A 133,168-nucleotide genomic window follows, 5' to 3' on the forward strand; every position below is an offset into this window, starting at 1 on the left:
TCTAATTGGGTTGGTTGCCATGGCCGTCCGGTCATAGGAGAAAAGTAGATTTAAAGGCCCTCTCTTCCTATTCGATGGGGTCTCCTATGGCGGTAGGGGTGCCGATGCAATTATATCCCATGTCGATGAAGCAGCGAAAGGACTTAATTATAAGATTTATCATGAATGTGTTAGATTAGATCTAAAAAAAAATTTATGATTTATTTTAAGTTATTTTCTGTTATGAAATGAGCAATAGGATTGCTGTTTATGAATTGTGCTGATCCGTTTGTGAAATGAGTCAACACATTTGGTGAACAGAAAATAAAATCTTTCAAAATTTGAAAATTATTTTCAAATGCCAAACCCTGACCCATCAGCCCAAGTACTTAATTAAAAGAATTAAGTGTTGTCTAGTAGGTCTAGAATTGTGAATTAAGACCTAAGACAATTGCATAAACTTGTAGGTCAATGGGTTAGATGAATTAGGTCCATAATTGGGTTAGAACTAAGGTTAGCTTAAAAAATGGACTAAATGGAGTAATTGATCAAATCTAATCAAAAGTTGAATTAGATTAGGTCAAGGATACTCTAGACTCAACTTCAATAGTTGTAGTTGAATGGGTCCATGTCTTTAACTAGACCAAGATGGACTTAATTCATGGCTACGCGGTGGAGTCCTATTTACTAAGTTGATCAAAATTAAAACTAATGAACCGGTTGGTGTCTAAGGTAAGTTCGACAGTTTTGACTAGTGGTTCTTAAGCAGGAGCTACTCGCATTGATTCATCATTGACGAGTTAATGACAAATCCCCACCACTGATCTCACTTACCTGGCCAATCTGGTAAGTTAGATTTTGATTAGATCACTTGGTGATTAGAGCTCACCCATGTCATTAGGTAAATCAGTGTGATTGATTTAGGTGCTCCTAATGCCAGCTTTAATTAAATTCTTTTTTTAATCTGACTTGGTGAAGTCAGTGGGAAGATTGAAATTGGCTAGATGATTTCTTCTCTACTATCCTTTAATAAAATTCTCAAAAATTATTAGGTCCCTAAAATGATTAAGTTATAATGATAACTAAGTCAATGCCTCCCATTAAGTGAGTGATAATGAGTCCATTAGTTCAATGATCATTGGAGGCCCAAAGGCCTGATGCTCATTGGCTAATAGAATTATCATTCATAATATGATAATTTGGTTGAGTTTTTCTGATGGTGGTTAGGTTGGCCGGTCAAAGTCGGGCCTGATCATTTATTGATCTGATTCACCAAATTAAGTCATGTTAATGGTTGGACCTAACCAGATTTTTTCAGTGGAGGCCAAAGCCTACTGATTTGGTTCTGGGGCAAAATCAATTACTAGAAGTTGTTTAGAGAAACAACTGGTTAAGAACCTACCCATAGATGCACATGGGTTGACCAACCAAAGTTGGGCTCGTGTGTAGTCTGTGTGGATTCTAGTACCCATTAAGAAATTAAAGTAATTCCTCGAATTGGAGGTTGAGGCTACCAGTTCGTAAAAATATTGGAAAAAATTTTAGACTAAAGTCCAAGTCTTTAGTATTAATTTATGTACTAATAGAGGTCTGGTTTTTCTTTATACAGCTATGGCCACTACCCTATCGCTCCGGTCATTATTAGATAATGACAAGCTCATGGGACCTAATTTCGATAGTTGATATCGAAAATTGAAAATCATCTTTGAGCATGAGCGGATCCTTTATGTAGTAATGGATCTAGCACCTGAGGAGCTAGCACCGAATGCTAGTAAGGCGATCCGAGACACTTACCAGAAGTGGCTCAATGACCGCACCATCGTCCGATGTATTATGCTGGCAGCAATGAATGACGAGTTCAGCCGCAGGTTTGAGAACGCCCAGCCACAGGAGATGCTTCAAATGTTGAACGACTCCTTTGGCACGCCTGACGATGTTGAAAGGCACAAAACTAGTTGTGCCATTTTCAATGCTCGGATGAGGGATGGGGCCTCAGTCACTGATCATGTACTGTACATGATCGAGATGATTGAGCGCCTAAGCAAATTGGGTTTTCCTCTGCACGAGCAGCTCGGTAAGGATGCGATCCTTAATTCCTTGTCCAAGTCCTTCCTCCCATTCCTTACTCATTTTCGAATGACAAAGCCTACAGTAAACTACCACGGATTGTTGGGGTTGCTGCAGAACTTTGAGAAGGATCACCAGCTCCATAAGGAGTCGGTGAATGTAGTGGGAGGATCTTCTTCTCGTCGTCAACCCTTTGGGAAGGGGAAGAAGAACAAGAAGAAGAAGAACAAGAAGGTGCAGCCTCATGCTGGAACGGTTGCATAGGGTCAGACCAAGAAGCGCAAGCCCGACCAGAGCCAGGCGGAGTGCTTCTTTTGCAAGAAGCAGGGGCATTGGAAGAGGAACTGTCCTCAATACATTGCCTCCCTGGACCCGAACAGGCTGAAGAAGAAGCAAGGTAATTATATGATAAGTCCTTGCAACTTTTTCATTTGTGATACTACTACCTGGGTATTAGATACCAGAAGCCCTTATCATATTTGTAATTCGATGCAGGGTCTGCAGGTCAGTAGGAGATTTGATGAAGGCGAGAGGTTCCTGAACGTTGGAAATGGAAGCAAAGTTTCAGTTCTAGCTTTAGGAATCATGAGTCTTGTAATCAATTCTCGTAATGTAATTCTGAGTGAATGTCACTATTGTCCAAGCTTTTTATTAAATATTATTTCTGTAGGCCTTTTGGTTATGTACGGTTATGATTTTTTAATAAAAGAAAATATTTACAATATCATTTTGAATGGTGTTACAATATTTGTTGGACAATTAAATAATGAAATTTACTTACTCTCACAGCCTGTTAATATGGTTCAAAACTTCGGTAAACGTCCTAGAATAGATAATGTGTCAGAAGTCTACCTTTGGCACTGTAGGCTAGGTCATATCAATAAGAACAGGATAAACAGGTTGGCTCAAGAAGGAATTCTTGAACTTGGTGATTGTGAATCACTTCCAACCTGTGAGTCTTGTCTTCTTGGAAAGATGACCAAGTCATCTTTTACTGAAAAAGGTGAGCGAGCTAGTGAACTCTTGGGTCTGGTACATTCTGATGTATGTGGACCTATGAGCTCAAATGCAAGAGGTGGATATTTCTACTTCATAACCTTCACAGACGACCTATCGAGGTATGGGTATGTCTACTTAATAAAGCATAAGTCGGAGTCATTTGAAATATTCAAACTATTCCGAAATGAGGTAGAAAAACAAACTAGGAAGTGTATTAAAATTTTTTGATCTGATCGAGGAGGTGAATACCTTTTCAATGAGTTTCTGACATATCTAGGAGAGAATGAGATTCTCTCTCAGTGGACTCCTCCTGGAACACCACAGCATAATGATGTGTTTGAAAGGAGGAATCGGACCTTATTGGTCATGGTTCGATCCATGATGGAGTTTGCTGGTCTACCGATCTTTCTCTGGGGATATGCGCCCGAATCGGCTTGTTACCTTCTAAATAGAGTTTCGAGTAAGTCTGTAGCCAAAACGTCATATGAGATATGGATAGGACGTAAGCCAGCACTCTCGCACCTTAGGGTTTGAGGGTGTCTGGCTTATGTTAAACGTTTAATTACAGACAAGCTTGGACCTAGGTCTAACAAGTGTAATTTTATAGGATACCCAAAAGAGACCAAAGGGTATTATTTCTACCTTGCTGATGAGCAAAAGGTGTTTGTCAGCCTTAAGGCAATCTTTTTAGAAAAGGAGTTCCTTAGTGAAGGAACTGTTGCCTCTAAGGTCGAACTTGACAAAGTTCGACAGGTGAAAAATCCGACACATGTTACTGAACCTGAACCGGATTTGATTAGATCAGATCTGGAGCCCATTGATTATGCACCCTTAAGGCGGTCTGGTAGAGTACCACATCAACCGGATAGATACTATGGTTTCTTGGTCCGGGATGGCGATCCTGTCGAACTTGATGAAAATGATGAGGATCCGATTACCTACATAGATGCAATGCAGAGACCTGACTCTGAGAATTGGCTAGAGGCCATGAAATCCAAAATGGAGTCCATGAAGGTCAACGATGTGTGGACATTGGTTGACTCACCCGAAGGAGTAAAACCCATAGGGTGTAAGTGGGTCTTCAAGAGGAAGAGGGGCGCAGACGGAAAGGTGGAGACCTATAAAGCCCGTCTGGTTACCAAGGGATATCGTCAACGTTATGGTATAGACTATGACGAGATATTTTCTCCTGTGGCAATGCTCAAATCTATTCGGATTATGCTTGCGATAGCTGCCCATCTAGACTATGAAATCTGGTAGATGGATGTGAAGATAGCTTTCCTAAACGAAGAGCTGGACGAAGAGGTGTATATGATACAACCTGAAGGGTTCACATCCACAGATGAGTCTAAGGTATGCAAGCTACAAAGGTCCATTTATAGACTTAAGCAGGCATCTCGGAGTTGGAACATACGTTTTGATAGGACGATCAAAATGTATAGCTTCGTTAAGAACGGAGAAGAGCCCTGCATTTATAAGTAGGCTAATGGTCCAGTAGTAGTATTTCTTGTATTGTATGTGGATGACATTCTCTTAATCGGGAATGATGTCCCTGCATTACAGAGAATAAAAATTTGGCTATCGTCACAGTTCTCCATGAAGGATCTGGGAGAAGCTTCCTACATCCTAGGGATGAGGATCTATAGGGATAGATCCAAAAGGTTGCTTGGCTTATCCCAGTCCACGTACATTGATACTATACTGAAAAGGTTCAGTATGGAGAATTTCAAAAAAAGCTATCTACCGATAGGCCATGAAATTTCTCTCTCGAAAGGGATTGTCCGACAATACCTCAAGAGAGAGAGCGTATGGGTAGGATTCCATATGCTTCGGCAGTGGGATCTATCATGTACGCCATGACATGTACACGACTAGATGTGGCATACTCACTAGGGGTAGTGAGTAGATACCAATCTGATCCAGGAGAGAATCACTGGAAGGTTGTTAAAACCATCCTGAAGTATTTAAGAAATACTAAGACCAGTGGCTTGTTTATGGTAAATTGGACTTGAGACTTATAGGGTTTACAGACTCTAGTTTTCAATCTGATCACGATGACAGCAAGAGTGTGTCAGAATTTATTTTTATCCTTAATAGTGGGGCTGCCTGCTGGAAGAGTTTCAAGCAGCACACTGTGGCTGATTCAGTATGCGAGGTAGAGTATATTGCTGCATCAGATGCTGCCAAAGAAGCGGTGTGGCTGAAGAAATTCATCACCGAGCTCGGAGTAGCACCCTCCCTTGTTGGTCCAGTTTTTCTCTACTATGACAACTCTGGAGCCATTGCTCAGGCGAAGGAACCGAAGGCACACCAACGGACGAAGTATATTCTGCGCCGCTACCATCTCATCCGAGAGATCGTGGATCGAGGTGATGTCGATCTTCAGAAGATCGACGGGAAGGAGAACCTGGCCGACCCATTCACTAAAGCCATTGCGGTGAAGGAGTTCAACGACTACAAGTTGAAGATGGGTATTAGATACTGCACCGATTGACTTTAGGCCAAGTGGGAGATTGTTGAGAATAGTGTCCCAAAGCCAATCGTCAGCCTGTTGACGGTTGTGCTCCTTTTGTATTAATACATGAATTATAAATAAATAAAAGTTATTTTGATATTTTTTTTATCACAAATGTTTCATCTTCTAATGAACTCCTGTGTTGTGGTGAAGTCCTTAGGACTATTTAGACTCGACAAAGAAGGATTTATCGCTTAGTCCTTAAACCTGTTCGCGACCAAATGATACGTTATTACCAAGGACGACAACATTTATCGAGCATAGGTTGTTGTGTGCCATATGGGTTGGTTGCCCTCATAACCAAGGAGTGTGGAGACACTGGTATGGCATACAGGTGAGATGTAATGGTACATCTGCACTGAATGTGACTGACTTCGGAGCTATTTCTGTTGTCAAGATTTACTCCGATGGGATATGGGTATAAATGTCCCTCCGACCTGAGACCGCCACGGTGACTTGCAAGCAACTCACTGTACTTAGGCACTGGACTACCTGAATTTCTAATTCAGTGACGGAAGGCTGCTGGGTGTAGTCAAGTACTTGACTTGTCGGTGCATGTGTCAAGATGGGATTGACCACTCCAGTTTAGGAGCTGTGTACAATCATGTTTCAATTTAGCAAAACCTTGGCCAGGGTAGTCCTAGTGAGGAGTCACAGGACTAATTGAGTTGAGCACAATTCGGATGATCTCATCAGGGTTGACAGTTTAACCCTGAGTCGTCCTAAACACGGATCAAAAGGGATGAATTATACGGTAACCATATTCACGTAGGTTCTGAATGTTGCGATTGCGACTATTCGACCTATCCGATTGTCGGGTATCATTGCTAGATGGTCACTTCGATTAGTACAGGAATTGGTTCCTGTGCTACCGGCTTAGGTTCGAACCTGCGGGGTCACACACATTAGAGGTTCCTTTCTGATCTGATGGCTGATTATGAGTCTTATGTGTCTGGGACTCTATGATTGAGAATTAGGATTCTCTGATCATGAGTTCCACACATTTTGGGTACCGGGATCAAAATTTTGAATTTCAAATTTTGAATTTGAAATTTGAACTCTTTGATCAGGGTTTCATATCGATGGTCTCTAATGCCTAATTGCCCATCGGATTTGGACTCAATATTTATGAGAGATTTAATTAATAATTTGATTGCTAATTAACTCAATTTAATTGAGTAATTATTTTTAGATCAAGTCCAATTGAATTGGATTCAGTTTGGATTGACCCGATTAGGTTAAGTGTCGATCTAATCGCTAAGGTGGTTTAGTCCCTGATTTGATCAGGGGTTAGATTTAGTTAATTCCTGATTTGATTAAGATTTTATTGAGCCTAATTAAGCCTAATTATGTTGGGTTTAATCTGGTCTAATTGTGCTTAACCTATTTTAATTAGGTTGGCTCAATTTGAATCAAACCACCTTGTTTTAAATTCTCTGCGCCACCCAACTTCCTTGCGCCCATTTGAATTCATGAGAAAAAATTTTCTCATGAATTTTCTCCCATGCAAAGCTCTCTCACGCCCATGTTTCTGTGTGCCAATTATTTGGATTAACTTGGTTTGTTACCCATCCAAATTCAAAGGGGTTTTGAATTTGAATGGATAACCAAGTAACCATGTGCCAGCTTATCCTCTTTTGTGCGCCCCATATTCCACACGAGAAATGGTTTCTCGTGAAAGTCTCCATGCACAAAAAAGGGCCACGCCATCTCTTCTTTCTCGCACAAATGGATGAGGATAAGATTGGTTGGCACTTGAATTCAAATTTGATTTGAATTCAAGTGAGCAACCACCTCTTCTTATCCACTCACACGCTTTCAACATCTTTTGCGACGTTTTATAAAATGAGAAAGGAAGGGGGCATGGGGAATAGAAGAAAGTAGAGATAAGGGGTGTGGGGAGGTTCTGAAAAAATTTTGAAGTGTTCAAAATTTATCGAGAGGAGAGAAAAGAGAGAGAGAAGTGGGTGCAGAGTTTTTGGTGTGTACCCTAGGATTTCTACCTAGGGTTCGGGAAGTGAGATTGGTGTGCCACGAGTGTCGTGAGTCTACCAAATTTTAGGAAGAGATCCATCAGCCTCTCAACCAATCGTGCAGATGATTCAGAGCATCCGAGAAGTCGGCACACATCGATCGAAGGAGTTCGATCAACATCAGCCATCAAAAGGGTGAAATCACGAACTAGTATTCGTGAGGAGCCGATCAGACGGGAGCTTCGTGTGGATAATCCGCGAGGTCAGACACTAGTGTTGCTGTGACGTGATGATCAGAGCCCCCCGACGGTGATCAGATTGCGGTGATCGACTATCCGTAAAAGGTGATGTGTTCTGAACACAGTACAGTAAAAGGTTTACTATTTCAAATTTGAATTTCAAATTTGAATGCATGCTGTTGTATCATATTTAGATCCTAGTATAGAGTTAATTAGTATTAATTAATGAGATTAATTAATAATTTTACTGTAAAATATTAATTTTGAAAAATTTTAAAATTATCATTTTGCCCCTGCACTGAATTTTTGCTTCACTTTGACCGATCGTGACCAAGTCGGTATGTCGCGAGTACGATCGCAGTCATCTTGGCATTTTGCCCTTCTTAGTCGAAGCTAAGTCGGCAAGTTAGCCAGCCGCGTTGGTCGAAGCCCTTTGCCTTCAGAGGCGGAGGCCGTCGGTTCGGTGATGGAGCCGTAGGCTTGGCGTAGATTCGGTGATTGAGACAGATTCGAGCCATAGATTCAACGATCAGTGATCGAGCCGTAAATTCAATGATCAAGCCGTAGATTCGATGATCAAGCCGTAGATTCAGCGATCAGCGATCGAGCCGTAGATTCGACGATCGAGCCATCGATTTGATGATCAACGATCGAGCCATAGATTCAACGATCGACGATCGAGCTGTAGATTCGGCGATCGAGCTGCATTGGTCGAGGTCTTTTGCCTTCAGAGATCGAGGCCGTCGTAGATATTCCGCTCCTTCGATCTCCATCAGGATCTGCGCACGAGGAGTGGAGAAAGAGGTGCAGGAGTCATAGCTGCGATGCGTCGGTCTCGGACTCCGTCGTCGGGATGAGACCCGTCTATCGGTGGGGCCTGCTGGGTTCAGCAGGAGCCCGATTTTTCTTCCGCTTCTCCTTCTGACCTGTGCCCTCGGTCAGACGTCGGTCGGAAGCTCCTTCGTCCATGCGCATGTATTTATACACGCGCTCCAGTAATTCAGCATACGTTCGGGGGAAGGTCTTGTCCAAGGAATATGTGAATCGGGATACTCTTAGCCCCCTCTTCATGGTCGAGATAGCCATATCTTCGTTGAGGTCCCAGACCTCAAGTGTGGTCGTATTGAATCGGGTCATAAAGTGTCGGAGTATCTCATTTTCTCCCTGCTTGAGAGAGAAAAGACTGTCCGAGGTTCGTGGCGGCTTCCGGCTGGTGCTGAAATGGGCCACGAAAGAATGCTCGAGTTGCCTGAAGGAGTGGATACTCCCTGAGCGGAGGTCGGAGTACCAGGCTCTGGCAGCTTTATGAAGCGTGGCGGGGAAGCCGATGCAGAGGAGGGCATCGGTTGCCCCTTGAATTGTCATGAGAGCCTTGTAGCTCTCCAGATGGTCAACTGGGTCGGTGGAGCCGTCGTATGGCTCCACATGAGGCATCTTAAACCAACTAGAGATCGGTTCGTCGAGGATAAATCGGGAGAGAGGTTGGGTGGTCCGGAAGTCAACGTCATTTGAAGATTTATGACCATCCGCCTGGAGCTGGGTAAGCCGACGGTCGATTTCTTCGAACTTGCGTTCGTAGTCATCTAACCATCGGTGTTGAGAAACTCCAAGGGTCGAACCTCCCGACGAACTTGAGAGTGAGGCGGATGGTGTCCGCAGCCACTTCTCCTTCCTCGCTCGCTCCAGCTGGGAAGGAGAAGGACGCCGAGATCGGTGGGTGTGGCGCTGTGGCCGCCTCGCTCCTTCTCGGTGGGAGTGCTGAGACGGCTGCTCTTGAGGAGGAGACGGAAGTTGATGCGGGCGTCGGCGGCTGCTTCTGGACGGTATAGGGTACGCCGTCGGTTGTTCCACCGACGGTTGCGGCAACTGACTCAGTTGCTGTTGGAGGTTGTTGACCGCATCCGTCAGAACGGACATTTGTCGCACGATCACCGCGATCTGTGCCTCCGTGGTCACCACCGGATACGGAGAGATGGGTTTCGCCATGGAGGGCAAAGGAGGGGCCTCTTCCCGATGGGAAGAGTGCCTTGTCGATCCGGTAGCTCTCGATCGCTGAGCCCTGATTTTCATCATCTCGAGAGATTTTTCAAGCTCTATGGAGCTCGCTGGCTTACCTCTATCGAATGACCCCCTACCTGGCGCGCCAAATCTGTTGCGGCCAATCCCCCCATCGCCCGATCGTCGGGGCCGCGCACCTGCAAGAAAAGTCCTCACAGACTGGAGATGCCTCCAGCGGGGACCCTCCGACGGTCAAGTCAAAGAGGAGACTAGGCAACAGTGAAAAATCAGGAGCTCAGCGGGGGAGAGAGAGAGGGCTAGAGAGCTCAAGAGCTTAAAGGCGCTTCAGAGAGCTTGAGAAAGCTTACTCATGCCTGTTGCTTTACCCCATTTTATAATAGAATGCGGTATGGTCCCGCCATTAATGGTGCAGACAACTGGGGAGTTGTCAAATCGATGGGGACTGTCAAATCGGCGTGGGTCGTCAGGTCATTAACCCACGTCTTTAGCAGGACAATGCCCCACGACGATCGTACAGCATGTCCTTGGCAGGAGAATAGCCCATAGCGGTTGTTCGGCATTTGGATGGCCTGACCGACTGTATGTCGGTATTCGGCTGCCGGGCCGTCGGGTGGTGATTCGGAGACACCGTCGACTGATCTGGTGCCTTGTGGAAGTCGGACGTCGGCTGCCACCCCCGACATTGAGTCGGTGATATGGGTTCGACCGCTCGGCCGATCGAGAACAGTGGGTCTGTTCGGCCGACATACCTTCGGTCGGATATTGTCGGCAGTCATTGTCGGTAGTCGTTGTCGAAGTCGTCCGTCGGTCCGGTCGGTAGAGTCGGACGTCGGTCGGATCGGTCCGAGGATAAATCAGCATACGGGGGTCAGTCGGTGTATCCTAACAACTATAATATAGTACAACAATAGGAGATACATTATCACACATTATATCATAACATAATATAGGAGATAAGAAACAATATATCAAACAAGAACTGGTTGTTTCCTCGCCACAACCAGGCACTTCCATACTACCACATCGTCTGAAGATCCATGATTACTTACACTACGTGGCCTTGGTCTTCTCAAAAGAAATTTGAATGTCTATAAAGGCACTAAATAAAATGAATTGTAGCTGTTATTGATTAATGTATGTACTATCATTTTTGCAAGCATGCAAAATTTAAGAAAAAATATCGTGATTAATAAACAAAAAAAATGTAATCAATGACAACATTGTTATGCTATCGCCAATGGCTCGTGATGATTGCCTTCCGATAGATCATCCCAAAAAACTAAAGGCGGGCTTCAACAACATAATAATCTAATGCAGAAGCAAAAGGGTAAAACAAATCCAAAATAAGAAAACGTAAACGCGTCGACAGCAGGATTCGAACCTGCGCAGGCAAAGCCCAACAGATTTCGAGTCTGTCTCCTTAACCACTCGGACATATCGACGTTGAGTTGGCTCTGTGCACTCCACTTTTATTCATATTTTATTCTTTAAACAAACTAAATAACCCAGATAGAAGCAATGCGATATGGGTTCGATGTTGAGAAAACTTTGAGCATAAATCTAATCCACCCTGGCTTGTAATTAGTTTTGAGTCTTAAAAATCTGGTGTGATCAAGACTGATCCTGAATCCAGCCACACAAGCCTATTTCAAATCAAAAAATTATATTCTATATGGCATGCACGGTCAATCAAAAGCTGTTCATTTCTGTGGATTTCATTTATCAAGCACTCCTCTTGATGCACTATTACAGCATCTCTTTAAAACTGCTTGGTGCCCTGCAATAGAATCAGACTCAAAACTGCATGCAGACGGAGAACCTAGGATCTGTCAGGGCACGCCATTTGGCAACACAAAGTATCTACATTTAATGCGGCCAAGATTAAGACCGTTACTGCAGGGCAGCATCAAGGAATAACCAGTGCTAAATTCCCATGAAACATGGTAGTCACAAAAGCTATAGCTCGGTCTTCTCAGATTCTAGCAAGTGCAACCACTAGCTACGGAATATCTAGCTGATGGCAGCCAGTTTTTTCTTTGTCCCCTTGTTTTTCGAATCAAGAGGCATCAATGTTCTTGCGTTCCAAATCATTTTGAGATCAGCTAATGCCCTGCCAAATTTAGTCCTTACATACTGGCACATCATCATCAGATACTGGAGTTCATCCTTCAGTAAATCTTTGGCTGTATCACCTATCCATACAACCAATAGAATGAAATAAAAAAACAGAGATGGAAACAAAATAAAGCCATATTCTTAATGATTATCTCATTTTATAATATTTTAAATGAACCAAATATAATCAAAATAAGCAGAAACTGACAGAAACCATCCATAGCCATGTATTTTGGATCGTGAGTTCCAAAAGAAGCCGAAAAAGAAGCAAAACCAACAGGCCCTGACCAACTTATAGCCATACGATTAATATGACTACTTCTAATACATATCAACTCCATGGGTTCTTCTAGCTCTAGCTAGTTCACCAGCTATAACTAATGAAACCTTTATAAAATATTCTTTTGGAATGTTTCACTCATGGTCAATCCACCTTATCAGCTATCCTAAACCTCCAAATGCGCAAGCAAAATTGTTATGATCCACCGTCCTACTCGATGCATCTCTCTTGTCTCTCACCTAATAAATTCATGTTGTCCCATTTTTGAAGTCCAGATTTCCATCCAACGGCTAACAACATGTGGGACTTGATGGTCCAATGAGCGTGGGTCCTAACAGGAATCCCATTCCACATTGGATGTATACATATCCAAGTAAACATTCTCGAGTACCGGTCCATGCCCTTAACGTCAAAAGAAGAGAAGATAGGCCTGCAAGCATACTTCACATGAGGTAAGCCCGCCACACAAGCCAAATAATCAGCAACTTAGTTACGTTCTCAAAAGATGTATAACATAAGCAACTGATCTACTCATGGACATGATGTCAGAGAGATATAGTGTCATGCCAAAGTCCAAATATGTTTTAAAAGATCCAGTTGTCACAAAACATAAGGTAACCATAAGTTCAACACAAACGGGGTTTGAACACCATCTAGCCAGGTTTAGTACAGATGGAACACCTTGTGCGACAGAATTTCTAGTACAATTTCCAAATAGAAGCTTAAAATGCATTCAACACAGTTTCAAGGTAGAACTGCACCAAGGAATTCTTTCCATGAAATATCCAGACAAATAAAATCAGACAACTCTGCGCATTCTGAAACCTTGTCACCCAATCTTTGATATGCCTCGACATTGTCTTGCACCATGTGGGAATTTTGTACTGCATCACTGTGCATACAGCAAAAACAAACAAGGGGGGGCGAGAGGAGGAAAGGGGATGCAATTGGGCTTTCCTTTTTCATTTTTTTTCCTTTTTTTGTGTTGGGGGTTGGGGTGGGGAGGGAGGGAGAGAGAGAGAGAGAGAGAGAGAGAGAGAAGGGGAGGGGGGGGGGGGGGGAGGGAAAGAGAGGTACCTGCATAATCTCACGACCCAAGAAATGTTAATTAGGTCTGGGGGAAGGGGAGCTGCTGCTGCGGCTGAGACTGGAACTTCTCCCTCTAACAGGCCTATACAGCACATTGTAAAGAAAGATTTGACACAATGTAAGAGAGAAGGAAAATTGAGCTTGCTTTAGTCCTGATATGGGACAGGAAAGAATTTTTTTTCTAATTAAGAAGTGTAACTGCTAGATTTGGAGAACAGGGAAATTATGCATCACACTGCCATCAAAAAAAAAAAATAAAAGGGAAAAGAGAAAGGCAAGGAAACAAAGCATGACCAAAAGGTAACATTTACAGTGAAGATAAAGACAAAATGAGAAATAAAGAGGGCTAGCTATTTGGTACCTATAAAGATCGTCCCAACTACTTAAATCTTCATGGCCTGCATGCAATTGTTTCTACTTTTGAACCTAAACTACTACTTTTAATCCCTTATAGCTGGTGACCTACAAGATGTACAGAGCATTCTTAGAAGAGGCTGATCCAGAGAGCCATCTAGCGAGATCCCAAGGAAGGACCTTAGAGCAAAGCTAGCAGCTGAGGTAGTGCAACAGCCAGCATCTCCATGGGCACGTTGACATGCCCCACAGTGATTTCTATCCATATAAGAGATCAACGTGATTTCAAAGGGCCATCCAATGCATAGCCCCGAAGGACATTTTTCATTCCCCATTAGAACTTGTGAATCTAAATTTCACCTCAAGGATCAGAACACCACTAGCACGTTGGTTGTAATCCAAATAGGATAACCCATGACAGCTCAGAAAAGGTGATCCAAGAAACAAATGCAACATGGGAAAAAGAAGTATAAGGCTACCTCCTAGGACTGCGACTTCTTGATAGCCTTCGAGCTCCCTGGTTCACAAAAGAAAAATAATTCACCATAGGCGGTTTCCATAATTTCAAAAAAAATCTGAGTGTACTTATGGTGTGTGCGCGATGTGTTCGTTCATATGTGTGCCTCTATTTTTTTGGGAGGTGTTAGTAACCTTGCGAGGACTGGGTGATTCAGAATATGATGAGCCAGACCTTCCACGCCTCAGAGGTGGTCCCCTACCCCTGCATTTAATTAGAGAAGCAGAATTTAAAGATTGAAAGAGATGAGAACTCCATGCTTAAACTAGTAAATAAATAGACTTAAGAACAATTTCATGCAAGCAGGTGTTTTAAACAAAAATGCTCTCCATTTAAACATTGGCTCTAATCACTAATCAGTAACATATAAATATTTTATTATGTGATATAAATATATAAATTGGAAAAAAAAAATTGTCCATTCATTAGCAATAGCTCTAATTTGGCAACCAAAAAAAAAACTCTTCACTTGTAGTTCAGAATCTAATACCTGCTGTTCAGAAACTCTGTTCATTTAATCTAATATTACATCAATATTAAGATTTTTCACAATTAAAGAATTAAAGAAAAATAAAGAAGTGAATCAAAGTGTGACTGATGATCATATTTCAATGACATCTTATAATTGGCAGAGTTATCGATAGATAAGACTCTCATCATCCCTCTAATATCTCTATGAAATTAAACTTTTAAAATATAATACACCATGCCGCACTACCAGCCATAATATACAACATTAAAAACAAATTTTATTTTTATAACTGTATCACCATGTCTGGGGTTTGCTGCAAAATTTTACAAATCAAGTTCTCCAAAAAAAAACCAACATTAAAAACAAATTTCTCTAGGAAACTAAATTTCTGAAAAATATAATTCACCATGCTAAACTACCAGCCATATTACACAACATTAAAATCAAATTTTATTTTTATAACTGTAACACCATGTCTGGGATTTGACACAAAATGTTTACAAATCAAGTTCTCCAGAAAAAACCAACACCAGGTCAACAAGTTCTTGTTCAGCTCCATAAAACTCATAAAAAAAAGTCTTCTATCTCAATATTGAGTGCCCAAGTCTCGTTGCTGCATATCCAAGCATTTGCAGTCAGTGGCATTACTAGTCTTTGGCACATGCAATGCATTTCAGAGGACGCATGGATGGCTGTGATTTGTTAGAAGAAAATGAGTTAGAGAGAGAACTGGGGGAGAAATGTGAGGCTGTCGACATGTAAATATCAAACAGATGCGTGTCAGTAATTCTCACTTTTCATTTTGCAACAATGAGTTTGAGGGTTGAGATGCATTGACAGGAGACAGAATTTATTTATATTAAAAAATTGGGAGGACGTCCAGCACCATGCATGAGTAGGACTTTTTTTTTCTTGCTGTTATATAATACAATAAATATCAAAACCAAATCTCAATAGTCAGCATAGAGCTGCACCTTTTCCAGGGAGTCACAAAATAAAAACTAAGAAAAGACTCCTTCCTGTAACTCCATGTGCCTTTGCTCAATTTCTAATTCAATATATAAATTTTCTATATGAGCTGGAGAATCAACAAGGGTACTAAATAATGAGCCACTAAGGTCTAATCTTGCATCAAGAAAACAAATTTAGCCTTCTTTCCTCCTAGCAACCAGCAACCATGGCAACTTTGCAGCAACAGTAGATTGATTAGAGTCAGAATACTATTTTTGCCTTAATGATGATATAGACCTCAAAATAGATGCTAGTCTAAATATGGCCAAATATTACATCATACTAGAAATAAAGTCCAAATCCCTGACATTCCCAAAAAAAATTGTCTTACAATAAATTTCCAGAGGCCACAAATATTTTTATCAAATATTTAACCTTCTGGACACTCCACAACCACCTTCCCTAAACATACTTATCAAATATTTTTCTACTAACCCTTTCTAACAGATAATTAGATGACAACCTCTAGTATGGTTGATCTTCACAAGATTTCATCAAAATGCTATGAATCCTCACTATAAGTGCCAAGGAACTTGAAAGAAAAAAAGATGCAGGAGGATTTGTATATTAACTCTTCCTCCTATTCTTAAAGGATCCAAGTAGATTTTTTATGACACACTGGATGATTTGACTGACATTAGCAAAAAGGAACACTGAAGTACCTTCAGGCACACAAGAAACATCTATGGTTTCAAATTTTGCAGCTGCTCTAGGTATACCTTTAGAAGGTTATAACATTTATGTGAAACTAACAAAATGCAAGGAAAAAATTGACAAGTAGAATAACAAAATAATTGATAGGGAATGGAAGAGGAGGATGACCATGACAAATATCCATACGAGCCACCACATGCAGGTTGTAAAAAAAACTGTCGAAAAACAAGTTTGTTGTTTAGTGAATGGGAGATTCACCCTATCACAAAAGTATGCACTTGTTGCTTTCAAGCTGGCTGACTACAATAGCTTATGGCATTCAGCGTACAAGGCCCTGTATGTGGTGGTTGACAGCAAACTTACTATGACAAAGACTTGGAAACTCAGAATTAAGTACCCTCATCACAAAGCCATAACCATATCTAATTCAGCATATGGGTATAAGCCATTGAAATGCCCATTCGGTTAAACATATGCTCGCAATGTTCAAATATACAGCAGATTCAAAATTTAAAAAGAATAAGGGCACATCAGCTAAATGAGATAGATGGATCACACAATTTTAGCTGTTTACCTGCGAGGAGAGACTGATCTTGAACGGGATCGAGGAGGAGGTCTTCGAAGAGGTGAACGGCTGCGACGGCGAGGAGGAGGTGACCTTCTTGGAGGGCTTCTTGGTCGCCTAGGAGGTGATCTGGAACAAACCAATTTAATTAAGAATATACACTTAACATCAACTGGAGCTAAAATTATTCAGGAAACATCAAAACTAACAGCAGCAAATGGAAAAGTAAATCTTGAACTGGGCCTGCAATGTATAAATGAAGTCCACGCCTTTTTTTTTTTTTTTTGAAAAAAAAAAGTGAAAAAGAAATGGATGGTAGGAACCACCGACTTCATAAAATGCTTTGGTTTTTCCACTGACTTAAAAGGCAGACGAAGAAAAGAACAACATCCTGGAAATATTAGAAGAATCCAGGTAATACATGCTTGTGTTTCACTCAAATGTAGTTATTTTGGAACCCTTGAAGTTCATATCAACTATTAAAATTTTATGGCACATTTATGCATATATTTACTTTAGACACCACAGTGCACCAAAATCATAAAAGATTATTTCAAAAAGCTTCATGTAAAGTTATTCCAGAAAATTATAATGATGTAGTTTCAAGTTTGGAACAAAATTTTCAATTTATGGCAAAAAAGTGGTTCAAATTACTATATATCACTCCAATGTTACTACATCCTGCATATTCAAAATATGTCTCCTCCTATAGCCCTTTACTCATTCATAAATGAAGAAAAAGATTGCAGATTCCAAGGATTCCACCCAAAATTGCGAATTTTACCGACCTAAAATAATCCAGATCCGATACTTATGATGGATCTAATACTTCCGTAATTTGAGGAAGCTGATACTAGTCGTGTTTGAGAAAATGGAATAACCGGTTAAAAAACTTAAATGGCATAGGACACCGACCCATTGTTAACCATTTGCGTATGTCAACAACATGTAAGTGAAAACAATTGCAGAAAACAGAAAAAATCTGAGGAAGTTGCAAGTTGTATTGCCTGGATGGTACAGATAATGAAGACAAATATTAATACAAGTCTAAAATTTTAAGAGTAAACAAGATATAGGTTCCAATGCGACACATCTAGAATTTTACCTCTATCAATGACATCAGGATATAACTTGCAGTTACAGGTTAAAATTACTATGGCTAAATGCTTGGTCAACCTTTTCTCCTTATCATATAATATGCAGAATCAGGATTCATAATAAAAACAGATCCATCATTTCATAAATGCTTGAATGTCAGTGTTCCAAGTTTATGATATTTGAGAGAAAAGGGGAAGGAGGAATTGGAGATTTCTTGCAGACTGGAACTTTTGTTATTTCTGGCCTAGATGAATCACTGTAAGATAAGAAAGGATTGAATCAAAAGTTGTAAAGACTAACTAACCGCCGCCTAGGAGGCAGTGGGGAGCGTTTGCGGACCGGACTACCACGACCCCTTCTCGGAGAGACCCTATGAACACGAGTCAATGTTATTATTGCGGCAACTAACAAGAACATAAGCTAAGATAGTACATGGCAGAGATAACTAACCGTGCAGGTGATCTATGCCTCCTTGGTGGAGGAGTAGGAGGAGATCGTCTTCTAGGTGGAGATGGTGCTCTCCGCCGAGGTGGGGTTTCACGTCGGTAAGGAGAAGAATCTGCTCGGCGACGAACAGGGGAATCCACACGACGACGCGGAGGTGAATCAGGTCGACGTCTTGGTGAATCAACTCTTCGGTTTGCTGGAGGAGAGCGCCTCCGTGGAGGTGACAGTGGTTTCCGACGTGGAGAAGCTGATAGCATAGAGATCATCAACAACAGACAACATCAGAGAACCTAATATGTTAAATATAATAATGTATGTACAAAAAGAAACCAAAAGTATTGGTATGAATAATACAATGGAAGAGGGAAAAAATTAGATGGTAGAAGCAACAGCAAGAAAGCAAAGTTCCAGGAAACTTCTAGGCCAGATTCACCATCTGATTGCAAATAAATCACAAGTTGAAAACACACAATAAAGAAAATACAAACAAGAATATAACGGTTACATAAGAAGAAATAAGACTGCATCCACTTAATTCAAGAGCACCTTCAAATTGAGCTTCAAACAAGATAGTTCTACAGATGCTTACATTCCCTAGGCCGCTGCAGAGCATCCTTTTCAGCATTGGCACTAACTTTCTCTCTCTGAGGAGCTTCTCTTTTTGGAGCAGCAGGAATTGCCTTTGGAGGGGAAGATGGTTTTTGACGTTGTGTTAGCGTAAATTTAACTCGAACAACATTTCCATCAATTTGACCCTGTGATGAGATTTGCAACAAGAAGATTACTTAGATAAACTAAACCAATACGCTATCAACCTTTTTTTTTTTTTTAATTATTTGAGACAAACACATACGCCATCCATGTAAAGAAGAGCCTTCTCAGCATCAGCCCTCTTCCTGAACTCAACATAGCCATAACCTCGAGGAAGGTTAACCTGATTATAAAATAAAGATGGGAATCATGTGCAAAAAAAGAGAGGTATTTATATTATCAGAAACATAGAATAACCAAAATTTGTCCACTTACAATCCGATCCATTGACAGCTCCACGTTGAGTACTTCACCAAAATTACCTGTAGAAGGATTATCTTAATTTCTGACTTTTTTTTATGTTTGCATTATAAATTTGGTCATGGCACATACTGGTCTACCCAGGACATTCAGCTTTGGAGCCAAAAGACAGTCAAAATGAGAAGTTGAACATGATGTGTAATATACATTTGTCAAGCAAGCATTCTATACAGAGAAAGATGCACATATAGATATTGAAGTCACCAACCTATAAAATCCAACTATAAAGTGTTCTAAGCTTCTAGTTATGACTCAAATTCTAAAGACTATGATCTCCTAATTATTCACTTCCAATTTATCATGAAAAATAGTTTTCAGAGTTTAGTCCTGATCTTTAGCCCCCACTTAGTAGTAGAAGGATCTAAATTTTTAAGAAAATGTTTCACAAAACTTGAAGATTGTTGTGCACCCTTCATCAACTGTTTCCGGAAATTCCAGGATATTGTCAGATATTGTATTTATTTCCCTTTCTCCCTCTGTGGTTGCACGCATGTGTCTGTGTGAAAAATTGTATAACCATCTCTCTGCCCAAATAGATCACAAATCCCCATTATCTTACTCGAGAATTTTATATCTTGTCCCACTAAAAAGCACAAAACGAGAATGATAACATCATAATAAAACCTTAAATGCATACAAATTAATGCTAACAACACATGAAAGTTACAGTTAACAAGCAAAATGAAATTTTAAAATAGGAGCCCATTCGTGCAAAAAAATAAATACTGAACAATCTAGTTATTGCCCAGCTAAAATATATAACCATAATCGTAATCATTTAGTCTTGTCCAACTATACAAGGTTGGTTTTGTGGATGGATCTTCATTCATCAAGTATTCTTATCACAAACCTCCTTTGGTGTTATGTTATGCAAAGTTTTGCCATATCTTTTCTCACAACCTCCATCCATGTTGCTTTAGATCTTCCCCGCCTTTTCTTATAACCTTTAACACACGCCAAAGCACCTCTTCTAACTGGAATCTCTTGATATCTTTGTTGTATATGTCCACACCATCTCAATTGATTTTGCATCACCTTGTCCTTCATTTATGCAACTCCTATAGCTCCTCTATTAACTTCATTTCTTATGTTATCCTTTCTAGTTCTACCGCATGTTCCACCTTAAATTCTTAACATTCTCGTTTCTTCTATACTTGTTTTCACATTCTTTATTGTCCAATGCTCTGAACCATACAACATGGCAGACTTTACTGTTGCTCTATAAATTTTTCCCTCAAGTCTTCAAGATATGTGCCAATCATGTAATATTCTAGATGCACCTTTCCACTTCATCTGACCAGCTCTAGTTTTATTATAAATATCTTCATCCATCTCTGTATTATTTTAATAGATCCTAAATGAAATTGGTGACTGAAATACATGATAAGCTTAATTAGCGTTTCTTCTAAACAGACCCAAATTTATGCTTTGAAAGTTTAAATTTATCTAACAAGCTTAAAAGAAATCATAATAATAATAACAATATTGATGACAAGAATAATTATGATAATAATAATGATCAAAATGTAGCCTTGCCAAGAGTAATAGCTGTCCAAGTTAGATACTGAAAATTAAGAAAAAACTTACTGAAAATTTCTTTCAAATGAGCTTCATTGACATTCCTTGACAGATGATCAATGTGAAGAACCACAGACTCAGGAACTGGAGATGTTTTCCTGAAATAAAAAAGCCTTGTTAAAAGTTGTCTGGCACTAATGAATAGAAAGGGTTGACATTTATGACTAGCCACATAGACAATCTATATAGGTTGCAAATTTGCTAACAAGCTAAAGAAAATAAAGGTACAAGCTTGTCCACTTATAAATGGATAACAGATCCGGTCAAGTTCAAGCATGAGCAACAACTCATTGCTTTGGAAAAGGAAAAAAATGGGCCAGATAAGAACCAAGATGAGGGAAAAAAACAGAATGAATAAGGTCCGTTTGAATCAAGTCATACTGGAGGTAGGTCTAAGCCACTTGATTTTGAGTCAGCACGGCCAGTTTCTCCAGTCAGGTCAAGAGTTCTTTCGATCTGGATGGTGGTTCCAAATTTTTCTAATGCCCAGAAGAAATCCAAAGCACTGAGCAGCCCATATTAATCAATCTATACTTAATTTCAGTTAAATATTGACAATCCTACTATCTTTTGCAACATTTCTTATGAAGCCTTCAGTTATCCTCCTAACAAATCTTCTAATGGTACTCCTTGCATAAACAAAACAAAAATTCTGATATTATTTCTAAGTAGACAAATAATCCTTCCACAAAGTCTACATGATAAGTTTGTAATAAGATGATACTTTATAATGTTACAACTTCCATAGTTGTCGCTCAAATGGCTCAAAGTTTCAACAAAAACACAATGTTCTGTCTGAAATATAAAAAGTTTTGGCCGAAACCAATCCAAACAACCTAAGATTTGACGTTTTCAGCAATTTTAGTCAGATTCAGTTGAAACTGACTGGTTTATGCAGTTTCAACAAAAAACTAAACAGTTTTGGTTCGAACTGACAAACATGGGGCAAAAGACCTCATTTTCATGATTTACTATTTTTGAGTTGAGCATTCTCTCGAGAGAGAAAAATAAGCCTCCAAACAAAATCAAAGATTGCGAGTTCGAAGTATACCAAAAGTGCATATCGGTTGGCATGAAAATTTACAAGAAACGTTAAAATTTTGAAATGTTAAACATGTTTAAATTGATAGAAACCAAGTATGGTAGACATGTCTCACATCTTGTTAGATATAAAAAAATTGACATTTAAATTTTACAAAATAGAAAAGCTCTTATTATGTCAACCTGATATACGCACGCGCGCGTGCATGTGTGCGTGTGCTCATACGTACGTACATACAGATGTATATATGTATATAGATATATACATATGTATATATGTATATGTGTATATATGTATATGTATACATGTACATGTATATGTGGATGTGTACATGTACACATGTATACATGTACATGTACACATCCATATGTACACATGTAGATATGGATGTGGATGTGTATATGTACACATGTATACATGTACATGTACACATCCATATGTACATATGTACGTACATATGTGTACATGTGTGTACATATGTACATGTGTGTGTGTGTGCGCGTGCGCGCGTGTATATATATATATGTGTATATATATATATATATGTATATTATACATATATCAGTGTGTTACATAAGATTTTGATTAAATAACAGTCTAATATATTTTTTAACTTAATAATTCTCTTAAGATTTCTTTCCTAATAATTCTTAATGGTTTTTCAAAGATACCAAACCACCAAAACTAATGTATAATTTAATATATTTACCTTGTTTTTCCTTACTTTCCATGAGGATTTTTATTTTTTATTTTTTTTTGTCAAAAAATTCAAAATTCTACTTCAATTACAAAAACCTATGAAATTGTTTTAGATAGGCCAAAAAAGGAACCACATACCCCAACCATGCTCTCAAGCTGAAGATATATCTTTGCCTTTACTGTTAGAGAGCCTACACTTTCTTAGCATCATTATGCCTATATTAAGAATGAGGACATTACTTTTCCCCACCATAATGTATCCATTTAAATCCACTATATGCCATGGCTATCATTTTATGTAGACTTTTTCCTCCTGAGGTTAAGCAAATATCGATGAATGAATAACTAGAAATCACCTTGGAATGCTATTTTTGTCAATCTAATCTGTTAGAACCTACCTAAATTTGTGAAGATGGACCACTGCCAAAATTAGCTACTGAATTCAGAACACTCCTTAATTAGGTATGGACAGATTGGACCAATATAAACTCTGTCCTGTTCTGATAAATTTAACATTTAAATGTGAACTACCAATCTGAAAGAATGGCTGATCAAGTGGCTGATTGCAGGACAAAAAGGCAGAAAGTTTGAAATTAAGATGATAGTGGTGCAGTAACCAGAGACAAAATCTAGATAATATTGCCAAAAGGATACTCACTATAACATAAATAGCCCTGAGAGCATACCCATTATGTATCCAATACGATCAACTCTTGACTGAATAACATAATGAAACTGGAAAAAAACTGTTAAATAGAATCCCACCTTGGTGGTGAAGTTCTTTTAGGAGGTGGTGATGGTGAACGACCTCTTCTACCTGCAGCACTTGGACTGGAAGTGCAATGAACAGCATATAAGACATGCATTTATTCTAAAGCAAGTGATAACAACAGAACAATAACAAATAGACAAATTAAAAAAAAAAAAAAAAAAAAAAAAAACATCATCTGTTCTTTGTGTTTCTCGTTCAGCAGAATAAACAGATAATAATGTTATTAGCTAGTCTCACTCAAGTGAACTCCAATTAGATGATAAAGGCTATATAATATTCTAACTATCCCAAATTATGCAATCATTTTTTCTTGCAATTTAAGAACTAAAGAATTAGCTGATAAGATAAAAGCAATAAATATATTAGGCCCATATGAAAGACCATAGATATACATGTCACTGGATGACCCAATGACCATAATATACATGAAATCTGGTTGGCTTATAAATTCAACAAATCAACTTCGTTGGGAAGTTGGTTGCTTTCAAGTTATACAATGATGTTAACTGTGCATAAACCAAAGTCTAATTGTATAATTCCCATGTTCTTTTCAGCTGTATAGCAGTTACATTACCACCTTTCTACAAGCATCTCCTCAATATTGTCAGACACTGATCCACAAATCCACATCCTCCCAGACTTCCACTCAGCATAATGCACAGGAAACTAGAGGACATTCCCTTTGATCTTCAGAAAGATTAGTCTTCAAATGGAGCTGATATCAGTGAAGCTGATTTACATATTCTATGATACAAACCCAAGTCTGAAGCACATTAGACTTGAAAAAGATAGATTGCTATCCAGAAGATTTAACATGAAGAGATCAAGCTTCCAATCAGGTGTAGAGATGGCAATGGATTGCGCTAACTTGGGCCTTTACCCAACCCACCAACCCATTAGAATTTAAGTTATCAATTTTTTTTATACTTCAGTAAATGTACATAAAATATGTTCAAAAATAGGTGAATTAAAGCTGGCATCCAAATAAAACAAAAAGGCAAGGAGGAAGAAATCATGATAAATCTTACAGGCACCATTACCTCCACTTTTCCTTTTAGACTTTTTAACTATCCTACCCTTTTTTTGATGATTCTTAAAATTATCCTACCCATAATTATGAAGCCTTCACCCAAACCAATATTTGACTGGGCAATAGCTCATTGCATAATTATCACTATCCTACCGTTTGCAGATGGATTTTAAAGGTTTGTTCAACTAATGGTGACTCAAGAGGGTCTGCAGGGCAAACTCATAGACAACTCATTTATATTCAGGTTGATCTTAGCTAATAACACCTAACCCAATTATGAAAAGCCCTCTCCTAAACCTATTTATTTTGGGTGGGTGTGGGCAGTTCCAGATCTGGGTCAAAAAGTGCCACGCCTAGTTAGGTGAAAAGAAGTGACGAAACCTAAGAAAAAGTAATGACATTTAATTGGTTAATTGTTTTCAAATTCTTTGGATAACACTTAAAGTTATCACCAAAGGTTGGAAGCCGAGAAATGCCCCAAAAGGCAACCAACACCGACGTATGTACAGTTATGCAGTGATCTTGATATGAAAGCGCGCAAGAAAAGTTAACATCAGTTTCCCAGCAGTAAAATATTGAAAAAATGAAAAGAAAAAAGAGGAAAAACCTCAACATAGGCACCAGCGCTCCACTGTTTTAACCCAAAATGCAGCACATATAAGAGAAAAGGCATCAATAAAACCCTCAAATCAGTAAGAGATTTATTTACCAGGCAATGTACGTTACGACAGTTATATTCTCTAATTGGTAAACGCGAAAATACTGAGTTACTTCTCTGGTCAAAGAAATCCTAATCAAAACCCTCGTTTTCTAGGAAAGAACCAATCAACCTGCTTTATTTGCTCCGAAACTATATCAAGAGACTATTTTGAGCATTATTTCGATAGGTACGAGCTCACCTTCTTCTCTGAGGCGGAGGGGATCGGCTTCGAGAGCTCACGCTTCGGGAGGGAGAGGAGGACGAGGAGAAGGACCTGGATCGGGAGCGAGACCGCGAGCGGGAGTACGAGCCGGAGGTCGAGCGCGAGGGGGAGGAGGAGGCGGAAGCCGACCCCGACGGGGTGGCTGGCCGAGCTCGGCCGGGCTTCGCCATGGCCGCGATAGTGTGGGAGGGACCGGTGGAAGCCGTAGATGGCAAAACCCTAGAAAACGGCCGCGAGGAGAGTAGGAGGGAGCGGAGGGATTTTATTGGAGGAGGAGGAAGAGAAGGGCGGTCGAAGAAGGTTACAAGGATCTTTCACATGTAGTTGATATTACGAGAACGCCCATAAACATGTCCTAAATTACCGAGATTGGTCGGGGAATGACAAGTTTGCCCCATGCAGGTCATACCTTCCGTGTGAAAGAATGATTCATTTTCTTTCGTGGCATGAGCCATTGGATCGAATTTTGTATGACTTTTTAAGCACAATGGCTATCTCATAAGATCAGCTCTCTTTAATTTTTAGGTTGTATTTAGTAGCTGATAATCTATTCAAATTATTGATAATTTAAAAAAATTTCAGATTATCGTATTTGGTATGCTTTTTGGATTGATAATTAAGATTACTAGATAATCCAAGTTGAGATAATCTAGATTATCAAAAGGAGGGATGGCTATTTAGATTACCTCCTATGAAATAATCTTGTAATAAATTTTTTTAACAAAACTGTCCTCTTCTCCCTGCACAACCTATGCCTCTCCCACCCAAGTTCCCCAACTCCTCCTCCGACGGCCCCTGCGGCCTCCTACGCTGCCTTCATGGCCCTTGTCGAAGGCAGCGTGACAAGTAGTCGGGGGGTAAGGGGGCGGTGGCCAAAGCAGCGGAGGGGGGGCGGCCAAGGAGGGGTGGCAGCGTGACGGACGGTGGGGGCTGAGGTACGGTGGCCAGGGCAGTGTGGGTGGTTGGGGGGTCGAAGAGGAGTGGCAGCACGATGGGCGACCGGGGGGCCAGGGTGTGGTGGCCAGGGCAATGCAGGCGGCCGGGGGGCTAGGTGCAATGCCGGAGGCACGATGGGCCGGGGGGGCAGTCGAGGCGTGGTGTGTGGGGGAAAGAGAAGGAAAAAAAATAAAAAATAGTTTTAAAATAATAATTTTATAATAATAATAATAATAAGTATTAAAAAATAATAAAATTTTTTCATATTATAATTTTTATCATTAAAAAATTAAATAAAATAGTTAAAAAATATTAAACTAATAATTTGATTTAAGAATATTTTAAAAATTTGATGTTATATTACCAGTAATTTAATTGTCATACCAAACATGTCAATCAAGATTTTCAATAATTTTTTTACAGCATTACCTGTGTCTATCAAACATAGTAATCAACATTACTGATAATTCAAAGATCTGACTGTCACATCAATGATCTCTGCTGCTATGACTGATGTTCTCTCAAAGATCATCCTCATCAAAAACTGTCTAGAGTCGAAGATAAAATTATTTTTGGCCAGTCAAATATGAAAAGCCAAGTAGGCCATATGAACCCTACCATCCTAATCTAGTAACCTCTAGTGCTATACTGTAGAAACTCTAAAAACACCTGAATGGGATCCTTCGCCTGGGCAACTCACAAGTCCACCCCAACCAAAGACCAAACTGCTGTCGTCCTTAAGCAACTGAAAAGAATATGCTCTATGATCTCATCTATTCAGATTGCAAGTAATCCAAATTACTACTGTCTGACAATGCACCAAATCCAACCTTAAGATTAACCCACTCTAATTCAACAAAAGGCTAGAGAGAATCCATACTCGAGATTAAAGTAGGGCCACCTATTAGGAATTATTTGTGTGCGGTTTTTAAATCTAGCAGAGAAATCAAAGGATTGGAATGCCTTTATAATTGTTTATTTTTTTTATAGAAAATCTGCATCTCCCAAAAAAAAAAAAAAAACTAATTATAATATACATAAAATAGTGCCAACAAGAGATATGAAGCTACTTTAGTAAGAGTTGCATATGTGGATGATGGTCGAACAAATATCATCTTATCATTGGCCCAAGCCAATACCATAGCTTGTCCTGTTCCACACAATTATATTTATAATTTAAGCAATTGTTGCTTACAGTTTCATTGATTATTTTGCTGTCGATGAAGATAAAATCAAGACCCTAGACTACCAAGTCGTACATGCCTGTAAAGAACCTTGACCTTTTAGCACTGAGAAAACCAATCATGCAGTAAATGTAGGCTGGTAATATGACCGCGATGCATAGATCAGACGTACTAGGGTTAGACTAAAAGAGCAGATAAATAAAATTGCAATTGATTGCATTAATAATATCCATGTCATATACACCATGAAATCATATAACATCCAACAAGGCAGTTCAAAAATGAGATGAGCTTGAAGGCTCAGAGCACATAATGTAAGTCTTCTAGGCTGAGTTTTCTTTAGAACATTAGGCTTCGCTATCTTTTGCTTCTGTACCAAGGCCTGAAAAGAACCTGCCCTTGATTAGATAAAGACGCAAGATGAGAAATATGTGTGATCAGAGATCAAAAGTAAGCTCTTATACCTTGAGATAAATGGCATATCATCCACATATTGCTCGAGGGATATGGCACAGCAAAAGAAATCACAATATAATCCCCTACATGTGATCATTTGGTATATCAATTCTCCTTCCACTTGTTAACATACCTGAGGAATGCCATAGCTGGGCTATCCCTCGGTTGGGCCCGAACACGTGTCGACCGCCTGAGTACAGCCTCCTCAAGCAAGATTTTTTGAGCAACATCTTTTGATCTCTTCTGTAATGCCGTACTGTGGATAACATATCATTGTCAGCTTGATATATGTGCAAGTTGATAAAGAAAATATAAGGTGATGATGAATCCATAGCCTGTTTAAGTTAGAAGATAGAATGCATCAAGAATGGAGTGCTTCCAAGATAATGTAGCACTACCATGTCTTAATGCCAATAGGCAAATTTGATGGGAATGAGACATAGGAAATGATCAATTGGACACACACTTTGCATGTGCAGGCAGCCAACAAAAATAACCCACAAATTAAATTTGTAGGTTTGCTGGAAAAATAAAATTTATCAAGAAAAGCTGTAGAAGTATAAATATATAAAGTTTATTTATATATCAACTTTGTTCCAATAAGTTCAATTTTTTTCTTAAAAAAAAATGAAATGAAAAGATTCACAAGGTTTAATCAAGCTTGCTAAGTTCATCATGCACAAAAACACATGACATGCAATTAACAAAAAATGCATGTGTTACAAATCACTTATCAATAAGGAGATCAGCGGACGACAACTAAAGGCTCCTAAATCCATGATAAGAAATGGAAATGCACCCTTTTCCTTCTTTGAACATAAAACTGCCCACCAGGATGCAAATGTCTGCACAATGCAGCTGGCTGATTTGCCGTTGGCCCTCTCTGGCCTTCAAATATCGGCAGTTGAGTGTCACAAATTTATTTTGCTTTTTCATGGCCTAGTAATTGTGGAAGTTGAGTTGCATAGACAAGTCAGCTTACTACCCTTTTGGTGACCTTCCCCCAGATGACTAATGCAATGCCATGAAAAATTGCTTAAGAAACAAAAAAGGAAAAGTAGAAGACGAAAGAAAATTCTTATTTTGTCAAAGGACTTGAACAATTGCACCAGTTTGCAAATAAGAGATTCAAGCTCCACCCTCATTCAAAGCCAGAGTCATAGATTAAATGCCAATGAAGAGGGATTGCTCTAAAGTTTCAGACATCTCTACATATCCTGCATATCTATTTTCAAGAATAAACAAGGAAAATCTATAACAAAGAAATAGAAAGCCGGTAAACTCTGGATCCTTCTAATATGATCTCCCACAATCCAATTGGCCCAGTAGTTTGACTGAACAGTTAGGCGCATGATGAAGCTTGACGGTGGGTGCAAAATCCTTGTGTTATGAAAACCTCCTGCATCTATTGCATTAATTCCCTCGCTGCATGGAGGAAAAAAATAAAAGAGACAAGTAATTTGACCTAGAGAGCTCAATGACCTTCTGTTCGACCACCCTATGAACTCATATCATTATCAAATATGATGCTCCTTGAGATTTCATCATACTCAATTTTCATATGCCTAAAGAAGAGTCATGTGGCTTCCTCTACAAGGCAATTAATAGGTTTCCTGACTAAAATCCTACCTGAAGAACTAGTCCACTACCATCATGGTTAAATCATAATTCATAATACTTATCCATACTAAGGTCTTTACAGATTCTCTTCCATGGATTACTTACAACAAGTATAGATAAATTATGCTGTCCATCCTTGGTCGGGAGCACATACGACAAGTGCAGACATGCTCTCCTCTGCCCTCCTTGTGAATTACCTTATTTGACAATAATTTAACGCAGAATAAGGCTTAAACAAAATATTCATTTGTCATGATCACTTCAATAACATGTTCTATTTCCAAAGAACTAAAACAACTTCTTTGTAGGTTTAAGTTCAGTAGGAAATGTCACGTATGGCTCACTCCCGTTACACAGCTGACTGGTAAGACCGTTGAGTCTTCGAATATCAACAGCTGATCTTATCATCTTCCCTAATGATGAAGCATTAGGCAGTATCATATCATCTTCCTCATGATCATCAAATTTGATGCATCTATGTACACCTTGAATGGCTTAGCATGACCTAGAAACTTCAATACTAGCTTTTACGCAATGGAAGTCCACTAGAAGTTAAGCCGAGCATCTATTGAAATAAATAAAATGTCATACCCCCAACTCTTGCCCTTAAAGGACTTTTTAAACCCTTACCAAACAGCCATCTTCAGTTTAAGAAAAGGGCAAATAAAAGAATATAAGGGAAAAATGCATCACCTTACAAATTCATTTAAAAGGTGAAATTTCTAATATCAATCCATAAGAACTTTGATATAATTTTATTTAATAAACAAATCTATCATTTATTTCTCACCGAATTTTAAGCATAAATTATTTAGTTATACATGCATTTCCATCAGTTGATTTCCTATAAAATTAAATAATTATATAATTCACAAGTAGTAATACTGTCAAAGATGACTAAAAAATTGTATCAAAGAGAAACAAATGGCATTAAACTTTTGAAACTACATGGCTAGCAAATCTTAACATATATTTGAGAGCCAGAAGACACAAAAGAAAAATATTTGAGTTGCTTGGAATCTGATATACCTTATTCTATGATAGAACTTCTCCAACTGTCTCTGAAGGGCTCTCTCCCTCTCGCCTTTTGGATTTAGGGAGCCCATAAGTGCATCAAGCTGATTATATTTAAAGTATGTAGATCAGCATCATAAAAGGCAATAAAAAGATTTAGAAAGATAGTGGCACATGTGTCTTGAATGAATTACCTCATCCTTGGTACTATAGTAGCCCCACAGCTTATGGTCTGAACTTTCAACAAAAAGTCTTCCTTCATGCCTGAAGAACCAATACCTATTGTAGTTTCGATCTTTGCCTAATGATGTAGTACGTATGGATAATTTCTCTATCTCCCTTTCAAGATGCTGTTCCTGTGGCACAGGTATTTTAATACTGTCAACAGAGAAAAGGGCAGGACTCTGGCCAGGGCGTGTGTGCAGACACACATGCATGCTAACACACATGCAGACACACATGCATGCACACACAGAGGGAGGGAGGGGAAGAGAGAGAGAGAGAGAGGCAGATGCATATATGTACCCGGTCTTCTTCAGGTTTCTTCTCCATCTCTTTATCCTTCCGTCTTCTCTGCTCCTTCATATTATCCATGGTAGCAGACAAATACTTTACTCTCTCCATGCCACCTCCACCATCCATCCTCATCTTATTTGAAGTTTCCCTAGAGTTTGACATATCATACTTACTACCTCTGTTAAGATCATCAAAATGAAAAATTGCATTCCCCAGCAATATCTAGTACCGCATAGGACAATTGTCAACTAATTCTGATGGGGTAAAGATAAGGATTTGCATACCAATTTTCTGAAATGTGGTTGTTCTTAGATGAATGAACCTTCTTAGTTCGCCGCTGTAAAACAGAAATGCATGAGTTTTCTTTGCCATTCTCCATAATGTGTCCCTGATCCATTTCTTTAACGTCAGTCTCTTCTCTTTTCATATGCTGCTCTTCTTTCTTCTTTCTAGCTTCCGCTCTTCTTGTGGCTGCAAGCACCTGCTGCTGTTCAATGCAGTCATCTAACCTATCTCTAACAGCATCAGTTGAAAGAACTTCTGAAATCAATTCTCGGAGAATTCCCAGTTTTATATTGATGTCAAGAAGACCATAATGGCCCCGTTTTATAGTTGTCACATGGCTTGATAATCCTACTCTATCTTCCATCTCCAAGAAGTCACATAAATATTCAGTCCAGTTGGTTAATGTAATCTGAAGAAAATGAGTAAAAGAAGTTAGATTACACTTTAGAATCTGAAATATAAATCTGCTAGCTGGACATAGAAGCTGATACTCCACAGATGAAATATTGCATTATATAAATCATGTTTCCAAAAAAGCAAAATAAATACATTCACCTTTGATTTCCGCTTTTTGTTCTGTATGGCCATGAAATAGTCACTTTCATCTTTAATAAGCAAGCGGACAATTGCAGAATGCAATGCCACAATAAGCATAAGATCACTGTCCTTGTGGCAGATTGCATTTTCAAAATCCTCAAGAGAAAATGGCCACAAATGCAACAACTTCCTAAAAGAAGAGCAAAAATCCCAAACGACAAGGAGGTCACCAACACAGTCCATAGGCACACGAAAATCTGTAGACGGAGTAGGGCGATCTGCGAAAACAGGATCATCAGCAGCAGGCTGCACTAAGAGGTCATCAATTGGGTATTTAACAGGCTGTTCTTTAGTCTTTTCTTCCTCTGCAAATTTAGGAACCATGTAAACAAGCGATATGAGAATATTCTTTTCAGGATATTTAAACACAGAAAAAGGAAAAAATAAGGAACTAAACAAGAAGTAGATCTTAGGATGCAGTTCAAGAACTGCACCAAAATCTAGTTGAACATAACAAATTAAAGTTTCTTCCATGTACCTTTCTTTAATTTTTTTTTGATCATATCCATGCCTTCCAAATTTTCATTTTCAGTATCTTTCCTTTTCTTGTTGATTTTGTTATCTCCAGCATCCTGAGGAGAGCATGAATTTTAAAATACTACATAAATGTGAGCTAACTAGCAGAAGGGTCCAGATAGAGTATTACCCGAATATTTTTTCTTCTTGCATTCTTGCGTTCTTTGCAATTTTGCATAGTAAGCTTATCCCTCAATTCTCCAGGAAGTTCAGTGGAAATCCCATGCTTCTTTGCGAGCTTTTCATGAACCAGCCATGGGGCACTTTTTGAAGTTGATTCTCTAATAAACACTTTCAGTATATTCCTACTAAATGGTGGTTTCTTCCGTACCAGATCTTCAGCTTTTATTATTGAAGTGTCAGTTACTTTCTTATCTTTATCAACCCAACCGACCTTGTATTGCATGGTGTCTCCATCATCTAAAATCTTTAAGATTTTGCATGCACAAAAAGACTGTTCTTTCCTCCCATGCAATTCTAGCCCTTCAAACAGACATTCTTGTAACTTAGTGTAAATTTCATTGACAAGATCTTTTAAACTGAGAGTACCTGCAAAACCAATAGTGCCACTGATGAAATTACATTAAGTGGAGCAAAAGCAAATTTTGCAAAAATCAGTTATACTGAATCAAAAGGCAGGAGAACATGATTCATGACATGATACAACAAAAGGCACTCGAGGTTAGGTCAAGATATCTTTATGCAATGCAAGCACAGTTGTAAGACTATTTGCTAATGCAGAAGAAGGATCTCTTCAACAAGAAACCATCTGTTTTGTTATTAACCCAAACTCTGGTCTTCAATTTTGGACCAAGGGAAAATGAAAACAATTTTGCACCAAGGGTAAATGAAAACAATGATTATCCTCTCAAAACGAAAATAAACACCATTGATTATAATCCATGAGGTCTAAAATGTGTAGAAACTAAAATTATTTATTTAGAAGTTCTCTTGCCTATGAATCAAGCAGACATAGAATGAATGAGAGCAACATGGCCAGCAAGAAAAAGTTTATTCTAGACTGAATAATTCAAACCATTGAAACTGATCTATACAAATATAGGTGACTTGGATGCCCCTGGACTATAAACCGAATTAAAGCACAGTATCATACCATGAAAATTGCGCATTTTTGTATCATATTGATGCATACATAAAAGACCTTAAAAATAGTGATTTCAGTTTCTAGTCAATTTAGATGACATAAATCATGATGAATTGTATAGATCTTCATTTTAAAAGGACCAGCATTGATTTTCATTAAAGATATTTGGGGCGAAATGCTCAACTTAGATATCAAATAACCAATATTAAAAAAGTCCAGTTAAAAACTCCATAAACTATAAAATTATAAATAAAACATTTTACATTAAAAATTCAAGAATTGCTACAGGCACTTGTATGAGTGCACGTAGTGGTGCGCTCCACCATAATTCCAAAACATGTCCAATCTTAAAATATTTAAAATAAAAGAGTTAAAGGAAACCAACTGAAACCAGTTTCAAAGCTTCCAGCTTCTTTCCAAAAAATACCCTCCTCATTCCTTCCTGTCTTTTTCTACTTCCCCTCTTTTCCAGCTGCCAATATCTTTGTTTCCACTGTTCTACATGGACAATAACCGGAAACGCCCCTCAACCGCCACCCAATAGCAGTCCCTTGAACCCCCTCGGTGAAAAGTGGATGCCACCACCACTCGCCATCTTCCGCCCTCCCTACGAAGACCTATCTCCACATATCCTAGTTCTTTATGGAGAAAGAACAAAATAGAGCAAATTAAGGTCCTTTTCAAGCGCTTCCATCCCATATGATTTCTCTTTGTTTGTTTTTCAAATCCCCCATGACAAGTCCTAGTGAAACATGACCCCATCTATTCATCAAACCCAAATCATTTTTAACAAAAAACAAAAAAAAAAAAGATTCTTATTTCCATTTCAAAATAGATGAATTTATCGTGCTTTCCTATAAAGAAAAGGAGAAAAATCCAAGGTAACCCAAATAGACCTATAACCTTGTAGAATAAAAATAAATGGAGCCTTCAAGTAGATCTCTAGCTCTCCAAAGATAATAATGATGTAATACTATCATAAAAAGGGAAGCTATGCTTACATACTCTAAGATGAGTAGCTGACATGTTGCAAAGAAATGTTTGAAGGGGTAATGTACTTTTCAATAAAAAAAATAAAAAAATAATGTGCCTGGTAATCGGTCTAGAAGACTAAAAGATGGAGTTTAATCATAATTTTATCTCAAATCAAAAATCTTCATTTCAAATGCCTCAAATCTTGGATGTTTCTCAAGTTTGAGCTTTTGAAAGACTCTAAAACAGAGAGCCATCTATTCATCCAACCCAACTTATTTTTAACAAAAAAACAAAAACAAGATTCTTATTTCCATTTCAAAAAATATGAATTTATCATGCTTTCCTATAAAGAAAAGGAGAAAAATCCAGGGTAACCCAAATAGACCTGTAACCTTGTAGAATAAAAATAAATGGAGCCTTTAAGTAGATCTCTAGCTCTCCAAAGATAATGATGATGTCATACTATCATAAAAAGGGAAGCTATGATTACATACTCTAAGATGAGTAGCTGACACATTGCAAAGAAAAAATTCGAAGGAATAATGTGCTTTTCTATAAAAATAAAAAAACAAAAAAGATTAATGTGCTTAGCAATCACTCTTGAAGACTAAAAGATGGAGTTTAATCACAATTTTATCTCTAATTAAAAATCTTTATTTTAAATGCCTCAAATCTTGTGTCTCTCAAGTTTGACCTTTTGAAAGCCTCTAAAATAGAGAATAGGGATTCAATAACAGATGGTAGTGAGGGCCCATCTTTGTCATGAAAGAAAAATCAAGACCACTGTTTGGTGGAGAATAGGGGCGGTCTCTGGTGACAGATAGCGGAGGCTGACAACAAAGGAAATCTTAAAAGCACAAGTGAGATTATAGGTACAAAGGGGTCGGGTTGGACCAGATCATAAGTGACCCAAATCTAATCCAGTTTTTTGATCGGATCTCGATATTGGACCCAAGTCCAGCCCATTAGAAGATCACATTAGGTCGAGTCGAGTCTATGATCAAATTTTTTGACCCAATGGGTCATTCGGGTCGGGTTAGATCCACATACAACCCGATCCCAATCCATGAAATGCAAATCAGATTCGAATTAAGGTCGGATCTGGGTCGGGTCATGGGTTAACATAGAGTTGTCTTGAATGATCTAGAATCTACAGCAAAGAAGTCCCACCCTCCAACCCTGATGCTTTCTCCAATGACTACAATCTGCCTTTGCCATTAATATTAACAACCTAATGGAGATCATTGTACTACCAAAAACACAACCAAAGCCCTGAAATTTAATGGAAAGTGAATATCTGAAAGAAAATATTACATTTTTTATGCCTATACTCTATGATTCTTTTTGCGTTACTTGGGCGGTGTTCCTGCAAACTAACAAAATGATGTGATGGGGCTTCTTCTCGGTTGTGTATGAGGAATTGCATGGTCTCTGTGCTGTTTTAGTAACCATAGGCCTAAAGTTAGATCTTGAATGGTTTTAAAAGGCCCTATTCAGTTCAAAGTAGTTACTTTTCCTTTAATTTTCAGGGAGATGAGAAGAACAACATATACTTTCTGCTTTTCTTTTTATACCAAGGTGAAAGAACAAGGAGGTACTTCCAGATCACTTATAGGCCCCTTCATATCATAATCCCCTCAAGAATATCAAACTGAATAATTCAATGCCATATATCTTTACAACATAAAAACTAGGATTATAGAGGCTATTTTTAAGTTGGTTGCTTCTTTTTCATGCTTGATAATAATTGAGAAGTACTATTCGAGGAATATGCAAATGAGTTTGATCAACAGAAAACAAAGGCAAAAAGATTTTATCCAAAGATGGAAGTTGATTCCCTCCAAAGAGAAGCCTTCAACAAGGTTTCCCCACCAAAAGCAGCATTCCAAAGAGCAACATAGTACAGACAAGAGAGACATAGTGGAAGCTGATCGACAAGAAAAAAAACGCAATCAAGGAATCTACCATATGCGAAAACAGACTCAAAATCATAAAGGCGTTCTTCTGAAAACAATGCTTCAACTGTTATAGTGAAAGGGCCTCAAGTAATCCAATAAAGATTCTGGCTGTAAAATAAACAAAGGTAGATCAAAGAAAAATGAACCAATTTTTTTTAATAACAAGAAGCTAGATTAATATTAACTGTGAAAAGTATATAGAACTATCTTGGAATGCAAACCATACTGGATTTGGGTCAAGTCGGGCAATTTATCTTAAGACCCAAATCAATCCAAAAGCCTCTACAGGTCAAGTCGAATCAGGTTAGAATTCAGTAAATCTAGATCCAACCCAAAAAATAGAACAGATTCAATTTTAAAATGCGACGCGGCTCCACGGTTCCTTTAAAATGGTTCGGGTCAGGTCGGGTCAAGGGTCAACTCGACCCATTTGCAGCCTTAAGTAAGATGAAGAGGGAAGAGGAAAAAGGAGACTAGAATGCTAGGGGGCAAGGAGAAGGGATAAGAGAAGGAGGGATATGGCAAGGAAAGAGAGAGATCGTATATAAAAAAAGGAAGAGCGAGCAGAAATGCAAGGTGGTTTGAGTAGTAAATCAACTTTCACCTTTTTTAATATTTTAAGGCTGGATGCTTGCCCAGATTCTATGGTGAGTATATTGCTAAATGCTCTCGCATGAGTGTGTGTAGCATTCTCTTAACATTCACATACAAAAAACCATAAGGTAAAACCACGCATACAAATCATCATATTTCTTCCACCATATACATCTCACATTCTCAACATGTTTGGCTTCAGTGTTTGTCACACTTATCAACCAAGTGAAAAATTGACTGTACCTAGTGAAACTTCTCCCTTTTTCAACTGACTAATGGAACCATCTATGACAATCTATGCAAGCACATGCATATAAATAACATGATAATTTGTGCAACTCTTTTGTAAATTATTCATTCTTTTGGATTCTAAAAGACATTTGTCAAAATTGAAATTGAGCTTTTCAAGTTCTGAGAAAAGAAAAGGCTTTATAATATTATTGGAGAAATTTAGAGAAGTTAATTTTTTTACCAATTTGGCTATTCTAAAACTTAAATCTCAAATATGTTTAGAATGCCAATAAGCAATATATTATCTATTGCACTTCAAAATGATATGATACATCAGCATTATCTTCTTTTTTAAAAGAAAAAAGAATTATAATTTTTTGAGTGTTTCATCATAATACCATCAAGATCCATCCAGAGGTTCCAAATATATGTTTCATGATATCTAATTTATTTTCTTTAGTTGTTTTTTGTTTTATTTTTCTAAAGGTTCCTGTGTTTATCTTAAGGCTGACAATTCAGATATGGTCAAAGCTAAAAATCCTTCAGTGGCACAACTAAAGCTAAAACCAAATCAACTTTTCAAGCTTTGCATAATTTGCTTAGACAATGTGGTGTGCTCTTTCTCTACTACTCATCCATACCTCTTCCCAAATAGACTCCTTCCCACTCCTAAGGCAGAGCAAGAAACTAAATCAAATGATTGTTTTTCACCAGCACCCTTTTGTCTTGTGGGTACTAAAAGTTCACTCTCATTGCAAGGTGCAGAATGATCTTGATGCTTCAAGGGGAACCAATTCTTAGGGTGAAATGGGCAGGGTACACAAGGCCTGGGTACGTATTCACCATATCATACTGATTCTCCACCCCCACCCCCATGCCCTCCACACCCCCCCCTCGCCCCCGCCACCCACTCCTCCTTTTGTCCTTCTCCTCCATGATCAAGTAGTCATATTTCCTGCTTTAAGCACTCCCCTCACCCATTATTTGTATGGAGATGTTAACATAGATTTGGACACCTCAACCTAGAGGGATGCTTCATAGTCAACCCCATTTAATTAAGAAGAGACTTAATTGTCACTATTGTTGTAGTCTCTCCGGAATTAGACATGGAAGATTATACTCCCAACCCATAGCCACCAATTTGGCGTCTAGTGCTATTAACTCACAACAAACAGACCCATATCAGCTTATCATATGCATAGCATGACATTGGATGGAAAATGCAACCACAGATTTAAGTATTAACAATTGTGGTATAACATATCTTTTTGACACGTATGAGACCGTTTTCTTCCTTTGAGCAGCACCATGAACATCAACAAAAGGAACAAGGAGTTGATGACAACCAAATAGAAAACATTGGCTCTGAGCTGCAAAATCTAGTCTATCTTTTCATAAAAAGATAACCTGCTGCGAGGTTGTGTGGTAGTAGTTAGAATCTTCTAGTTAGGGAGATTCAGATACTTTAAAATTTGCCCCAACTCCCAACAATGTAGCCAATCTTATGCTTCTGACCAAGCATATGTATTGCAACCACTGACTTTCAACACCAACCTTACTATGCAATTTGTAGTTTTGTCTTACTCCTATGATAACATATCAAATCCAGGAGCCAATATATTATCTAATGACTAATATGATTCCATATAGGCACTTTCTAAGCACTACCACATCCCAATAATTTGCAAATTGCAAGCAGCCAAGATGTGCTCCTGCCAGCTGTTAATACGGCCTACTTAATGTTGCACATTCTCTCCCTCATCTGAACTTACATGCACCTCATTTTAAGTTATCCTAAGCTCGGGTCACCAACAGCCAATGCTTTGTTAATATTCTTGTAGAATCCTCATATGTATATGTCAAAATATAAAATTTTGGCATGTTATTTAGCCGGGTAATAGCTTGCTTGACATTCTATGGTATACACTTGTTCTTTGAGCTTAAGTGTAGTTGACCATATGTTTTTCGAAATGAGCATCCAGCATCATTAGTTTTTTGCTCTTGTTCATGTTCACTTGAATGAATTGCTTAACGAGTATACATGAATGAATTGCTTAAGTATACAGTACCCCACATTCTCAACTCAACATCATGCGGCGCAGATAAGGACAAACAACATGAGTATCATGTAAACAGGACTAACTTAAAAGAATGATTCTATGAAAGCAACAAACTGCTTATGTTAGCCCACTGATCTGGAATTATTAAACCTATTCTTGAACATCAAGTGTACTGCACACCTAATCACATGCTTCCTCTTAATTAAATCTTGAAGGATGGATTCTAGGGAACCTTGTCACACATATAGAGATGTTGGAATGCATAATGCATGTCAAATACAACAATGGAGGAATCAAGATGGCAATAGAAGCATCACTTATCACTTGGGGCTCAATGAACAATTCGGTTAATTGAAAATGTTTAAGCAAGATGTTGCTATTGAGTGTTTTTAAATTTTTTTCTTAAAAAAAAGAGAAATCAATTGGATGTGGCAAGAAATTTGAAACATGGAATCTAGAAACATTTCAATCAGCTTCAGAGCTGCCCTCCTAAAATATGCTGAGTTAAAAGAAAATAGTACTTGGACAGGCTAAGCCTGAGATTGCATGCTTCTAAGATATGTCTTTTTTCATAAGTAATCTGTATTTTATTAAACTAGCAAAGAATGAAGGCATTCAACAAGAGAGAAACGGATTAATGAGCAGCTCAAAACACATGCAGAGAAAATCAAAGAAGCACAGGCGTCAATGCCATTGTAAATTTGAAGTTAGAAGCCATTCAATAGCAAAAACAGAATTTTTTTTCTTTTTGCATGACTTGCAAAGCTAAACCCTTTTTGTCCCCAAACTTCTGGTCACTTAACTGCAAAAATAGTTGAAATCTTCTTTTACATGCTTCTGAGTTATATGTGAAATTACACCACTTCCTAGAAAATGTGGTAAAAGGAATGCAAAACCCATCTATTATGAGTAGTAACTTTCTGACTTATGATAATCCAATTGAAGATTTGCACATGAATCCTAGAAGTTTGGTATTTTACAACATCTTTCTTGGATCACATTCAAGAATATAAATATGTCATGCCTAACAAGTAGAAAATAAAGAAGTCAAATTTACAGGTTTATTGTCACAAAATTGTAGCTGGCACTCATACCTTGCATGCCACCCTTAATTTCTACAATACAGGTGGGGACAAAAATATCAATTAACAATTACAACATCTTCATAAGTTAAGGCAGAATTCATTGTTCATACTGACTGTGGTAGAATAAAAGATGATCGGCAGCATAGGAACAACATGTGGCATCAATTGCCACACAACATCAACCTGAAGTATGATCTCATGCATGCATAGAGCATGCAACGATTATTCAGGAAGCAAAGAGTATGATAACAGGTTCATTATTGCATCATCAAGCAAATGCAGAAGAAAAGAAGCATTACCTTTCAAATTCCAAAAGATGCACATAAGACATATTGTCAATTTTAGAAAACAGAAATGAGTAGCCCTACAAAGGTAAATGAACAATGAAAATAAATAAATAGACACTAATGCCTGAACTAGTCAAGTTCTTACTGTATTGGATCATATGAAGTACAGGAGCCATTAATTCCTCCGGGAATTGTTGAACCTTCTCCGTTGCATGGCACTCTGAGACCAAAGCTTCTTCATAAGTTAAATTACTTTTCCCAGTAACTTTACATGTCCAGACTCTTTGGCGGTAAAGATTAAATCTCTTCAAATATTCTCTAAATACAGGTTAAGGAGATGATCAGAGGAAAGCATTCATCAGCTACAAGAAACACCGATGTTTATAACAGGAAGCATTATATAGTACCATTTATTCTAATATGAAATATAAAAAACATTTGCTATTGATGATTGCATCCAAGAATTCAAGAAACTAAAGAAAATCCATATAAACTGATTGCCCAAGAAAGCAATTTCAAGAAGGATACTGATAATCCTGGAATATCTCCTTTGTAAAACGAACTTGGAAAACAAGCTCTTGTGGATCCAAATGCTGTGGTGTCTCCGCTAGGGAAAAGGGTTTCCTTTTATAGAGAGGCATAGAAAGTTCCAGACAAATTTTCACAATGAATCTTAATGAAAATATCCACTTCCAAAACTCAAAACAGCAACGGCTTCAATACCTGTGAAACAAATCCATGAAACATGCTTTCCCAATTCATTTAGATGTTTGTGAAATTAGATATAAACAAAATAAAACCAAGTCCTGTAATTTGAGCCATTAAAGCTGTTGCGGCCAATCGCCCCGTCGTCCGATCGCCGGGAAGCGTGCACCTGCAAAATGAAGTCCGCACTGACCGGAGGCGGCTCCGGCGGGGACCCTCCGACGGTCAAGTCAGAGAGGTGACTGGGCAACAGTGAAATATAGACAGAGAGCTCTGAGAGAGAGTGAGAGAGAGAGGAGCGAGCCTGCGTATGTAGGAGAGACGGGCGGATCGATCCCTTGCACTGTTGCCTTCCCCAGTATATATAGTGGAGCACGGTATGGCGCCGTCATTAATGGCGCGGACAAGTGAGGAACTGTCAACTCACTGTGGACTGTCAGAGTCGCCGTGAAGATGTCACATCGCCGCGGGGGCTGTCAAATCATCAGGGTTGACAATGCCCTTGGCAGGACAATGCTCCAAAATGGCCGTGCCGCATGTTGCTGTCAGAGCTGACAAGGTCCGACGGCTGTACGGCGGTTGGAGGAGTCGGCCGACCCTAGGTCGGCGGCCAGCAGAGTGGCGTCGGGTTCCTCCGTCGGTCGGCGAGTTTTCCATAAGTCGGCCATCAGGCCTCTGGGCCTCTGGGTCCAGTCGGTCGGGGGGAGATACGTCCGACATATCCTCAGTCGGCGATGGACCGTTGAATGGCCGGTAGTGGCGTCCGTCTATCGGGCGCTCCCGGCCGTCGGTCGGTCAGTCCCTCCGGTCGGTCGGTCGTTCCGACCGTCAATCGGTCGGTACGTCCGTCGGTCGGTCGGTATCCCCCAACAGTTGCCCCCCTCCACTCTTAAGTCGGACGGTGAGCTGGCGACTAGGAGTGGATTTGTCGTACGCGAGGATCCGACCGTACCGCCGGTTGATGCGGTGTCAGGCGCCTCATAAATGTCGAGAGGCTTGCTGGCGTCCGTCGTCTAGTCGGCGTCAGACGTCTCGTCCTGTCAGCATCAGGTGTCATGTCGGCGCCGGACACTCCGCCGTGTCGGATGTCCCGCTGGTGTCAGCGATAAAACCGGCGCCAGGTGTCATGTCCCATCGGGAAGTGGAACCGTCGTGTCCCATCGGGAAGTGGAACCGTCGTGTCCCATCGGGAAGTGGAACCGTCGTTCCCGCCGTCTCGTCGCGTCCCGTCGCGCCACGTGGCGTGTGGCCGTTGGTTCACGTTCGGTGGAGCGGATGGAGGTGACGTGGCGCAATCTGAAGGGGGGTGCGTCGAACCGTCGGGCCGTCGGACGGCCCTGATGACACCACGCGGCGAAATTTGGGGAGCCTTCGTTGGCCGTGCCTTCATCTCGACCGTTGGGGGGCACTATATATACAAAGTTACCCCCACATGGTTTTTTACCCCTCTCATTTTTACAGTCGAGACTCTGCCCGCTTTAGCCTCCGTTTCAGGTACTCCTCCGCTCTGTCCCCCATTTGCGATTCTTTCCTTCCAAGGGTTAGAGTAGCTTTCCCCCTCTTTCTTTCCTTTCTTCCTTGCCATTTCTTTGAACTCATGGCTAGGACGTCCCCACGAGGTAGTCGGTCGGGAGAACCGACCGAAGATACTCGGTCGTCCCCGGAGGTGGAGGCTTCTTCACTTTCGGGGCCGAACGTCGATCGGCTCCGGAAGCAGTACTGCGTCCCGGAGCAGTTTCGGCTGTTCGCCCCTGGCGCCGATGGTCGGGTTAATAGCCCGCCCGAGGGTCAGGTGGCGTTCTATCTGGAGGATCTCCGGGCCGGCCTTCGATTCCCGGTTCCGGAGTTCGTCCGGAACGTTCTGGACTATTACGGGCTATGCCCGGCACAACTTGCGCCGAACTCGGTTCGGCTGATAGTCAGCTTCGCCCTCCTGTGTCGGCTTTTGCCGACCGAACCTCGGATCTCTCTTTTCCGAGTTTTCTTTGTCCTCCGCCCCCACCCTAAAGCCCGAGGGTGGTGGTACTTCATCCCTCGGAAAGGGCTCTCTTTCATTACTGGTCTTCCGACATCCATTCACGGATGGAAGAACCAGTTCTTTTTCACGTCGTCCTCTACCCCTTGGGGGTTTCCCGTCCGTTGGGGGAATCCCCGAACCGATCCCAATGAGAACAGTCGGGTGGAGGCCGATGATCGGGAGGACTTCCATCAGCTAAAGGATATCTCGGTGCCGAAGCAGAGCGAGATCGTCACCGAGCAGGCCTTGTACGACGCCGGCCTTAGCCCGGTCCCCCGTTTAGGTCGGTTTGCATTCTCCCGACATCTTCATTTTCTTTTCTGTCTTCTTCTTTAGCTCTGACCTTTCGTCGTCTTTTTCAGATATGCCGCCGAGGACGCGACTGTCGGCAGCCGACATACGTCAGCATGCCGTGAGGAAGAGGCCGGCGGCAGGTGCCGGACCGTCGCAGCCTCCCAAGAGGCCCCGCGTGGTTCCGCCGAGCGAACCAGCCGGGTCGGAGGCGGAGCCGGTGATCGCACTGTCGGCGCCGACAGTGCTTGCAGACGTCCCGTCCGAGGGACCGTCAGTCGGGGGAGCTGCTTCGCCCGATCGTCGAGCGGCTGATTCTGCCGGGGGCACGCCGACCGCCCAGCAGATTCCGGAGGTTCGGGAGGAGGTCCGCAAACCTGAGCGACCGACGCATGCCACCGCCGCGCTGTCTGCCGAGACTCGGTCGGGTTCGAGCTTGCCGTCGATCTCCGACGTCAGGGCCTGGACGGCTAGCCGAGGTAAGGCTCCAATGGCGTCGGGTGACGAAGGTCGGTCGGCGGGCGGGTCGGCTGACTTTCCGCTTCCTGAGGGTGCGTCGGGCCTGGCCAACCACGACTTGGCCAGGAAACTATGCCAAGCACTCCTTCTTCCCGCCGACATCGAAGCGATGAAGAACCAGCGTGTCTCCGACATGTTGTCGTCCTTCTATCCGATGATGATTCGGGTAAATTCCCCTTCTCTCTGTTTTTAATTGTAGCCTTGCAAGTTCGGCTTACTAACAGTCGGTTCTTTTTCGTGCAGCTGGTCTTCAATATATCCGAGCTGGAGGCCGGATATCGGAAGTTCGGGGACATGCGCGCGGCCTGGAGAGATAAGGTCGCGGGGCTCGAAGCCGAGAAGGCCATCCTTGTCGACCAATTTCAGCAGTCGATCGACCGGGAGAACCGACTCGAGGGGGAGGTCTCCCGACTTTCGGAGGAGGTCTCCGGACTCAAGGAGACCAAGGCGTCGTTGGAGTCGGAGCTCAAGTCGGCGAAGGATGACGCGGCCAAGAAGTCCCGAACCATCCGTCGGCTCCGACACGAGCGAGACAGTGTCGGCAAAGAGCTGGAGGCCGAGCGCGAGCAACTCCGAGCAAGTCTCGGGAACCTCGCCAAGGCTGAAGAAGGCTGTGCCGCCGCGCAGGCCGATGCAGACGTCGCCAAAGCCGAGGCAGAGTCGGCGAAGGAGGCTTTGGGTCGGGCGATTGAGGTTTTCCGGGACTCGGAGGAGTACCGCGAAGAGCTCCTGGAGAGCGGCTACCTTTCGTACCAAGTCGGGTACGAGGATGCTCGGAAAGCCGTTCGGAGCTTGTACCCCGAACTCGATCTCAGCAGTGTGGTTCTGCCAGAGTCGGAGGCCCCAGCTGCGGAGGAGACGGCCGGACCAGCGTCGGAAGGTCTCTCCATCAGGCGGAAGCCGAAGACGTCGCAGAGCCGGTTGCCGAAGATCAGTCGGCCCCGACGGCTGAAGTCGGAGCAGAACCGCCGACCAACTCGCATCGCCGTCCAGTGGAGGACGTTGATTCCGACGATTAGTCGGTTTTGTTTTGTTTTGCTTTGACTTGTAATCGGGCTTCGGCCTTTTCCTTGTAGACTTTCTTTTATCTATGGATAAAATTTCTTCAAGTCTTGAATGAAATCTCCTTTTACCTTCTCCCCTTGTTTGTAATGCCAAACATGTCTGCAATGTCGAACGTGAGTCGCTAACTTAGTTAAGTCACTAACTCACGTAAGTCGGTAGGACTTCAGCAACTTGTGCAGCCCCGAAAGCAGAGTGCGTTCCGACTTTAGGTCGGCTTCCAATAGTCGAAGTCATTAGTCGGGCACGTCTGTTGAGTCGGGAACCGACCGAACCTGGTAAAGGTCCGGTAGTCGGGCTCCCATAGATGCATTTAGTCCAATGTCATCCGGCGCAGTGTCGGGGAAACGATGGTAAGTCGGGTCCCCATGCTCTTGCGTCGGGTTCTGTGTCTTCCGACATACGGTAGCAAGCCGAATGTCGTTCGGCCGGCCGTAGGTCGGTCGGCAAGTCGTGGATGCGACTAAGGTCGCGTCGTGCGATAGACGGTGGTAAGCCGAATATCCCTCGACCGGCCGTAGCTTGGTCGGAAGTCGCGACAACAGTCGCGTGGGCGTTAGCCTTTCTCTGGTCGGGGCCCGATCGACCTGTCGGCCGATGGTTTGGCCCGAAAATTCGATCGTAGAAGGAGTATGAACTCCCGTCGCAACAGATGCATCGGCCTTTGTCAGGGGCGGATGTGTTGCCGAAAGTCGAAGGAGCGTAACTCCCGTTTATAAAAGTCCGTCGGCCCTTGTGAGGGTCCGACGCGTCGTCGAAGGAGCGTTAACTCCCATCATTGTAGATGCGTTGGTGCCCGCAAGAGTCCGGTGCGTTACCGACGATGAGGTCGTCGGTTTTAGGTGGATGCTAAGTCCACGTCAATACGTCGAGGTTTGACCTTGATGAGCACCGATCACTAGTCGAAGAGTTAAAACTCCGAACTTTCGAACGGGACTTGTATTCCGACTATTGAATTACAAAATTCACTGGTAATACAGCTTCAAATTGTCGGCGTTCCAAGTCCGTGGAATAGGCTTCCCCTCAAGGGTCTCCAGCCGATAGGCTCTCGGCCCGAAGGTGTCTGCAACCTTGTAGGGTCCTTCCCAATTGGGAGCCAGCTTCCCTTGGTCCAAGGGCTTCGACACTTCTGCCTTCCTCAAGACCAGGTCGCCAGGCCTGAAGAGCTTTGGTCTGACCTTGGCGTTGTAGTACCGGACGACCCTCTGTCGGTATGAAGCCATTCGGATTTGAGCCTCATCCCGTAGCTCGGGGAGGAGGTCTAGGTCGGCCCTCCGACCCTCGGAGTTGTCTGGCTCTCGGTACTGCTCGACCCTTGAAGATGGTAGGCCAATTTCGAGCGGGATCATCGCCTCTGTCCCGTAGGCCAAGCTGAACGGCGACTCCCCGGTCGGGACGGGGGGGTCGTTCGGTAAGCCCACAGAATGGAGCCCAGCTCGTCGACCCAGAGACCTTTGGCTTCGTTGAGTCGGGTCTTGAGTCCATGGAGCAAGGTCCGGTTGGTCACCTCAACCTCACCGTTGGACTGTGGGTGCCCGACTGAAGTCAATCGGTGCCGGATGTGGAACTTGGCACAGAAGTCTTTGAAGTCTTGGTTGTCGAATTGCCGTCCGTTGTCGGTGATGATGGTGTGCGGCAATCCGAACCTGAAGATGATGGACTTTTGGATGAAGTCCTCCATCTTCCGCTCGGTGATCTGCGCCAAGGGCTCGGCCTCGACCCACTTCGTGAAGTAGTCGATGGCGACAACGATGAACTTCCTTTGGCCCGACGCTGGTGGGAATGGACCGAGAATATCGACTCCCCACTGGGCAAAGGGCCATGGGGCGACAATGGGAGCGATTCGGCTGGCCGGTCGGTGCTGAATATTGGCATACTTTTGGCATGGCTCGCACCTCCGGACCAACTCTGTCGCATCCTTCTTCATGGTTGGCCAGTAGTAGCCTTGTCGCAGGACCTTGAAGGCTAGGGACTTGCCCCCCAAGTGGTTTCCACAGATTCCTTCGTGAACCTCTCGGAGAGCATAGTCGGCGTCGGTCGGCCCCAAGCACCTGAGCAAAGGGAGGGAAAACGACCTTTTGTAGAGTCCGCCGTCCATGATCACATATTGCGAAGCCGACCAACGGAGCCGCTTGACCTCCGCGGGATCTTCGGGACTGATCCCGTCGGTCAGGTACCGGACGATCGGGTCCATCCAACTTGGTTCGGACGTTAGCTGCTGCACTTCTTCGACCCGATCGATGCTCGGTTGCTGGAGATTTTCGACGAACGTCCGACCCAAAGAGTCATAGGCCGACGTTGCCAATCTGGAGAGAGCATCGGCGCGGGCATTCTCCGTCCTGGGGATGTGGGAGATCTCGAAATACTCGAGGCGTGCCACGAGGTCCTTCACTTTCTGAAGATACTTGATCATGGTCGGATCTCGCGCCTCGAAGTCGTCCTTGACCTGCCCCACGATCAGCTGAGAGTCGGAGAATGCCCGGAGGCTGTCGATGCCCAGCTCCTTCGCCATCCTCAAGCCAGCGAGGAGTGCCTCGTATTCGGCTTGATTGTTGGAGGCCTTGAAGTCGAACCGGAGGGCGTATTCGGTGACTACCCCATCCGAATTCGTGAGCAGGAGTCCGGCCCCGCTTCCCTGAGCGTTGGAGGCTCCGTCAATGTGGAGTACCCAGGTGGAGATCGGGCCTGGCTCAGAGACCGCATCTCGTCCCAGGTCTTCAGCTCCCGACCCTTGGTCGGTCGTCGGGCATTCGGCGATGAAGTCGACCAAGACCTGGGCTTTCAGGGCAGGCCTCGGCCGGTACTGAATATCGAACTCGCTAAGCTTCATCGCCCACTTAGCGAGTCGTCCGGATGTGTCGGGTCGGCGCAGTATTGCCCTCAGGGGCTGGTTGGTGAGTACCACGATGGCGTGGGCCTGGAAGTATGGTCGAAGCCGTTGCGCGGAGACGGTCAGGGCGAAAATCATCTTTTCCGTCTCCGAATATCTGGCTTCGGCGCCGTGGAGCACTTTGCTGGTGTAGTAGATGGACTGATGAGTTCGGCACTCGTTTTCCCGAACGAGCACCGAACTGATCGCCTCGGAAGATGTGGCCAAGTAGAGATACAAGGTCTCCCCGACCTGCGGCTTTACGAGCAGCGGCGGGGAAGCCAAGTACCTTTTCAGGTCTTCGAAGGCCTGTTCGCACTCATCCGACCAAGAGAAACCGTTCACTTGACGCAGAATCTTGAAGAACGGGAGGCACCTTTCAGCCGACCGGGAAATGAATCGGCTAAGAGCGACGATTCTTCCGTTCAGCTGTTGGACCTCCTTCTTGGTGTTCGGATGACGCATGTCGAGGATTGCCTTTATCTTCTCAGGGTTGGCCTCGATCCCTCTGTGAGAAACAAGGAATCCGAGGAACTTCCCTGAGGTCACCCCGAACGCACACTTGGTCGGGTTGAGCTTCATTTGGTGTCGTCGAAGAGTGCAGAAGGTCTCCTCGAGGTCCTGAACATGGTCCGGGATCTGCGTGCTCTTTACCAGCATGTCGTCCACGTACACTTCCATGTTACGCCCGATCTGGTCTTTGAAGACCTTATTGACGAGTCGCTGGTAGGTGGCGCTGGCGTTCTTCAGTCCGAAGGGCATCACCCGATAACAGTAGAGACCCTTGGGAGTTACGAACGCGGTGTGCTCCTCGTCTTCAGGCGCCATCCGGATCTGGTTGTACCCGGCGAAGGCGTCCATGAAACTGAGCAGTCGAAATCCGGACGTCGCATCCACCAGTTGGTCGATCTTCGGAAGTGGGAAGCTATCCTTTGGGCAGGCTCTGTTGAGGTCGGTATAGTCGATGCAGATCCTCCACTTCCCGTTGGCTTTCTTGACCATGACAACATTGGCGAGCCAATCGGGATACGTGGATTCTCGAATGAAGCCTGCCTCGAGTAGCTTGTCCACTTCTTCGTCGATGGCCCTCTGCCTTTCTGGGGCGAAGGACCTTTTCTTCTGCCTCACCGGCTTCATCGTCGGGTCGATGTTGAGTCGGTGAGTTATCGTTTCCGGAGGGATGCCCGACATATCCGCTGCTGACCAAGCAAATATGTCGGCATTGGCCGTCAGCAGCTCCGCCAGTCGGCGTCATTCGGCGTCGGGCAATTGAGATCCGACCCAAACTTTTCTGTCGGGATTTTCTCCTATCGGGATCGCCTCGAGCTGCTCGGCGGGCGAACCTCGTTCTTCCTCTTCCCCTTCCCTTTGGTCCAGCTTGTCGATTGTCAGAGGATCCTTCGTCCCGTCGCTTTGAGCGGAGATTTGGAAGCATCGTCGGGCGAGCTGTTGATCTCCGCGCATCTCTCCGACTCCGTTTTTGATCGGGAATCGAACAAGGAGATGGTACGTCGAGACGATCGCCTTGAGGGCGTTCAGTCCGGGTCGCCCAAGTAGGGCGTTGTAGGCCGAAGGAACTTGGACGACCGCGAAAGTGAGGAAGACCGTGCTTTGCCGTGGTTCGGTGCCGACCGTCACGGGCAGGGTGATTTCTCCTTCTGTCGTGACGGTGTCTCCGGCAAAGCCGATCAAGGGCGCAGGGACCCTCCTAAGTCGGTCAATTGACAGTCGCATTCGGGAGAAGGTCGAGTAAAACAAAACATTTGTCGAGCTTCCATTATCAACAAAAATTCGTTTTACATCATAATTGGCTATTGTCGCCGACACAACAACAGCGTCGTCGTGGAGAGTCTGGATGCCCCGAACGTCGTCTTCCGTGAAGGTGATTACGTCGTCCGGGCGTGGCCTTTTCGTCGGCTCCCCTCCTGCAGACGTCCCCGGGCCCAGCCGTTTGGAGATCATGTTGATGACTCCAGCCGTCGGCTGGTTGGTCGGCGCCTCTTCAGTCGGCTTGGGGCGTCGATCGGCAATCGGTTGGGTCGGCGGACCCTTCCGGAATTTGCCGAGGTACCCCCGGCGGATGAGATCTTCAATCTCGTCCTTCAACTGGATGCACTGCTCGGTGTCGTGGCCGTGGCTTCGATGGAACCGACAGTACTTCCGACGGTCGAGGCCTTTTGCCTTCAGAGGCGGAGGCCGTCGCAGGTATTCCTTTCCCTCGATCTCCATCAGGATCTGCGCACGAGGAGCGGAGAGAGGAGTGTAGGAGTCATACCTGGGACGCACCGGCCTCGGAGTCTGCCGCCGGGGCGATTTTTGGATCTGTCGGGGTGGAGAGAGCCGACTATCGGTCAGGGACCTGCTTGGTTCGGCGGGCTCCCGATCTTTCCTCCGCTTCTCCTTCGGGCCTCTGGGCTCGGCCAAGCGTCGGTCGGACGCTCCTTCGTCCGCGCGCATATACTTGTATGCGCGCTCCAGTAACTTGGCATAAGTCCGGGGGAGGGTCTTGTCCAGAGAATAAGTGAATCGGGACGCCCTCAAGCCCCGCTTCATGGCTGAGACAGCCATGTCCTCGTTGAGGTCCCGGACCTCGAGCGTGGTCGCGTTGAATCGCGCCACGAAGTGTCGGAGTGTCTCGTTTTCTCCCTGCTTGAGGGAGAAAAGGCTGTCCGACGTTCGCGGCGGCTTTCGGCTAGTGCTGAAATGGGCCACGAACGAGTGCTCGAGCTGCCCGAAGGAATGGATACTGCCCGATCGAAGACCGGAGTACCAAGCCCTGGCAGCCTTGCGGAGCGTGGCGGGAAAGCCGATGCAGAAAAGAGCGTCGGTTGCCCCTTGAATTGTCATGAGGGCTTTATAGCTCTCGAGGTGATCGACTGGGTCGGTGGAGCCGTCGTATGGCTCTACGTGCGGCATCTTGAACCGACTGGGAATCGGTTCGTCGAGGACCAGTCGGGAGAGGGGTTGGGCGGTCTGGAAGTCGACGTCGTTGGAAGACTTCTGGCCGTCCGTCTGCAATTGGGCGAGTCGGCGGTCGATTTTCTCGAACCGTCGCTCGTAGTCGTCCGCTCGTCGATGCTGGGAGACCCCAGGAGTGGAGTCTCCAGAAGATTCTGAAAGGGAGGCCGACGGTGTGCGCGGCCGCTTCTCCTTCCTTGCCCGTTCCAACGGGGAGGGAGAGGGCCGCTGGGACCGTCGGTCGTCGCGCCGTGGTCGTCCCTCCTCTCCGTGGGAGCGCTGTTGGGAGCGCTCGCATGGGGGCGACGGGGATCGGCGCGGCCGTCGGCGGCTGGTCCTGGAAGGCATAGGCCGGGCCGCCGGCTGCTGCTGGAGGCTTTTGACTGCATCGGTCAGTACGGTCATCTGCCGTACGATGGCCGCAATCTGGGCCTCCGTGGTCACTGCAGGGCGTGGAGAGCTAGGCTCCGCCGCCGATGGTGGTGGAGAGGCCTCTTCCCGGCGGGAAGAGCGCCTGGCCGACCCAGTGACTCTCGACCGTTGAGCTCTTGTCTTTGTCATGCTGTGTAGCCCCCTACCTGGCGCGCCAATCTGTTGCGGCCATCGCCCCGTCGTCCGATCGTCGGAAAGCGTGCACCTGCAAAATGAAGTCCGCACTGACCGGAGGCGGCTCCGGCGGGGACCCTCCGACGGTCAAGTCAGAGAGGTGACTGGACAACAGTGAAATATAGACAGAGAGCTCTGAGAGAGAGTGAGAGAGAGAGGAGCGAGCCTGCGTATGTGGGAGAGACGGGCGGATCGATCCCTTGCACTGTTGCCTTCCCCGGTATATATAGTGGAGCACAGTATGGCGCCGTCATTAATGGCGCGGACAAGTGAGGAACTGTCAACTCACTGTGGACTGTCAGAGTCGCCGTGAAGATGTCACATCGCCGCGGGGGCTGTCAAATCATCAGGGTTGACAATGCCCTTGGCAGGACAATGCTCCAAAATGGCCGTGCCGCATGTTGCTGTCAGAGCTGACAAGGTCCGGCGGCTGTACGGCGGTTGGAGGAGTCGGCCGACCCTAGGTCGGCGGCCAACAGAGTGGCGTCGGGTTCCTCCGTCGGTCGGCGAGTTTTCCATAAGTCGGCCATCAGGCCTCTGGGCCTCTGGGTCCAGTCGGTCGGGGGAAGATACGTCCGACATATCCTCAGTCGGCGATGGACCGTTGAATGGCCGGTAGTGGCGTCCGTCAGTCGGGCGCTCCCGGCCGTCGGTCGGTCAGTCCCTCCGATCGGTCGGTCGTTCCGACCGTCAATCGGTCGGTCGTTCCGACCGTCAATCGGTCGGTCGTTCCGACCGTCAATCGGTCGGTACGTCCGTCGGTCGGTCGGTATCCCCCAACAAAAGCTATAAAGAAAAACAGAACCTCAGATGTAATTCATTCTTTCTCATTGACTTAGGAACTACCCGGTGTTAATTCATATCGCAGTGCCAACTACACATTCTATCACAAGTGCAGCGCCAGAGACTAAGAAGATATGCAAAACAAAACCCTAGAACCCAATTTCTAAACTATTAAAGCAAAACTCAATTGATTGCCGAAGGCGAAGTTTTATGCATTCACATTACAAAGACGAGATCATCAATGGTCAATGACATTCGCAGCAAAGGTTTCAAATATAAGCAGCAAAAGAGACCACAGGAAACGTCCAACAAGAAACCCTAGGTAGCAGCTTTGAAGACAATGCAATACCTTCCCGCTTCTCTTCCCCAATGTTCACTTCAAAAATTAATCGTACACTCTGCAAACAAAAGCACAAAGGCTCACAAGAAACCAATCGAAAAAAGAAAATGCAACCAAATAGAAATCTCAAAAGACCAAAAAGAACTAAGCATCAGCATAAAATTCTCTAGATTCCCGTCGACAAAGACACGACCAAGAGCTCGTCGAACAACAAACCCACTAAAACGCAGCAAACTCCACTACCAATCCAAAGAAACACAGAAGGAAGAAAATTCTTCGATTGAAAACTAGTTTGCAATGTGGGAAAGAAAGGAACAGGATTTTACCTAGAATACGCGCGAGCTCCGACGGTTCCCGCCGCGGAGAGGCTCGAACGAGAACTCTCGACGCGGCGAATCGAATGGAAACAGATCCGAAATTGAGAGGAGAGAGACGAGATCATTACCTCCGGAGCAGTAGCGAAGGAGGGGAGGGAGACGGCGGTGAGGAAGACGAAAACCCACGACGCGGTCTCCGTGTTTTCGGAGTTATTCCTTTTGGGAGGAAGTGCTCGTTTTCGAGGCTATATATGCTCGCTCTCGCTCGCTTCTCCCCTCTTCGTTTGAATGAAATCGTCTACATGGCTACGAGGACGTTACACGAAACCGTGTCGCTGTGGGATCAGGAGCCGCCACGTGGAGGTTATCTTTGCGGGGGTCATAGACGTCTGCCGGATGACGTGGGTGTGTATTTGGAAGCTTCCAGCGAGATGGAGGGAAGGGTGGCTCGTAAGCGGATCGTGTGGCCTATGATCCGTGGGCCCTATTGATCACGGTGGACACATCACACGTGGTCCATCATTGAGTACGGCTCGTGTATAATAATATAACACATACCAAGAATTAAAAGATGGCGATGGTGATGGAGCGACCGCAATGTTAAATGGATCGGACGGGTCTGATTAACAATTAATTTAACCGGCGCGTTAATGGATCAGGAGGCGGTAAAATGATATGCTCCAGGCAAAGTAGAACTTCATAAACAGAGGCGCGGCGCATATGTGAAATTTGGCATGGGTTATTTTTCCCTGGACGGACATTTAGGATATAGACCTTATCATATTTGATGGCATCATGATGATGGTGATCTTAAACCATTTTCACCCCTAGAATTACAACCTAATGGCGAACCCATTTTTGAGGTCAGATATTCAACGTCACCTCCACCTCCAGAGAAGTAATCTTAGATTGAATTTTGCGGACAAAAATGCCCCACTGCCTAACAAAAAAAAATTAATATATCAATATATTTAATATATTATATCAATAATATTTATATTAATATTATATATTATATTGATATATATTATATATTATTATAATGATATTATATATTGTATTTATGATATGTATTATACGATAATATATCATTAATCATATTATTGTCGTATCATTATTATTCAATTATAACTTTAAATTTTAATAAAAATATATTATTATATTTTATATTATATTATGAAATTATTTAATATATGAGTTATATTTACCTTATTTTTCTAATCAATTAATTTTTTTATAAAATTAATAAATATTTTTATGAAATATATTAATAAAAATATTAATAATTATTATAATAAATATATTTTATAGAATATACCAGAAGTAATTTTGATACTATGTATTTGATGATTTTAGATTCTTACGAAATACCAAACAGATTATTTTTTGAATATCCCAGATCTTTAACCGTTGGAACATAATATGCCAAAAATAATAATCTTAGATCATCAAAAATTGGATTACCTTACAAAAAAATACCACTTGATGATTCCATTAGGGATGACAAAATCGATCCGACCCGATGGATATGCACCCTATTCAAATCCGATCAAATCCGAAAAATAGGATTTGATCAAATTTGAGTTTGGATAAAACCCAAAAACTGTAGCACGGATATGGATAGTGCTGTTTTCTACCCGAATCCGAATCTAAACCTACAGATATGGATAATATTCGAACCCATATCCGAATATATATGTTTATAATTCGATTTTGATAATTCTGTTTTGATTGATAATATGCATAAAATTATTTTGATTATTTATATATTTTATATTAAATTATAATTCTATTTCTATTTTTAATTTCTATAAATCTGGACTTATAAATTATGTTCTATATTAAATTAATAATTTTATTTTAATTGATAATATATATAAAATTATTTTGATTGTTTATTTTTTTTGAATACGGAATAGACATGGGACGAATATGGATTGAGTATGAAAAAATAGATTACCCATGGATATCTCCGAACTCATTGAGTATGGAGATGAATATCTCTTTTCTTATTCAATCGGATATCAGGTAGGATTTGAATATAAAATATTAAGTTCGAATTTGAAGATGGATATTACAATACCCGATCCAAATCCTACCCATTGCCATCCCTAGATCCCATTTGGATCAGCAAATGCGACTTAAGAATAATTCTTAAGGGCATCAAAATATGACCATTACTGGGAACGTGTGATGCAGTTGAGAGAAAATATATACCTCCATCAGTCAACGCTTCATGACCTTCTGCTTCCCTCCCTTGCATGGCATAATAGAAGACAATAGGAGGGCCAGATGAAATGGCCTTTTGATCGGAGAAGATGCCGTAGGCCCCTTGCCCCTTCATGAACGGGCCTGCTGATAGAAATCGGTTGCATTTTGTTTCCATTAGGACGTTCCATGATACTAGCATTTCCGACTCTAGCAGCTCTGGCGTAATTGTTTAGATTCTGAATGTTAGCCAATGCGGCCAGGAACTAATACATCAAAACAATCCATTCAGTGTTTCTAACCGGTGGTCAAGCCTGGCAAAAGAAACTATCATCCAATTTTTGGGGTGTTAGAACTACACGCTTCCATGACCGAATGAAAACTATAACACACTCCGGCCAATTTCGTGGAGTCTGAGAAGCTAAGCACGTCTTAAACCAAGCTGCAGTTGCAATACTCATTCAAATGAAGTGGTGAAAGATGACCCATAATAATTTATATGGTGAGGCTCTTCTAAATCTTTTGTACCAGAAGATGGAAATAAAAAAGGCTCTTCTAAATCTCATACCTGGTAAGTACATGAAATCAAGAGGCTGCACAGGAATTACAAAAATTTACATGCAGGCACATTATACTGTCTTGCCCAAAACTAGCCGAGCAGAGCCAGAACGCTCCCTCGTAGCCCTTCTCGAAATACATGTGCCAAATTTTATATTTTCATAACACTCTTTCAGGTTTCTGAAACAATTACAGGTTCCCAGTCTTCCTAGCTACTAACACCTTTCAAATATTCTGTAGAGCTTCTCAAGAGAAGCAACCTGTCAAAAATCATAAGATAATCATAAGCCTGACATCTAGTTTTGTCCAATATTTTTTTCAAACAGGTTATCTAATATGCAAATTAAATAATTGTTTGGTTCCTAATTCCGAGTTGATAAGGAACAAATTATCTAACGTGCAAATTAAACATCTCAAGAGAACCAGGGACACCTAGCCCATCATATAAGAAAAATTCAGAATTGATAAAGAACAGAATGCATTAACACAGGTTTTGTCCCATGACCAATGGCAAGCATGACACTCATAAAAACGGGTGCAAAACCAGTTCCCACAATTTTTTTGTTATTTCCTTTAGTTTTACAATAGTAGTTGTTCAAATAAAAATGCATATTAAGGATGCTAGTTGACTTCTGAACAAACCATTAGGTTCACCAAAGTAATTTTGGAAGTGAAAATGCATGATTCAGATCAAGAAATTCCAAACTTAATCCATGGCACGCCACTATGTATGGACAGTATGGTTAGATTGAAAAAGAAAAACAAATCCTGTAAAGCAATCATTGAGATGAGAAAAAAAAGACTGATGGGAAAAAAGTGCACAAAAAGGACCATCTGATGTAATGATTTTGCTCATGATTAACAAATAAGGTCCACTTAATGGATTAAAATATGATATACCAGAGGTAGAAAAGTAATTTGCTACAAGATATATACATGTTCAAGTCACAAGAAGGGAAATGAGCTGTCAGCAAAATATACAAGATAAAATTAAGCCAGTTATTGGGTGAGAAAAGATGGAGGACCTGAACAAAAGTTCCATTTGTTGCCATTGATTTTGGTGGCTTGAGGAAAAGCCTCATGGATGGGAATAAGACATGCTGGATGGTCCATTCACGCTGAGCCCATGCTGTTTCTGCCTCAGAAAGTAGTTCATGATCTACATCATCTTCTCCAGCATCCTCTGTTACAAAATTAATTTATCCGACAATGTCTGGAAAAAGTAATGTCTGTATAACTGCAGTTTGAAATGCCAACAACTTGAAACTATTAAACAACAATATCCTTATTACTGGGACCTTTTAGAAATCATCTATGCCAGCTTCAAGTTGGTTCGGTGGACCTATTACAAAGCTGTGTTCCTCTGAATTTCATAATATTGGGGAATCCGAAGTCTACACTTCTAAACAGATGAACAATTGTGAAGCAAGATGCCTTTCAAAACTAACAAAGCCAAAAATCAACTCAATTGAGTTGTATGATTATAGTACAATGCAAATCTTTCTAAACATTCATCTAAATATTCTCCATTCTGTGATGCTTCCTGCATGGTTGGCCCCTCCAAATTGCATATCTAAATACTCTACCATAAGATCCAATGGGATATGGTAAAAATAATGACATGAAACAAAGAATGGTTTCAGGATTTCTTTTTTGTAATATGATGAGTATTTGCATGTCGCATTCATTTTTTACATATTGATTTGCTTCTATTACTTGTGGCAGTGATTTAATGCATATTCCTCCACTACAGTCTAAAGAAGAGCGGTTAATCAGGTCTGACAATGATTTTTTCAACAAGCCTTACAAGGAGCTCTAGGAACTTTGAATAATTGTTTGAACACTGAGTTACATTTTCTAGGTTAGGATTCAAGGCCAGGCAACAAAAAGTAACTTGATTAAATGCCTTTCCAGAGATGGCATTAGCATTGTTGGTATGTTATGCATTCAAGCAATAGAAAGTAAATTGTGCATAAATATGACAAATTTCAATTGCTCTAGAGTCCTAGCAGCTAAAAACAAAAAGTCTAGAAGGCTAGAGAAGAAACTAATGTACAGAAAAGTTACAGTATCAGCTTTTAATCATTCAAACTCTACCAATATACTTCATAAGCTCTAAGATACCTGGATTGGCCAATGCATTCCCTAGATCTTTGGTAGGACTACCTTCCCTTCTTTTCTTGTAGAATTGAATCCCACTGCCTGATGGATTTGGCAGAACAGGAGGATGTATGGCATAGAAGTTTCCAAGAACAGCTGATATTGTCTGGAAGCATTCTTTCTCATTCTCCCAATCAACCTGCAGAAATAACCACAACACTTAATAATAACATTTCTTGGAATAATGCATATACGAGATATGCCTATTTAAAAAAACAAAGCAGAAAATAGCACATAAAGAAGAATAATATTTTCCTGTATAATCTTGCACTGTTACAAGCAGACGATATGATTGATGGGTAATTACAGGTAAGCAGCAAGAAAGGAAAACTTTAACATTGGCATATACAACACTCCAAAAAAGAAAAAAAGATGGGGGAATTGGGGGAGTGTGTGTGTGTGTGTGTGAGTGAGTGAGAGAGAGAGAGAGAGAGAGAGAGAGTAAAGAAGTTAAGGGTGCTATCCATATTAGTTAAAAATAAAATAATATAAAATCCAACAAATTAACAGCACCAGTATTGTGTATTTCCTGATTTTATTAGTAACTAAGGTTCGGTAAACACTCCAAGTGAAAAAAAAACAAATATATAGACTACCAATACTGGGAGCAAGTTTCAGGACCTACATCATTACCCAAACTCAACAAAAATTCTGGAACATAGTCCATGTCAGGAGTATGCTGGTCAAGTATAACAGGGAGCCTTGTCAGATTCCCTTCTTGATCTATGTGTATACAGAAAAGCTCATCAAGCATCTCTGCTTTTTGCTTGAGCAGCTCAGTATTCATCTGGCAAAGAAGAACAAACAACAAAATGTGAACATTTCATTTCAGTAAATAACAGCAAAAAAAGATATCACAGGAGTAACTGTATATAGGTACATATCCTGTATTAGAATGACTTTGTCAGTTAAAATTCAGAAACTTAAACAGAAAATGAAATGCTGAATAATGGATACTTGCATGACAATAATGCAGAATTAGAAGTTGCCAACTGGAGAAAATCCTAATCAGCACAGTCTATTCATAAGATGTCTTCTCTAAAACAGCAACATGATATTGAATTTAAGAAGCTACTTATACCTCTAGCATAATTAAAAAAACTGTGCAACCATGAGCATGCAATTTTTTGTTGCATATAGGATTACCATATACTCATTAACAAAATATTCAATTTTGATTATGAAAATGCTAAAATAGAAAAACTATCATGGCAACATATCTTTCTTAACTGATAATAATAAACAAATGACACGACAGCAGTTATATGTCAATATGAAGCCCAAAATCTGCAGAGGACAACTAATTTACTTCTGCTATCTTCTGTTTTAGATCATCATTCTCATCATCCATGGATTCCACGTCTTCTTCTTTCAGTGCTATCATTAACAATTCCTGTAGAGGAGCTGGTTCACTAAGCTGGATGGCATTGAAATGGGAAAAACGGCGAATTGCTTGTTGATACATTAATTCTTTGCTGGTATAAAGGAACAACAGATTGAATCAATTTAAGCAGTAAAATTGTTAAGACAATTTACAACTAACAATAATAACAAACACAGGAAAATGTAGCAATTAGAGGAAACCTCATTTAGGAGGTCCATAGGCATGAAAAAAATTTCTCAGGAAGATAAAAATAGTTCCCTGATTTAATGACAAATTACTAAACATCTAGGGCCGATAGGCATGATACACAGTCGAACCTTCTCACTTTCAGAACTAGAAAGCCACTTTACTGATTTAAAATGCACAACAATTCTGCCGTATATTATACAGGAGTTTCCGTTATCACAGATCCATTAGTATCCTTCAATAAAATATGAAACTTAGGAGGCTTCCATGCATCTGGAGTAAATTCCAAGATACAAAAGAAAGCAGCAAATCTTCTCATAGTAATTTTTAGCCAAAGGGAAAAGAACAAAAACCATGTGTCTCATGCAACAGCCATGAAACTTCACGTATCCATATACAACAAAAGTAAAGCATACTGAAGCACATTAAGAAGTGCTACCACATTGAATTTTCATATTTGCAGCTCAAATAAATAATAAATAAGCTTCTCTGAGTTCATATATCCACTCAGTCCTTAACGAATAGATATATACATATACATACACATGACATACATATATATGATTAAAATTCAGCCAGACTGCACAAACACTAACCCAATGTATGGGAACTAAATTTGAAGTTACATGAGCTCCATGAAAAAACACCACAACCTTGCCTTGTTAGCGAACATGTTAGAATGGAAAATTCATGCATCCTTGTGAAGGCCAAAAATTCGTATAAAAAGGCATAAGGTTCACAAGAATATCAAACTCCAGCCAAAAGGTGAGTCAAACATTATATAGTAAATGTCAAGGGAAAAATACGAGCAAAACAATTAAACATAAAAATGGAACATACCTAATGAATTTATCACTCATCCATCTGCGGAATAGTTTACATTAGATTCAGCCTATGATAGACAGCAGCTTATTATATCTATGATTCAGTATAAGACCAGCTTCTGAATGCCCCTTTAACTCTTGGCAAGGCAAACCAGTCATGAAATTTAGATCTTATTTAAGTATTCCATCCATGTATATTTGGCAGCACATGCAAAATCATAATTTTGGAGAAAACCAATAGTTCAACACTGTCATATGAAACAATATCTTACATTAGATACCATATGGAATTACATCTATGAATCCACAAAAGTAAACTACAAGGAAATTAAAAAAATGGTCACAAGTGCTCCTAGATTACTTTTTATTAGGGGAGGGCGGGGGATCCGATGGCAATCGACAGCAAAGGCTCTTGGAATAACCCCCACACCTCACCAAACCCCAGATCCAGTAGCGAAGGTTCAACAAGCAGCATCTGGTGAGGAATTTTGATATAGATTTGGACCACATCCTTTGCAATTGATGAATACGCCAGACAGAAAGAGGGAGTGAGGAGATGGTCGTGCAGGAAGCCGATTGGGGGGGAGGGCCTCTTGAACCATCCGAGCCAGTTTTAAAGCGAATCAAAGCCATAAAAACATCCATGCAAGTCATGTTTCAACCGAATCAGAGCCATTTTATAAGAATTTATAACTGAACCAAATCTAACCCTTAGATGGTTTCGACCTGGCATCGGTTCAGTATAGGTCAAACCATCTTTTCAGGTCGGTTAGACATTTTATGCTATTTATAGTCAAAAGTTAGCTAAGTATTTTACTCTAAACACATAGAAAAACAAAGAGGGGAAAAAAAAGAAAACTAAAATCTATATACTAAACAACTTCTATGGTGAAATCAAATCGCGAAGTCAAGAGCTAATACTGGCTCAAGATATACAAGATTGAATAATTTAGAGAATAATATAATTAGTATCCAAAAAAACTAAAAAATGAACCATCAAGCAATTATCACAAGCACTTGTAGCAATTAGAATTGATCTTGGGTTGGACCTCGGCCTAAACTATATTTATTTTGTAGTCAGGCTTCAGGCTGGGCCTATTTAAAATTTGACAGTTTTTGGTCCAAGCCCGGTAGATGATCAGCTCTAGTAGCAATGTACCATTAGTTCTGATGAACCACAGTTTCAACTGGATCAATCATATCCATATTTTAAAAAGATGATCTTATTTTTTATTTTGTAAAGGAGCATCTTTGGTAATTTTCCAATTTTAGTAAACAACTGAAGACAATCTATGCAGTGTTGTGCTTAAACATGCCATTCCATGCCAAAATAATGAAATATTAAAAAAGGGCTCGCTACTGAGTGGCACCAAGCCATATTGAGCCATGCCCCACTGGCACACATCAACATGGACTCACATGGGTTGAGATTATTCAATGGAAAAGTATCACAGCATACATGCATCCCCAATGCCAGCACCCTTCTGGTTCAGCAATGACATGTGTTGCATGGTCCACACATAATTTTTTGCAGTAATATTCACATACTTCCATAAAAATGTAGAAGAAAATTGAATTAGAAAAAACAAAAAAATATAACAATTAAGCTCATACCTCACAGATACTACATTCATTAGGTACAGATGAGTATTGTGCTGTAGCAATGCAAAAACTTCATCAGCAAGTCCAACATATGTGCCATTCTTAACAATATCCAAAAGACCTATATTGACAGAAAACAAATAAGAACAAAATATTTTGGCAGCATATGTCCGGCATGGTTGAGCTAATAGAAAGTACAGTTACAACTCACCAGAATGAACACTAGAATCAATGTCACTAAGAAGCTCATGGATGCTAGTCAAATCTGCAGACTCTTTAGGGTTCCTTCTTAGTCTTACAGCATTTCTTGCAGATTAAAAAAAAAATGGTAAGAGAGTATATGAAAGATAGTAGGATGGCCTGTATACTTAAGGTAGAGGGGAATTGGCAAAAATTGGGCCACTATTTTCATTTTGCAGATTCAGATTTTTCTACAAGAACACCCTATATTTAAAATTTTTGGCTGCTCTCAAACATAATTTTTATGGTGCATGCACATATAATAAGTGTTCATATCTTTTATACAAATGCATATATTTAAGCACTGAACTGCATATTTGTTGAATGCGCAATGCACATTTCTGAGCTAGACTGTATCTGTGGGACCAAGGATACAAGCTTCCTAAAATTTCAAAACTGGGCCACTTCTGCAGAAAGAAAAATTAAATAAACAAAATAAAAGTGGCTTCAATCTGAAAGAGTGGAAACAAATTGTTGCTTCTGCAAGTTTCCCTCAGGAAAAAGGTGGAAGGCAGTAAGAAACTTGCATATCAAGAGGGGAAAATTTATTTAAAATGCTCGAGCCATCGACTGATAAAAAAACCCAGAATAAAAGTAAAGACCCTTAAAAACACGTATTTGAATCAGTTGACCTTAAGAGCAACTACTTGAATCAGTTTTATAAGTCATTTAAGGTGTGTTTGACATTCTCTAGAAAAGTTCTGTGATAGCAAAAACATGCTTGTATTAGAATAGCATATCACATTTGTAATAGCCTGTTGTGACATGCTTCTTAAGTAAGCTAAGGGGCAAAAGTAACCTTGGGGTTAACCATGTGAATTGACAAGACAATAAAGATTTAAAGAAATGACCAAATATCCCAGTGGAAACTGACATTTACTGACAGAGCTTATTCACAGTAGATTATGAGGAACCCCCTCCCCACCAAAAAAGGGGGGAAAAAAAGAGAAGTATAATCGGAATACGCCGGGTAACAATTAGCCAAAGACAGACTATAAGGCATGCTTCAGACAACTCCAGTGCATCTAAACACTGTAGGACAAAATTATGGAATGGCTTTAGTGGGTTAGGGACATGGTTGTAAAGTATGAACAAAGGGTGTTTTTAGATTTCTCTTAAACAATATTTCAAGTAAAACTATTGTCATTTAAAAGTGTTTTAACTCTTAACACATTCTAGAAAAAAAATAATAATTTCAACATTAGATGTGATTTCTTATCTCATGACAGATTGTTTTCTGTAATGTGGCATTTACATCATTCTTTATTGGGATTTATCATAATAAAATAATGCATAAAACAACAGTACGAAACTTGAGCCGAAAATCAGACTATACCTCACAGAAGCTAAGTCAGATTTTTTTTCATGCTGTGAAGCTGGCCCATCTTGCCAGTACGCATGCAACCTTCCAAAAGGATCACGTGCATCTGTTCTAACCATTTTATGTACCGGTACCTTTTGCGATTTTGTCCCTATAGCATCAAATTACTATATAATTTTAAAAAAAGAATCCATAGAAGGATATTCTAAACATTGTTAAGTTATGATCAAGTAGCTGCAATGTATATTGCTATGCTTCTGCAGTACAGAAAAAGGCATACTGTAAGAAAGAAATTACTGGATGTACCAGAACTGAAGGCACTGTTTTGAGGGTCCTTTTTTGCACTAATATGACTCGTCTGTGATGTATAAACTGAGGAATTTACAGCCTATGATGTGCATAGAAAACCACTGATCAGGTATGATGAAAGTTTGCTAAAACATAAGTTAATCACATTTAAAAATTTTCATGGCACAAAAAGCGGAAATAAAATTTCTTTAGGCACTACATGAACGCAAGTGTGAAACTATCATACAAATTTTCCCTTAATGGATCTTCATAACAGCATACTTGGGATACTATCCTTTTCTGATAGTTTTCTTGCACACCATTTTCACAATTTACCTTCTTGACAACAACACCCAAATAGAAAATGGTCGGCTGCATGGCAACAATATCCACAAAAGAAATGAACTCTGAAGAAGATAAATAAAACATATTAAAATCCACCTGCCTCTAGCCTTGTTGATGCAACTCAAGAAAAAAATGTCTTTCATAGGAGGAAAAACAAGTACAAAGCAAAACCCAATTCCAAGCAAAAAGAAGAAAAGGACATCTTGGGATCATAACAGGTGCTACAAGTATCTTTCGTTTTGCAGCAATGAAACAATTTGAGAAAATTGAATGAAAACATATGGCCATCAGCATACGGTCTTGCTAGTGCAACTCAAAATAACTAAGCAAGGTTTATAATCTTGATATTGGGTGCCATATCAGTTCTACCAATTTGGTATGGTATGGTCGGCATGGTACAGAATGCACTTATACCAAGAGAGCTCCTAGTCTCTTTCTTCTCACTTTTTATCATGGTCTTGCCCGAAGCTGAGCGGTACAGGTCAGTATGGCACAGCATATTGGTACACATCCCAATTTTGGATGATTCTGGGCAGTACAAAACACTTGGTTCAGAGTGGTTCGACTCATATACTGAATTAAACCTTGGTATCATACCAGTACCTTATCGGTATGGTATGGTACAATCAGTACAAGTCGGTACGGTAGATGTTGCAACCAAATGATTAATAGTGATATGAAGAAAACTGGGGCTGCTTTTAATTTGGCTTTTTGGCTCATTTTTGCCTATAAGATGAACACAATTTCCTACCTCAAGTTATTTTCTTCCGTCTTTGTCCACATTCTTTCCAAGTCTAGGGGAATGTTGGAGGGGTGCTCCTTGGTTGCATGAGTTTAGTCTCCAACCAATCCAATAACGTAGATCTCCCTCCAACCAATCAACAATTTCCATTTTGTGGAAAGCCTCTGTTTTGCCTAGATTTGCCTAGGCAAGGACTTTGGCACCAATTTTTAAAGGATTCGAATCATGTTGACAAGCAGTCCTAAAATTTATTCAATCTATTAACCCTTCTTAGCTCTGCCTTGTGCTTTAGATGACCCCATATTTGATAGGAAAAGACTTGGGTGAAGATGATAATGATGATAGAAGGAAAAACAAGAAAGCAAAGAAATCCATTTTTGAGAAAGGTAAAAGGAAAAGACATCTTGGGAAGAGCTTCCAAGTACCATAGGTTCTGCATCAATGACATAAGTTGGGAAGATCCAATAATATAAGACTTCTTGGTCATAGATAGGAGGGAAAATAAGAAAATCCTTTTAGAAGGAGATAGAAGAGAACAAAGAAAATAATCATAATACCACGTAATGACAGAGATAATTCCCTCTATGCACCAATATATGTGGACCCTCATACTTTAGCCATATCGCCCCTCTCCCCCAAACCCCCCCCCCCCCCCAAAAAAAAACAAAAAAAAGGCAGGAAAACAAAAACCCACCAACCCACACCCAGAAAAAAATTGTATGCTTTAGAAATACCTCCATGATAGGAGTCTGTCCCTGCCTAACTTTTGGCGCATGAGTTTTTCTCCTTTACCATAACAATCCAACCTTTTCCCAACTATTTGGGGTCAGCTTCATGAATCCTCATTCACCAAGTAAGAGCATCTCTCCCCCTAAACTCTCAGAATTACACGAAGTGAAGAATGAAAGAAGAGAAAAAAGAATAACTTCCACAAGAAAGCTCCAATATTTAAATAGAAAAGTTCAGATAAACCGCATATCCCTACATGCCCCGCCGCCGCCTCTTCCAACACACCCCCCCCCCCCCCCCCGGGGCCGTGGGTATCTCTTATATTCTATCAAGAAAACTCCATAAAAAGTCTATTTTGCCATCCTAGGATACCACGTCTTTCTCAAATATTTGGGTATGTCTCAGATCTATGCTACAATAGTGCAAATCAAAATCCTTTTTGTAGTTTGGTTGTTTCATCCTATAATGATGAAATTCTTCAAATGTTTCTCCAGAATTAGGTTATCCAACCCCTTGATCCAGTCAGGACTTAAGGTGCCTCCAAATGAGAATCAAACTCAACCATGTTACATAAAACCTGAAACAAACCAACCTAATGAGGTTGACTTGGTTTAGTTCTCAGGATAACCCAAGATTTTATGCACTCCACTAGAACCCATGGTCATTGGTCAATAGTATATTCATGGTAGTTCCCCAGCTCAGCAATCAAAAAGAAATGAAAAATAATTAACATCCATCTATTTTGTTTCTTTCTATCAAGTCATACAAAATTTTTCAGTAAAAAAATAACAAAGTGATTACCATACAAAATAGAGGATAAAAGCTCCCAAAGTTATATATGAGATGTTAGTGAAGTACCTGAGTTTGAAATGTTCTTGATGTGTTAGAGTTCATCAACTTAGACTCAACAGCAGTCTGTATGGTCTCAACAAGACTCTCCTGGTTCAAAAGGCTTACCTGCAATCAGGAATGTACAGCTGATCTGAGCATTGTTGGATAAAGTAGAAGATTTATACACACAACAGGAAGCAATTACAGAAAAGGGAAAAATTAAAAAAGCCTACCCACATCCTACAAATACATGAGAATGAGGACTTCTCTTTATTTAATTCTCCTAGAGGCTGTTTTCACATAGAATATACCTCTCTTTTTGTTGGATGTATATTGACATCTACATGCTCAGATGGGAGACTGATTGACATATAAATGAAAGGTTTTGATGCTTTTGGCAAAGTTGCAGAATAAACAACTTCAATGGCTCTTTTCAAGGCAGTGCATTCCACCAGCCTGTCTGAAAGAAAATATTTCAGATAATGTATATTGAAGCATAGTTATAGGTCATCATCTCTGAGTTTCTAAGTAAATCTTTTCCAAACTGTCATCTTTAGACATCATTAATAATCTGATGCTGCTATAGTATGAATGTTAACATACCATTAATGAAAAGTATCATTGTTGTTTTCTTCGCTACGTAATTTGCATTTGAAATAAAACCATCCATCTTGAAGATTGATCGGGCAGGATTGTCATCTGAAGTAGTTATTTCCATCAGATCACGAGCCACAGAAACACCATACACAGTTCTGATAGCATCCAGCCTTGAACATGCAGCAACTGTGTGAACATCTGCTCTATTTGCACCATGCTATTTCATATAAATGAAGAGATATTAGCATTTCATGTACAGGAAATTAATATAAAAATTCAATTTGCATTTACATTTCACTGAACCATCAAATGTTGACTCACCTTTCTGCAAGAGAAGCTCACACTAATGTTCTGGACAGCAAACCGACTAATCAAGTCTATAATCTTTGGGTAATCATCACTGGAGTTCTGCAATGTCTTTCTACGAGCAATCATATTGTAAAATAGATTCTCAACCTGAAATAAATGAACTTTGATAATTAAATCCATGACACAGATAGTACACGAAATAACACAAGAAATTGATGAGAAAACTTGTAAAGCATGTAATGATACCAAAATAATGCAGAATGCCGTACCATTATTTGAGTTCCTCTAACAGCAGCACAGGGCCTGGGTTCATGCTCCATTACTCCATCTCTATAAGAAACCCTGAAAATGGGCATCAAACAAAAGTGTTGAACAAGACAGAACTGTATAACAGTGATGGAAGGAACTTGAGAAAGACATACACCTGTAACCATGCAGTTGACCTTCAGTTATAGTTGTCACAGTGACATGGCCAACATATGTCATGCTGGCCAAAGCCTCCCCTCTAAAACCCATTGATTTAATTGTCTGCAGGTCCTCATATGCAGATAACTTTGATGTGGTGTGTCTTTCACATAGTATAGGCAGATCCTCATACTGTTACCACAATAATTTCATGCCATTAATGGTAACACTATATACAAGAGAAGAACAACTAAGAATTTCTAGCTCACAATTGTCAACTGCAACTGCAATACACAAAACATCACAAATATATAATACAACTTGCACAAAGAGGTAGGCACTGTACCAACTTTAAATCAAGTTGAACGTCCCAAAAAAGTTAATCCTTTCTATTGGAGCATTTATTTCATCATTTTTAACAAATCCAAACTCCTGGTAACCTGAATCATTAGTCCCAGAGAGTGATCAGCCTCCATTAGTTTCAGAGATAGAGATAGGAGGGGGCGGGCTAGGGCCCTGGCCACCCCAAACCTTACAAAAAAATCAATATTATATATAGGAATATAGGACTTGGCTCATTTTAGTGGCCCCTCCAAACTTAAATGTGTTGTGGGAATACAGCTAAGAATGTAAGATTTGATTAATATGATTATAAAAATATAATATAAATATTATTAAACTAATAAAAAGGAAAGTAAGAAAGGTGCTATTGTCAAAAATTACTAGAGCCTAAAGGCGCCATTTTCAAAAACAATCAAAGACTACAAACTTCTCGTGTAAGTCTCCATTCTTATTAAAAAATATCAATTTTGGTAATTCATAATTGGTCCCAAAATTGCAAGTAAAGAACCAACAAAATAGCCTGAAAAAAAATATTCACAAGCAAGGTAAGTTGCTAGTTGTCCCTTCATTTTCTTTTCTACAATCCCCAGGGAGAGAACCCTAAAGGCCACAAGAAATTGTAGTCTCGGGTCTTCCATCCAACCCTCACCTTCAAGCTTCAACCCTCCACTAGGATCATGGTCCATGATGATATGTAGAAGGCCATTATACTATTCAAAGCATGATTTTTTAACATTACAGGTACAAAGGTACCTCTTTCTTCTTTAGTTTTTTTTTTAAATATATATTTTATATTTCTGATAAGATTCTAATATATTTTTCTTATCTTTTTTTCTTTGTAGTCCAAATTAAACTTGTGCCTTTTGCTTTGATCTTCCCTTTCCAATCATTAATCAACTTCTTTTCAACTTTCAAGATCCACAACGGAAGGTACTAAACTTCTTCCTCTTTTTTAATAAATTATGAATTAATTTTTAGTTACTTTTTCTTAGTTTAATTTAATAGTTATCATCATATTATGTGTTATTGCAATTAAATCATCAATTTGGTTTATGTGTTATTGTTAGTTGTTACCATCCTAAATTATAATATTTTGTCACTAAAATTTTATCATAGTGCTTGATTGGTTGTCTATCAATTTTAGGTCAAACTATGGTCAAGATCATGAGAATTCACCAACCAATGCACCTGCTTGTGATGCTACTTCAATTTTGGGGCAAAATATTTCTGAGTCTCCAAAGAGCAATATCTTACTTTCGGATAAATGCCCTCCTATATCTCCTAGAATTGAATATGAAAGTATAGATATTGCTTCTTTAGTACGTGACCCAGGACTACGTCCTTCAATTTGGGATTATCCAGTTAATCAGCATGATGAAATTTGTAGAGCATATATTAAAGCTGGACCATATCAACACTTGCTTTCTAATTATCCATATTCTGGACCTGAAAATCATCATAGAAGATTTCAAGCCTCTTGGTTTAAATCATTTTCTTGGTTAGAGTATTCCCCATCAAAAGATGCTGCATATTGTTTTCCTTGCTACCTCTTCACTAATAGACCAACAGATCAATCGGGAGGAAATGCATTCATCATTGAAGGATTTCGAAAATGGAAGAGAGTTAATAATGGGAAAGATTGCACTTTCTTGACACATATTGGAAAGGATCCTCATTCACCGCATAACAAAGCGATGAGTTGTTTTGAAGACTTGAAAAATCGGTCACAACATATTGACAAGGTCATTCAGAAGCAAACTTCCCAAGAAATTGCAAACAACCGCTTGCGTTTAAAAGTTTCTATAGATGTAATTCGGTGGTTAACATTTCAAACTTGTGCTTTTAGAGGCCGCAATGAAGGCTCAGATTAAAAAAATCAAGGCAACTTTCTAGAGATGGTGAAGTTGTTGACATCATATAACGAGCAAGTTGCTAAAGTTGCTTTGGAAAATGCTCCACAAAATGCTAAGTATACATCTCCAGCAATCCAAAAAGAGATTTTACATGTCTTTGCTAATAATGTTAGAGTTGCAATTCGCAATGAAATTGGAGAGGCAAAATTTTGTTTAATTGTGGATGAAGCTCGAGATGTTTTGAAAAGGGAACCAATGGCTCTTGTTTTAAGGTTTGTTAATAAAGAAGGTTTTATTCGAGAGCGCTTTCTTGATCTTGTGCATGTTAAAGATACCACTGCGGCTACTCTTAAGAAAGAAATATTTGATATTCTTTCGCATCACAATCTTAGCTTCAAAAATATTCAGGGGCAAGGATGTGATGGTGCAAGTAATATGCGTGGCGAGTGGAATGAATTGCAAGCATTAATTCATAATAATTGTCCTTCTGCATATTACGTGCATTGCTTTGCTCATCACTTGCAATTGGCACTAGTAGCAGCATCTCGAGAAGTGAACCCGATTCATCAGTTTTTTACAAATTTAACTTTTATTATCAACATCATTACTGCTTCCTCTAAACGTCATGATGAATTGCAAGCTACTCAGGTTGCTGAAATTGCTCATTTGATTGCTGTTAATGAGATTGATACTGGTAGAGGAGCTAATCAAATTGGTACCTTACAACAAGCGGGGGATACTAGATGGAGCTCTCATTTCAATTCAGTTTGCAGCTTAGTACGAATGTTTGGCCCTACTTGTTCTGTTCTTTCGAATATCACTGATGAAGGCACAACATCCTCATGGCGAGGTGATGCTAATTTTGCATATGATTTGATAATGTCATTTGAATTTGCATTTGTACTACATTTGATGAAAGAGATCATGGGAATAACTGATGTTCTTTGTCAAGCTCTACAACTCAAGTCTCAAGATATTGTGAATGCAGTGCATTTAGTTTCTACTACAATGTCATTTATCCAAAATTTGAGAGAACATGGTTAGGAAGTTTTGTTTGGTACAGTGAAGTCATTTTGTAATCATTATGAGATAGAAATTCCTGATCTTAATGCCCCATTTACTGAGCAAAGCTAGATCTCTTCGCAAAAAAAGTCATGTCATAGTGGAGCACTACTATCGGGTTGATGTATTCATTGCTACAATTGATTCTTAGCTGCATGAACTAAATAGCAGATTCAGCAAACAAGCACTAGAATTGCTTATTCTTAGCTCTGCTTTGGATCCAAAAAATAACTACAAGTCGTTTGACATTGATTCCATATACAAATTAGCTGAAAAATTTTATCCTTTGGATTTTACAAAGCAAAAAGGGATTCATCTAGAATATCAGTTGCAGCATTATATTCTTGATGTGACACGTCATCCAGATATGCAGAATTTGTCTACAGTTGCTGACTTATGTCAAAAATTAATGGAGATGGAAAAATCAAAAATCTATCATTTGATTGATAGATTAGTTAGACTTGTTTTAACCCTTCTGGTTTCAACAGCAACTACTGAACGAGCTTTTTCAGCCATGAACCTAGTGAAAACAAGACTTAGAAATAAAATGGAAGATGATTTTCTTACAGACTCATTGCTTGTTCACATAGAAAAAGAAATTGCCGAAACAATTACTGTAGATAGTATCATAGATGACTTCTATGATATGAAAAATTGACGTGTTCAATTGACATAATAGAAGATATTGACAATTTCTTATTATCACTCTTTGATTATTTTTATTAATCTTTGTTAGAAAATTTTAATATGTTTTGATTATTTAGTTTGAAAAATACTATATGTAATTTTTTTTTTAGTGTAGTCTGGCCCCCTCAACATTAAAATCCTAGTTCCATCCCTGATTAGTTTGATGTAAGCCTACCTACATCCTGTAGTTCCCAAGTTTTCCACTGTCAATTGTTTTCCAATGATTCCCACAGCGAATGTCCTTCAGAGGCAGTCAGTTTAAGAAATCCAAGCACCAACATTTATTGAAAATAATTTAATAATCCATACCCGGCTAATCAACACAATCAACAAGGCTTGTTTTCCACTTCTCGAACCAAGAAAAGGGGTTACGCTATATACGTGCAAAAGAATAAATATTTAAAAAAAAAAGCCACGATTTTGGAATCTTTCTAAGGATTGAATGGCATTTTTCCGTGTATTAATCAAGCAGAATGGGCTCAAAAGTCGCGCAAGGGTGTTGAAGGGGAATGGGAAAACAAGGGTTTACCCGAATTCCGTGGCCGTTGTCCGAGACCTGGATAAGCTTAAGGCCGCCGTCCTTGACGACGACGGAGATGGAGGTGGCCCCGGCGTCGAGGCTGTTCTCCACTAGCTCCTTCACAGCCGAGGCCGGCCGCTGGATCACCTCCCCCGCCGCGATCCGGTTCACCACCGACTCGTCCAGCCGCCGGATCCTCGGCGGCTCCAACGTCACGGCCGCGGAGTCCGTCGCCTGCTCGGGCTCATCAATCTCCATGGCGAAAGAGTGAGAAGAAGTTGGGGATGGGAGGTTTTTGGAGGGAGAAGAGGAGGGGAGGTGTTTATAGACCTGGAGGTCGCGTGCTGATCACGTGCCGATCTGTTGATTTATCATAAAAAATTAAAAATGCTTGGGTTTAGGCACAAACTGGGATGTAAATATATCGGACTATTTAATTTATTTAATATTTAAATTTAATTTAAATTACGGATATCTAATTTATTTAATATTTAGATTAGAGTTAGATAATTTATTTAATATATTTAAAATTTATTTAATTTGTTTAAATTATATTTAATATATTTTTGACTTATTTATTTTATTTAATTTATTAACCTGTTAAAATTTCATACAATCTATTTAGCTTAAGATGCGTTTGGTTATATTTTTTAATTTTTAATTTTTAAAAAATATTTTTTTTGATTTTTATTATTAAGTAAAAATAAAAAAATAAAAAATATGTTTGATATCTACATTGCTATAAAGTAAAAAATAATATTTAAAAATAGCAGGTGAAAAATTTAACGTGGGAGAAGGGTTCGAAAAAAAAGATAGAAGGAGGTGGGGAGGTGAAGAGCTCGATCAGAGAGAAGGTTTAAGCTCTTTATTTTTTTGGTTCGACGTCTTAGACGTAGGGAAGCAAAAAAAATAGGAAAACAAGTTTTGAAAAATAAAAAATTTTTATTTTACATATAAAATAATTATTTTAATTTTTTGATTTTGATTTTTTACTTTTCATGATGTTACCAAATATTATTTTTTTATTTTTATTTTTTAAAAAATAAAAAATAAAAAATATTTTTTTAATGACGAACCAAATGTATTCTTATTTAATCTAATTTAATCTATTTAATAAATAAATTTGATAAATTAGATCAGATTATTTGTTTAATAATTAGGTCCAATTTATATCTAAATTTTTAATTTATTTAATAAATATATCATATTCAAATTGATAAATTTTTTATCCCATCCAATCTAATTACCATCGGTATGAAATCCAAACATGTACTAATTTTATATTTGACTTTTATAATTAAACAACCGACTTTGTGCACCTCTCCTGGACAATGTGGAATAAAAAGAGAATGATTCCTTAAATATATTTGGACAGGATTGGGCAACTAAGGTACACTCGAATGTACTATAAATTAATATAAATTTATTTTTTTAGCATTTCAAAGATCATTGGAGTATCTAAGTAAGATACGAAGCACCAACACTAACCCATGTTGGCATTATTTTTATTTCTTATGCTCTATTTTTAAAAACAAAATAGGAAAGCAACACAAAAGAAAATTTTCATACTCCTAATTTTATTTTTAATTTTTAAATATTATTTTATTTTTAAAAAAATAAAAAAAATTTACTTTCAATATTTTTAAAAATAATAAATATATTTTTTACTGTCATTATTAGCATTATTTCTATTATTGTTATCACCATCATTACTATCTTATACGCTAACACTGCCTTCACCACACCATAGCCGTCATCATTATTGCATCCATCATATCATTGGTGCTCTCATCATCACCATTGTTATGGTAATTACCGTGAGTGCTTCGGATCAGAGCTATATCACAAGATATTTCAAATTCTCGAGTCATCAATATGATCACTGACCACCGTATGAGCTGAGGAGTCCATTTCGATACTGAGCTGAGATATCTCTGAGGTCTAATTTATGTATGAGCTGCTCAGCCGACTTATCTCTTCAACGTATGTGATAGTTGTCTATCCCGAATAGATAGAATTTGGTGTAATCATCTCCCTTAATCTCGTTGGAGTGATTAAGGGCTGAATTATCTCATTCAGTTTGGCATGTCCAACGGTCCGACAATCTCAGGATCGTACGATCTCACAGCTAACAAGTTAGCTGTCCGACATCCTTCTATATAAACAATCAGAGCCCTGAGAACCCAGGTAAGTCCAATCAAATCCCTCTCAGAGAACCTGTTACCGCTCTTTTGTTCTCTGCTTTTCTGATTTGAACATCGGAGGATCCTCGTCGAAGCCACAACCTCTGATTTGGGACTTATTTTGTAGGTCACTTCAGTGCTAGCATCCCTACACGAGGATCAGGTGTCCGTCATTCGATCTCGACTGATTTCAGCAGCAACAGATAGAGAAAGGGCTTACATTCGCATTTATGGCTCCAAGACGGATATCTTCCCGACTTTCCAATGCCGTTGCTTCTCGACAGACAGCCAACTAAGCTGACAATCAAGTTCAACCACTGGTGTCGGAAATTTTTTCATCGGTTCAATCGATCATCCCTCCACCGGTTCAATAGGTCCAACTGACGTCAGTCACGATCGATCAATTCGGTCAGCTCTTTCAGTAAGTCCAACATCTGACGATCGCAATCCAAACGGTCCAGACCTTTCTTGCGCCCTTTCAGATGGTGCGATAGCCTCCCCAGACTGTCCCTTCACCCCTACAGCGGTACATCATATAGTTCCCTCGGTGGTGCTGCCTGTGTCTTCCGTAGTGGCGCCCCCATAAAATCCTACTTTGACTGTGGCTCTGCAGCCACCACTTTAACCAGAGCTGCAGATGCCTCCTCGAAGTTCGGAGAGGAGGTTGACTCATCAAAGTCGCCTTAGGACACAGCAGCCAGCTAGACGGCGATCTCCAAGCCCACAGTCGGGCCATGACTCAACCTCCGAATGTCGATCTCCTTTACACTTTGAGGTTGGTACTGTCCGTGAAGTTGATTTTGAAAGACGATTTCAGGAGCTCGGCCAGTAGTTGAGCCAAAAAATAGAAAATCTCCTTAACAATAATGGCTCCTCGACGTTGCCTTACGAAAAGTATAATAGTCAGCTGCTCTTCGCCCCAAGTGCAAGAACTATTCCCCTTGCATTTCAAACCGCCTTAGCTGGAGGTCTAGGGACCACCGACCCCATCGATTATGTGGAGACTTTCAAGGTGACCATGCTCCTTCAAGGAGCAGCGGATGCAATCCTCTATCGAGCATTTCTTCCAACCTTTAAGGGGGCAGCTCGGCAGTGGGACTCGAGTTTAAGGCCGATGTCTATTCATTCATTTGAAGACTTATGTCGATTTTTCATCGGTCATTTTATCAGTAGTCGATGACAGCAAAAGCGGTCCGACTATCTCCTTACCATCAAGCAAAAAAAAGATGAGTCAATCTGCTCTTTTATGAATAGATTCAACATGGCGATTCTGGAGGTCCAAAATTTGGACTAGTCGACCGTGATGGCTGCAATGATGAGCGGTCTGCTGAAGAACGATTTGAAAAAGTTCTTAATTAAGACTTATCCTCGAAATCTCCCAGATATACTTGCCCGTGCGGAGAAGTATGCCCGCATGGAAGAGGCTTTTGCCGATGATGCTCCTGCTGATTCAGCCATGGCAGGATCCAATAAAGAGCATCATCTAAGGTGAGAGGAGAAAAGATGCCAGCACTCCCAGTCCCCACCCCCAAGGTGGAATAATGGAGGTCGAAATTGTCGATCCTGCAGTCCTCTGAGAAGGATTCGGCAACCATCACCTCCTGGACAGTATGATAACTACATGCCTCTGACTGTTCCTTGGAGAGAGATGTTGTTACGAGTGGAGCCTGAGTTACCGGAGCCTTGACTGATGAGAACAAGGTCGAAGCACCATCGAGATCCGAATAAATACTATTTTTACCATCACGACTGTGGTCACGATACTGAAGACTGCCACCAGCTTCGTGATGAGATCGAGAGGCTTGTCAGACAGGGGCGGCTGAATCATTTTGTCCGGAGAGTGGCTCCTCAATGTCGAGCTCCGAGAGTTCAGCAGCCACTCCCTTTGCCTCAGTAGTCTCTCCCTCTGCCTCAACCATAGCAAGTTCCAATGCGACAGGAATGGTAGCAGGTCGAAGGGCAAATGGTGGAAGAAAAATGACCCATTTGAAGGAAAATCCACATGATTAGTGGGGGGTCGTCTGGGTTAGGAATGTCTCTCTGCTTACAAAGCCATCTTCGATCGTCCTAGCATGTAGACTTTGAAAACTATTGTCTCAAGCTACCATCTGATGGTGAAGTTTCCAACTAAGCAAAGAGTGGGGTAGATCTGAGACAACAAAGTCATGGCTCATGAATGCTTTGTTGCCAAACTAAGAAGTGGAGAATCAATCGGACCCAGCAGAGATCCAACCCAAGCTCCCAATAAGCTTGGATGCTAGGGAGGACCTAATTAACGGATGCACCCAACCAACCGAGAACCTTTTAGATATCCCACTGAGGAAGTAGAATTCGAGTTGGATGGTGAAAATTGGCTCGCGACTAGATAAGGTAACCAAATGCCTGCTAATCAATCTTTTGTAGAAAAATGCAGATCTTTTCATCTGATCTACTATAGACATGTCCGGCATCGATTCTGAGGTGATATCCCATCACCTAAGGGTGGACCCAATCTGTCGACCAGTAAAGCAAAAGAAGCGGAGTTTTACCCTGGTTAAGCCAAAAGAGTTTCGAGCTAGTGATCTGGTGATGCGGCGAGCTGAAGCCTCATAGCCTACCAAGCAGGCACTAGAAGGAGGGCTATCGCCCAACTGAAGGTCCTTACCGGGTAGATGAAGTGGTATGCCTAGAAACTTATAAGCTAAAGTAGCTCGACGGGACTCCAATCTTCAAACCATGGAACTCGATGAACCTCAGCATATATTATCAATGATGTAACAATATTTTTTATGAAAATAAAATTTACAGAGCCATCAACTTACGATGGGCATCCGAGTCCTCCAAGAATTGCCTCTTTCTACTTTTGATCATAAACTATAACTACGATTGAATAATATGAGGGCTAACTTACCAGATCCTCAATAAGACCTCAGCAACTTTGAAGCGAGGCTAACTTACCTGATCCCTGCAGAGCCCGAATCACACAAGAAGCGGAGGAAGATCCTTAAGGAAACCTCTGGATGACTAACTAATCAGACCCTCAGAATGTCGTTGAGAGTGCAAGATGTCATAGGCACAAGCTCGCTACTGGTATACATTACCTCTCACGCGAAAGATGAGAAGTGCTAGATACCATAGGCACAAAATCACCGCAGGTATACAACGTCACTCGTGAGGGCTAACTTACCAGACCCTCGATAAAACTGTTGGAATTCAGGGTTTGGTGCATACATATATGTTTCAAAACTTTATTTTCTAAACATTATAGTAGAGAACAAGATTAAAACGCTTTTAATCTGAATTATGCATGCATGAAAATATAAAACCACATGGATCTATCTCATATACTAAAATTGATATATGCTAAAATTCAGATTGTGATTAAATCACATACCTGTTTCGCAATTCTTTTCTTCAAATCTGGATCTGGAAGAGAAGAGGTTCTCTCTTAGCCGCACAAGTATCCAACTTAAATGAGTATCCACTCGGGATCAGCTTGGAACAATCCTCTTCAATCTGAATTTTGTTTTCAAAAAATTTAGCCTGCTGAATCTGAACGAAGCTTGGATCGTGATCAATATTTGATCTTCTTCTTCTCCTCTTCTCTAGTCTTTCTCCTTGCTTTGTGCTGCTACAAAACACCAGCAACCAGCAAATAGGTGGGACACCCAACAGCTTGGGCATGATGGACTTGGGACGTCCCAAGTAAGGGGGCGTGTGGGACGACCAAGGGAGAAGGAGAAGGGAGAGGAAGAGAAGGCGTAGGGACTTCTTTTAGGCATGAGGGGTTGCTGGTTTTGATGTACTAGAGACCTTAGGGGAGGTCCCTTTAAATAGACACAAAGATTGAATCTTATTCAATCACATAATACAAGTCTTACTTGCATTGGGTTTTCTATTTACTTAAGTTATCCAACTTACTTTAGGAGATCCTTTAAGTGCCAACAATTGAAATCCTTACACCCATAATTAGACACTCCAAAATACACCCAAGAGACGTCCCACAGGAGAACTAAAGGCCCTCTAATCAATGGACACACCCAACTTAATCAAATCAAGGTGGCACCCAAGAATAACTATCAAGAAAATTAATTAGAGACTTGCACCCTTAATTTATATGATCCATAACCTTAGACACTCAACAATTGGAGGCTCATGAATCTTATTCATGTAAATTATTAGCAGGTAACTAAGTTAGAATTATCTTCTCAAATAAGTAATCTCAACAGAAAAAAAAATTAGGTCCAACCATATGTTAGCAAGATTACCATGAACCAAATCAGATTTCTCTAAATTCGATTGACACTTCATAAGCTCAATTACTAATTTCAGGCCTAAAACCTTTATTGTATGACCCCATAGGTTCAATTCTATCTGGTAGTGAGATATACAATGATCTCTATTAAAGTATCATTGAAACTCTTTTCAATGGGTCGGAATAATTTCACTCTAACTCAGCAAAGATTGTCGATCCAGAATAATCCTAGTGAGCTCTCACAATCCACCAGTGACACATAGCAGTATGTAAAGCAATCCAGTAGAATTGAAATAAACCTCTAGGTGTAGTTAACATGTGATTCAATCCCTCTATCGTGAGTTCCGACTAGATGGTAGGATATGGATAAATCGTCAAACTTCATCATTAGTCATATGATAGATTCGATTAGTTCGAGTCTAGTTGTGACTTCTATGAAAATTTTTTTTCATTAATCACAATACTATGGCCATAGACTTTTGGACTTAGCCTCTCAAATCTCATAGGACTACTCCTCTCTATCAAAATCGATAGATCCTATCTTGATACGTACCCTACTCCTACAGTGGACTAACTGTCACCAATATTTACTATAAAGACTCATTGAAATTCATATTTATATGTTAGTCAAACTCCAGCAGCCTCACTGTGAGTGGTAGTATAATTTCAAGTCAAAAAATCAGTCACACAACTACAGCATCAAAATAATCACTGACGATCAAATAGAAATCCAAGTGATCTCTCATATGGTCACGCTCAGTATTAGTTGTTCTCTAACAACTATCCACACTCATCGTCCTATATCTCTACACAGTAGACTAGAGTCTCATCTATCCCGAAAGAAACGACTTGTGCGCCATTCTATCTGAATCTATCATCATCCTCATGATGATCTTATGACTGAAAGTATTTAAGAATTAAATACATGTCTCTAATTCTCAACATCTTGAGAATATGTATCGAAACTAATTCCATAGATGATTCAATGACACATCACACTTGAATGAAAAAGAACTTGTCCTTTTATTGATCATATCAATATATTAAGTACAAAATTATGTCCTAAATTTATTACAATGTGTCAGTCATATTAGCTTCTAGAACATACATTTAACAATCTTTCACTTGGACTAAAGTCAATTGGCCACAAATCTAAGTCTCATCTTTTCAAGGTGGATTTTTATTTTCGGTTGGCTCAACTGCTTAGTCAACGGGTCTGCCACGTTGTCCGTGAAGTCTACTCTTCGTACCTTGATATATTTTTTTTTGAGATAGTCATGCATGATATGAAACCACCACTTGATGTGCTTAGATTTTTTATGAGACCTCAGCTCCTTAGCAAGTGCTACGGCTCCATTGTTATCGCAGTACAGCAGTATGGCATCCGATGTCATAACTCCAAGTTCTGCAACGAACTTCTTGAGCCAAAAGCCTTCTTTTGTAGCATCCAAAGTAGCGACATACTCAGCCTCCGTGATCGAATCCACTATGATGGGTTGCTTGAAACTCTTCCAGCTAACTGCGCCACTATTGCAAATAAACACGTATCCTGATGTAGACTTTTTATCATCAAGATTAGATATGAAATCTGAATCAGTATACCTCTCGACTCGCAACTCAGAGTCTTCTCCAAAGACTAAGAATAAATCTTTAGTCCTTCTCAAGTACTTAAGAATATTCTTCATAGCTATCCAGTACTCTTCGTCTGGATGCGACTGATATCTGCTCGTGACACTCACAGCAAGGACAATATTAGATCGAGTATATAACATAACGTACATAAAGCTCCCTATCACTGAGACATAAAGAATCCTACTCATACGCTGCACCTCCTTAGATGTGGTCTGACACATCGTCTTAGAGAGACTAATACCATGCCTAAGAGGTAAAAGTTCTCTTTTGGAGTTTTTCATGTTGAACCTCTTCATCATCTTCTCTATGTATAGTTTTTATGACAGACCAAGCATCCATTTAGGTCTATCCCTATAGACCTTTATTCCGAGAATATAGGATGCTTCCTCTAGGTCTTTTATGAAGAATTCTTTGAACAGCCATCTTTTGACCATGGTCAGCATGAGAACGTCATTTCCAATGAGGAGAATATCATCTATGTACAATACGAGAAAGGTGATCACACTCTCACTGACCCTCTTGTACACACAAGGTTCCTCTTCATTTTTGATGAAATCAAATGATTTGATTGCTTCATCAAAATATTGGTTTCAACTTCGAGAAGCTTGCTTTAATCCATATATGGACCTTTGTAGATTACAGACTTTGTGATGATCATTACCAAATGTGAAACTCATAGGCTACTCCATATAGATATTTTCTTCAAGATATCCATTCAGGAAAGTAGTTTTCACATCCATCTGTCAGATTTTATAATCATAGTAGGCTGTAACAGCAAGCAAAGTGCGGATAGATTTCAGTATGGCTACGAACGAGAAGATTTTCTGATAGTCAATGCCCTCGTGCTGACTATAATCTTTAGCCACAAGCCTAACTTTATAGGTCTCTATCTTACCATCGGCACCTATCTTCCTTTTGTAGATCAATTTATACCCAATAGGTACAATACCCTTAGGTGGATCCATTAAAATCTAGACTTGGTTCGAGTACATTGAGTCAATTTCTGACTTCATCGCATCTAACCATTTCTCGAAATCGATATCAAACATCACATCGTCAAAGGTATTAGGATCATCAGTATGATCGCTATCTCCCATAAAAAAATTTTTCTTTACTTCCTTCGTAAGTATACCCATGTATCTTTTTGAAGGTCGGGAGATTCTGCTAGATCTACAAGGTGGTAGAGAAACATCAACTACTGGCTCATGGACTACAGGTTCTTGAGGATCTATAGCTCTTGGCTCTTCAGAGACTTTCTCTTCGAGCTCTACTAATCTCCCACTGTCACTATCCTAGATAAACTATTTTTTCAAGAATATGACATTCTGACTCACAATTACATTGTGGTCTTATGAAAAATAGTAGTATCCCATGGATTCTTTTGGATACCCTATAAAGTGAGCTATAATAGATCTATCCTCCAACTTATTCGCCATCTGTCTCTTGACATAGACCGAACATCTTCAAGTCTTCAGATAACCCAGACTCAGCTTCTTACCAAATCATATCTCATACGGTGTGGTAGGAACGGACTTTGATGGAATCCTATTTGATAAGTGAATGGTAGTTAACAAGGCATGTCCTTAAAGAAATAAGGGTAGATCAGTGAAGCTCATCATGAATCTGACCATATCTAATAGATCCTGTTTCTCTTATTAGATATCTCATTGAGCTGAGGTGTTCCAGGAGGCATCGATAAGTGACATATTTTTGTACTTATTGTAGGTATTTTTGATAATTTATGATGCTAACATCTTCTCAAAAAATTTAATTTCATAAATAAATTAAATTTTTTATAAAAATAAATATTTTTTTAAAAAATATAAAATTAGAACATATTTATGAAAAATATATGTTGATTTAATTGAGCAATTTAAGTACTAAAATAATGAAAAAAATTTTAAAAATTTAATACATATTTTTTTTATTTTTCAGATGAAAATCAGAATGAAAATCAAGTAAAAATATTTTAAAAAATAATTTTTATTATCTTCGGTGAATGGTGGACCGATCGCTCGGTCCACGGATTCAAGGGTGTGATCCATAGAAAATATTATGCAGTCCATGGTGCGGTCTACGGGTGAGCGAAAGAAATTTGCACTGATCGACAGTTCAAATTTTATTTGAAGTGAGATTCGATAGCTGTGGTGGTTTTTGACTTTGAATAAAATTTTTGAGCACGATCCGACAGCCGAAACTTGATCCATCGCTCGATCCGACGGCTGGTAGTCATCTCAACTGTGTTAAGGAGATAAAAGGCACAATCCAACGGCCAGAAACTCATCAAGGGTGTGATCGAACGGCCAACATTATTTTTGATCATAAGAAGGACTTAAATAACATTTTTTGGAGTGATCTGGATGGTCCAATCAAGATCCGATGGCCAAAAATTAATCATAAGGATATTATACGAATTTTAAAGGTTTTAGGACTCCTTTTGCTGCCAAAATAAGGTGAAAATTTACCTATAAATAGGAGATCCGAAAATAAGTGTGGGAAGAAGAAAAATTCAGTAGAAAATAAAAAAAAATAAAAAAAATAGATAGATTTAGGGACCCAAGAGGAAGAGAAAGAGAAGTCGGTTCGCTCTACGGAGTACGAAAGAAGGAGAGATCATCAACCATTTTTCCGATGAAGCTGGACTAATCAACTTCAAATCTTTATTATAATTTTATTTTTATTTTATTTTATTAATTTTTTAAATTTTTTATATTTAAATTTTAATTCTAATTAATATAAAAATTATTTTTCTGCATTTTAAATTCATGTCTTTTTTTTATTGCAAGTAGATGCTAGGATCTAGTTAGTAGATCTTAGTATCAATTTATTTTATATATTTTAAATTTTTATTATTTATTTTTTATTGAAAGTAGAAGCTAGGATCTAAACAGTAGATCTTAGTACCAGATTTATCTTTTACACTTTTAATTCTTATTTTCTGACTTAAATTGCTTTCTTCGAAATTTTATTTTTTTTTCTAAAATCAAAGATTTCAAATCAAAATCTTACCTTCTCTATGGAATCAACCCAACTCGTTACTTTCTATATATTTTTTTATTTTTATTGAAGTCAGAATTATATTGATAATCACGGTGTCCTAACGACAATATCGCGATCATATCAAGTTTTGGCACTGTTATCAAAGATCATATCAATTTTTGATATTGTTACTGGAGAAGACACTAATTTTAATATTTAATTTTTTTATTTTATTATAAATATAGCTTATTTAATTTTTTTAATTTTTTATTTTTTTATAAAAAAATAAAAAAAAAGAGATAGAAAGCTTCTAATTTTGCTTGGTAAGATCAATCCTAACCCTAATCCTAACTATTTTTTTAGTATTAATTACTATTTTTTTCAAATTAACCTAAAATTTACCCATATAAATTTAATAAAAATTGCATGACAAGAGTAGAAACTTAATTGTTAGAAGCATTCATCATCTTAGATTTTCTTTTGGTGATCGCTGGAGACAAGGTAAGCTTTCAAGTTTGATTAATTTCATACATATAATTTAGTTGCATAGAACTCCTTGTTTGAAATTAGTTGTGTATATTCATCTTAAATCAATTTAAGGACAACACCCATAACAGGATAAGATGGAGATTTCATCACCCTTTCTTAGTCCAAAAACAACCAACCAGCATCCTGTATTAGCTCTAACCTAATTAAAAATCAAGTAGACATTGGCCCCTAGGATAAATTGAGTTTAGTTTGAGTATTGTGGTGAAATTAAGTGCAAAGTAAGTTTGGAGAAATCATCCTAATTTTTCTTGGAGATCCCAACAAGGCTTAGACCGAAATTTTTTCGATGCAAAACTTTTAGAATAGGCCCCAATACCAAAATTATATTTATAATAGAGGTCAGCTTAGTCAGCTTACCCAGCCATCCTATTACAATCAGCCATCATACTCACCTCCTCAACAGACCAATCTAGCCGATGATAGATTCAACCAACTTCAACAAATGATTATGACCCAACAGCAATCCCTCGCCAGGCTAGAAGTATAAATAGATCAATTAGCTGAGTCTACCATGAGGAGAGAACTAGATCAATTATTGAGCCAACTAATACCAAATCCTCGGAATGACCCATCCACCCACCAACCACCTGGATCTAGTCATCAATCTAATGTCCCACTTAAGAATCCTCAATTAGAAAATGATAAAGTAATCTCTGAGCTTAAAAATAGTAGGATTCTTAAGGATCTTTATCAAGATCAGGTGAGTAAGACTAGTACTGATACTAGCCAAAATGAAAACATGAAAGAAGATGCTAGTACTGAAACTAACCCAATAGAAGAATCTGAGCCCAGAACTGATACTGATCTGAGTGAAAAAGATAAAGAATCTTTAGCCATAGAAGTCGGTTCTTCCACTCTAGAATTATCACCTCTTTCAAAACTGAAATCATCTTTAGTCACATCCAAATATCCATGTTTAGAATCAAGTGATACCCTTTCAGTATCCATTGCATCAAACTCAACTTCTAACCTAAAAACTCAATTTATGAGCATTTTAGAAGATCAAATAGGAGAAATTCTCAATAAATAAGGATCTGTGAATGGGTTTGTGAATTATCTTACTATAATTAAGAACGAAGATGTAAAATACTTTTTGAAGATTGATAATATAATATTAAAATTTATTATAGGCAATCTTTCTGAGATTGATAATCTAAAACTATTAAAATTTGGCAATCCAATATTTGATATGGGATAGGTAAGAGAATCAGCATGGTCTGATCGAAGACGGTAAACTTAGCACTTTTTAGGAGGCAACTCAGTTTTAATTTTTACTTTTTAATATCTTTTGTATTATATTTAGGTTAATCGAGTCTTACTTAGTATCTTTTGTAGGCATTTGAAGATAATATTGGCTAAGTTGGAGGGAGAATCAATTTAAAAAAAATATATGTAGATCAGGTGATATCTCTCCTTTTCTTTCTCTTTGCATACATCCTTCATTTTTTTTACTCTATTTAGGACAATGTCGATTAAGTTGGGGAGAAGAATAATAAAAAAAAATTTTTAAGTCCTGAAGTAAGTTAGTATTTAACATTTAAGCATCTAATTATACTTAAGAATCAAGTTAAACCAAATATTTTTAAAAAAAAATTGATATACAGACTAGAGAGTTAGTGAGATATTAAGGGATCAAGTATTAAGAAAACTTAATAAAAAATTAAGTTTAGAACTTAAACTATTTTCTTTGAGTATTTCTAAATTTTTCTACTAGCATCAAAGAAGAGTTAGTTCGTATGGGCTTGTGTAGGGTAACTATACGTTTCTTCATATTTAAAAAAGAGAGAGAGAGAGAGAGAGTTTTTAAGTACTTCATACTGAGTAACCGGACCTCTTTGCCTAAGCAAGTATTGAGTTTCGCATCAAAAGATATGAAGGGTAAAGAAGCTTTGTTGTAAAGCTAGTTTTAGCTCGTAGCCTGTTTGATTCGAGCAAATAGGTCTGAGGGGTATTCTATATCTAATGCCCTAAAGTCATTTGGTTTGAGAGTTATTGGCTGAAAACTCACTACATAGGTCAAACAGAAAGCTTAAGGAGTTAAAATACTCAATAACGGTACAATGTTAAAAAAAAAGAGAAAAAAAAAATTTAATAAATGAAGGATGGAAGTAACAATATACTTATCCATATGAGGGTTAATGATTTGAAGATAAAGGTAGAAATAATTTAGAAAAAGTTCAGAATATATTTAATACTTTTAGCTTAACTCTCATATTGATTAGTATTAATACTTTAATGATATACCTCACTCACGTTCTACTGAATATCAGTGGTATTTTTGAAAATACTTGATGAAATTTAAAACTTTAAGTTAAACGGTACTTAATTCTAAATTTTTTCTTTACTCGAGGACGAGCAAAATTCAAGTTGGGAGATGTGATAAGTGGCATATTTTTGTACTTATTATAGATATTTTTGATAATTTATGGTGCTAACATCTTCTCAAAAAATATAATTTCATAAATAAATTAAATTTTTTAGCAAAAATAAATAATTTTAAAAAAAATATAAAATTAGAGCATATTTATGAAAAATAGATATTGATTTAATTGAGAATTTAAGCACTAAAATAATGAAAATTTTAAAAAAAAATTAATGCATATTTTTTTTTTATTTTTCAGGCAAAAATTAGAGTAAAAATCAAATAAAAATATCCTAAAAAATAATTTTTATTGTCTTCGATGCATGGTGGATCGATCACTTGGTTCACAGATTCAAGGACGCAATCCACAGGAAATGTTATGCGGTCCACGGCATAGTCTATGGGCGAGTGAAAGAAATTTACACTAATCAATGATCCATATCTCATCTGAAGCAAGATCCGATGGTTGTGGTGGTTCTCAACTTTGAATAGGATTTCTGGATGCGATCCGACGGTCGAAACTCGATCCATCGCTTGATCCGACGGCTGGTATTCATTCCGACTGTGTTAAGGAGATAAAAGGTGCAATCCAACAGCCAGAAACTCATCAGGGGTACGATCAGATGGCCAGCATTGTTTTTGATCATAAGGACTTAAATAACATTTTTTGGAGCGATCTAGATGGTCCAAACAAGATCCGACGGTCAAAAATTAATCATAAGGGTATTATACGAATTCTAAGGGTTTTAGGACTCCTTTTGCTATCAAAAAAAGATGAAAAATTTATCTATAAATAAGAGATCCGAAAAAAAGTGTGGAGAGAAAAAAAATTTAGTAGAAAGTTAAGAAAAAAATAGAAAAAAAAAATTAGATAGGTTTAGGGACCTAAAGGGAAGAAGAAGAGAAGTCAGTTTGCTCTACGGAGTACGAAGGAAGAAGGAGAGGTCATCAACCATCTTTCCGATGAGGCTGGACTGATCAACTTCAGATCTTTATTATAATTTTATTTTTATTTTATTTTATTATTTTTATTTAAATTTTTTTCTACTTAAATTTTAATTTTAATTAATGTAAAATTTATTTTCTTGCACTTTAAATTTTTGTCTTATTTTTTTTTGCAAGTAGATGCTAGGATCTAGTTAGTAGATCTTAGTATCAATTTATTTTATACTCTTTAAATTTTTATTATTTATTTTATTATAAGTAGAAGTTAGGATCTAAATAGTAGATCTTAGTATCGAATTTATTTTTTACATTTTTAATTTCTATTTTTTGACTTAAATTACTTTCTTCGAAATTTTATTTTTTTTCTAAAATGAAAGATTTCAAATCAAAATCCTACCTTCTCTGTGGATTCGACCCGACTTATTACTTTCTACGTATTTTTAAATTTTTATTGAAGTCAGAATTAGATTAATAATCACGATGTCCTAACGACCATATCGCGATCATATCAGGCATCCATTAAGAGATTATGCTGTTGTCTTTAAAATATTTTAAAAATTTTTGACTAAGGTATTCACCTCCTCGATCAGATTGAAGAATCTTAATAAATTTGTCTGTCTACTTTTCTACTTCATGCCTGAATTCTTTGAACTTTTCAAAGGCCTTAGACTTGTGTTTCATGAGATACACATATCCGTACCTAGACAGATCATTGGTAAAGGTAATGAAGTAGGTATAACCATCTCTGACCTGCACATCAAATGGCCCACACATATCGGTGTGTATCAGAGCAAGTAGCTCTGTGGCCCTTTTCCATGTCCTACAAAGGGTAACTTGACTATTTTTCCTCGAAGACAAGATTTACAAGCCGGATATGACTCTAGGTTAAGAGAGTCAAGGGTCCCATCCTTTTTCAGTTTGTTTATCCTGTCCTCTCCAATATGACCTAGTCTATGGTGCCATAAGTACTTCTGGTTAATCTCATCTTTGGGTCTCTTTTAACTTACGGCACTCACTATTTGCTCGTTTAGGTTCGCATTCGCATCAGCATGCAAGTGATAAAAACTGTCAATTAAAAGACCTCGTGCAACCAATTTATTTTATAAATAAATAAAATATAAATTTTTATTGAAACTAATTTCAAAACCTTCCTGTACTAGCACATATATGAAAATCAAATTTTGATTAGCTACAGGGACATAATAATAGTTTTTCAAATCTAATCTAACACCAGACGGTAATCGAAGATGGTAAGTGCCAACAGTCTTTACAGTAATCTTTGCTCCATTGTCGATCCGAAGGATCATGTCACCTTCCCTCAACCTTATTTTCTATCAGACTCTGTATTGAGGTACATATATGAGCACTCAAGCCAGAGTCTAATATCCAACTAGAAGTAGAAGAAACCATAAGGTTAGATTCTATTACGAGCATACCTTCAAAAGGTTTATCACCTTTTTTGATCTTTAGGCTCTCCAGGTATTTTAGATAGTTCTTCATCCAGTGGTCTTTAGCATGATAGTGGAAATACTTTTTCTTTGCCTCAGCTGTCTTTGGACCATCCTTCTTCAGCTTGTTCTCTTTCTTCTGCTCCTTCATGGATTTAACCTTTTTCTTTTCAGTAGACTTTATCTTGAAAGAAAAAGTCCGCTCCACAATGAGAATAGTGCCCCTTGAACTCTTCAAGGTATCCTTCGTAGTGACCAACATATTGACGAGTCCGAAAATAGTGCTGTCAAGTTTGTTTATATAAAAATTCATAATGAATTGACTATATGAACTAGTAAGAGATTGAAAGATCAGATCCATCTGTAATTTCTTTTGCATATCCAGTCTGAGCTTCCTAAGATCCTCAATATTCTTGATCACTGTCATACAGTGCTCATGGACAGACTATCCTTCACGCATCTTCAGATTGAAGAGTCTTTTGGATACTTCGAAGCACACAGTATGGCTCTACTCACCATATAACTCTTGTAGGTGAGTGATCATAGTCCGGGCAGTGGGCATATGCTCGTGCTGGCTTTACAACTCGTTTGACATGGACGCCAGTATATAGCACTTGACCCGACTGTCTTCATCCATCCACTTCTCAAAAGTAGCTCTTTGCTTAGTAGTAGGATAGTTTGGTAGCACAACGGAATCCTGATCGAAAACATGGTTAACTTTTCTGAGGTCAAGACAATCCTGAGGTTTCTAAGTCAGTCTTTAAAATTATTACCGATCAAATGATTGATTTCTAAGATACGAGCTAGAGGGTTTGAGACTGACATGATAGTTTAATCGTGAGAGTAGAGATTCAAGTTAGACTTTTGTACTTAATATATATATTTACTTCTAGGAACTTTAAGATGCAAATAATGACTCCCACTAATTTATCAGATCTCTTCACTGTTCAAAAAAGAAACAAAAACTCTAATGCGATAAAAGATTTCTAGTAGGTGCTGCGATCCCACCGATAACATGTACCTCACCTAACAGTTATTGGTAACATGCACATCGATGCATAGGCAGTTTTTTGTCTAGATACTACTCTAAGCATGTTGCAGCGACTTGATCTCTAAGTTATGAGGGCTCATTTAACAATTATTGTCTATACTTTTTAGTTAAGTCTGATCCACCGTTCACAAGCAGATGCAAGACTATCATTGAATTCCTCACCTAACAGTTATTGGGCCTAACCTCATCCTTATACTAGAGCAACTCTTTGCTAATAGAGTGGTTGCGTATTTTCGATGCAACTGAACCACCGACCAACCGAGAACAATCAATGTCGATAGCACGTCCGCATATCTACATCGGTGGAAGACTTATAGACTTAATATTTATGGAGAGGTTTAGGTTTAGGTCTCATCTAATCAGTCATCATATAATCGATCTAATTGATATGGGCTAAATCAAACTACTAAGCAACCTAATTCAAGACCCAATCTTTCAAATTGACTAGATAAGTGAAGATCAGTGGAGGTCCCCTCGTTGCATCCCTTAGATACCAATAAATTGACCAGATCGGCTAACGGAATCAATTAAATAACTACGCTCATTAACTTGCCTTAGATATCAATAAGTCGATTGGTCAGAATTGGTTAGCTCAAGCGAATCATGCTCAAACCAATGGGCTAAATTAGATCTTTAGGTTAATTAATTTTATATATAGGATTTAATTGATTTGATCAACAATAATTGTATGATCATTAACTTAATTGATCTGATCCTAATTAATACTTGACTTGATTTGACTAATTACTTAATCGAATTAGACCCATATGACTCAAATCAAAAATCTTAAGATGCAATCTTATTACATGACCTAATTAATGATTTTTTCATAACCAAAATTCTCATGCACAAACACAAATTTTAGATTTTAAAATCATATTTCATATTTAATTTTTTTACATAAAAATAAATTTTAAAATATAAAAATAATTTTTAGATTTTAACATACAAACATATATCATATATATACATATAAAATTAGATCAAAATAAAATTTTAAATCTGAGCATGATATCATATATCTCATATACCAATTATAGATCAGATTAAAAATAAATTTATGATCTAAATATATAAATATATATCATATATATGAATCAAAATTTAGATCATATAAAAATTTTAGATTTTATGCATGCATCTATGTATCACATAAATGTGAACTAGAATTCTTTCTAGATCAAAATTCAGATCTATGCATGTAATAATATATCAACTATATATTCTAAAATTAAATCTAAAATCAAATTTCAGATTAGAAGATTCATCTATACATCTTATGTATCAAAGAAAAATCTAATTTTAAAATCTTTTCAAAAATATGTATATCAAAATTCAACATATGAAAACCCATGGCTCTGATACCACTATTGGAATTCAGAATTTGGTGCATGCATATTTATTTCAAAATTTTATTTTCTAAACACTACAGTGGAGAATAAAATTAAAATACTTTTAATCTAAATTATGCATACATGAAAATATAAAATCACATGGATCTATCTCGTATGCTGAAATTGATATATGCTAAAATTTAGATTGTGATCAAATTACATACCTGTTTCACGATCTTTTTCTTCAAATCTGGATCTGAAAGAGAAGAGGTTCTCTCTTAACCACATAAGTATCCGATCTCTACGAGTATCCACTCAAAATCAGCCTAGAATAGCTCTTTTCAATTTGAATTTTTTTCTCCAAAAATTCAGCCTGTATAATCTGAACGAAGCTTGTATCACGATCAATACTTGATCTCTTTCTTTGATCTTCTTCTTCTCCTCTTCTCTAGTCTTTCTCCTTGCTTTGTGCTGCTACAAAACACCAGCAACCAACAAATAGGTAGGACGCCCAACAGCTTGGGCGTGATGGACTTGGGACATCCCAAGTAAGGGGGCATGTGGGACGCCCAAGGGAGAAGGAGAAGGGAGAGGAAGAGAGGGCGTGGGGACTTCTTCTAGGCATGAAAGGCTGTTGATTTTGATGCACTAGGGATCTTAGGGGAGGTCTCTTTAAATAGGTACAAGGATTAAATCCTATTCAATCACACAATACAAGTCCTACTTGCATTGGGTTTTCTATTTACTTAAGTTATCCAACTTATTTTAGGAGACTCTTTAGGCACCAACATTTAGAGCCCTTGAATTTATAATAAGATACCCTAAAACACATCGAAGAGATGCCCTATAGGAGAACTAAAGGCTCTCTAATCAATGGACACGTCCAACTTGATCAAATCAAGGTGGCATCCAAGAATAACTATCAAAAAAATTAATTAGGAACTTGCATCCTTAATTTATATGATCCATAACCTTAGACACCCAATAATTGGAGTCTCATGAATCTTATTCATGTAGGTTATTAGCAGGTAATTAAGTTAGAATTATCTTATCAAATAAATAATTCCAATGAAAAAAAGAATCGGGTCTAACCATGTGCTAGCAAGGTTATCATGAACCCAATCGTATTTCTCTAAACCCAATTGACACTTCATAAGCTTAATTATTAATTCTAGACCTAATTCTTTTGTTGTGTGATTCTATAGGTTCAATTCTATTTAGTAGTAAGATATACAATGATCTCTATCAAAATATTATTGAAATTTTTTTGAATGGATCGGAACAATTTCACTCTAACTCAGCAAAGATTGTCGATTCAGAACAACCCTAGTGAGTTCTCACAATCCACCAGTGATATCTAGCAGTATGTAGTGGCAACTCAGTAGAACTGAAATGACCTCTAAGTATAGTTAATGTGTGATTCAACCTCTCTATCATGAGTCCCGACTAGATGGCAGGTCATGAATAAATCGTCAAACCTCATCATCAGTCATATAATAGATTCGATTAGCTCAAGTCCAATTGTGACTTCTATGGAAACTCTTTTCCATCAATCACACTACTGTAGCTACAGACTCTTGAACTTAGCCTCTCAAATCTCATAGGACTACTCTCTATCAAGATCGATAAATTCTATCTTGATGCGCACTCCACTCCTACAGTGGACCAACTGTCACCAACATCCACTACAAGAGCTCATTGAGATCCATGTTTATGTATTAGTTAAACTCCAGCTGCCTCACTGGAGTAGCAGTATCATCTCAAGTCAAAGGATCAGTCACATAACTACAACATCGAATAACGATCAAATAAAAATTCAAGTGATCTCTCGTATGGTCATGCTCAGTACTAGTTGTTCTCTAACAACTATCCACACTCGTCGTCCTATATCTCTACACAGTAGACTAGAGACTCATCTATCCTGAAAAAAATAATTTGTGTGTCAGTTTATTCAGATCTATCATCATCCTCATGATAATTCTATGATCGAAAGTATTTAGGAATGAAATACATATCTCTAATTCTCAATATCTTAAGAATATATACCGAAACTATTTCTATGGATGATTCAAGGACACACCACACTTGAATAAAAAAGAACTTACTCTTTTATTGATCATATCAATATATTAAGAATAAAATTATGTCCTACATTTATTATAATATGTCAGTCATATTGATTTCTTGGACATACATCTAATAAAAACCTCGATGACTCCGAGGCAAGGCTAACTTACCTAACTCCTACAGAGCCTGAGTCGCATGAGAAGCGAAGAGAGACTCTTGAGAAAATCTTTAGAGGTCTAACTAATCAGACCCTCAGAATATCATCGAAAGTGCAAGATGTCATAGGCATAAGCTTGTCAATGGCATACATTGCCTCTCGCATGAAGAAAAAAATTCTAGATACTGTAAACACAAGATCGTTGCAGGCACACAACGTCACTCGTGAGGACTAACTTATCATACCCTCAAAAAGTCCTCGATGACTTCGAGGTGAGGCTAACTTATCAGACCCCTATAGAGTCTAAGTCATACAAGAAGTAGAGGGAGACCCTTAAGGAAACCTCCAGAGGGCTAACTAATCAGATCCTCAGAATGTCTTCGAGAGTGCAAGATAACGTTGGCATAAGCTCGCTGCTGGCATACATTACCTCTCACACGAAGATGAGAAGTGCTGGATGCCGTAGGTACGAGATCACCGCAGGCACACAACACTACTCGTGAGGGCTAACTTACCAGATCCTCGAGAAGACCTCGGTGACTTTGAGATGGGGCTAACTTATCAGACCCCTGTAGAGTCCGAGTCACACCAGAAGCGAAGGGAGACCCTTGAAAAAATTTCTAGAGGATTAACTAATCAGACCCTCAGAATGCCATCAAGAGTGCAAGATGCTGTAGGCACAAGCTCACTACTGGCATACATTGCCTCTCGCGCAAAGACGAGAAGTGCTAGATGCCGTAGGCACAAGATCATCATAGGCACATAATACCACTCGTGAGGGCTAACTTACTAGATCTTCGAAAAGACCTCGATGACTTCAAGATGGGATTAACTTATCAGATCCCTGCAGAAGTCGAGTCACACAAGAAGCGAAAAGAGATCATTGTGGAAACTTCTAGAGGGCTAACTAATCAGACCCTTAGAATACCACTGAGAGTGCAAGATGTCATAGGCATAAGCTCACCACTAGCATACATTGCCTCTCGTGTGAAGACGAGAAGTGTTAGATGCCGTAGGCACAAGATCATCGTAGACACACAATGCCACTCGTGAGGGCTAACTTATCAGACCTTCGAGAAGATCTCGATGACTCTGAGGTGGGGCTAACTTACCAGACCCCGACAGAGTCTGAGTCACATGAGAAACGGAGGAAGACCCTTGAGGGAACCTCCAGAAAGCTAACTAATCAGACCCTCAGAATGCCATCGATAGTACAAGATGCCGTAGGCACAAGCTCACCGCTGGCACACATTGCCTCTCACACGAAGATGAAAAGTGCTAGATGCTGTAGGCACATGATTATCGCAGGCACACAACACCACTCATGAGGGATAATTGATCAGACCCTCAGAATGCCACTTTCGAAGGAATGTGTGCAGACGTACTCCAATTCCTCCTATGCGGATGCAATTCGAATTTCAGTCTTTTCAAAATCTGTACGACAGGTATGGAATTTCGCTCCAGATCAGAATGAGAATTATAATCTCTATTACACTTACAATTCTAACCACGACTAGAGCCAGCTCAGATTTTTGTCCTAACTTTAGCTCAGCTCATGCCTTGCTTGAAGCACAACGCAAGCTAAGTATTCGTCTGGGCTATTACTCTAATCAAGTTTTGTAGTTACAGCCAGGGATCGAGCACATATCAAAGACTTTGATTCACATATTTGAAAGCATAATTTTTATTCATCAAAAGAAGAAGAATACATCTGTTCCTATGGAGATTCTATTATAAGACCAGAGGTCTTAGATTATAGAGAAAAAAAGAAGATGAGGGTGTAAATCACTCCTCAAGGAGAGTGCCAGGGCGAACATCCGTGGGATGGCATCATGACCAATCACACTACTCTGATGCAAGTACAATCTAGAAAGTCAGCATATAAAATATTGTGAAGTGCTCGTGGGCACACATCTCCATGGCATCATGACCAATCTCCGATGTGATCGGCAATAAATGATACTATCTAATTTGCGGCAATGTTAGCCTCTCGATAGATGTAATGCACAGCCTTTGCAGAAAAATGGCTAAGGAACTCCTAAATATCATGGAGCAGTGGGTAAGCTCCCATCCACTTCGTATCGTCTCGTATGCAGCCAATGACTATAGTAGAGTTGCCCCCCATGAAAATGCTCTCCATATGTAGCTCCCGTCGTGTGCAAGAGATGCCCACCCAGGCTGCCTAGAGCTCTGCTCCTGGGACCAATGGATCGAATAGGTGTGAGCCTCTAGCAGTCAGGAGTCTATCATCCGGGCTCCAGATGACGTAGTCTGCACCACCTTCGCTATTCCTGACATTGCCGTCGAAGTTGATCTCAACAAACCTCAAGGGGGGAGGCTCCCAAGCAATAAAAAGAATCCTTTAGGTTGCTGCAAGTGCAGTAGGGGAGCTCCAGAGGCTCGGGGTGGCAAAGGACTATCCAGTAGTGTCAAATCAAAAATACTCCTCAGCAAGATAACAGGCTCTCTCCAACACCCGATGCATAGGCACTACCTTGGCATCGAAAACTAAGGTATTCCTAGTTAACCATATTTGATAAGCAATATACACCATCCTGTCACTGACGGTCTAACCCTCTATTGTACATCGATGGATCATGTCCAAAAATAAGGAAAGTCAGGAATCAATCATAGCTCCCCAGGGTTGGGCTCCTACCACCTCTCAGATCAAGTATGCCCGCAGATAAGGAAGCAAGGCATGCTCAGTCGTCTCATCCTCTAAACCACAGATCGGATAGGCAATCTGAGCTCCATGCCTTTGTCTTTGAGAAGTGCCAACATCGGAAGCCAATTCCAAGCAATCTTCCAAAGGAAGAGTCTAACCCTAGGATGCACCGCCACCCGTCAGATTCAAGCAGCATCGATCTTCCGCTATAAAGCAGACGTGCACAATGCAATAAGATCTCTGGTAGGGATGTTGAAGTAGCATGACCAGTCCCACACCCTCAAATTATGACTCTGATATAGGGGGATGGGTATAGCAAGGATCCTATTATCAAGCTAGCCACCAAAGAGATGATTGATATCGGGCAGATGGATGTAAAGATACCTTTTCTGAATGGAGAGCTGATCGAAGAGATGTATATGATACAACCTGAGGGGTTTACATCCATAGATGAGTCCAAGGTGTGCAAGCTTCAGAGATCCATTTATGGATTGAAGCAAGCTTCTCGGAGTTGGAACATGTATTTTGATAAGGTGATCAAAATGTATGGCTTCGTTAAGAATGAAAAAGAGTCCTGCATCTATAAATGGACAAATGGTGCAGTTGTGGTATTCCTTGTCCTATACATGGGTGACATTCTCTTAATCGAAAATGACATCTCCGCACTACAGGGAATAAAAGTTTGGTTGTCATCGCAGTTCTTCAAGAAGGACTTGGGTGAAGCATCCTACATCTTAGGGATGAAGATCTATAGTGTAGATCTAAAAGGATGCTTGGGTTATCCCAGTCCACGTACATAGATGCTGTGCTGAAGAGGTTCAGCATGAAGAATTCCAAGAAGGACTATCTACTGATAGGCTATGAAATTTTTCTCTCTAAGAAGGATTATTCGATAACTCCTGAAGAGAGAGACCGTATGAGTAGAGTTTCATATGCTTTGACCGTGGGATCTATCATGTACGTCATGACATGTACAAGATCAGATGTGACATACTCACTTAGAGTAGTGAGTAGATACCAATCTGATTTTGAAAAAAATCACTGGAAAGTAGTTAAAGCCATCCTTAAGTATTTAAAAAATACTAAGGATCAATAGTTGGTTTATGGCGAGTTAGATCTGAAACTTTTGAGATTCACAGACTCCAGCTTTCAATATGACTATGATGACAGCAGAAGCATGTCGGGTTATATCTTTATTCTGAATGGTGGAGCCATCTGCTAGAAGAGTTCCAAATAGCATATTATGGCAGACTCTATTTGTGAGGTGGAGTACATCGCAGCATCGAATGCTGCGAAGGAAGCTGTGTGGCTGAAAAAATTCATCACCGAGCTCGGAGTAGCACCCTCCGTCGATAGTCCGATCCTGCTCTACTGCGACAGCACTGGTGCCATTGCTCAGACGAAAGAACCCAAAGCACACCAACGGACGAAGCATATTTTATGTCGCTTCCACCTGATCTGGAAGATCATGGATCGAGATGACGTCGACCTTCAGAAGATCGACGGAAAGGAGAATCTGACTGACCCCTTTACTAAAGCCCTGGCGATAAAGGAGTTCGACAACCACAAGTCAAAGATGGGTATTAGATACTGTGCCGAGTGGCTTTAGGACAAGTGAAAGTTGTTGAAAAATATGTCTCAAAAGTCAATCATCAATCTGTTGACGGTTGAGTAACCTTGTATTATAATTGATTTGTTAATAAATAAAATATATTTTTGATATTTTCATCACAAGTTTTCATCTTCTAATGAACTCCGTTGTTGTGATGAAGTCTTTAGGACTATTTTTACATACATTAGATGTAGTATAAAAATATGTTGATATGATCAATATGTAGTTCTTGCTCTTTATATTTTAATTTTTGATTTAATGCCATGTAATAATCATGTAATAGGATCTTAGATCTAGGAATTTTCAGATTTTATAAGATAAATTTTAATTTATTTTAGTCTTCTGCTGCCTAATCTTGAAAAAATTTTAAGATCTAACTCTAAAATCCTAGATCTGATTTCTTCACGCCCAACAGCTTGGACGTGATGGACTTGGGACGTCCCAAGTAAGGAGGCATGTGGGACGACCAAGGGAAAAGGAGAAGGGAGAGAGAGAAGGCATAGGGACTTCTTCTAGGCATGAGGGGTTGCTGGTTTTGATGTACTAGAGACCTTAGGGGAGGTCTCTTTAAATAGGCACAAAGATTGAATCTTATTCAATCACATAATATATGTCTTACTTGCATTGGGTTTCCTATTTACTTAAGTTATCCAACTTACTTTAGGAGATCCTTTAGATGCCAACAATTGAAGCCCTTGCATCCATATTAGATACCCCAAAATACACCCAAGAAATGTCCCACAGGAGAACTAAAGGCTCTCTAATCAATGGATATATCCAACTTAATCAAATCAAGGTGGCACCCAAAAATAACTATCAAAAAAATTAATTAGGGACTTGCACTCTTAATTTATATGATCTATAACCTTAGACACCCAATAATTGAAGTCTCATGAATCTTATTCATGTAGATTATTAGTAGGTAACTAAGTTAGAATTATTTTATCAAGTAAGTAATTCCAACAGAAAAAAAAAATTGGGTCCAACCATATGTTAGCAAGATTACTATGAACCCAATCAGGTTTTTCTAAATCCGATTGATACTTCATAAGCTCATTTACTAATTTCAAGCCTAATTTTTTTGTTGTGTGACCCCATAGGTTCCATTTTATATGATAGTGAGATATACAATGATCTCTATTAAAATATCATTGAAATCTTTCAGAATAATTTCACTCTAACTCAGCAAAGATTGTCGATCCAGAATAATTCTAGTGAGCTCTCACAATCCACCAATGACACCTAGCAGTATGTAATAGCAACACAGTAGAATTGAAATGAACCTCTAGGTATAGTTAACATGTGATTCAGTCCTTCTATCATGAGTTCCGACTAGATGGCAAGTTATGGATAAATTGTCAAACCTCATCATCAATCATATAATAGATTTGATTAGCTTAAGTCCAGTTGTGACTTATATGAAAACTCTTTTCCATCAATCACACTACTGTGGTCATAGACTTTTTGACTTAGCCTCTCAAATCCCATAGGACTACTCCTCTCTATCAAGATCGATAGATCCTATCTTGATGCATATTCCACTCCTACAGTGGATCAACTATCGTCAACATCTACTACAAGAGCTCATTAAAATCTATATTTATGTGTCAGTCAAACTCCAGTAGCTTCACTGTGAGTAGCAGTACCATTTCAAGTCAAAAGATCAGTCACACAACTACAGCATCAAAATAATTACTGACGATCGAATAGAAATCCAAGTGATCTCTCGTATGGTCACGCTTAGTATTAGTTGTTCTCTAACAACTATCTACACTCATCTCCTTATGTCTCTACACAGTAGACTAAAGACTCATCTATCCCGAAGGAAGCGACTTGTGCGTCAGTCTATCTGAATCTATCATCGTCCTCATGATGATCCTATGATTGGAAGTTTTTAGAAATTAAATACATATCTCTAATTCTCGACACCTTGAGAATATGTATCGAAACTAATTTTATGGACGATTCAAGGACATATCACACTTGAATGAAAAAGAACTTGCCATTTTATTGATCATATCAATATATTAAGTATAAAATTGTATCCTAAATTTATTACAATGTGTCAGACATATTAGCTTCTAGAACATACATCTAACAATCTTTCACTTGGACTAAAATCAATTGACCACAAATCTAAGTCCCATCTTCTCAAGGTGGACTTTCATTTTCGGTTGGCTCAACTGCTTAGTTAATGGGTCTGCCACATTATCCGTGGAGTCTACTCTTTGCACCTCGACATATTTTTTTTCGAGATAATCGTGCATGATATGAAACCGCCACTTGATGTACTTAGATTTTTGATGAGACCTCAGCTTTTTAGCAAGTGCTATGGCTTCATTGTTGTCGTAGTACAGCGGTATGGCATCTGATGTCATAACTTCAAGTTCCATAACGAACTTTTTGAACCAGAAGCCTTCTTTTGTAGCATCCGAAGCAGCGACATACTCAGCCTCCATGGTCGAATCTGCTATGATGGATTACTTGAAACTCTTCCAGCTAACTGCACCACTATTGCAAACAAACACGTATCCTGACGTAGATTTTGTATCATCAAGATCAGATATGAAATCTGAATCAGTATACCCCTCGACTCGCAACTCAGAGTCTCCTCCAAAGATTAAGAATAAATCCTTAGTCCTTTTCAAGTACTTAAGGATGTTTTTCACAGTTATCCAGTGCTCCTTGTCTGGATTCGACTGATATCTGCTTGTGACACTCACAGAAAGGACAATATCAGGTCGAGCATATAGCATGACGTACATAAAGCTCTCTATCACCGAGATATAAGGAATCCTACTCATGCACTGCACCTCCTCAAATGTGGTCGGACACATCGTCTTAGAGAGACTAATACCATGCCTAAGAGATAAAAGTCTTCTTTTGGAGTTTTTCATATTGAACCTCTTCAGCATTTTTTCTATGTGCAGCTTTTGTGACAGACCAAGCATCCGTTTAGGTCTATCCCTATAGACTTTTATTTTGAGAATATAGGATGCTTCCTCTAGGTCTTTCATGGAGAATTCTTTGAACAGCCATCTTTTGATCATGGTCAGTATGATTACGTCATTCCCAATGAGGAGAATATCATCCACGTACAATACGAGAAAGGTGATCGCACTCCCACTGACCCTCTTGTACACACAAGGTTCCTCTTCATTTTTGATGAAATCAAATGATTTGATTGCTTCATCAAAATATTGGTTTCAACTCCGAGAAGCTTGCTTTAATCCTTATATAGACCTTTGTAGATTACAGACTTTGTGATGACCATCACCTGATGTGAAACTCATAGGCTGCTCCATATAGATATCTTCTTCAAGATATCCATTCAGGAAAGCAGTTTTCACATCCATCTGCCAGATTTTATAATCATAGTAGGCTGCAACAGCAAGCAAAGTGCGGATAGATTTCAGTATGGCTACGGATGAGAAGATTTTTTGATAGTCAATGCTCTCATGCTGACTATAATCTTTGGCCACAAGCTTAGCTTTATAGGTCTCTACCTTACCATTGGCACCTATCTTTCTTTTGTAGATCAATTTATACCCAATAGGTACAATACCCTCAGATAGATCCATTAAGATCCAGACTTGGTTCGAGTGTATTGAGTCAATTTCTGACTTCATCGCATCTAACTATTTTTCGAAATCGATATCAAACATCGTCTCGTCAAAGGTATTAGGATCATCAGTATGATCGCTATCTCCCATAAATTTTTTTTTCTTTACTTCCTCCGTAAGCATACCCATGTATCTTTCAGGAGGTCGGAAGATCCTGCTAGATCTACGAGGTGGTAGAGGAACATCAACTACTGGCTGATGGATTACAGATTTCTGAGGATCTATAGCTCTTGGCTCTTCAGAAATTTTCTTTTTGAGCTCCACTAACCTCCCACTGCCGCTATCCTGGATAAACTATTTTTTTAGAAATATGGTATTCTGACTCACAATCACATTGTGGTCTTATGAAAAATAGAAGTAGTATCTCATGAATTTTTTTGGATACCCTATAAAGCGAGCTATAATAGATCTATCCTCCAACTTATTTGTCATCTATCTCTTGACATAGACCGGACATCCTCAAGTCTTAAGATAACCCAGCCTCGACTTCTTACCGAACAATATCTCATACGGTATGGTAGAAACGGACTTTGATGGAACCCTATTTGATAAGTGAATGGCAGTTAATATGGCATGTCCCTAAAGAAATAAGGATAGATCAGTGAAGCTCATCATGGATCTAACCATATCTAATAGGATCTTATTCCTCCTTTCGGATACCCCATTGAGCTGAGGTGTTCTAGGAGGCATTGATAAGTGGCATATTTTTGCACTTATTGTAGATATTTTTGATAATTTATGGTGCTAACATCTTCTTAAAAAACTTAATTTTATAAATAAATTAATTTTTTTATAAAAATAAATAATTTTAAAAAAATATAAAATTAGAGCATATTTATGAAAAATAGATGTTAATTTAATTGAGTAATTTAAGCACTAAAATAATAAAAAAAATTTGAAAAATTTAATGCATATTTTTTCCTATTTTTCAGATAAAAATCGAAGCAAAAATCAAGTAAAAATATCCTAAAAAATAATTTTTATTTTCTTCGATGCACGGTGGACCGATCGCTTGGTCTATGGATTCAAAGGCGTGGTCCACAAAAAATGTTATGCGGTCCATGGCGCGGTCTATGGGTAAGCAAAAAAAATTTGCACTGATCGACAGTCCAGATTTCATCTGAAGTGAGATCCGACGGTTGTGGTGGTTTCTGACTTTGAATAGGATTTCTGAGCGCGATCCGATGACTGAATCTCGATCCAGTACTCGATCCGACGGTTGGTATTCATCCCGACTGTGTTAAGGAGATAAAAGATGCGATCCAACGGCCAGAAATTCATCAAGGGCGTGATCGGACAGCCAGCATTATTTTCGATCATAAGGACTTAAATAATGTTTTTTGAAGCGATCTGGGTGGTCCAATCAAGATTCGAAGGCCAAAAATTAATCATAAGGGTATTATACGAATTCTAAGGGTTTTAGGACTCCTTTTGCTATCAAAATAAAGTAAAAAATTTATCTATAAATAGGAGATCTGAAAATAAGTGTGGGGAGAAAAAAAATTCAGTAGAAAGTCAAAAAAAATAGAAAAAAAATTTGATAAGTTTAGAGATTCAAAGAAAAAAAGAAGAGAAGTCGGTTCGCTTTACGGAGTATGAAGGAAGAAGGAGAGGTCATCAACCATCTTTCCGACGAGGCTGGACTGATCAACTTTAAATTCTTATTATAGTTTTATTTTTATTTTATTTTATTATTCTTTTAAATTTTTTATACTTGAATTTTAATTCTAATTAATATAAAATTTATTTTTCTGCACTTTAAATTCATATCTTTTATTTTATTGCAAGTAGATGCTAGGATCTAGTTAGTAGATTTTAGTATCAATTTATTTTATGAACTTTAAATTTTTATTATTTATTTTTTATTACAAGTATAAGCTAGGATCTAAATAGTAGATCTTAGTATCGGATTTATTTTTTGCACTTTTAATTCCTGTTTTCTGACTTAAATTACTTTCTTCGAAACTTTATTTTTTTTTTTTAAAATCAAAGATTTCAAATCAAAATTCTGTCTTCTCTGTAGAATCGATCCAAATCACTATTTTCTATATATTTTTTAATTTTTATTGAAGTCAGAATTAGATTGATAGTCACGGTGTCCTAACGACAACATCACGATCATATCAAGTTTTGACGCTGTTGTCGGGGATCATATCAATTTTTGGCACCATTATCGAAGAAGGCATCAATTTTAATATTTAATTTCTTTAATTTTATTATGAATATAGTTTACTAATTTTTTTAATTTTTTTATCTTTTTATAGAAAAAAATAAAAAAAGAGATAGAAAGCTTCTAATTTTGCTTGGTGAGATCAATCCTAACCCTAATTCTAACTATTTTTTTAGTATTAATTACTATTTTTTTTTCAAATTAACCTAAAATTCACCCACATAAACTTAATAAAACTTGCATGACAAGAGTAAAAACTTAATTGTTAGAAGCATTCATCATCTTAGATTTTCTTTTGGTGATCGCTGGAGACAAGGTAAGCTTTCAAGTTTGATTAATTTCAAGCATATAATTTAGTTGCATAGAACCCTTTGTTTGAAATTAGTTATGCATATTCATCTTAAATCAATTTAAGGGTGACACCCATAATAAGATAAGGTGAAGATTTCATCATCCTTTCTTAGCCCAAAAACAACCAACCAGCATCCTGCATTAACTCTAACCTAATTGAAAATCAAGTAGACATTGGCCCCTAGGATCAATTGAGTTTAGTTTGAGTATTGTAGTGAAATCAAGTGCAAAGTAAGTTTGGACTCACTTTTGAAACTAGTGTCTAAGGCAAGAGGTTACAAAGGCTCAGCCTAAGTGGACTCGTGGTTATTTAATTGGTTCTGTTAGCTTATCTGACTAATCTAATTGATATCTAAGACAAGCAACGGGAGGACCCCCACGATCCCACTTCTTACTTGGCTAGTTGAAGGAAGTGAGAACAAATCCAATTTGTATTTAGGCTAAGCCACTTTACATCAAACTATTAGGTCTAAGAAATCCGTAGGTATCTAGGTTTAATTATTTACTAACTTGATTGCAATTAACACTCAACCATAACTAATTCTTCTCATCTTTCGTCTTTAGGTCTAGAGCTTTCTTAAGGATCTCACCTTTAGAACTTCTCTCTTTCTTTCTCTTCTCTTTTCTTTCTCCTCCTTCTTTTAAAAAAAAAAAATTGAACCACACATATTAGGGTTTGCACTGGTACATGCACGGTATAATTTTTTTTATTCTGATCTAGTTGAACCTAATTTTGAAATTGAACGGCTGATCCATGTTAAACCTGATAATAAAATGACTGAAAATTTTGAGAACCACTTAAGCAGATGAAGAAATATTTTATTCTTTCCACCTATAACCCATCGATGTTCCCATCATTCTATGGGATCAAACATTCAGACTCTAGTCCTTAGATCGATTTGAACCTGATAGCCTAAAAATTAGATAAAATCGACCTTCTTATAGATAAATGCCTAGCCCTAGGTCTATAATCTCCTGTGCAATATACACCACATTTTAATTATCAGAAGAATTATTTTATTTATGCTAGCCCAGCCCATCATGTGAGTAAATATCTCACGACTGCACAGTTTCCACCTTTCATCCAAGAACAAGTTCAAACTGCTCAAGGTTACTCCAATCCTATCAATGATTCATTCTTTAACACATATAACCAAGATTGGAGGAACCACCTTAATTTTTCTTGAAGATCCCAACAGACTCAGGCTCAGACCAAAATTTCTCCGATGCAAAACTTTTAGAATAAGCCCTAATACCAAAATTATATCGACAATAGAGGTCAGCTTAGTCAGCTTATCCAGCCATCCTATTACAATCAGCCATCATACTCACCTCCTCAACAGACCAATCTAGCCGACGATAGATTCAACCAACTTCAACAAATGATTATGACCCAACAATAATTCTTCATCAGACTAGAAGTATAAATAGATCAATTAGCTGAGTCTACCATGAGGAGAGAACTAGATCAATTATCGAGCCAACTAGTACCAAATCCTTGGAACGACCCATCCACCCACCAACCACCTGAACCTAGTCATCAATCCAATATCCTACTTAAGAATCCTCAATTTGAAAATGATAAAGTAATCTCTGAGCTTAAAAGTAGTAGGATTCTTAAGGACCCTTACCAAGACCAGGTGAGTAAGACTAGTATTGATGCTAGCCAAAATAAAAACTTGGAAGAAGATGCTAGTACTGAAACTAACCAATAGAAAAATCTGAGCCCAGAACTGATACTGATCTGAGTGAAAAAGATAAAGAACCTTTAGCCATAGAAGTCGGTTCTTCCACTCTAGAATTATCACCTCTTTCAAAATTGAAATCATCCTTGGTCACATCTGAGTATCCATGTTTAGAATCAAGTGATACCCTTCCAGTACTCATTGCATCGAACTCAACTCCTAACCTAAAAACTCAATTCATGAGTATTTTAGAAGAACAAATAGGAGAAATTCTCAACAAACAAGGGTCTGTGAATAGGTTTGTGAATTATCTTACTACAATTAAGAATGGAGATGTAAAATACTTTCTGAAGATTGATAATAAAATATTAAAATTTATTATAGACCATGTTCCTGAGATTGGCAATCCAAAACTATTGAAATTTGGCAATCTAATATTTGACATGGGATAGGTAAGAGAATCGACATGGTCTTGCTGAAGATAGTAAACTTAGTACTTTCTAGGAGGCAATCCAGTTCTAACTTTTGCTTTTTAATATCTTTTGTATTGTGTTTAGGTTAATCGAGTCTTACTTAGTATCTTTTGTAGATATTTGAAGATAATGTTGGCTAAGTTGGAGGAAGAATCAATTAAAAAAAAAATATGTGGATCAGGTGACATCTCTCATTTTCTTTCTTTTTGCATACACCTTTCATTTTTTTTTCTCCATTGAGAACAATATCGATTAAGTTGGAGTGAAGAATAAAAAAAAAAAAAAATTAAGTTCTCATGTAAGTTAGTATTTAGCATTTAAGTATCTGATTACACTTAAGAATCGAGTTAAATTAAATATTTTTTTAAAAAAATTGATATACAGACTAAAGAGTTTGTGAGATATTGAGAGATTAAATATTAAAAAAATTCAATAAAGAGTTAAGTTTAGAACTTAAACAGTTTTTTTTGAGTATTTTTAAATTTTTCTATCAGCATCAAAGAAGAGTTACTTCCTATGGGCTTGTATAGGATAATTATACGTTTCTTCATATTTTAAAAAAAAATAAAGAGAGAGAGTTTTTAAGTACTTTATGCTGAGTAACCAGGCCTCTTTACCTAAGCAAGTATTGAGTTTCGCATCAAAAGGTATGAAGGGCAAAGAAGCTTTATTGTAAAGCTAGTTTTAACTCGTAGCCTGTTTGATTCGAGCAAATAGATCTGAGGGGTATTCTATACCTAGTATCCTAAAGCCATCTGGTTCGAGAGTCATTGGTTGAAAATTCACTACATGGGTCAAACAGAAAGCTTAAGGGATTAACACACTCAATAACGGTACAACATAAAAAAAAAAGTTTAATAAATGAAAGACGGAAGTAACAATATGCTTGTCCATATGAGGGTTAATGATTTGAAGATAAAGATAGAGATAATTTAAAAAAAAATTTAAAAAAAAATTAATATTTTTAGCTTAACTTTTATATTGATAAGTATTAATACTCCAATGGCATACCTCACTCACGTTCTACTGAACATCAGTGGCTTTTTTAAAAATACTTGGTGAAATTCGAAACTTTAAGTTAAACGATACTTAATTCTAAATTCTTTCTTTACTCGAGGACGAGCAAAGTTCAAGTTGAGGGATGTGATATGTGGTATATTTTTACACTTATTGTAGGTATTTTTGATAATTTATGGTGCTAACATCTTCTCAAAAAATTTAATTTCATAAATAAATTAAATTTTTTAGTAAAAATAAATAATTTTAAAATATATAAAATTAGAGCATATTTATGAAAAATAGATGTTGATTTAATTGAGTAATTTAAGTACTAAAATAATGAAAAAAATTTAAAAAATTTAATGCATATTTTTTTTCTATTTTTCAGGCAAAAATTAGAGTGAAAATCAAATGAAAACATCCTAAAAAATAATTTTTATTACCTTCGGTGCATGGTGGATCGGTCGCTTGGTTCATAGATTTAAGAACGTGATCCACAAGAAATATTATGCGGTCCACGACGCGATCTACGGGCGTGTAGAAGAAATTTGCACTAATCAATGATCTAGATTTTATCTGAAGCGAGATCCGACGGCTATGGTGGTTTCCAACTTTGAATAAGATTTTTGGACACGATCCGACGGTCAAAACTCGATCCATCACTCGATTCGATGGTTGGTATTCATCCGGATTGTGTTAAGGGGATAAAAGGCGCGATCCAATGGGCAGAAACTCATCAAGGGCACGATCGGATGGCCAGCATTGTTTCTGATCATAAGGACTTAAATAACATTTTTTGGAGTGATCTGGACGGTCTAAACAAGATTTGACAGCCAAAAATTAATCATAAGGATATTATACGAATTCGAAGGGTTTTAGGACTCTTTTTGCTATCAATAAAAGGTAAAAAATTTACCTATAAATAGGAGATCCGAGAATAAGTGGGGAAAAAAAATTAGTAGAAAGTTAAGAAAAAAATAGAAAAAAAAATTAGATAGGTTTAGGGACCTAAAGGGAAGAAGAAGAGAAGTCGGTCGCTCTACGGAGTATGAAGGAAGAAGAAGAGGTCATCAACCATCTTTCCGACGAGACTGGACTGATCAACTTCAGATCTTTGTTATAATTTTATTTTTATTTTATTTTATTATTTTTTTTTAATTTTTTGTACTTGAATTTTAATTTCAATTAATGCAAAATTTATTTTCTTGCACTTTAAATTTCTATCTTTTATTTTTTTTTTGCAAGTAGATACTAGGATCTAGTTAGTAGATCTTAGTATCAATTTATTTTATGCTCTTTAAATTTTTATTATTTATTTTATTACAAGTAGAAGTTAGAATCTAAATAGTAGATCTTAGTACCGAATTTATTTTTTATACTTTTAATTCTTATTTTTTGACTTAAATTGCTTTCTTCGAAATTTTATTTTCTAATTTTAAAATCAAAGATTTCAAATCAAAATCCTGCCTTCTCTGTGGATTCGATCTGAGTTGCTACTTTCTACATATTTTTTAATTTTTATTGAAGTCAGAATTAGATTGATAATCATGGTGTCCTAATGACCACATCGCGATCATATCAGGCGTCCATTGAGAGACTATACTGTTATCCTTAAAATATTCTAAAAATTTTTAACTAAGATATTCACCTCCTCGATCAGATTGAATTTTTATCTGTTTGCTTTTCTACTTCATGTCTGAATTTTTTGAACTTTTAAAAGGTCTTAGACTTGTGTTTCATGAGATACACATATCCGTATCTAGACAGATCATCAGTAAAGGTAATGAAGTAGGTATAACCATCCCTAGCCTGCATATTAAATGGCCAACATATGTCGGTGTGTATCAGAGAAAATAGCTCTATGGCCTTTTTCCATGTCCTACAAAGGGTAACTTGGCTATTTTTCCTCGAAGACAAGATTCACAAGCTGGATATGACTCTGGCTTAAGAGAGCTAAGGATCCCATTCTTTTTCAGTTTGTTTATCCCGTCCTCTCCAATATGACCTAGTCTATGGTGCCATAAGTACTTCTAGTTAATCTCATCTCTGGATCTCTTTTAACTTACGGTACTAATTATTTGCTCGTTTAGGTTCACATTCGCATCAACATGCAAGTGATAAAGACTGTCAATTAAAAGACCTCGTGTAACCAATTTATTTCATAAATAAATGAAATAAAAATATTTATTAAAACTAATTTCAGAACCTTCCTATGCTAGCACGGACATGAAAATCAAATTTTGATTAGCTACAGAAATATAATAATAGTTTTTCAAATCTAATCTAACACCAAACGGTAATCGAAGATGGTAAGTGCCAACGGTCTCTGCAGTAATCTTTGCTCATTATCAATCCGAAGGATCATGTCACCTTCTCTCAACCTCATACTTTCTATCAGACTTTGCATTGAGGTACATATATGAGCACTCAAGCCAGAGTCTAATATCCAACTAGAAGTAGAAGAAACTATAAGGTTAGATTCTATTACGAGCATACCTTCGGAAGGTTTATCATCCTTTTTGGTCTTTAGGCTGTTCATGTATTTTGGATAGCTCCTCATCCAGTGGCCTTCAGTATGATAGTGGAAATACTTTTTCTTTGCCTCAGCCATCTTTGGACCATCCTTCTTCAGCTTGCACTCTTTCTTCTGCTCCTTCGTGGATATAACCTTTTTCTTTCCAGTAGACTTTTTCTTGGAAGAAGAAGTCTGCTCCACAGCGAGAACAGTGCCCCTTGAACTCTTCAAGGTATCCTTCGTAGTGACCAACATGTTGACGAGTTCAGAAATAGTGCTGTCAAGTTTGTTCATATGAAAATTCATAATGAATTGACTATATGAACTAGTAAGGGATTGAAAGATAAGATCCATCTGTAATTTCTTTTGCATATCCAGCCTGAGCTTCCTAAGCTCCTCAATGTTCTTGATCACTATCATACAGTGCTCATAGATAGACTATCCTTCACGTATCTTCAGATTGAAGAGTCTTTTGGATACTTCAAAACATACAGTACGGCTTTGCTCACCATACAACTCTTGTAGGTGAGTGATCATAGCCCGAGCAGTGGGCATATGCTCGTGCTGGCTTTGCAAATCGTTTGACATGGACGCCAGCACATTGTACTTGATCCGACTGTCTTCATCCATCTACTTCTTAAAAGCAGCTCTTTGCTTAGTAGTAGGATAGTTTGGTAGCACTATGGGATCCTAATCGAGAACATGATTAACTTTTCTGAGATCAGGACAATCCTGAGGTTTCTAAGTCAATCTTTGAAATTATTACCGATCAAACGATTGATTTCAAAGATACGAGCTAGAGGGTTTAAGGCTAACATGATAGTTTAACCGTGAGAGTAGAGATTTAAGTTAGTCTTTTGTACTTAATATATATATTTACTTCTAAGGATTTTAAGATGCAAATAATGACTCCCACTAATTTATCAGATCCTCCACTCTCCGAAATGAAAATGAAAACTCTAACGCGATAAAAGATTTCTAGTAGGTACTGCGATCCAACCAATGACATGCACCTCACCTAACAGTTATTGGTAACATGCACATCGATGCATAGGCAACTCTTTGTCCAGATGCTGCTCTAAGTATGTTGCAGTGACTTGGTCTCTAAGTTATGAGGGCTCACCTAACAGTTATTGCCCACACTTTTTAGTTAAGCCCGATCTACCGTTCACAAGCAGGTGCAAGACTGTCATTGGGTTTCTCACATAATAGTTATTGAGCCTAATTCCATCCTTATACTGGAGCAACTCTTTGTAATAGAGTGGTTGTGTATTTTCGATACAATTAAACTACTGTGACCAGTCGAGAACAATCAACACCGATAGCACATCCGCATATCTACATCGGTGGAAGACCTATGGACTTAATATTTATGGAGAGGTTTAAGTTTAGGTCTTATCTAATCAGTCATCATATAACCGATTTAATTGGTATGGGCTAAACCAAACTTTTAAGCAACATAATTCAAGACCCAACCTTTCAAATTGGCTAGGTAAGTGAAGATCGGTGGGGGTTCTCTTGTTGCCTTCCTTAGATACCAATAAATTGATCAGATCGACTAACAAAACCAATTAAATAACTATGTCTCATTAATTTGCCTTAGACACCAATAAGTTGATTGGTCAGAATTGGTTAGCTCAAGCGAATCAGGCTCAAACCAATGGACCAAATTAGGTCCGTAGGTTAATTAATTTTATATATAGGATTCAATTGATTTGATCAACAATAATTATATGATCATTAACTTAATTGATCTGATCTTAATAAATACTTGACTCGATTTGACTAATTACTCAATCGAATTAGACCCATATGACTCAAATAAAAAATTTTAAGATGCAATCTTATTACATGACTTAATTAATGATTTTTTCATAACCAAAATCTTCATGCACAAACACAAATTTTAGATTCTAAAATCATATTTCATATCTAAATTCTTTACATGAAAGTAAATTTTAAAATATAAAAATAATTTTTAGATTTTAACATACAAACATATATCATATATATACATGTAAAATCAGATCGAAACAAAATTTCAAATCTAAGCATGATATCATATATCTCATATATTAATTATGGATCAGATTAAAAGTAAATTTATGATCTAAATATGCAAACATATATCACATATATGAATTAAAATTTAGATCACATAAAAGTTTTAGATTTTATGCATGCATCTATGTATCACATAAATATGAACTAGAACTCTTTCTAGATCAAAATTTTGATCTATGCATGTAACAATATATCAACTATATATTCTAAAATTAAATCTAAAATCAAATTTTAGATTAGAAGATCTATCTATACATCTCATGTATCAAAAAAAAATCTGATTTTGAAATCTTTTCAAAAATATGTATATCAAAATTCAGCATATGAAAACCCGTGGCTCTGATACCACTGTTGGAATTCAGAATTTGATGCATGTATATTTATTTTAAAATTTTATTTTTTAAATACTACAGTAGAGAATAAGATTAAAATATTTTTAATCTAAATTATACATGCATGAAAATATAAAACTACATAGATCTATCTCATATGCTGAAATTGATATATGCTAAAATTTAGATTGTGATCAAATCACATACCTATTTCATGATCTTTTTTTTTTTTTTAAATGTAGATCTGGAAGAGAAGAGGTTCTCTCTTAACTACACAAGTATCTAGCCTCTATGAGTATCCACTCAGAATCAGCCTAGAATAGTCCTCTTCAATCTAAATTTTTTTCTCCAAAAATTTAGCCTGTTGAATCTGAACGAAGTTTGGTTCACGATCAATACTTGATTTCTTTTCTTGATCTTCTTCTTCTTCTCTTCTCTAGCCTTTCTCCTTGCTTTGTACTGCTATAAAACACCAGCAACCAACAAATAGGTGGGATGCCCAACGGCTTGGGTGTGATGGACTTGGGACGTCCCAGTAAGGGGGCGTGTGGGACACCCAAGGGAGATGGAGAAGGGAGAGGAAGAGAGGGCGTGGAGACTTCTTCTAAGCATGAAAGGCTGTTGATATTGATGCACTAGGGACCTTAGGGGAGGACTCTTTAAATAGGTATAAGGATTGAATCATGTTCAATCACACAATACAAGTCCTACTTGCATTGGATTTTCTATTTACTTAAATTATCCAACTTACTTTAGGAGACTCTTTAGGCGCCAATATTTAGAGCCCTTGCATCTATAATTAGATACCTCAAAATACACCGAAGAGATGCCCTATAAGAGAACTAAAGGCCCTCTAATCAATGGATACGCCCAACTTGATCAAATCAAGGTGGCGTCCAAGAATAACTATCAAAAAAATTAATTAGGAACTTGCACCCTTAATTATATCATCCATAACCTTAGACATCCAATAATTGGAGTCTCATGAATCTTATTCATATAGGTTATTAGTAGATAATTAAGTTAGAATTATCTTATCAAATAAGTAATTTCAATGAAAAAAGAATTGGATCCAACCATGTGCTAGCAAAGTTATCATGAACCCAATCGTATTTCTCTAAACCAGATTGATACTTCATAAGCTCAATTACTAATTCTAGGCCTAATTTCTTTGTTGTGTGATCCCATAGATTTAATTTTATTTAGTAGTAGATATACAATGATCTCTATCAAAATATCATTGAAATATTTTTTAATGGGTCGGAATAATTTCACTCTAACTCAGCAAAGATTGTCGATTCAGAACAATCCTAGTGAGCTCTCACAATCCTCTAGTGACATCTAGCAGTATGTAGTGACAACTCAATAGAACTGAAATGAACCTCTAGGTGTAGTTAAAGTGTGATTCAGCCTCTCTATCGTGAGTCCCAAGTAAATGGCAGGTCATGGATAAATCATCAAACCTCATCATCAGTCATATAATAGATTCGATTAGCTCAAGTCCAGTTGTGACTTTTATGAAAATTCTTTTCCATCAATCACACTACTGTGGCTACAGATCCTTGGATTTAGCCTCTCAAATCTCATAGAACTACTCTTCTCTATCAAGATCGATAAATTCTATCTTGATGCGCATCCCACTCTTACAGTGGACCAACTGTCGCCAACATCCACTACAAGAGCTCATTGAGATCCATGTTTATGTGTTAGTTAAACTTCAGCACCTCACTGTGAGTAGCAGTACCATTTTAAGTCAAAGGATCAGTCATATAACTACAACATCAAATAACGATCAAATAAAAATCTAAATGATCTCTCATATGGTCATGCTCAGTACTAGTTATTCTCTAACAATTGCCTACACTCATCGTCCTGTATCTCTACACAGTAGACTAGAGACTCATCTATCCTGAAAGAAGTAATTTGTGCGCCAATCTATTCGGACTATCATCATCCTCATGATGATCCTATGATCGAAAGTATTTAGGAATGGAATACATGTTTCTAATTCTCAACATCTTAAGAATATATATCGAAACTAATTCTATGAACGATTCAAGGACACATCACACTTGAATGAAAAAAAACTTATCCTTTTATCGATCATATCAATATATTAAGTATAAAATTATGTTCTATATTTATCATAATATGTCAGTCATATTGGCTTCTAGGATATACATCTAATAAAAACCTCGATGACTCTGAGACGGAGCTAACTTACCAAACCCCTACAGAGCCTGAGTCGCACGAGAAGCGGAGAGAGACCCTTGAGGAAACCTTCAGAGGTCTAACTAATCAGACTCTCAGAATATCGTCGAGAGTGCAAGATGTCGTAGGTACAAGCTCATCACTGGCATACATTGCCTCTCGCATGAAGAAAAAAATTCTAGATATCGTAGGCACAAGATCATCGTAGGTACACAACGCCACTCGTGAGGACTAACTTATCAGACCCTTGAAAAGACCTTGATGACTTTGAGGTGAGGCTAACTTATTAGACCCCTATAGAGTCTAAGTCATACAAGAAGTAGAGGGAGATCCTTAAAGAAACCTTCAGAGGGCTAACTAATCAGATCCTTAGAATGCCTTTGAGAGTGCAAGATAATGTTGGCACAAGCTCGCCGCTAGCATACATTACCTCTTGCATGAAGACGAGAAGTGCTAGATGCCGTAGGCACAAGATCATTGCAGGCACACAACACCACTCGTGAGGGCTAACTTACCAGATCCTCGAGAAGACCTCGATGACTTCGAGATGGGGCAAACTTACCAGACCCCTGCAAAGTCCGAGTCGCACGAGAAGCGAAGGGAGATCCTTGAGGAAACCTCTGGAGGGTTAACTAATCAGACCCTCAGAATGCCATCAAGAGTGCAAGATGCCGTAGGCACAAGCTCGCTACTGGCATACATTGTCTCTCGCGCAAAGACGAGAAGTGCTAGATGCCGTAGGCATAAGATCACCGTAGGCACACAATACCACTCATGAGGGCTAACTTACTAGATCTTCGAAAAAACCTTGACGACTCCAAGGTGGGGCTAACTTACCAAATCTCTGCAGAGTCCGAGTCACACGAGAAGCGAAAGGAGATCCTTGAGGAAATCTCTAGAGGGCAAACTAATCAGACCCTTAGAATATCACTGAGAGTGCAAGATGTCATAGGCACAAGCTCACCGCTAGCATACATTGCCTTTCGTGTGAAGATAAGAAGTGTTAAATACCGTAGGCACAAGATCGTTGCAGACACACAACGCCACTCGTGAGGGCTAACTTATCAGACCTTCGAGAAGATCTCGACGACTTTAAGGTGGGGCTAACTTACCAGACCCCTGCAGAGTTTGAGTCACATGAGAAACGAAGAAAGACCCTTGAGGAAATCTCTAGAGGGCTAACTAATCAGACCCTCAGAATGCCATTGAAAGTATAAGATGCCGTAGGTACAAGCTCACCGCTAGCACACATTGTCTCTCGCACGAAGATAAAAAGTGTTAGATACTGTAGGTACAAGATCACCGCAGGCACACAACACCACTCATGAGGGATAATTGATCAGACGCTCAGAATGCCACTTTCGAAGGAATGTGTGCAGACGTACTCCAATTCCTTCCATGCAGATGCAATTCAAATTTCAGTCTTTTCAAAATCTGTATGACAGGTATGGAATTTTGCTTCAGATCGAAATGAGAATTATAATGTCTACTACACTTACAGTTCTAACTACGGCTAGAGCTAGCTCAGATTTTTATCCTAACTTTAGCTCAGCTCATGCCTTGCTTGAAGCACAACATAGGCTAAGTATTTGCCTGGGCTATTATTCTAATCAAGTTTTGTAGTTACAGTCAGGGGCCGAGTATATGTCAAAGACTTTGATTCACATATTTAAAAGCATGATTTTTATTCATCAAAAGAAGAAGAATACATCTGTTCCTATGGAGATTCTATTATAAGACCAGGGGTCTTAGATTATAGAGAATAAAAGAAGATGAGGGTGTAAATCACTCCTCAGGGAGAGTGCCAGGGCGGACGCCTGTGGGATGGTATTCCTTAGTGCTGACGATGCCTTCAGTCTGGATGGCTGTGTCAATCTTGTCCACCTCATCCGAAATGTGGGATGCTATTATAAATCTCGACCAATTATCTGACGACACTACTTGTAAATCATCATTCAGACAATCGATTTGAAGATGCTTGATGAAGTCAGGAGGAAGGTGCACCTGGGCAATAGACTTACACTTCTTGAAGCCTGCGAAGAACACCATCTTGCAAGCTTGTGATATGATCTTAGCCCCTTTCTTCTCTAGCTGTTTTCTCCTGCTTTCAGCACATTTAAGTAAAATCTTTTGATCTATAAATTTATCCCAGAGAAGCTTATGATTTACCTTTCTCTCTTCCATTCTCTTCTTCAGGTGCTCCACCTTCGATCCGATCTTCTGGACTTCCAAGAGCGGCTCTGGAGAGGCCTGAACCCCCTTTGAAGTAGAGCGCCCATCTCCTCGAGGAGCTCTCTCTCCATGGCTCATCATTTCGGAGATTCTAGCCCTTTTGGATGGACCACCACTGGGGTTCCTTCGCGAGTGAGTTTCAAAACAAGAAGAACCTCTTCTCGCTTCAAATGTCCTCCTCAGGTGCTCCAGGTCATCACGGGTCTGGCGATAGTCTCTCTCAGCCTCAGACCTTTATCTCTCGAGAGTTCTAATCCATCCTTCGAGATCTTCAACCCTCCTATCGGCTCTAGATTTTTGTTGTTTAAGAGCCTCAATTTATCTTTCGATCTGTCATAGTTCTTCATCCTGACGGAGAATCGACTCCTGAGCTTCTTGAAGAGCCTCTTCTGTAAGGCTGAGCTTCTTGGCTAACTCAGTATTATCTCTCTCTAGATGCTCTAATCGGTACTTCAGCAAGTTGATCTCCTTCTTCTCCATCGTTGGAACATCGAGGTTGGAACTACCGAGGCTTGCCAGACATTGGCCCACATGTACAAGGGATCTTAAAGTATCGATAGTTCATTAAGGAATAACCTCTCGACCGACGGTAAGCGGTTCCTCAAGTATTCCGCCATGGATTGGAGGCTCTTTATTGTGGATGGAGCATGAGGGGTTGAATCTGAGTATCCCGCATGAGCAGTGGATGTAAGAAAATGCCCAACAGGAGTCGCCATCTCCGAAAATCTCTTGGTCTCCATCGTCATTGTTAGATCTTTCTCTGAATTGTCGACCGTTTTTTCCATCCACACTACCTCAGTTGGATCTCTTTCGGAGCATCCCTTGATGCTTATTTTCGGTGCCATTTTCATCGATGCCCTGTTGATCAAAATTTTTTTTGAAAAATCTTGCATCACGGCTTTCAATAGTAGGGCCATGGGCTTGACGGTAGGAGTGGCATGTTCTTCTTCTCCGACCGCAGGTCCTGTTTCAACAACCGGAACCATGACCTACCTCCTACGAGCCAAAATTTACTTAAGTCTCTTCATGCACTGTGAATCCATCTTGCTCCAGAAAATCATGATGAATAATCAGCACAAAAAAGATCTTTGGCTATCTCTACGGATCTATGGTTACTGGTGCCTTCAAAGCATGAATTTAAAGGAGGTAGAAAATGAAAAGCCACTGTAAAGTGATTAAAACCTTGAAGAGACCATCGTCTGAGTGGTCCCATCAGTTACGCCCGTTCGCATCAGTCGCATTATGCTGATGTCATCTGCTTTAAATGCAGAAGGCAGGCATGAAGGCAGAAGTACATGGCATTAGATCTGAGATACTTTTGGAGTACTCCTTTCGTCTGATTCTCAAACTCAGGAGTAAGAGGGTAGTGTTATAGTAATTACCATGAGCACCTCGGATTAGAGCTATATCACAAGACATTTCAAGTTTTTGGATTATCAACCGACCGCTGACCGCCGTATGAGCTGAGGAGTTCATCTCCATGCTGAGCTGAGGCATCCTCAAGGCATAATTTGTATATGAACTGCTCAGCCGACTTATCTCTTCAACGTACGCGATAGCTGTCTATCCTGAATAGATAGGATTTGATGTAACCATCTCTCCTGATATCGCAGGAGCGATTAAGGGTTGAATTATCTCGTCTGATTTGGCATGTCTAATGGTCTGACAATCTCAGGATCGTGCGATTTCACAGCTAACAATTTAGCTGTCTGACATCCTTCTATAAAAACAACCAAAATCCTGAGGATCCAGGTAAGTCCAATCAAATCCTTCTCAGAGAATCCGTTGCCGCTCTTTTATTTTCTACTTTTCTGACTGAAGCATTGGAGGGTCCTCGCTGGAGCCACACCTTCGGTTTGGGACTTATTTTGTAGGTCACTCCAGCACTGGCATCCCTGCATGAGGATCAGATATCCATCATCCGACCTCAATCAATTTCAGTAGCAACAACCATCACTACTATTATCTCCTCCACCATATCACTACCATTATCATTATTGTCACTTTTATTATATTGCCACCGGACCTACCACCAAAACCACTAACATTACTGTCTTCAGTATTTACTTTCCAACTATTATCATCTTTACCACGGTGGTCATACTTGTTTTTTAAAAAATTAGAAAAAAAATAGAGAATTTCTGCATGCATGATCAGACATGCTGATCTGCCTAATTATGTTTAGTGATTTTGCTGTTGTTTGTACTTAATTAAAGCATGGTTAGGTTTGCATTGAGTGATAAGATTATGCTTGTCAAAGGGCAATCGTTAGATGGATGCAGTTGGATAATTTATTAACTTACATAAATGGATTTTGATTTTCTGATTAGAAGTGAAAGGATGTGATGAGCTGGATACAAATGAGAACTCAGGTGAATACAGGGCACAAGTACATCCTAACAAGGCAATGAGTGTATTTAAGCATACTCTTATAGAACGCCAATATCAAAGATGGCAACAGATCCGGTATAGAATGGATAAATTAATATCTATATCCATCGGGTAATTAAAGATACTATATCCATTTCTGTCTTGGGTTAGGTCGGATCAAGTAAAGATACCATTCGAATCAGATCGGATAGATAAAAAGAATCAGATCAGATCGAGTCGGATTGAGTAATGAACTCATCATGTAAATATTATAAAATAATTATAATATTGAAAGAAGAATTTGAATTAAAGTTATATCGGATCGAGTTTTATATGAGATATATCATTATTCGTATCTGACCAAAATCTGTTTCAAATATTTTTTTCTAAAATATACATCTGCTCCAGGTTCTAACTGGATCAGATAAAACCAGTTTCATTTGGATCAGATCGGATTAGGTACCTGATAGGATGGCTGAAATTGCCATCCCTACCCAACATAGGTCCCACACATAATTTTAATTTGATGTGGCATGAGCCGTCGGTGTACATTGGATGCATTTAGCTCCCTCAATTTTGTGAATCATGGAGCACCACAGCACTTGTACGGTGCCTTGTGGTTTGGAGGAACTTGGGTTCAAAACGATTTAGTCTCGCTCATGATGGGGTGTGCTTTTTTTTTTTTTTGATACAAACGGACAATCACACTACTCTGATGTGAGTACAATCTAGAAAGTCAGCATATAAAATATCGTGAAGTACCCGTGGGCACACATCTCCATGGCATCATGATCAATCTTCGATGTGATCGGCAATAAATGATACTATCTAATTCGCGGCGATGTTTGCCTCTCGATAGATGTAATGCACAGCCTTTGCAGAAAAATGGCTAAGGGACTCCTAGATATCATGGAGCAGTGGGGAAGCTCCCATCCACTTCGTATCATCTCGTATGCAGCCAATGACTATAATAGAGTTGCCCCCCACGAAAATGCTCTCCATATGTAGCTCCCATCGTGTGCAAGAGATGCCCACCTAGGCTGCCTAGAGCTCTGCTCCTGGGACCAATGGATCGACTAGGTGTGAGCCTCCAGCAGTCAGGAGTCTATCGTCCGAGCTCCAGATGATGTAGTCTGCACCACCTCTGCTATTCCTAACACTACCGTCGAAGTTGATCTTGACAAACCTCGAGGGGAGAGGCTCCCAAGCAATGAAAAGAATTCTCTAGGTCACTGCAAGTGCAGTAGGGGAGCTCCAAAGACTCGGGGTGGCAAAGGACTGTCCAGCAGTGTCAAATCGGAAATACTCCTCAGCAAGGTAACAGGCTCTCTCCAACACCTGATGCATAGGCACTATCTTGGCATCGAAAACTAAGGTATTCCTAGTTAACCAGATCTGATAAGCAATATACGCCATCCTGCCACTGACGGTCTGATCCTTTATCGTGCATCGACGGATCATGTCCAAAAATGAGGAAAGTCAGGAATCAATCATAGCTCCCTAGGGTTGGGCTCCTGCCACCTCTCAGATCAAGTATGCCCGCAGATAAGGAAGCAAGGCATGCTCAGTCATCTCGTTCTCTAAACCACAGATCGGATAGGCAATCTGAGCTCCATGCCTTTGTCTTTGAGAAGTGCCCACATCAGAAGCCGATTCTAAGCAATCTTTCAGAGGAAGAGTCTGACCCTAGGATGCGCCACCACCCATCAGATTCAAGCAGCATCGATCCTCCGCTCTAGAGCAGACATGCACAATGCAATAAGATCTCTGGTAGGGACGTTGAAGCAGCATGACCAGTCCCACACCCTCAAATCATGACTCTGATATAGGGGGATGGGTATAGCAAGGATCCTATTAGCAAGCTAGCCACCAAAGAGACGATTGATATCTTGGACCCTCCAGCACCTGCCGTCGATAGTAATCAACTCACGGACCCGTATGCCATTCACCGGGCACCACAACACCTGTAAATGAGTCGAGGTGGGTGCAATTCATGGGGCTAAATAAATGGTGTTATTGTGATTTATATATTGTGCCATCAGATCAGGCTAGAATCCAACAATTTGGGCTAGTTTCATATCAAAAATTTTGGTTTGGGCTTTATATACATGTTGTTCAATTAGGAGAAAAATGTGTCATAAAGAGGGATAAAGAAGAAACATAACCCTTTATTAGCTTTCATATTTGGCTTCTTAAAGGTAAATGGACATCAATTATTCAAAAAACAGGTGAAGGGATTTAAAAATGAGACCAAGGTGAGAATGTGCAAGAGATTGTGAAGTCCACTTAAAGTTGATTAATCATAACTAGTTTTGATTAATCTTTTATACAAATGTACAGCCTACAAATTTAATTAATCATAACCAGTTTTGTGCAAGCCCAATAAAAACCTTACCAACACATTCCAGCTACTCATAGCTGAATCAATATGGCAATTTTAGTATGATTTAATGTGTATGAATTATAAACAAAACTATAAATAATATAAATATAAATATAATGCTCACGCCATTAACACACTACAAGTAACCTATTGTTAGCTAAATATTTTTGGACACCTCCTTTTTTCCCTTCAATTTTAAAGAGAAAGGAGCACACATCAGGTCGTAATGCAAGTTGAAATATGGATTCAGATTAGCATAAGGATTTTAGGATAACAGAGTATGAACTCATCACTCCCATTAACAATAGTTTATATAATCATTTGTCGAGCCATCTCGAGTGTATCTATGATTTTAATTGGAAATACGTGGTCATCAATAATAGGTTGGTCATACCACGGCATGCTTAACCTTGAGTTGAAGGCAGCTTGGCTTGGTCTCGGAGCTGCAGTGGACATTTATCATCTAATAAGATTGTTTTGGAGGGGTAATTCGAAGACTGTGATCTCCTGAATTAAAAGACATCCGGATCTAAAAAGCATCACTTATCTTCGAAGCACCATGTCAAACTTCAGTTGCCACCATGTGTACCGTGAGGCAAATCAAGTTGCCGATTCTCTTGCAAATCTCGGCAGTGCTGGTTCTGAGGCTGCGGTGTGGCCTACAGAAGTACCGTCATCTATGAATCACTTGTTAATGGCTGATGTAGGGGGAATTTTGTTCGATAGACTTCAGTGGTTAAAAAAATGGTCTATGTTTTCCGCATTTAAATGGGTTGGGCTAGCAGGCCCATAATAAAATGGGTCAGTAATGGGCCGAGAATGGAACCATAGTGCATAGCCAAAGCATCCCAGCAATCAATTCAGTTGGTTCTCCATTTCCCCTTCCACGCCCACAAGTTTTGGTACTCTCCTAGGTGTCAACCAAATGCAATGAACCCTTTCTGCAAAATGCCAGATGTACAATGAAATCCTGGCTGCATAACCTGTTAGGATTCACTCAATAAGCAAGGTTTGTAGTGACATCTTTGCAAAGAACCTGCACTGAAGAAAAGCCTAGGTCAAGTTTTCACTATTCCCTTGTCCCTGTACATTGCTCCTTCCAAAAATGTTAGTGACTATTAATGTAGAAAATATAACAGTCATTATTACCCCATTCAGTCTATAATTATATTTTGAGAATACATAGCATCTATCAAAAGGATTATTATTAACTCTCATGATAGAAAATAACAGGAAGATGGTTAGATAACGATGTTATCCAAAACTGGGTTATTACAATCCAATCCTTCTTGAATTCAAAAAAAAAAAAAAAGAAGGATTTTCTAGCATAAGTATGGATTGCCTCACATTATCTCTTATTGGTATTTGGCAATTCAATCCTCTCTAATTCCACGGGCTCTCCTATATAAGTCCACCAAATCCTACCATTTTTCTTCGCTTCCATCACCTTCCACAAGGTCTAAAAATCTCCTCTCATGTCCACTAATGAAAAATCATCTACCTTTTCTCTTTATTGTTTCGATTGTGTAAATTATTGTTTTTTAAAAGACTAATTTTTTGAATTATTGTCGTTATGCCTACTTGATATCTTAATTAGATTTTGATTGTGCTGATTGTTGGACAAAGCTACGTGTCAGTCACCTTCTTCCTTAGTTGTTGGTTGGTCTTCGGTCCGTGCTTTCCGGAGAAAGTCAGTAGACCTGCAGCCGTTGAAACCTAAGATGGACGGTGAAAAGAATGCGAAGCCGATGGGGACGGAGGATATAACCAATAAAACTGGAGTAAAACCTACGATGTTTGTGAAAGTAAATATGGAAGGATATTGTGTTGGAAGAAAGATCGACTTGATGGCTCATGATAGCTATGAATCTCTCTATCATGCCATCAAAAATTTATTCTACAACTTTCTCTCTAGTAAGTAAGATAGAATTTAATTAAGATTTTGGCATCTTACATTTGGATTCCTTTGATAAAAATTATATTCTTCCATTTATTTCACGGTTCCTTGGTATTGTTAAAAATTAATTGTGCATTTCTTTTGTGCATCTTATTGTTTCATTTGCCTTTCATTATGTTTTTCCTTTCAACAATCTTTTACTTTGCTCCCTTTTGAAACCTTAAATCAATTTGAAAATTTTTGCATAGTATTTTCTATTATACGATTACTTGGAAATTTAATCTAATTATGCATATAAATGTATACATACTTTTCTAACTATGGATGGCTCATATATTTATTAATTTTATATATGAATTCTATTGATATGCTCTAGTTTTTATGAAATAAAATTGCTAGTATACTTCATAGGTGTTATCCAATTTCTTTTCTGTATATTCCTTGATTGTAGCATTATAAAGTTATTTTTATAAATTTTTAAAAGATCATTTAGTGCTTTGTTACAAGAGCATCCACTTTCTTTATTTTTTTTTCATTAAAAAGTTATATCATTTTTTATTTCATTTATTTATGTGATTAGCTTGTTGCGTTTATCTTTTTGTTTGCCTGTAGTCTCAAGAAAAATTTTATTTATCATGTATTTGATTTTTTTAATCCTCCCATATTGATGCATTTCTTTGCTTTCCATTATCATTTTAATCCATTTGTTGATTTAATTTACATGATAAAATCATTGTATTTCGCTATACTTCATGAATCAAACAATTATATAATAAGTTTCTTATATTTTATAAACTAATATGAGTTTTCATGTAATTATTAGTCTAAATAGGTGCGACTAACTAACAAAGTAGGTTAATCTGCATCTCTTTGGTCTTAGTATTCTAATTCTCTAAATCTTTATATCTATAAAATTTTCTTTTTTGATGCAAATCTTGATTAGGAATAAGAAACTTATTTTGAATAGTATTCTTGTCATCTTAATTTTCATTTTCATAATATGTTTAATGTGTATATAAGCTAAATGTGATAATGTTCAATCCTTTTTATTTAAATAGATATATTTCTTTATTTTTAGTTAATTACTCCAATAACTCGGATGAAGAAGAACAAGATAAAGCAACCTCTTCTGATTTTGTTCTCGTTTATGAAGATCATGAAGGTGATAGAATGATCGTGGGAGATGTTCCATGGGAGTATGAATCTTTTGCTTTATTTTATTATTTATTATTTTCGATTCCTATATAGTTTCAAGAAAAATGAAATGGTTTTTTATATTTTAAGATATGTTAGTTAAAAAAAATAATATGAAAAAGAAATTGCAGGTTATTCCTTGCCTCTGTGAAAAGGCTGTATATTGCCTATAATCCTAGTGCACAAAGGAAAGGTATGGTTGTATGCAAATTAAAAAAAAAAAAATTTCTAAAATTTTTCATTTTTGTACTAATTGTATTCTTATATAAATCTGCAGCCGATAAAGAAGTAGCTGGAGATCAAAACTAAGCAAGTAAAAGACTAAAACAAAGCGAAGAGAGAAAGGAAGCAGTGTATTCTAAACAATTTTCTCGCTCATTTTGTTATGTGGCTTTCTTTATCTTTGGTTAGTCGGAAGTGAGGGGCTAATAATGTAATTCTATCAGTTTGTGATGTGTATCTAGCGCTGAGACATGGAGGCCTTGGTTGATGCAATCAAACAAATATGTGCCAATCTAGACTTCAATAATAAATTAAGCTTCAATTAGCAATAATGCTTGGCCAATATACGACAATTGACCTTAATGCCATTATTAGCTTGAATTGTGAGCATTCTATTAATTTTATTTAAAACTTTTGTTACAAATCCCAAAACGCTGTATTATTGTGTCTGTCCATTACAATACTCTGTCATCATTTCACTCCTTTTGTTCCATTTTCTGGAATCAAATTGTGTGAAAATATATTGTTTGTTGTGACTCAAGAAAACAAGCTAATTAATGTTGATTTATTATCTGAAAAAGATTGCTAATAGATGTGACGAGTCTGGTATAATATTTGAGATTAAAAAAAAAAAAAAAAAAAAACTATAAACAACATCCAGAAGAATTGGAACCAGAGCTTTGTTTAATAATTCAATCCGAACCGAAAGATGTAGCTGTTTCCTATACATAGAAAGACTCATCGCAAATAGGCACCTGAAAATTTCAGTCGATCAGTAGTTATTTGAGTTCGAAAAACTGGTTATTAGTATACTCTTGTCATTCTATCATCATGCAACACAGTTCTTGTGACTTGCTTGACTGTATAAATGTGGTCTATTTAGACAATAAGTGGTTGAATTCCTAGAGGAATTGGCTCAAAGGATTCTGCAAATTAAATCGCAAGAGAATCTCTTCTGCTAAGAGAATTTTTCAGTCATGCAGGTATGCAGAAGCCTTTTACCTGTCCACCTTCAATCCATGTGAAACGGCCCTACATCTTTAAACAAATAGACATATCAAGATGAAATAGTCCCTGCTTCCATGCAGCCATAGCAGCGATAATGCAGCAGCCAAGCCTCATTCATGGGGCTTCCATGGATGATACGTCCAAAGTTAAGAAAGGGACCATCATTGTGGAAGACATGACAAAATTATGATGACAGTGTAGGAATAATCCATCATAGCCATTTTATGGCACTGAAATTGTTGGGTTTTATTTATTTAATTATTTTTCTTACAGAACAAATGGCAATGTTGCAATTGGAATTGGATGCATTTGCTTGTAGTTCAATGGCTTGGTCAGCATCCCTAGAAATGCTCACTTTAAAAGTTTGTTGCCATGTGATCGCTGTGGCATCTTAACTAGTCTGCAGAACTTGAAATCCATTTTAAGATTTTGTATTCAATTTTTTTTTTTCTCCTTTCATTTTCCCCTGCCAATTTAGAACTTTCATACATAATATTTTTTTTGAATTCTCTTTTCTCTATCAAACGACAGAGTTTTTTTTTTTTTTTTTTGAATTTTTTTTCTCTATCAACCATGAGATGTTGGTAGTATTTTTATATTGGCCTTATATGAAGTCATATATCGAGGATCTATAGTTTTAAGAATTTAAATTTGAATTTTGAATATAAGAGAGATCTATTTGTTATTTTTTTTATTTTTATATGATTATGATTATAAATTTTTTGTAAATTTTGAAATATAAATATAGATGACCACCTAACAAGATTGAGGTAGGACAAGTTCCTCACAATATTTTTTTCTGTATATTCTTCTTTTCCGCATGATATCAGAGCCTATCTTCACGATATCCTCCTTCAACTCGATATTTATATCTATCACTTTGTCTTCAATTGTTATTCAACTTAGTCGAGATAATTTTATTACCTTGAAGACACGTATTCAACATTTTTTAACAGCCAATCAACTATGGGATTTTGTAGATGGCACGACCTCACCTCCACCTCCAATAATTATCGCAACTTCAGAAGATGGAAGAACAGAGAAGTCAATACCTAATCTAGCTTATGAATCATGGCTTCTCTATGATCAAATCGCTCTAGCATGATATCTTAACAATATATCTGATGCGATGATCGTTCATATCGGTGGATTGTCACATACACGAGATGTTTGGCTTTCTCTTAAACGGCTCTATACCATTCAAAATGAAGCATGTTATAGTACTCTTACGACTGATTTTTTTGCTCTTAACAAGAGCTCACTCTCTATGGAGGATTATTTGTAAGAGATAAAGGGAATATCAAACAATTTAACTACCATTAATAAACCGGTGACGCCTGTCGATTTATGCCATCAAATCTTGCTCGGCCTTGGTCCAGAGTACGAACACCTCATCTCTACAGTCCTTTCCATGGGGATCGCTGCTAGTTTTGAAGAACTACATGGCATTCTTCTCTAACATGATATCCGATTGAGACTCCAAAATTTCAGAACTCATTCGACTATTAGTGGAATTTCATTTACTGTAAATTATGTGCAAAAAGGGAGCGAAAAAGGTCTACCACAACATGCCCAATAGCCAGCATGTAATTTCTCTAATGATGAAATATCTATCTTTTATTCATATGAATCTTACCATCAGAAGGGTCGTGACTTAAGGTCTCCAAACACTATTAATGGATGAACTCTAAATAAGGTACGTTATCAAGTTTGCTGTAGATATGGCCACACAGCCTTAAAGTGTTACCATTGATCAATCATATCAAGTAGAAATTACTTCTTCACAAACAAATCTTGGTGCTGCAACTGATCTCAAATGAAACACAAATATATGAGCCTCTCATTATATAACTCCAGGTTTGTTCAATATTCACCTTAGCTCTGACTATAATGGTTCTGACCAAGTTACCATTGGAGATGGTTTAGGTTTAGCTATAAAAATCACTGGTCACTCTCTTCTATATACTTCTACTTATCCTTTTCAACTTAATAATATTTTACATACCTCTCAAATCACTAAAAATCTTTTATCTATATCTCAATTCACACTCGATAATTTCAGTTATTTTGAGTTTCATCCTGACTATTTTTGTGTGAATGACCTCACCTCCGCTCAAACCTTCCTTAAGGGCACATTTGAGGATGGAGTTTACTATTTTTCACCTAAGAGTGTCATCAAGAATGCATTTATTGCATATATTGCTTCAATTAGTATTTCTTAATCCGTTTGACATTAACATCTTGGGCATGCTTTTATGCCATTTATTTCTAAAATTTTTAATTACTCATATTTAAATTTTCATAATAATGATAAAGTTTTAATTTGCTTTGCATGTCAATTAAGTAAGAGTCATTCTTTATCTTTTGATGTTCTCAATCTAGATCTTCCTCTCCTCTTGAACTTATGCATATTGATATTTGGGGGCCTTCTCTTGTTTTATTGCATTTTGGGTATTGGTACTATAAATATTTTTAGATGATTATAGTCATTTTTCTTGGCATTATGCATTAAAAAATTATTATGATATTTGTCATATCTTTCATATTTTTTGGTTGAATGTTGAAAATATCTTACAATGTAAAATTAAATTTCTTCAAACTGATTATACTCATAAATTTTAATCGCAATCCTTTTAAAAGATCATGGAATTGATCATCGTTTCTTATACCTCACACCTCTTAACAAAATGGGATAGCGGAATGCAAACACCGCCATATTGTAAAAGTAGACCTTGCTCTCCTTGTACAATCTAATTTTTCTTAGGATACTTCTTTTGAAATAGCTAATTTCCTTATTAATTATTTATCCACATACACTCCATTTTACTTCATCTTGGAAAATATTATTTAATAAAAAGTTAGATTATAATTTTCTTCATATTTTTGGCTCCTTATGCTTTTCCTATCTTCGTTCCTATAATAAAAATAAATTAGAATATTATCTCTTCCATGTATCTTTCATGATTATCTTACAGGCTTTTATGGGTACTGATGCTACCATTCTTCTTCTGGATGTATTTTTATATCTTAAGATGTTATCTTCGATGAAATAATGTATCCTTATGCATAGAATTCATTTAGTGATGCTCCCAAGCAAACTAGTAGTCCTCCTAAGATCTCTTTTTTATCATGGCTTTATCCGAGCCCAATAATCAATTAACATCAACCCAAATCAATTTGCCCATATCTCCAGTCCTGAGTTCTCAAACTCAGCCCAATTCCTTACAAATATATGATAATAACCCAGTCATGACATATGACCAATATTTTATAGCCACTATTGAACCTATTGCTCTTGAGTCGATGACTTTTTCTTTTTACATCAGCGGTCATTATATGATCGCACGTTCCAAGAATGACATGCTCAAGCCATATCGCTTTAGCACAAAATATCTCATGGCATTTACGGCTTCCACTATCCCCACTGAGCCACTTGCTTCACTTAAGCCCAACATGACTCTCGATGGCGTGAAGCAATGGTAAATGAATATAATGCTTTGCTCTATAATGGTACCTGACCTTTAGTTCCATCATCTCCATCATAATATGTTATTGGTTGTAAATGGGTATTCAAAATCAAAAGGCAATTTGATGGCTCCATCGAGCGATATAAAGCCTATCTAGTTGCTAAGGGCTTTAGGCAATAAGAGGGTATTGATTATCATGAGACATTAGCCGACTTATCAAGCCTGTCACAACTCATACTATACTTTCTCTAACCATTTCTGAAGATTAGTCCGTTAGACAATTGGATGTCAAAAATATATCTCCATAGACATCTTACTGAGGATATTTATATGAGACAACCTTTTGATTTCATTAACTCAGACCATTCTACTTATATTTGCAAGCTATAACATTCTCTTCATTGTTTTAAACAGGTATCATATGCTTGATTTCAGTGGTTGAGCTCTCACTTACGTACTCTTAGCTTTCATGGGTCTAAGATTGATGCCTCGCTCTTTATCAAGCACACCAAAGAATACATTGCACTTCTTCTGGTTTATGTTGATGATATTATTTTTATTAGCACTCTTATTGCTTCATTGGATGATCTTATTACTTTCCTATAAACTAAATTCACCATGAAGGATCTACGCTCTCTTTACTAGTTTTTAGGTATTAAAGCAAAGGTTACTACTTCTGGACTTCATCTAACCCAATCAAAATATATTTTTGATCTTCTTCTCAGACCAATATGGATGATTCTAAGCCGGTCTCAACACTTATATCTACTAGATCTCAACTCTCTCATTCCGATGGTTCGCTACTTTCTGATCTAACTTAATATCAGAGTGTGGTGGGTGCACTTCAATACCAACCCTTTTTTCTTTCAGAGTTCTCCTACCGACTATTCTTCCTTATTTTGTGGTTGCATCTAAAAGAATTTTGTATTTTGTATGCATGGCTTGAAAGCTAGCCTTTGGTTTAAAATTCTTGACGGAGAATCCTACAACTTCCTGCTAGCGTTTTAGCTTTAAAATTGAAAAACCAAAGCCAAAAGAGAATTGGAGTGCGCCTATTTCTTCGGTCTTCACCCAAAGCGGATCAAAAAAATCCAGTTTAGTATTGCTTTTTCGTGAGTTTTGTATGAATCCATATATTTTCTCTGTGATCTCATTACAAAATTCTCATGCACGTTTTAAAAAGGTACATCTGGAAAGGAGGTCAATCATTAAAGAGAAGAACTATACGAAAGAAGAAGGCTTTATGGCTAGTGCGGCAACATATTACATACCCCACCTTATGCATTGATTTGCTAAAAAGAGCTAATGGACAGGATAGCTTAGTGTATGAGTACCAAGTATCATGGAATAAGATATTTCTTTTTCAATGGTGGTCTGAAAGGCGACCACTTTGCTTTGTTTAAAAGAAGGCAAAAAAGCAGCATGTAAATATATATGTGGCCTGCACAATACTAGAGAGAAAAGGAGGGAAGAACATAAAGATAAATAATGATAACACTCCTTGTGAATTTTAAAAACAAAAGAAAATCTAACTTAGGATACCTTAAAATGTGGGGGTGCGCGCTTTAGTTAAAGTTAGAATTTCAAATAATGAAAGAAAGAAAATAGACCTAAAAACTGTTGACTCTATATTTGTTGGTTGTGCCTCAGATAGCAATGCAAGTAGATTTTTTATAATTAATTCAGAAATAAATGAAATTTTTAGTAATACAATAATTAAATCTAGAGATGTAATGCATTTTGAAAACATCTTTTTTTATAAAACAAGAATACAAAATGAAATCTAAAATGATAATGATCAAATTGGTAGCCCTGCTAAAGTTAGGATTAGAGACGAAGAAGCAAATTTGCAACCTAGAAGTAGAAAAATATCTAGATTAGAGAAGAACTTTAGAGATAATTTTTATGCCTTATTTGTAGAAGATACTCCTAATACCTATGAAAATGATATGAATTCAATTGATGCTTTTTTTGGAAAGAAGCTGTAAATAATAAAATTCAATCTATCATCCAAAATCAAACATGGGAATTAACTAATTTACCACCTAGATGCAAACCTATAGATTGTAGATGGTTATTTAGGAAAAAATATAGGCCTGATGGAACCATAGAAAAATATAAGACTAGACTAGTTGCTAAGGGCTTCATTCAAAAGCATGGTGTAGATTATTTTGATGTGTATGTGCCTGTAGCTAGGACCACTATTATTAAGGTTCTTTTTGTACTTGCATCTATACATAAACTTATAATTCACCAAATGAATATGAAAATGGCTTTTTTTAATGGGGATCTAGACGAAGAGATTTACATGAATTGGCCAGAGGGCTTTGTTGTTCATTGTAAACAATATAAAGCATGCAAATTTAGTAGATCTTTATATGGACTTATGCAAGTTCCTAAATAGTAGCATGAAAAGTTTGATGTAACTATTTTATCCTATGATTTTCATATTAATATGATTGATGAACGTGTATACTGTAAAGAAGTCAATGATCAAAAAGTTATTTATATTTAAATATAGGTAATATTGTAATTTTTATCACCCATATGAATGTGATTAATGATGTGACAAGCTCTCTCTCAAAATTTTGATATGAAAGATTTAGGGCAAGCTAATGTGATCTTAAACATAAAAATTATTAAAGAATCTGATAAAATTATCATGTCTCAATCTCATTAATGCGAATAATTATTAAAAAAGTTTGAATACTTTGACCGTAAGCCCGTGTCTACTCCTTATAACTCATGTGCACACTTAAAGAAAAACCTAGATGAACCATTCAAACAAAATAGGTATGCTTAATTAATTGGTTCATTGGGATATCTAGTAAACTTCACCGGATCTAACCTTGCCTATGCAGTCAATAGGCTAAGTAGATATATTTGTAATCTGAATAGGGATCACTAGAAGGCCTTGGAAAGAATTTTTAGGTATCTTAAGGGTACCATATCATATGGTTTACACTTTTTTGGCTATCCAGCTATCCTAGAGGGTTATAGTGATGCTAATTGGATTAATGATACTCTAAAATATATAAAATTCACTTCAAAATTTATGTTCCTTCTAGGAAATGCTACAATCTCTTCGATGTCTTCCAAACAAACTATAATTGCCAGAAGCACTATGCAATCTGAATTGATTACTCTAGATACCACTATTAATGAAGCTAAGTGGCTTAGAGAGTTTTTATACGATATTCCATTATTTGTTATACATCTTCCTCCTATTTCTATTCATTATGATTATAGAGCTACAATATTGACAAATGTGCACAATAAAATACAGATGTAAAAATGAATCGTCATATAAAAGTTAGACATAAATCAATAAGAGAAGATTAAATATAATGTGATTACTTTGAACTTTGTGAGATCCAAAAAAAATCTAGCTAATCAGCTAACTAAAGGATTATCTAGTATAGTGGTCCAAAAATCATCGAGAGGGATGGGGTTAAGCCCATAAGAAAGTCTTTAGTGGTGGCAACCTAACTTGATAAAGGTTCAATGGGTAGAAACAAAACAAATAGAAGACCATAAGGAGCACTGTGTTTTATTTTTACTCCTCATCCCAATAGCAATAGTTCTCCTAAATATAAGAGGATAAGCCTAAGCTTTGAATGGTTCGGTTCTGAGGCCTATGAGGTAGAGTGTTACCTTGCAAATATCCTCTGTATGTATAGAGCTGTGAGGCCACATTTATGGGTAGAGGGTTATTCCCTAAAATATGCATGAAAGGATATATGCGCAAGGCCTCTAATAGTGCAACTTGCTTTGAACCACAAAGTAACTATACTGCGTGTGTCATTTGTAGAAATTTGATTCACTGGCCTGGTTTAAGGCAAAGTCCACCATGTGCCCTCAGATGAATACTGTCAACTCTAAGTAGAGGTTTAAATCCGAAATATATCTTCACCCATTACATAGTATACAGTGCCCAGCATATAAGGTTTGTATTTATTGATTTTCACTTATTTTATGATTTTAAACAAGTTGAATGTTCTTAAAATTTTAAATTATGTGGAGGATTGTTGAATTTATTAATTCTTTTGTCATTTAAAATTTTAAATGAATAATAATTTTGGGAATATTTTTTTTATTATATTATTGTGTTAATTTGAATCATTTATAAATTACTCTATTTTATTGATCTATATAAGGCAAACTTTG

At 38.5% G+C, this 133,168-nt stretch overlaps 4 protein-coding genes and 1 non-coding gene across 6 annotated transcripts; 1 reads left to right on the forward strand and 4 right to left on the reverse strand.

Annotated features, from left to right (window-relative positions):
• Window positions 1–11,151: 11,151 nt before the first annotated feature.
• TRNAS-CGA (transfer RNA serine (anticodon CGA)) lies at window positions 11,152–11,233 on the reverse strand. Its single transcript has one exon. It is a non-coding gene; the product is annotated as a tRNA-Ser (tRNA).
• A 1,512-nt stretch (window positions 11,234–12,745) lies between these two features.
• On the reverse strand, window positions 12,746–25,797 carry LOC105038511 (uncharacterized). Its single transcript, XM_019848699.3, has 12 exons — window positions 25,485–25,797; window positions 23,549–23,614; window positions 21,052–21,140; window positions 19,420–19,466; window positions 19,247–19,327; window positions 18,983–19,148; window positions 18,397–18,640; window positions 18,251–18,316; window positions 16,858–16,977; window positions 14,281–14,350; window positions 14,109–14,146; window positions 12,746–13,357 (listed from the first exon to the last, which is right to left on the reverse strand). Exons 1-12 carry the CDS (start codon window positions 25,676–25,678, stop codon window positions 13,291–13,293), a joined length of 1,248 nt encoding a protein of 415 aa, XP_019704258.2. The 5' UTR covers window positions 25,679–25,797; the 3' UTR covers window positions 12,746–13,290.
• Window positions 25,798–27,823: 2,026 nt separating this feature from the next.
• LOC105038512 (uncharacterized) lies at window positions 27,824–53,620 on the reverse strand. The gene is made up of 13 exons (XM_010914336.3): window positions 53,404–53,620; window positions 53,087–53,135; window positions 41,456–41,650; window positions 41,073–41,245; window positions 32,763–33,181; window positions 32,595–32,688; window positions 32,075–32,421; window positions 31,519–31,928; window positions 31,244–31,382; window positions 30,913–31,074; window positions 30,734–30,822; window positions 28,093–28,340; window positions 27,824–28,010 (listed from the first exon to the last, which is right to left on the reverse strand). Exons 3-12 carry the CDS (start codon window positions 41,566–41,568, stop codon window positions 28,190–28,192), a joined length of 2,097 nt encoding a protein of 698 aa, XP_010912638.1. The 5' UTR covers window positions 41,569–41,650; window positions 53,087–53,135; window positions 53,404–53,620; the 3' UTR covers window positions 27,824–28,010; window positions 28,093–28,189.
• Window positions 53,621–56,137: 2,517 nt separating this feature from the next.
• On the reverse strand, window positions 56,138–72,870 carry LOC105038513 (DNA mismatch repair protein MLH1). Of its 2 annotated transcripts, XM_010914339.4 has the most exons (16): window positions 72,597–72,870; window positions 68,143–68,315; window positions 67,988–68,060; window positions 67,731–67,865; window positions 67,416–67,626; window positions 67,124–67,272; window positions 66,840–66,938; window positions 64,184–64,265; window positions 63,893–64,028; window positions 62,528–62,622; window positions 62,329–62,437; window positions 59,630–59,795; window positions 58,946–59,107; window positions 58,285–58,459; window positions 57,186–57,343; window positions 56,138–56,420 (listed from the first exon to the last, which is right to left on the reverse strand). In XM_010914339.4, the coding sequence occupies exons 1-16, from the start codon at window positions 72,843–72,845 to the stop codon at window positions 56,376–56,378; spliced, it is 2,217 nt and encodes a 738-aa protein (XP_010912641.1). In that variant the 5' UTR covers window positions 72,846–72,870; the 3' UTR covers window positions 56,138–56,375. The 2 variants fall into 2 exon arrangements, with proteins under 2 accessions (XP_010912641.1, XP_073115729.1); XM_073259628.1 differs by lacking the exons at window positions 56,138–56,420; window positions 57,186–57,343 and having other exon boundaries at window positions 58,321–58,459; window positions 58,954–59,107.
• A 50,064-nt stretch (window positions 72,871–122,934) lies between these two features.
• LOC105038690 (auxin-responsive protein IAA25) lies at window positions 122,935–124,810 on the forward strand. The gene is made up of 4 exons (XM_029261931.2): window positions 122,935–123,127; window positions 124,189–124,306; window positions 124,436–124,497; window positions 124,582–124,810. Exons 1-4 carry the CDS (start codon window positions 122,935–122,937, stop codon window positions 124,611–124,613), a joined length of 405 nt encoding a protein of 134 aa, XP_029117764.1. The 3' UTR covers window positions 124,614–124,810.
• Window positions 124,811–133,168: the final 8,358 nt, after the last annotated feature.

This window comes from Elaeis guineensis, chromosome 1, assembly GCF_000442705.2.
Source record: "Elaeis guineensis isolate ETL-2024a chromosome 1, EG11, whole genome shotgun sequence".
Taxonomy (NCBI): Eukaryota; Viridiplantae; Streptophyta; class Magnoliopsida; order Arecales; family Arecaceae; genus Elaeis; species Elaeis guineensis.

Excerpts from the sequence above, each read along its gene's own strand:
- LOC105038511 (XM_019848699.3), bottom strand. The coding sequence starts at position 25,678 with ATGGCGAAGCCCGGCCGAGCTCGGCCAGCCACCCCGTCGGGGTCGGCT. Across the intron at positions 19,149-19,246 it reads CTCTTCTTTACATGGATGGC|GGTCAAATTGATGGAAATGT; the intron begins GTATGTGTTTGT and ends ATCTCATCACAG. Across the intron at positions 14,351-16,857 it reads AGATCAGTCTCTCCTCGCAG|GGGTAGGGGACCACCTCTGA; the intron begins GTAAACAGCTAA and ends AATTAAATGCAG.
- LOC105038512 (XM_010914336.3), bottom strand. The coding sequence starts at position 41,568 with ATGCCTCTCTATAAAAGGAAACCCTTTTCCCTAGCGGAGACACCACAG. Across the intron at positions 41,246-41,455 it reads GAGATATTCCAGGATTATCA|AGAATATTTGAAGAGATTTA; the intron begins GTATCCTTCTTG and ends ACCTGTATTTAG. Across the intron at positions 28,341-30,733 it reads AAGTTCTATCATAGAATAAG|TACGGCATTACAGAAGAGAT; the intron begins GTATATCAGATT and ends TGTTATCCACAG.
- LOC105038513 (XM_010914339.4), bottom strand. The coding sequence starts at position 72,845 with ATGGAGATTGATGAGCCCGAGCAGGCGACGGACTCCGCGGCCGTGACG. Across the intron at positions 67,627-67,730 it reads TGAGCTTCTCTTGCAGAAAG|CATGGTGCAAATAGAGCAGA; the intron begins GTGAGTCAACAT and ends TATATGAAATAG. Across the intron at positions 66,939-67,123 it reads TACATCCAACAAAAAGAGAG|GTAAGCCTTTTGAACCAGGA; the intron begins GTATATTCTATG and ends TCCTGATTGCAG.
- LOC105038690 (XM_029261931.2), top strand. The coding sequence starts at position 122,935 with ATGGACGGTGAAAAGAATGCGAAGCCGATGGGGACGGAGGATATAACC. Across the intron at positions 123,128-124,188 it reads ATTCTACAACTTTCTCTCTA|TTAATTACTCCAATAACTCG; the intron begins GTAAGTAAGATA and ends CTTTATTTTTAG. Across the intron at positions 124,498-124,581 it reads TCCTAGTGCACAAAGGAAAG|CCGATAAAGAAGTAGCTGGA; the intron begins GTATGGTTGTAT and ends ATAAATCTGCAG.